The sequence below is a fragment of the Anolis sagrei genome, chromosome X (genome assembly GCF_037176765.1).
Source record: "Anolis sagrei isolate rAnoSag1 chromosome X, rAnoSag1.mat, whole genome shotgun sequence".
In the NCBI taxonomy this organism is placed as follows: domain Eukaryota; kingdom Metazoa; phylum Chordata; class Lepidosauria; order Squamata; family Dactyloidae; genus Anolis; species Anolis sagrei.
In genome coordinates this window covers 83,599,891-83,743,257 of record NC_090034.1, presented here as the reverse complement: position 1 = coordinate 83,743,257, position 143,367 = coordinate 83,599,891, and the positions used below count along the sequence as shown (strand labels likewise).

The 143,367-nt window shown below is 43.1% G+C and overlaps 6 protein-coding genes across 10 annotated transcripts; 2 read left to right on the top strand and 4 right to left on the bottom strand.

Annotated features, from left to right (window-relative positions):
* The first annotated feature begins 21,672 nt into the window (after positions 1-21,672).
* Positions 21,673-49,942, top strand: SYNC (syncoilin, intermediate filament protein). 2 transcript variants are annotated; one of them, XM_060784114.2, is made up of 4 exons: positions 21,673-21,800; positions 31,642-32,593; positions 47,029-47,153; positions 49,382-49,942. In XM_060784114.2, the coding sequence occupies exons 2-4, from the start codon at positions 31,649-31,651 to the stop codon at positions 49,440-49,442; spliced, it is 1,131 nt and encodes a 376-aa protein (XP_060640097.2). In that variant the 5' UTR covers positions 21,673-21,800; positions 31,642-31,648; the 3' UTR covers positions 49,443-49,942. The 2 variants fall into 2 exon arrangements, with proteins under 2 accessions (XP_060640097.2, XP_060640098.2); XM_060784115.2 differs by lacking the exon at positions 21,673-21,800 and adding an exon at positions 27,193-27,440.
* Positions 49,943-52,213: 2,271 nt separating this feature from the next.
* On the bottom strand, positions 52,214-64,816 carry RBBP4 (RB binding protein 4, chromatin remodeling factor). Of its 4 annotated transcripts, none has more exons than XM_060784119.2 (12): positions 64,589-64,816; positions 61,620-61,767; positions 61,296-61,441; positions 60,100-60,273; positions 59,627-59,751; positions 59,368-59,528; positions 58,407-58,533; positions 58,153-58,230; positions 56,788-56,864; positions 56,636-56,693; positions 53,519-53,629; positions 52,214-53,292 (listed from the first exon to the last, which is right to left on the bottom strand). In XM_060784119.2, exons 1-12 carry the CDS (start codon positions 64,602-64,604, stop codon positions 53,227-53,229), a joined length of 1,287 nt encoding a protein of 428 aa, XP_060640102.1. In that variant the 5' UTR covers positions 64,605-64,816; the 3' UTR covers positions 52,214-53,226. The 4 variants fall into 4 exon arrangements, with proteins under 4 accessions (XP_060640102.1, XP_060640103.1, XP_060640099.2 ...); XM_060784120.2 differs by having other exon boundaries at positions 59,636-59,751; positions 64,589-64,815; XM_060784116.2 differs by lacking the exon at positions 64,589-64,816 and adding an exon at positions 64,276-64,459.
* Positions 64,817-75,674: 10,858 nt separating this feature from the next.
* Positions 75,675-91,982, top strand: ZBTB8OS (zinc finger and BTB domain containing 8 opposite strand). The gene is made up of 7 exons (XM_060784121.2): positions 75,675-75,915; positions 78,669-78,693; positions 81,352-81,473; positions 84,824-84,906; positions 85,906-85,958; positions 86,825-86,861; positions 90,057-91,982. Exons 1-7 carry the CDS (start codon positions 75,807-75,809, stop codon positions 90,141-90,143), a joined length of 516 nt encoding a protein of 171 aa, XP_060640104.1. The 5' UTR covers positions 75,675-75,806; the 3' UTR covers positions 90,144-91,982.
* A 1,891-nt stretch (positions 91,983-93,873) lies between these two features.
* Positions 93,874-98,910, bottom strand: LOC132780414 (ferritin heavy chain B-like). Its single transcript, XM_060784122.2, has 4 exons — positions 98,809-98,910; positions 94,680-94,826; positions 94,162-94,287; positions 93,874-94,047 (listed from the first exon to the last, which is right to left on the bottom strand). The coding sequence occupies exons 1-4, from the start codon at positions 98,908-98,910 to the stop codon at positions 93,895-93,897; spliced, it is 528 nt and encodes a 175-aa protein (XP_060640105.1). The 3' UTR covers positions 93,874-93,894.
* A 2,687-nt stretch (positions 98,911-101,597) lies between these two features.
* ZBTB8A (zinc finger and BTB domain containing 8A) lies at positions 101,598-112,540 on the bottom strand. The gene is made up of 4 exons (XM_060784123.2): positions 112,341-112,540; positions 107,851-108,828; positions 105,112-105,281; positions 101,598-102,250 (listed from the first exon to the last, which is right to left on the bottom strand). The coding sequence occupies exons 2-4, from the start codon at positions 108,800-108,802 to the stop codon at positions 101,924-101,926; spliced, it is 1,449 nt and encodes a 482-aa protein (XP_060640106.2). The 5' UTR covers positions 108,803-108,828; positions 112,341-112,540; the 3' UTR covers positions 101,598-101,923.
* An 8,696-nt stretch (positions 112,541-121,236) lies between these two features.
* ZBTB8B (zinc finger and BTB domain containing 8B) lies at positions 121,237-137,756 on the bottom strand. The gene is made up of 4 exons (XM_060784124.2): positions 137,549-137,756; positions 129,194-130,160; positions 127,291-127,469; positions 121,237-124,851 (listed from the first exon to the last, which is right to left on the bottom strand). Exons 2-4 carry the CDS (start codon positions 130,125-130,127, stop codon positions 124,540-124,542), a joined length of 1,425 nt encoding a protein of 474 aa, XP_060640107.2. The 5' UTR covers positions 130,128-130,160; positions 137,549-137,756; the 3' UTR covers positions 121,237-124,539.
* Between the last annotated feature and the right edge of the window lie 5,611 nt (positions 137,757-143,367).

The window sequence follows — 143,367 nt, the reverse complement described above, 5'->3', positions numbered from 1 at the left end:
TCACTGGACCAAATTTGGCACAAATACCCAATATGCCCAAAATTGAACACTGGTGGGGTTGGGGTTGTCATTTGGGAGTTGTAGTTGCTGGGATTTATAGTTCACCTAAAATCAAAGAGCATTCTGAACTCCACCAGCAATGGAATTTAACTGAACTTGGCACACAGACCTCCCATAACCAACGGAAAATACTGGAAGGGGTTGGTGGGTATTGACCTTGAGTTTTGGAGTTGTAGTTCACCTACATCCAGACAGCACTGCTGACTCAAACAATGATGGATCTGGACCAAACTTGGCATGAATACCCAATATGCCCAAATGTGAACACTGGAAGAGTTTGGGGAAAATAGATCTTCACATTTAGGAGTTGTAGTTTCTGGGATTTATAGTTCACCTACAATCAAAGAGAATTCTGAACCCACCAATGATAGGGTCAGAACTTCCCACACAGAACCCCCATAACCAACAGAAAATACTGTGTTTTCTGATGGTCTTTGGCAACCCCCCTGACACCCCCAGGTTGAGAAACACTGTCATAGAATCTTAACCAGTTCAACCTAGAGTGTGGAAGCCACAAAAATGAAGTTTCTGGAGTAGAACAACTACTTTCAAAGTTAGTACTGCATAATTAAAAATTGAAATAACTCTTTCAAACTACAAGAAAGGACATTCCACCTGAACACGAGGAAGAACTTCCTGACTGTGAGAGCTGTTCAGCAGTGGAACTCTCTGCCCCGGAGTGTGGTAGAAGCTCCTTCTTTGGAGGCTTTTAAACAGAGACTGGATGGTCATCTATCGGGGATGCTTTGAATGCAATTTTCCTGCTTCTTGGCAGGGGGGTTGGACTGGATGGCCCACGAGGGCTCTTCCAACTATGATTCTATGTAACAGAGATTTTTTGATTTTTGTTACATAGTGTTATTAATTATTGTTGGTGGTATGTATATTTGTACTCCGCTTTTCTCTCCACAAAGGTGACTCAAAGTAGCCACAAAGGTGACTCAAAGAACACTCAAAGTATGAGGAGCAGACGCCACAGCTTGCTATTGCCTGAGCCGAGTGCTGCCAAACAGTGCTAGGGCCTTGCTCCAAAATCCCAGGATCCATGGAAGTGAAAGCGGTATTAAACTGCATTCATTCTAAAGTGTAGACATGCCCCAGACCCAGCCCATCCTGCATTCATTGCCAGTTCTTGCTAACACAATGTATTGTCGAAGGCTTTCATGGCCGGAATCACTGGGTTGTTGTAGGTTTTTTCGGGCTATATGGCCATGTTCTAAAGGCATTTTCTCCTGATGTTTCGCCTGCATCTTGCTAACACAATTTGCTTTTGTTTTTTCCCATTTCCTGGTGTGTTGCGCATGAATCGCACATAGAAGTGCCGCCCTCTTGTGGTCTTAGGGAAGCCTTGCACTTTCAGGGAAAGGGCATCGCACATAGAAGTGCCACCCTCTTGTGGTCTTAGGGAAGCCTTGCACTTGCAGGGAAAGGGCATCGCACATAGAAGTGCCACCCTCTTGTGGTCTTAGGGAAGCCTTGCACTTTCAGAGAAAGGGCATCGCACATAGAAGTGCCACCCTCTTGTGGTCTTAGGGAAGCCTTGCACTTGCAGGGAAAGGGCATCGCACATAGAAGTGCCACCCTCTTGTGGTCTTAGGGAAGCCTTGCACTTGCAGGGAAAGGGCATCGCACATAGAAGTGCCACCCTCTTGTGGTCTTAGAGAAGCCTTGCACTTTCAGGGAAAGGGCATCGCACATAGACGTGCCACCCTCTTGTGGTCTTAGGGAAGCCTTGCACTTTCAGAGAAAGGGCATTGCACATAGAAGTGCCACCCTCTTGTGGTCTTAGGGAAGCCTTGCACTTTCAGAGAAAGCGCATCGCACATAGAAGTGCCACCCTCCTGTGGTCTTAGGGAAGCCTTGCACTTGCAGGGAAAGGGCATCGCACATAGAAGTGCCACCCTCTTGTGGTCTTAGGGAAGCCTTGCACTTGCAGGGAAAGGGCATCGCACATAGAAGTGCCACCCTCTTGTGGTCTTAGGGAAGCCTTGCACTTGCAGGGAAAGGGCATCGCACATAGAAGTGCCACCCTCTTGTGGTCTTAGAGAAGCCTTGCACTTTCAGGGAAAGGGCATCGCACATAGACGTGCCACCCTCTTGTGGTCTTAGGGAAGCCTTGCACTTTCAGAGAAAGGGCATTGCACATAGAAGTGCCACCCTCTTGTGGTCTTAGGGAAGCCTTGCACTTTCAGAGAAAGCGCATCGCACATAGAAGTGCCACCCTCTTGTGGTCTTAGGGAAGCCTTGCACTTGCAGGGAAAGGGCATCGCACATAGACGTGCCACCCTCTTGTGGTCTTAGGGAAGCCTTGCACTTTCAGAGAAAGGGCATTGCACATAGAAGTGCCACCCTCTTTTGGTCTTAGGGAAGCCTTGCACTTGCAAGGAAAGGGCATCTCTGGGTCATGGGCATCTGCCAGGATCACAAAAGTCTTGGGTTTTCTTCTCAAGCTAGGGAGCTTCTCACCTGCTGAATCCCAAATAGAAAAGAGGGGAAGGAATCAGGCTCCAAAGGAAGAGAGTGATGGATGTAGAAAGGGGACTCTGAGTCGCGCATGGTCATAATGCGGGAAACAAGCACATTTGCCCTTCTTTGGAAAAGCCTCTCCGACAGCTGGGCTGATATGCGATGATTCAGATTTTCCCCAAGTGATGCAAAGCCTCACTCCTTCCCAACTTCCCCCTTGTCTTTATTGGCAAGGCAGGCACTGGATGAAATCAGAGCTTGGGGGAAATAGCTTTCACAAACTCCATATCTCAGAATCTTTCCAATCGCTCACTATGCTGGCTGGGTGGGATAATGGGAGTTGTAGTTAAAACAGATGGCTCTTTCCCAAGCTCCAAATGAAACCAGGACTTTTAGGGCAGCTTTACTTATCAGTGTGGACTCTGCTGCCATTCTCATCATCCTATCCAGCATGTTGTCTTGGATGATGGGATTTGTAGTCCAGTGCATCTGGAAGGGAGGTACCAGGTTGGAGGAGGCAGCTTTATAGCATCTCTATGAGAACTTGTGGGTTGTTAGGTGGTGGTCAAAATCAAGGAAGCACAGGTCCAGAAATCTTCTCATGGGGACATTGTTGTTGTTGTTGTTGTTGTTGTTGTTGTTGTTGTTGTTGTTGTTATGTTTAATAAATTCCAGGTTCTTGTGCCTTTTAGCAACTCTCCAGCACTCTTTTCCTCCAAACCCTGGATAAAAGAAAAACAGGTTGGATCTATGCTGCCAAATAATGTAATCCCAGAATGCAGATGGACTGCATCCTGCAACTGCATTATATAGCAGTGTAGATCCAGCCATAATTGATCCCCAAGTGGCCATTGAGAGATTCCAGGATCTCCTTCCAAGTAGCCTTTCCAAGCTCTGCTCTCCATTGACTATTTCCTTTTAACTCAGTGTTTCTCAACTTAGGGGGTTGTGAGGGTTGTGAGGGGGTTTCAGAGGGGTTACCAAAGACCATCAGAAAACATATATTTCTAATGGTCTTAGGAACATCTTTGGCAAAAAAAGGATGAAGATCTCTCCACCTGTCCTTTTGGGAAACAGGAGGTGAATCCTTCCACCAAAAGTCCTCCTCCTGCTGTGATTGGCTGGCCTTTCAGCTGACCTCTCAGCAGAGGGAAGGGACAGGGGAGAACAGGAGTGCTTGGCGCATGGCAGTGTGGTGCACATGTGCGGGTGAGCGAGAGCAGGCGAGGCTGGAGGGTGGCTCATACCAGTGAATCCCTTCAAGGCATGGAAGAAGAAAAAGAAGAAGAGGAGGAGGAGGAGGAAGAAGAGGAGGAAGTAGTAGTAGTACTAGTTTATTTTTCTACCCCGCCTCCATGTCCACTTGGGGCGGCTTACATGGGGCCCAAGCCCAAGGCAGAATAAAATTAAAAACAAAGCAAAAACAATTAAGACAGCATAAAATGGCGTATAAGCATAACAATAATAGCTAGCAACAACAATAATAGGCGACATAAAACAGCGTAAAAACATAACAATAATAGGGTTGTTGTAGGTTTTTCCGAGCTATATGGCCATGTTCTGGAGGCAATTTTTCTCCTGACATTTCGCCTGCATCGATGGCAAGCATCCTCAGAGGTAGTGAGGTCTGTTGGAAGTAGGAAAAATGGGTTTATATATCTGTGGAATGACCAGGGTAATGTTTCAGCTGATCACCTTGATTTGCATTCAATGGCCTGGAAGCGCCTGGGGGGAATCTCTTGTTGAGAGTGATTTTATGTGCCTGTTTGTTTCCCCTATGCTGTTTTGCTGTTGTAATTTTTGAGTTTTTTAATACTGGTAGCCAGATTTTGTTCATCTTCATGGTTTCCTCCTTTCTGTTGAAATTGTCCACATGCTTGTGGATTTCAATGGCTTCTCTGTGTAGTCTGACATGGTGGTTGTGAGAGTGGTCCAGCACTTCTGTGTCCTCAAATAATATGCTGTGTCCAGGTTGGTTCATCAGGTGCTCTGCTATGGCTGATTTCTCTGGTTGGAGTAGTTTGCAGTGCCTTTCATGTTCCTTGATGCGTGTCTGGGCGCTGCGTTTGGTGGTCCCTATGTAGACTTGTCCACAGCTGCATGGTACACGGTAGACTCCTGCAGAAGCAATAATAGCTAGCAACAACAATAACAATAACATGGGGGTTCTGTGTGGGAAGTTTGGCCTAGTTCTATCATTGGTGGGAATGTTCTTTGATTGTAGGTGAACTATAAATCCCAGCTAAAACTCCCAAATGTAAGGTCTATTTTCCCCAAACTCCACCAGTGTTCACATTTGGTCATATTGAGTATTTGTGTCGAATTTGGTCCAGATCTATCCTTGTTTGAGTCCACAGTGCTCTCTGGATGTTGGCGAACTCCAACTCCAAAACTCAAGGCCGATGCCCACCAAACTCTTCCAGTATTTTCTATTGGCCATTTGAGTTCTGTGTTCCAAGTCTGTCCCAATTCTATCATTGGTAGAGTTCAGAATGCTCTTTGATTGTAGGTGAACTATAAATCCGAGTATTGGGTATTTGTGCCAAATTTGGTCCAGTGAATGCATATTAGATATTATTTACATTACAAATTATAATAGTAGCAAAATTACAGTTATGAAGTAGCAATTAAAATAATTTTATGGTGGGGGGGGGTGTCACCACAACATGAGGAACTGTATTAAGGGGTTGCAGCATTAGGAAGGCTGAGAAACACTGTTTTAACTAAGAAGCAAACTAAGAAGCAAATCCCCCCATACATTTTATCTATATCTTGTCTAAAAGTTTAAGTGACATGGAAATTGTTCAAACAGAACTCTATGTGTCTCTTTCAGCAGCATGAACGCACCTCAGGGTGCACCTACACTGTGGAATTATTGCAGTTTGATACTCCTTTAACTGCAATGGCTCAATGCTATACAAGCCAGGAAGTTGTAGTTTGGGAGAGGGCAGATAAGGAGAAAGTAAAAATGCTGCTCCCAGGATCCTATTGTATTGAACTATGGGGGTCAAAGTGATGCCAAAACTGCATTCTTTCTCCAGTGTAGACACACCCCTTTTTGTATAGGGATGGAATGATGGCTCCGCAAAGGATGTCCCTCCAACTCTCCAGACCCCTCCAAGTTTTGCATTGACAGCTGACGTCCGTTGGTTTCCAAGCCAGAACCTTAAGTGGCTTCTGCATTAAAATTAAGGCATGTTCCCTAATGGATGCAGCCGGAGTTAATGGCTGGAGCCGAAGAGGGAGTGAATTATAGCAGGGCAAAAAGTCCTCAATTGGAGGGGATCCAAAGGCTCTCCTTCCAGCAGCCAAAGCACATCGAAATGAGCAAAAGCAATTACTGCAGTGCTTTGATGGAACAAGAATAGAAGAGATGGCAAAGAGAAAGAAAAGGCTAAATAAGGGGAGGGAATGAGACTCTGTAAAAGCAAGAAAGGCGAGGTTATAAGATTTTGAAGTGATCTTTGAGACAATGCAATGCCTTGGGAAAGGTTTATTTTCCTTACTCCAGAGCAAGGAGAAGGATCCAGAAAGGCCTTTGATACCGAGCACAGCTCAGACCCCTGCCTTTAAATTTATTTGACCTGCAGCATGGAGTTCCGCAGTTCCTGGGTGCAAAGATTGGGCCAAACAGATGAAATGTGCTCCAGCAGCAAAGCTCAATCAGGGACTCAACACAGCCCGATTCTCTCCCTTTTCACTTTCCTACCCAGCCCCAACTTTGTAACAAATCCCTAAATAAAGATTAATGAAATTGCAACTTTTAACTCTCTGGCTTGATACTTTGTGTCTTTCCTTGCCTAAACTATCTAAATGCATGAAAGTAACCTTTTCCAGGCCGCGGGAGACTGCAGGCCTTCCTGGCGTTCTGGGGAGGCCAAATCTGCGCTTCTCCAACCGCGGATACTGAATCCCCCCTTTCGGTCCCCAGTATCTGTGAGATGGCGGATCGCCTCCATTTTGATGGCATATTTTTCCTAGCTTGATTTTAACACTATCTGCTATCTCGCTTTTTGCATTTTGGGCTTCTACGCCCGGGAAATAACCTTTTGTTTTAAATAATATATTTTACAATAAACAGCTGATTGTCATAAAAGCCGGCTCCATTGCTGCTGCGCCGCTGCGCTTCGCCATTTCATCGCCTCTGCCGGACCCCTGCCCCTGAAGACTTGGTACGGCTATCCCATGAGGCTCATGGGGAAGAGCCTAGCCTGGAGGCCCCAGTCCTTGGAGGGAGTTATAGTTTCCCAAGGACCAAAAACCAACTCAATCTTGGCGATGCAGGAATCCACCTTTTGGCTCAGTAGAAATAATCAAACACCTATTTGTGACAAAATTTCTTTTTGGCTCCAATTAACTCCTTTTCATGTCCGGACTTTCCCAATATGAACTATGGACTCATGCCTAAATAAAATTAATATTTTAATCAATTTCTCTGGCGGGTGGTGGGAGGGAAGGGAGGCTTGATATGAATTTCCTCGGATCCCTATATTTCCCCATGTATTTTCCCTTTTGGCACCCAACCCCTCGCCCCTTCTTCGTGAGGGGGACCCATCAAGGAGGCGGCCAGCTGTTGGAAGGGCAATCAACGACCCCAAAAGAAACCCATATCATTGGAACTCCGACATGAACAATAAGACTTGGAATTCCTATTTGGTTTCAAAGTGGAGCCATCAGACTGGAATTTCCTTTTGCCAACTTTTTGGGTCATTTCACAATAGGAGCAAGACGACTCTCAGGAGGTCGCCTTCCCAATTTTGTTTACTTCATTCAAAACTAGACATTCCTCCCAAGCCTCTCCTTTGTGCCTTATCTGGTTGTAACAGGAAGGCCTGGATAAGGTGATCAAGGCTCATCACAAATACACTCAAGGACAATAAACTGGGCATCCGCAATAGACTGGATTTCTCGGGTTCCAATCCCCTGGGCATCAAAACCCATTAATCTCTTCACCAGCCCATTGTTTCTTCTTCATCCCGCCTCCCTTCTTCTGATTCGCCAGAGTGCTGAGACAGGGGGAGTCTTCCCATTGGCTCCCGCGCAGCGGAGGAGCTCCGTGATTGGCCCTGATGCAGGGCGGGCGGCCGCGCCTCCTCTCAGCTGGAATCGCGTCAGCCAATCATCTGCGAGCCGGGAGGAGGGCAAAGGGCGGGAATTTTGAACTTTCAAACCTGTACATTCCTATAAAAATGCCTCTGATCTCTGTACTGGTATGCTTTGTAGGCAAATGATTGCTACATCGCATCCTTTTCAGCTGAATCGCTAATAAAAACACCTCGGTGCCTTTTCTTCAACTTTGGTGAGCCTTATTCTGAATTTTTAATCTAAATAAAATTGCTGAAATCAGGCTTCTCTGGCTCGCCAAAGTAGCGAACCCTCCTTGGTGGGGTCTTAGGGTCCCTCCTCCTGGGGAAGACCCTCCTAAAGCTCCTATCGGCTTCACCTTTAACCCATAAACACTACTTACTATATATGCACCATCGAATTTATTTCTTTCTTTATCATATCAGGGTGAACCAAGGGTACAATAGTAATATATTTTAAAAACACAAAAGTTTAAAAACTTGGCATTTTTATTAAATGTCCTTTGACCAGTAGCTGGCCACTTGGAGTGCCTCTGGAGTTGCTATAAGAAGGCCCTCCATTGTGCATGTGGCAGGGCTCAGGCTGCATTGTAGTAAGTGGTCTATGGTTTGCTTTTCTCCACACTCACATGTCATGGACTCCACTTTGTGGCCCTATTTCTAAAAGGTTGGCTTTGCATCTCGTGGTGCTAGAGCACAGTCTGTTCAGCACCTTCCAAGTCACCCAGTCTTCCAGGAGGGAGTCATTCATTCGGTATCAGTCATGGCTTGAGATTCCGGGTTTTAGCCTGCCACTTTTGGACTCTCGCTTGCTGAGGTGTTCCTGGGAGTATCTCTAGAGATCTTAGTAAACTATTTCTTGATCTAATACATTGGCATGATGGCTGATATTTGAACAGGAGATGAGCTGGAGATGTCACTACCTTGGCTGCTACTTCCTGGCGGATGCAAGGTGGTGCAATACCAGCTAGACAGTATAATTTTTCCAGTAGTGTGGGGCATAGACATCCTGTGACAATGCGGCATGTCTCACTAAGAGCCACATCCACTGTTTTAATGTGGGGAGATGTGTTCCACAATGGGCATGCGTACTCAGTAGCAGAGTAGCAAAGCGCAAGGGCAGATGTCTTCACTGTGTCTGGTTGTGATCCCCAGGTTGTGCCAGTCAGCTTTCGTATGATATTGTTTCTAGCACCCACTTTTTACTTGATATTCAAGCAGTGCTTCTTGTAGGCCAGAGCAGGGTCCAGGATAATCTCAGGTATTTGGGTGTGCTGCAGTGCTCCAATGGGATTCCTTCCCTGGTGATCCTCAGCGCTCGAGATGCTTGGTTGTCCTTAAGATAAAAAGCACACGTCTGTGTTTTAAATGGATTAGGATTTTTTCCCTGTAATAGGGAAAAATAGTAAGAGCACCTAAAGTTTTGGAGAGCTTCTGTTCAAACATTTCAAAGCTCCCTGCTTGAGTGGTGATGGCATGGTCGTCAGCATAGATGAAACTCTCTGTCCCTTCTGGCAGTGGCTGGTCATTTGTGTAAATGCTAAACAATGATGGAGCAAGCACGCTCACCTGAAGCAGGCCGTTCTTCCCTTTTCGCCATCTGATTCTCTGGCCCCGGAATTCAACAAAAAAGCTATTTTGTAGCAGCTTTCCTATGAAGCGGGTGAGGTGGTAGTTCTTTGTGATATTCTAAGTTTTTCTCAGGACAAGGCAATGATTTACAGGGGTTATTGTTGTTGCTGTTGCTGTTGTTATTATTATTTGAAACATAACAAGATTAGTACACAGCAAACAAGATCACTATGCTGGTTGTTGTATTGGATCACACGTTGGACACTTCCCAAGTGCCTAGGACTATGTGATGTATCGGTGAACAATGCATGCAGATCCCAGTAAGGTGGCCTTCTGCATCTGTTAGATGGTAATTTTGTCAGCGCCGATTGTATTTAAGTGCAGGCCAAGATTTTTAGGCACTGCACCCGATCACCACTGGGACAATCTTGACTGGTTTGTGCCAGATGATGATGATGGTGATGATGATGATAATGATGATGATGATGATGATGATTATTATTATTATTATTATTGTATTGTCGAAGGCTTTCATGGCCGGAATCACTCAGTTCTTGTGGGTTTTTTTCGGGCTATATGGCCATGTTCTAGAGGCATTTCTCCTGACGTTTCGCCTGCATCTATGGCAAGCTTCCTCAGAGGGTGAGGTCTGCTGGAGCTGGGAAAAAAGGGGGTTTATAAACCCCCTTTTTTCCCAGCTCCAGCAGACCTCACCCTCTGAGGAAGCTTGCCATAGATGCAGGCGAAACGTCAGGAGAAATGCCTCTAGAACATGGCCATATAGCCTGAAAAAACCCACAAGAACTGAGAGATTATTATTATTATTATTATTATTATTATTATTATTATGGCACCCGATTGCCTCTTATCTTGGATGCGAAGCAGGGTCAGGCTTGGTTAGGACTTGGATGGGAGACCACCAAGCTCTATTTTGGAGGCAAAACCACCTCTGAGCGCTTCCTTGCCTAAGAAAACCCTAAAGAAAATCCATGGGAGTCTCTCCATAAGTCGACCAGTGACTTGAAGGTATAAACACGTGCAAAGTAATGAAGGTTTGAATCCCTGTACAGACATGGAAACCCATGCTGACTTTGAACAGCCTCAGAAGAAGGAAGAAGGACAATGGAGGCAACCCCCTCCAGAGAAATCCAGCCAATGAGAGATAGCATGTTGTAGGGGTTCACCTGGGTTCAAATCCTCCCTCTGCCATATAAACCAATGCATAGTCAATGGAACAAGTAACATTCTCTCAGTCTAAGAAGAAGGAAGCAGTGTATCTCCTCTGGAGAAGAAAACTCTGAACCAAAGTTCCCTTGAAGGCAGCAAAGAAAAATGTGCTGTGTTAGTGTGTCAGGATAAAAAGATAACAAAAAATCCTTTGAGATTGAGAAAAAGATATATTCCTCGCATCAGATGAAGACGTATGCTAGACATGTCTTTTGTCTTCTGTTAGTCCCAAGGGTGCTGCAAAGGAAGTAAAAAGGAGAGATTGAAGGCACATCAAACCAATACAAATGTGAATGTGTCTGTGTGTATACACACACATACCTAGCATTGGCAAGCAGTAGGAAGAAAAGAGGAAATTTAAGCAAAGAGCCCCCAAGAAAGAACGAAAGGATGTCAGATGTCAGATCTACACTGTGGGATTAATACAGTTTGGTGCCTCTTGAGCTTGAGAAAAGGAGATAAGCTTCCTTCTCCCTCCCTCTCCTCTATGAGGTCTGTGGAGGCCAGTTTGAAACAATAATAATAATAATTAATAATGATGATGATGATGATGATAACAACAACTTATTTCATCAATTGGAAAGAGGAGATAGATCACTGCTCCTTTGAAAAGGAACTGGAAAGCGCTTTGCAGAAAGATCTGAAAGCAAAGCAGGAATTGCTGGCTAGAAGAGAACCACAGAGAGGACTACTGATAGCAAATCGATGCTGTCTTAATGTCCTGGAAGCCTAAAAAGGCAATTCTGCTGATGGTCGAACAGGGCTTTGTGCTCAAAGGAGAGGAAGAAGGAAATGTTTGGGAGAAGAGACCACAAGAAACAAAAGAACAAGTGACTTGGAAACCAGAACTGAAGGGAGATGTTGACAAGCTGGAATGTGTCCAAAAGAGGGCAACTAAAATGATCAGGGTCTGGAGAACAAGCTCTATGAGGAGCGGCTTAAAGAACTGTTCATGTTTAGCTTTCAGAAGAGAAGGCTGAGAAGAGACATGATGAGGGCTATGTATAAATATGTGAGGGGAAGTCACAGGGGAAAGGGAGCAAGCTTGTTTTCTGCTGCCCTGGAGACTAGGATGCAATAGAACAATGGTTTAATAATAATTATAATTATAATTATAATTTATTTGTATCCCTCTACCATCTCCCCAAGGGACTCGGTGCGGCTTACATGAGGCCGAGCTGACAACACAGCAATAACAAAGCAAAAACAACAATAGTACAAGCAGTAAATAAAACTCATAACAGCAAATAAACAATAACCATTAACAATAGTACGGCAACATTTAAAAACTTATGGCTGGGCAAAATGTAATAACTAAAATTTTAAAATATGCTGGACATGGCAGGTAAAATATGATTAGGATGAATTTTCGGGAAGTGATGGGCGTGCAAAAACAATCCTAGATCATTAAGAAAGTGCATTTAAGGACAGATTGCTAGGAGTTTCTTATTCTGGGAAGGCACATTGGAATAACCACATTTTCAGAGTCCTCCTAAAGACTGCCAAAGTTGGGGCATGCCTAATGTCCTTAGGGAGTGAATTCCAGAGACGAGGGGCCACCACTGAGAAGGCCCTCTCCCTCGTCACCAGGAAAAAAGATTCCACCTGAACATTAGGAAAAACTTCCTAACTGTGAGAGAGGTGTTCAGCAGGGGAACTCTCAGCCTCAGAGTTATTAAGTTCTTTTTTGACTCCATTATATTATCCCAAAAGTTTTTTTTTCCTGATTGAAGCCAATCTTCCTGTCATTTTTGTATTTTTCCTTTATAGTCCAATATTCCAACCATGACACTTTTTGATCTACTGTATTCAATTCCTCCTGTCATTTCAAAATCATTTCTCCTCTTTCTCTATTTAGCAGGTCCTTATATTTTAGCCATTCGTGCCAGCCTGTACAGCGTCTTTGTCCAACTTCTATGTCCAAAGTTCCTTTTATACTTTTCCCACACATTCAAAACCGCCAAAGTTTTTTTCGTTTTTTCCCCCTTTATACCAAATATAGGTGTGCCAGCCTTCCCTCAGCTCTGATCCTTCCAACATTAATAGCTTCTTCTTCTCCAATTTTGCCCAGTCTTTAGCCCAGTCTTTAGGTCTAGTTTTTCAATCCATATTTCATCGAGTCTCAACCAATTCAACATAGTTTGTGGCAGCCACAAAAGCAAAGTTTCTGGAGTAGAACAACTACTTTCAAAGTAAGGACTGCACAACTAAACAGGAAATAGCACTTTCAAACCAGCACGTTTCCATATTTTTTAACATAGTGTAATCCAGAATACGTATTTCAAGTCTGCCTGTGCCACATTCCTCCCATCCTAAGATTCTGACTCTGGGGCGGGATCCAGATGTGGTCATCTGCAAAGCGGTCCCATCCAAATCAATGCAATGACTCACTCCCCATTGCTTTGAAGGGGTCCAGGCCTGGCTACAGCTGGATCCCGACCCATTTTCCAGAAAGGAATGACATCACTTACTTTGCAAACTTGTGTACAATAAGGTGAAGGGCTTGTGCAGAATGGACTGTGAATGGCATTTGTTGGGGAAGGAAAAGGGGAAAGAGCGCCTCTGTGTCCAAATTGGCTGCCTTCCTCTTCCTCCTCCTCCTCCCCCGCCTTTCTGTCTTGGGCTATTTTTAGAACCTCATTTTTAGCAACTTCTCCATATAAATAAACTGAAAGAGACAGCAAAGGAGAACCATTGGGACAGATTGCAAATTCTTCTCTTTTTATCTGGATTTGTGTTTTCTAGGACATTTGCGTAATCTCCTTCTTCACCCCAAAGAAGTTCCCAACTAACATTGTTGTTGTTGTTTTGTGCCTTCAAAGCGTTTCCAGCTCATTGGGATCCTAAGATGAACTGATCACTGTGTCTTCTTATTCTCTAGATCACCGTTTCTCAACCTGGGGGTCGGGACCCCTGGGGGGGGGGGTCGCAAGGGAATGTCAGAGGGGTCACCAAAGACCATCAGAAAACACAGTATTTTCTATTGATCATGGGGGTTCTGTGTGGGAAGTTTGGCCCAATTCTATCGTTGATGGGGTTCAGAATGCTCTGTGATTGTAAGTGAACTATAAATCCCAGCAACTACAACTCCCAAATGTCAAAGTCTATTTTCCCCAAACTCCACCAGTATTCAGATTTGGGCATACTGAGTATTCGTGCCAAGTTTGGTCCAGATCCATCATTGTTTGGGTCCACAATACTCTCTGGATGTAGGTGAGCTATAAATCCCAGCAACTATAACTCCCAAATGTCAAGGTCTATTTTCCCCCCAACTCCACCAGTGTTCACATTTGGGCATATTGAGTATCCGTGCCAAGTTTGTTCCAAATCCATCACTGTTTAGGTCTACAATACTCTCTGGATGTAAGTGAACTATAAATCCCAGCAATTACAACACCCAAATGTCAAGGTCTATCCCCCCCCCCCCCAACTCCACCAGTGTTCACATTTGGGCATATTGAGTATCCGTGCCATGTTTGGTCCAGATCTATCATTGTTCGAGTCCACAGTGCTCTCTGGATGTAGGTGAACTACAACTCCAAAACTGAAGGTCAAAGGCCACTAAACTCCTCCAGTATTTTCTTTTGATCATGGGAGTTCTGTGTGCCATGTCTGATTCATTTCCATCGTTGGTGGAGTTCAGAATATTTTAAAAGTGTCTTGTGGGGCAACTACACTGGACACCACTTGGGTCAATGCTACCATGCAGGCGTGCCCTTGGTAAAGCTAAAGCTCTCAGTTTTCAAGAGGTGTCAAAGTCCATTCATTCGACCGTGTGGATTCACCACCATCTCTTACCGAACTACAGCTCCTGGCATCCCATAACATGGAGCCATAGCAGCTAAGGTGATGCCACACTATTTATTTATCGTGTCATCCGCAACCAGAATATTGTATTACATTTCTAACAGAACAAAACAAACAAACAGATAAAAAAACAACACAAATTTTGCAAACTTGGTAGCTGATTAAATGTCCTTTGACCAGTATCTGGCCACTTGGAGTGCCTCTGGTGTTGCCGCAAGAAGGTCCTCCATCGTGCATGTGGCAGGGCTCAGGTTGCATTGCAGCAGGTGGTCAGTGGTTTGCTCTTCTCCACACTCGCATGTCGTGGATTCCACTTTATAGCCCCATTTCTTAAGATTGGCTCTGCATCTAATGGTGCCAGAGCACAGTCTGTTCAGCGCCTTCCAAGTCGCCCAGTCTTTTGTGTGCCCAGGGGGGAGTCTCTCATCTGGTATCACCCACGGATTGAGGTGCTGGGTTTGAGCCTGCCACTTTTGAACTCTCGCTTGCTGAGGTGTTCCAGCGAGTGTCTCTGTAGATCTAAGAAAACTATTTCTTGATTTAAGTCGTTGACATGCTGGCTGATACCCAAACAAGGGATGAGCTGGAGATGTCTCTGCCACACTACCTCAATACAACAATGGAAGTGCACCTGTAGTCCAGGGTTTGCCTACAACCCAAGGTTTGCCTTGGTGGTCTCTCATCCAAGGACTAGCCAGGCCAGCCCTCCTTAGCATTCCCAGATAGGAAGGAATCTGGTGCCTTCAGTTGAACCAAGTTGCAAAGCCCATCTTTTAGCAGCTGGCGGCCTGTTTTTTTTTTTTTTTTTTTGCTCTTCTTCCTCGAAGTGGAGCAGCTGTTGGAACGAGGATCCGGTTACCCCTTTGGCTTCGCTCCCTTTTTGGGTTTTGGGTGTCGGGTCAGAAGTGCAGCTGGCTTGGGAAGTGAGCAGAACTTGTTAAAAGGAATAAGGAAGGTCAGCCTGCCTCCCTCTGTGTGCCAGGGCCTTTTTATTTTGTGCGGCTTTATTATGTTTTGATTTGTTTAAAGGGGGGAAAAGGCGCAATCTGGCTCTATTTGGGGAGAGGTGCTTTGACTCAATGGCGAAGGAATGCTGTTAACGTGAGCAACGGTCGCTCGCCTGTGGATATAAATACCCGGCTCAATCTCACAGTGAAAAGTGCCAGCGAAGGGGGTCAGCTGGGTGGCCGGAGAGAGCCTTCTATGGCTTGGAAAGGAACAAAATGTAGGTGGCAGAACACTCCTTGGCAAACCCTTTCTGATTTATCCGAGAAAAATCCCAGCAGAGGGTGGGCAAGAGAGTGGTCTGCAGCCATGACTTGGCCACAGAAACTGAAGTCACACTGTTTGTGGACAGATAGCTAAGCAACAGTGATGCGCAAGGGTTGAGTAGCACATGATAATGCCCCAGGCATGCTTCCTCTCCAGCATCAATACAGCCTCTTGTACCCAAGCCAAAGCTGGGTGGGTATGAAGTCTAGAAAACATAGTACAAGACATAGTACAGAGTCCAATAGCCAATGGTTGGAGGGTAGAGAGTTGTAGTTTTACTAGGGGCCCTTCCACACAGCCCTATATCCCAGAATATGAAGGCAAAAAAATCCAAATTATCTGTGTGTGGACTTAGATAACCCAGTTCAAATCAGATAGGTAAAGGTTTTCCCCTGACATTAAGTCCAGCGCTCCATGAAGTCATGCTGGCCACATGACCGTGGAGGTGTCTACGGACAACGCTGGATCTTTGGCTTAGAAAAAGAGATGAGCACCAACCCCCAAAGTTGGACACAACTGGACTTAATGTCAGGGGAAAACCTTTACCTTTATTGAAGTCCAGTCGTGTCCGACTCTGGGGATTGGTGCTCATCTCCATTTCTAAGTTTAAGAGCCAGCATTGTCCGTAGACACCTCCAAGGTCATGTGGCTGGCATGACTGTATGGAGCACCGTTACCTTTCCACTTATTGATCTACTCACATTTGCATCTTTTTGAACTACTAGGTTGGCAGAAGCTGGGGCTAACAGTGGGAGCTCATGCTGCTCTTTGGAATGGAACTGCGACCTTTCGGTAAGCAAGTTCAGCAGATCAGCAGTTTAATCCACTGCATCATCGGGGGCTCAAAGCAGATATTATGGGATTTTCTGCCTTGATATTCTGGCTGTGTAGAAGGGCACAAAGACTTTCACTTCTCAGAGCCTGAACTCATTCATCATATTCCTTTGGATTCTGCTTCAGGAATCATTTGACTTTCCCATGTAAAGAAGATTTTGTGTTAAGATACTTGTATTTTGAATCATTGTGTAGTATACTTGGAAATTTAATAATATTATAATTTAATAATATTATAATGTAATACAATATAATACTAGTAATAATAATAATAATACAATATTATAATTATATATTTATATTACATGTAATATTACTAATAATATTACAATATAATGGTATAGTGCAATATAGTAATATATAATACTGATATTGTACTATGCTAATCTATATATATATAAATGCTCTGTGTATAATGAGTACCTTAAAAACAAAAGAACCAATGAACGAAATCACACCAAATTTGTCAACAAAACATCTCACAACACAAGGAGTGACCATCACTCAAAAAATTATGATTTTGTCATTTGGGAGTTGTAGTTGCTGGAATTTATAGTTCACCTACAATCAAAGAGCATTCTGAACTCCATCAACAATGGAATTGAACCAAATTTGGCACACAGAACTCCCATGACCAACAGAAAATACTGGAAGGGTTTGGTGGGCATTGACCCTGAGTTTGGGAGTTGTAGTTCACCTACATCCAGAGAGCACTGTGGACTCAAACAATGATGGATCTGGACCAAACTTGTCAGAAATACTCCATATGCCCAAATATTAACACAGATGGAGTTTGGGGAAAATAGACCTTGACATTTGGGAGTTGTAGTAACTGGGATTTATAGTTCACCTACATTCAAAGAGCATTCTGAACCCCACAAACAAGAGAATTGGGCCAAACTTCCCACACAGAACCCCCATGACCAACAGAAAATACTTAAGGCCATCCAGTCCAAGTCCCTTCACCAGGGCAAGAAAACGTCATCAAAGCCCTCCTGACAAAGAGCCATTCAGCCATAGATATAGTTAGATAGATATGATTCACGCACAGAGATATAGTATCATAGATTTGAAAGGGACCCCTAAAGAAAGACAATTATATGTTGCATGTTCCAGAGGAGGCAAATCAGACACTCCCCACATCAACACTGACAAAGAAACAGCAAGAAATAATGTTTACCCACAAGCATCAAGACTTTACATAGATTAGAAACCAACAGTTTCTCGTTCGTTTATTTTCCAGATCAACAGACTGGGCCACATCAACGTGTGGCAGGGGACAGCTAGTAATATAATATATTGTATGAAAATATGTCTTGTAAGCCGCTTTGAATCCCCTTCAGGGTGAGAAGGGCGGCATATAAATGCTGTAAATAAAACTTTGGCAAGTTTTGTTTGGATATTGAATGCTCTATGACTATAGCATATACATGGTTATATTATCTTATGGTTATATTATTGGATTATATTATCGTTTCTAGTGGACTCTTGCCCATCTACACTCCACCATTAAAGCAGTTTGGCACCACTGGAACTGCCACAGCTCAGTGCTATGGTATCCTGGGATATGTGGTTGGACAAGGGTGTTGATGAGGACTAGTTATAACACTATGTAACAAAGTTTTTGTTCCTGGTTTATAAAAGCCATTTCCTTATTGGTTCTATCATAAAAAGGTGTAAAAGGTTTATGAAACTGCAAAATGTTTGTTTTTGCGGGAAGGATATCCTGCAACACATTTTGCTATCATTTTTCAATTGATATCTCATCGAGTCTCAACCAATTCAACATAGTTTGTGGCAGCCACAAAAAACAAAGTTTCTGGAGTAGAACAACTACTTTCAAAGTAAGTGCAGCACAATTAAACAGGAAACAACACTTCAAAAAGCAGTTACATGGTGTAATTTCTTTTACATAGCAGTCAGCGCTCTTTAGTTTTCAGCCAATTTGGGTCCCAAGGTCTTTACTGAACCACAACTCCCATCACTTTTGATTATGAGGATAATAGGCATTGCAACCTAAAGCACTTGTGGCTCTGAGGTTGGGGAAAGGTTAAAGGGCATTTTGAAGTCAGGCTTCATTGTTGGAAATAGCAACCTTCCAAGCCTTCACTATTTGTTTGTTAATGTACAATATATATTTGCTAACCTGTATATTTGACTAGTGTGGGAAGGGGTATAGACATGTGATTGTACTGAGCATATTCAGACTCAAGATTAAAATTTGTTATCAGTCCAACATTTGTTAGAGTCACCAAAATGAAGTTCAACAGTGACAAATGCAAGATACTCCACTTTGGCAGGAAAAATGAAATGCAAAGATACAGAATGGGGGACGCCTGGCTCGAGAGTAGTACGTGTGAAAAAGATCGTGGAGTCCTCGTAGACCATAAGTTAAACATGAGCCAACAATGTGATGTGGTGGCAAAAAAAGCCAATGGGATTTTGGCCTGCATCAATAGGAGCATAGTGTCTAGATCTAAGGAAGTAATGCTACCCCTCTATTCTGCTTTGGTTAGACCACACCTGGAATATTGTGTCCAATTCTGGGCACCACAATTGAAGAGAGATATTGACAAGCTGGAATGTGTCCAGAGGAGGGCGACTAAAATGATCAAGGGTCTGGAGAACAAGCCCTATGAGGAGTGGCTTAAGGAGCAGGGCATGTTTAGCCTGAAGAAGAGAAGGCTGAGAGGAGATATGATAGCCATGTATAAATATGTGAGAGGAAGCCACAGGGAGGAGGGAGCAAGCTTGTTTTCTGTTTCCTTGGAGACTAGGACGCGGAACAATGGCTTCAAACTACAAGAAAGGAGATTCCGTCTGAACACGAGGAAGAACTTTCTGACTGTGAGAGCCGTTCAGCAGTGGAACTTTCTGCCCCGGAGTGTGGTGGAGGCTCCTTCTTTGGAAGCTTTTAAACAGAGGCTGGATGGCCATCTGTCAGGGGTGATTTGAATGCAACATTCCTGCTTCTTGGCAGGGGGTTGGATTGGATGGCCCATGAGGTCTCTTCGAACTCTTTGATTCTATGATTCTATGATAAGTTGCAAATGTCTTGAAGGCACACAGCAATAAAAATGCATTCCAAATAGCTTCCAAGGGCAGCCCCAGGAAGGCCTTATTGGAGTAGTCCAGCAACGTGCCTCCAAGGCACACCTGGCTCCTCAAGGATTTTTTTTTGTTTTGTACTTCAATGCTAGCAGTTCGTTTTAGACCTCAGTGGAGGTGGATGCAGTATATTTTTGGACTTCAATGGAATCAGATGTCATTTAGACTTATGCAGAAACAGTTTACTATATGTTTGCTTTGAGAAGCAGTGAGTACAGTTATACCAGGCATGGGAAAACTTGGGCCCTCCCGGTGTTTTGGACTTCAACTCCCACAATTCCTAACACCTGGAGGGCCCAAGTTTGCCCATACCTGAGTTATACAGTTTGGACTTTCAAAAGATGTATACTTCAATACTTTGGACTATGGACTATTGATTAAGAATGATGCCCTGTGTTCGCAACACAGAGAAACTACATCTTACTTATAACTGAACTTTGATAAGAAATGTGCCTGTGTGGTGAATTAATATAAGATGTTTGTGAGTAAACAAGATATGTTACTTTTTAAAGAAGACTTTGTTTTTGTCTTTGAGTGCATATTTTTAAACTCAAAGGTTTCAAGGGAGAGTATGTTTTGAGCAACTACAATTTCAACTTCAACTTCGAAAAAGCATTTTCAAAACTCTGCTATCCAAATATATGTTTTTTGTGTGCAGTGGCATGTCTTTGTCCTTAGCAGTTCAAAGACATGGTTTATCAGTTTAACAGCTGAGTTACCAGTGTGCCATTACATTAATGCTTGTGAACATCACTTTTTCAAAGGGTAGACTTCTAACAAGGTCATGCCTTTTTCTTGAATAGTGGTTTTCAAAAGGTGGTCTCCAGATGTTCATGGAGATTCACATTTGCCAAAAGGATATGACACCGTTTTTCTTTTCAAAGGGATTATGAATGCCATTTTCCCCCAAAATTCATCTCCACAAGCCTTTCATCTTAGTTTAGACCCTACTATCCAGAGGAGCCCCTGGTGGCGCAGTGGGTTAAACCGCTGAGTTGTTGAACTTGCTTACCGAAATGTCGCAGGTTCGAATCCGGGGAGCAGCGCGAGCTCCCACTGTTAGCCCCAGCTTCTGCCAACCTAGCTATTCAAAAACATGCAAATGTGAGTACATCAATAAGTACCGCGCAGGCAGGAAGGTAACTGTGCTCCATGCAGTCATGCTGGCCACATGACCTTGGAGGTGTTTATGGACAACGTCGGCTCTTCGGCTTAGAAGTGAAGATGAGCACCAACCCCCAGAGTTGGATACGACTGGACTTAATGTCAGGGGAAAACCTTTACCTTATCCAGACTAAAGAGAACAAATATTCCAGATGTTCCTGTATCCCAAATCCCATCAGTCCTAATCATTATGTCTAATGATGAGGAATATGGGAGTTGTCGTCCGACATCTGAAAGAGGGCCGCATAAGAGGACATGGCATGCTGGATTTGGCGTGTTGCCCTTGAGTTTGATACAAGTGCGATAGGATTTTTATAACCTTTCATCTTAAAAGAAATTAATTTGTATTCCAAAGTAAGAAAAATAGAAAAAAATACAAACACAATGCGAAAAGCAGATTTCCATAATATTTAACCCTAATTAATGCTATAGTTCAGTGGTTCTCAACCTGGGGTCCCCAGATGTTTTTGGCCTACAACTCCCAGAAGTCCCATCCAGTTTACCAGCTGTTAGTATTTCTGGGAGTTGAAGGCCAAAAACATCTGGGGACCCCAGGTTGAGAACCACTGCTATAGTTGGAGCTTCCGGTGGCACAGTGGGTTAAACCCTTGTGCCAGCAGGACTGAAGACCAACAAGTTGGAGGTTTGGATCCGGGGAGAGTGCGGATGAGCTCCCCCTGTCAGCTCCAGCTCCCCATGCAGGGACATGAGAGAAGCCTCCCATAAGGATGGTAAAGCATCAAAACATCTGGGTGTCCCCTGGGCAACGTCCTTGCAGACGGCCAATTCTCTCACACCAGAAGTGACTTGCAGTTTCTCAAGTCACTCCTGACACACACACAAAAAATGCTACAGTCTGGATATGTTTCTCTTGCCCTGAGCAAAGCTCTTAACAAAATCGAGAAGAAAGAGAGAAAGAGCAGGGGAGTGGCAGTGCAGTTCAGACCAGACTGGGAAGGATTTGCAAAGAAAAGAGATCCAAAAGGGAGATAGAAAGATAGGCTGGCACTTGGCCATAAAGGGAGGGCTGCCACCCGCCCAGTCCCGCCTTCCTCACTCTCCTCCTTCTTCTCCTCTTTCATTCCCTCCATCCACAGACCCTTCAGGCCAGCACTGACTGCAGCTGATCCAGAGCCTTGTGCCAGGAAGTGCCTTCTTTTGCAGAGAAGCCCCTACTAAAGCCCTGGTCCAAGGAGAGAGAGGGAGGTAAGCCTGGCCTGGCTCACTTCCAGAGAAGGAAAAAAGGGCCACTTAGCCCTTTTCTGCCACTCTTCTCATACAACTTGTGGAGGAAAGCATGGTGCTAAGTCATAGCCACAGGAATCAGGTTGGATTTCCTATGGGGAGGGTCTTGCTCATTGATGGGATTGTGACAAAGATCCCCTTCATTACAGAGTAGTAGAAAATTCCCAAAGCTCAACTTATTTGGAGGAGGAAAAGGCATGTTTTTCTTTTGAATGGGTGGTAGTGGTGGGTTGCATCTATATGGGGGAATTAATGCAGTTCTACACCACTTCAGTGGCTCAAGACTATGAGGTCATCCAGACGACTGTGGAGTGAATCTATCTATTGAAGAGCCGTATGTTTGAAGGGCTTTGATTGTGCTTTTCCTGCATGAAGGCAGAAGGGGGTTAGACTAGATGGCCCCATGTGGTTTCTTCCAAGTCTAGGATTCTATGGATCTATCTATCTATCTATCTATCTATCTATCTATCTAGCTATCTAGCTATCTATCTACTTATTCTTCACTGGCGGTCTTTAAACAACTGGATGGCCACCTGTCAGCGTGCTTTGATTGTGCTTTTCCTACATGAAGGCAGAAGGGGGTTGGACTAGATGGCCCATAGGGTCTCTTCCAACTCTATGATTCTATGGATCTATCTATCTATCTATCTATCTATAACCTACTCTGGTGGGTTATAGGGCCACCTGTCAGGGTGCTTTGATTGTGCTTCTCCTACCTGGCAGAAGGGGGTTGGACTAGATGACCCCATGCTGCTTCTTTCAACTCTATGATTCTACAAATGCCCCTTGGCTCCCCTTGAACTGCCCCAGCTCAAGGCAATGGCATCCTGGGAGTTCTAGTTTGACAAGGTCAGTAGCTTCCTCTGCTCAATAATGCTGGCGCCTCGCCAGCTCCCAGGATTCCACAGCATTAAGCCACCGTACTTAAAGTGGTGTCAGAAAAAGCACAGATGATACAGAGCCAGGCTTGGGAGTTGTAGTTTGGTGAGACGGCAGCACTCATCGGCAGAGATGGCAACGGTCTTGTGAAACTACAGCTCCCACAACGTCATTGCATGCAGTTATGGCTATTAAAGGGTTGTTCAGCTGTTGCGATAGTAATACATTATTATTGTTATCGTTGTGGTTGCTGTTTGCACTCACTCTGTTCCTTTATAGAAGGGATGCATTGACACGATGGAATGAACGCAACTTGACGCCACTTTCCCGTGGCTCCGTGCTACAGAGTCTGAAATCCGTAGTTTGGCAAGGCACCAGCATTTTTGGCAGAGAAGGCTGAAAACTACAACTGCCATGACTCCATAGCAATGAGCCATGGCAGTTCAAGTGGGGTCAACAGCATCCATTCTACAGCTAAAGCAGCGGGGTGCCATATTTAAGCACTATGGTTCCTTCCTGGGGGATCCTGGGATCTGTAGTGTGGGGACGGACTTGGGTTTCTCTGCCACAGAGTCCTGTGTGATTCTTCTGAACTACAGGTCCCAAGCTACTATGGGAAGAGAGGGTTCTGGTGTAAAATCTTTTTTGTTTTGCCTGAACAGACTGGGAAGGACTTCCTTTCTTCTCCTTCCTATTACTTTTTCGCTCTGAGACACAGTTGTAGTAGTTACAGCCGGCTGAAAACAAGGGAGGAACATTTGGGATGAGAAAGAAACCAGGACATTTTAACAGCAGTTAGAAAAGTGGGATGGCAGAGGACCAGTATGCCAAATCTGAGATCGTTGGAGGATATGTTTTCTCTCCAAATTACAAATCACAGGATATGAAATCGGGATTGCGATACAGTGTAAATGCACCCGAAAAGCGGCATGCCACTGGTAACGATGCCAGTCCAGGGCAGCAAAGGACAATGTTCAAGCGTGCGTCCAGAAACTCGATGTGGCTCCATCCCAACCCCATTCTGACATTTGCTTTTTGAAGCCATCCTTCAAAGCAGGGAATGGGTGAAGCAACCACTTCATGTCAGGCCTGCCATCCTTTTGGAACCCAGCAAAGGGCAGGCATCTGCAACAGCTGGGCCCAACACACCCTGTTTTTCCCCCTTCGGGGATGGTGCTACAATGCTCTTTGGGAGAAACCGGATCCCTCTGGCATTTCCCTCTTTATATATGTCTTTTTTTCCCAGCTGGGATATTTTGAATCCCATCCTTGCCTGACACAGGGCTGCAGAATAGTTGAGGCCATTGTGTTCTGTTGCCTCCAGGGCTGCTCTTACCATTTTCCAGTGTCTAAAAAAGTAAGATGCAATAGTTTCTGCAGTTTTATTATGATTATATGTGCCTTTCTGATTCTGGCCACCCTATTGGCAAGATTAGTTTTTGTTTCATTTGTCCTCGCTTTCCCTTGGAAGGCTGAGAGAGTGAGGTCAGTCATGGGATGAGCAGTATTCGAACCCAAGATTCCCTTCAGACAGGGCAAAGGCACCAGGAGGTTGCAGTCTTCCTTGTTGGTTTTGTTTGTTTAAATAACTGACATTTCTTTCATCCAGGGGTGTCTTCTTCCAATACTGACCACTTGCTACTCTCAGATGAATGTTGTCTCAATTCCAAGGCAGAATGGAACAATATCAAATCACAGACTTGGAAGAGACCCTAAATACCTACCTACCTTCCTTCCTTCCTTCCTTCCGTCCGTCCGTCCTTCCTTCCTTCCTTCCATCCATCCATCCATCCATCCATCCATCCATCCTCCATCCGGGGACTTGTAGTGCCCTAGTCATCCAGTTCAACCCATTGCCGTATCTTCCCTCCCTCCCTTCTGGGAACTTATAGTGCTATAATCCAGTTCGAACCTTTGCCAAACCTTCCTTCCTTCCTTCCTTCCTTCCTTCCTTCCTTCCTTCCTTCCTTCCTTCCTTGGGACTTGTAGTGCTATAGTCATCCAGTTCATCCCATTGCCAAATGTTCTTTCCTTCCTTCCTTCCATCGGCAAAAAAAGCCAATGGGATTTTGGCCAGCATCAATAGAAGCATAGTGTCTAGATCTAGGGAAGTAATGCTACCCCTCTATTCTGCTTTGGTTAGACCACACCTGGAATATTGTGTCCAATTCTGGGCGTTGGACACATGAACGTTGGACTAGTTGAAGCTTCCGGGCAGTCTTCAGAGGCAACCCCATGTAGAGTGCATTGCAGTAGTCTATTCAGATGTAACAAGAGCGTGGACTACCATGGCCAAGTCAGGCTGCCCAAGGTACGGGCGCAGCTGGCGCAGAAGTTCAGACCTGGTTCAGCGATGAGTCCAGGTTCAGCGATGAGTCCAGGATCACTCCCAAGCTTAAGAGAGATATTGACAAGCTGGAATGTGTCCAGAGGAGAGCGACTAAAATGATAAAAGGTCTGGAGAACAAGCCCTATGAGGAGCGGCTTAAGGAGCTGGGCATGTTTAGCCTGAAGAAGAGAAGGCTGAGAGGAGATATGATAGCCATGTATAAATATGTGAGAGGAAGCCACAGGGAGGAGGGAGCAAGCTTGTTTTCTGCTTCCCTGGAGACTAGGATGCGGAACAATGGCTTCAATCTACAAGAGAGGAGATTCCATCTGAACATGAGGAAGAACTTCCTGACTGTGAGAGCCGTTCAGCAGTGGAACTCTCTGCCCCGGAGTGTGGTGGAGGCTCCTTCTTTGGAAGCTTTTAAACAGAGGCTGGATGGCCATCTGTCAGGGGTGATTTGAATGCAATACTCCTGCTTCTTGGCAGGGGGTTGGACTGGATGGCCCATGAGGTCTCTTCCAATTCTTTGATTCTATGATTCTGGGGATTTGTGGTGCTATAGTCATCCAGTTCAACCCATTGCCATATGTTTTCTCCCCTTTCTTTCCTTTCCTTTCCCTTTCCCTTTCCTTCCTTCTTTCTTTCTTTCTTTCTTTCTTTCTTTCTTTCTTTCTTTCTTTCTTGGGACTTCTGGTGCTATAGTCTTCCATTGCCAAATGTTCCTTCTTTCCTTCTGGGGATTTGTAGTGCTATAGTCATCCAGTTCAACTCGTTGACATATGTTTCCTCCTCTCTCTGTCTCTCTCTCTCTTTCTTTCTTTCTTTCTTTCTTGGGACTTCTAGTGCTATAGTCATCCAGTTCAACCCATTGCCATATGTCCCCCCCCCTCTCTCTCTCTCACTCTTTCTTCCTTCCTTTCTTGGGACTTTTAGTGCTATAGTCACCCAGTTCAACTCATTGCCATATGTTCCGTCTTCTTCTGACCTCTTCTTCCTTCGTCCTTTCCTTCCTTCCTTCCTTCCTTCCTTCCTTCCTTCCTTCCTTCCTTCCTTCCTTCCTTCCTTGGAGTTGAAGTGCTATAGTGAAGGAACTAGATAAAATCCTCTAGTATATATATATATCATTAAATATCAAAGAATGACTCACCTAAGCCATAGTGTTTCCACTTTTCTGTTTGGACATAAAAGCTGTACAGTTAAAAAAGACAAGAGTTAAAAACTCAATGGATGTGATCTGTGTCATGGATTGAACCTTAAACCGCAGCCTGGGAGACCAAGGTTAGATTCCCTCCTTGACCATGGAACCCCAGTTGGTGACTCTGGGCAAATTCCACTTTGGACGTACCATGAACGGATGTACCACCGGGAAAAAATTGTTTGCAATGTGATAGGAGAAGGAGGAAGAGACTGCACTACAAGTGGATCGATTCAGTCAGGAAAGACATGGCTGCCCTGAGTTTGCAAGACCTGAGTTGTCCAGATGGAGGTCTCTCTCATTCAAATGAAAACTAAGTGCTGTAATGCGCCAGTGATCATAATAGTGGGTTTTGGGGTCTGAGCGTTGGATATAGGATTCTGGGAGACCGGGGTTTGAACCTCGCAGGTCATACTCTCTCAGCTTTAGAGGAAAGCAATAGCATACCTCCTTTGAACCCATCTTCTCAAGTCAACCGAGGAGAGGGACGCCATAAGTTGGGGCCAATGTGAAGAAGCAAGACAACAAAGCAAATCAATGAAATTGTACTCTAAGTAGCTGCCTGCACTATAACTCTAGACATCAAACCATCAGGTGACCTCAGCACACTATGCTTCAGGTTTGGATAGTTCTAGTGCAGATCCAGGATATCCTAAGGATGAATGGAACCAGCCCAAGTGCAACAAAATACAAGGAGCCACAATTTTAGTGTGGAAGGACTCACAGACTTGTAACTTTTGGGGCAGGTGGACAATGGAGCAGGACAGCTTTGCCCGCTCATGAAGCTATGCTGTTATTCTCTCTCGACTGTTTAGCTTCCTTCTTTAGTCCTTCCTGAAGCATTTGTTGGTGCCGGAGGACCATGCGCTTGGGTGCACAGCGCAGTATTTGTCACCCTTGCAACACGTTCTGCAATTGCAGTTTTGCAGGAAGCCGTTACAGGAAGTCAGAAAAAAAGGCCAGCTCCAAGACTTACAACGCTTGCCGTTGGCATCCGTGGGCACACCCAAGCGGACGGCCACTAGTCCAACCAATGGAGGAACACCATGCATTTATTTGAGTGGAGATGAATCCAAAATAATGGTAGAACAAGAGTGGGAAAACGTGCAGAACCAACCGCTGAATAGAGAAGGCAGAGTCTTTTGGGGTTCCTTTCTCTCATAAAAGCAGAACAGAGTAATCCATCAGTAAAGAGGTAAGGCTCCTCATTATATTTCTTGCAAATCTTTGGAAAGCCCATGTGTTTGGCAATTGCTCAGGGGCAGCTTTTAGAATGCAAATGGATTTGGAAGGTGATTTGAACAGATGTAAAGCCGAAATGAGAATCAGGCAGCATTCCAAATGTTGTTGAACTACAACTCTCATTTGCTGGCGAGGGCATCTGAAAATGAGATATCACAAGTCCCCAAAGAGACCATGGGTAGATTCCTTGGAGGGAGAAAAGGGACCCATCTACACTAACCATTAATGCAGTTTCAATCCAACAGAAAACATTGGAACCAATTTGAGGCATGGATAGCAATTCTATAAACCACTGAACACTGGTGCGCATTAAGGGCAGTATGGCTTAGATTGTGTGATTTTAATTGACGTTTGAATGTTTATGATTTAATTGTTTTGGATTTTAATGCATTTGTTTCTTTATCGATATATATGTGTGTGTGTGTGTGTGTGGGTAGGAGCCCCCGTTGGCACAGCAGACCTTGCAAAGGCAACAATTCCATGACACATATACATGTAAAAAGGTTAAACTGCTTAACTGCTGAACTTGCTGACCAAAAGGTCGGCGGTTTGAGTCCAGGGAACAGGGTGAGCTCCCGCTATTAGCCCCAGCTCCTGCCAGCCTAGCAGTTCAGAAACATGTAAATGTACCGCTCCAGCGGGAAGGTAATGGCACTCCATACAGTCATACCGGCCACATGACCTTGGAGGTGTCTACAGACAATGCAGCTCTTTGGCTTAGAAATGGAGATGAGCACCAACCCCCAGAATTGGACACGACTAGACTTAATGTCAGGGGGGAAATCTTTACCTTTTTATATGTATATGTGTCATGGAATTGTTGCCTTTGCAAGGTCGCTGTGAGTCCCCTTCGGAGTGAGAAGGGTGGGGTACAAGTATGGTAAATAAATAAGCAAACAAAGGCTTTCTTTTGCACATTTTTGGGGGAATTCATTGTCAACCTGCCGTAGCTTCAAGCTAGCTTTGAATTGGGATTTCTCTTGACTTTAAATTGCCTGAAATGGTCAATGTAGATGAGGCCAGCATCTTCAACTGGTGTGTGCTGCTTCCAAACAAAGAAAAAAAGAACTGTTATTGCCAAGTAGCGTTCCTTAAATACACCTGCTTTGACTCTCACCTGTTTTGAGATGTTCATTGTCAGGCATGGGGCTTCTCTTGCCTTTGGAGGAATGGCTTTGCACATCGTTCAAATGTCCTTTTAGCAGAGAAGGCAGGACCCAGAGGGATGCAAAGCGAAACAGGCGGTGCCAGGATGGGTTTGGAACATCTTCTGCTACAAACCGTGTTCTTGTTCCTTTTTTTACGGTTCATAGAATCGTAGAATCATAGAATCAAAGAGTTGGAAGAGACCTCATGGGCCATCCAGTCCAACCCCCTGCCAAGAAGCAGGAATATTGCATTCAGATCACCCCTGACAGATGGCCATCCAGCCTCTGTTTAAAAGCTTCCAAAGAAGGAGCCTCCACCACACTCCGGGGCAGAGAGTTCCACTGCTGAACGGCTCTCACAGTCAGGAAGTTCTTCCTCATGTTCAGATGGAATCTCCTCTCTTGTAGTTTGAAGCCATTGTTCCGCGTCCTAGTCTCCAGGGAAGCAGAAAACAAGCTTGCTCCCTCCTTCCTGTGGCTTCCTCTCACATATTTATACATGGCTATCATATCCCCTCTCAGCCTTCTCTTCTTCAGGCTAAACATGCCCAGTTCCTTAAGCCGCTCCTCATAGGGCTTGTTCTCCAGACCTTTTATCATTTTAGTCGCTCTCCTCTGGACACATTCCAGCTTGTCAATATCTCTCTTGTGGTGCCCAGAATTGGACACAATATTCCAGGTAAAGTGGTCTAACCAAAGCGGAATAGAGGGGTAGCATTACTTCCCTGGACCTAGACACTATGCTCCTATTGATGCAGGCCAAAATCCCATTGGCTTTTTTTGCCGCCACATCACATTGTTGGCTCATGTTTAACTTGTTGTCCACGAGGACTCCAAGATCTTTTTCACACGTACTGCTCTCGAGCCAGGCGTCCCCCGTTCTGTATCTTTGCATTTCGTTTTTCCTGCCAAAGTGGAATATCTTGCATTTGTCACTGTTGAACTTCATTTTGTTAATTTTGGCTCATCTCTCTAATCTGTCAAGATCGTTTTGAATCCTGCTCCTGTCCTCTGGAGTGTTGGCTATCCCTCCCAATTTGGTGTCGTCTGCAAACTTGATGATCCTTCCTTCTAACCCTTCATCTAAGTCATTAGATTCCATGGCACCCAGCCATCTGCCTCCCAGCCACTATCTGGAATCTAGTTTTGGAAAACCGAATCTCATCCTTAGGACTCTCAAAACAGGGGAGGAAGCTCCTTCAGAATTGGGTTGATGTGCCTTCGAAATGCCATGTGATTTCGCCATCCTTGCAAACAGACTTTTCAGAGGGATTGAACAACAGGCCCTGGATTCCAAACCTTTCCAGCCAATCCTGTTGACTTGCTTTGTTTGCCTGGCAAAATTATGGCCATTGGTATATAGAGGCACCTTCCAACCAAATCGTGAATGTAGCCGAGCTTGTCTGCAAAAGAACAGAATGGTTTTTAAAATCCAGGCGCCTGAACGAATGCCTCGAAGTCCTTCCATTCTTGTAGACTCTTTCACATCTTCCTGGCCTTTCCTTCCTGTTAGTCCAACACATGCTATTATTTGTTTGTTTATTTATTTACTGTATTTGTATACCACCCTTCTCAACCCTCAGGCGACTCATGGCGGTTTACAATGGCAACGATTCGATGCCCAAAAATACCATAAAACATTTAAAAACATTGATACATAATATAAAACCATAAGAAAAATATTAAAAACATATATCATTTGCGTCTCTTAATAAAAGCATTATCCCATCTCGTCGTCCAGTCGTTCTAATTCCTATGTCTTTTACCTTGCATTTTCAAATGCTTGCTCAAACAACCAAGTCTTGGGTCTTTTCCGAAATGTTAAGAAAGAGGGGGCCAATCTAATGTCCCCAGGAAAGGTGTTCCATAGTAGAGGGGCCACCACTGAGAAGGCCCTGTCTTTCGTCCCCACCAAACGTGTTTGTGATGCAGGCGGGATTGAGAGCAGGGCCTCCCCGGACGATCTTAAAGTCCTAGCAGGTTCATAAGGGAAGATGCGTTCAGACAGGTAAGTTGGGCCAGAACCGTTTAGGGCTATTCAGTGTTATGCTATTCAGTGTTATGCATTTATCCTGTCATCTCCTTCTGTCTGTCTGGGCCGTCACGTTACCTGTCGACTGATGGCAGCCCCTTGCATTTCAGAGGGTTTTCTCCTTACAAGGTTAGCCTTTGTTCACATGTTTTCACTTGTCTAATAAATGGTTTCAATTCCTGATCCAGAAATTTCTGAGGTGTGAATATAATTATAGCGTTATGCAGTGTGAGGTAATATGTATTTATATTTTCTTTTGCCATTTTATATCACTCCTGAATGCTTTAAGAATAGCAGTTGTTATTCTGTGTCTTTCGAGTGTTTCCAAGTGATGGCTGAAAGGAGAGGCGGGTAATAATAAAAAAACATCATCATCATCATCATCATCATCATTCTAAGGGGTTTTCTGGGGCTGAGAGAATGTGACTTGCCCAAGGTTACCCAATGGGTTTCCATGGCCGAGCGGGGAGTTGAATCCAGAATTGTAATACAATGCTCAAAAGGTATCTACATGGATGTTATGTGATAATCTGTGTTTATATGTTCTTCTGCACTGTCATATATTCCCAGCAGATTGCTTTAAGAGTATGTTGTTGTTATTATGTGCGTTAAAGTTGTTTCCAACTTACGGCCGCCCTAAGGCAAACCGATCCCGGGATTTTATGAGGCTGAGAGTATGTGACTCATCTGATGTCACCCAGTTGGCCTCCATGGCCCAAATGGGAATTGAACCCTAGTTCCCAGTGTTCAGACCACTACATCACACTGGCCAAAACCCCTTAAGGCATTCTGACCAATAAAAGAACAATATTTTGCTTCCATTTTCTTTTGCAAAACCCTTGAAAGACATTACTGCTGGTCAGAGTTGCCAAGGTCGTGACTCAGTTAATGGCCGCTTCCTTTCTCCCCATTGGAGTTTAGTGGCACACGGGAGATTTATAGACCTGATTCACAGATTGCTTTTCCATTTCCAGGGAAGCGATGGCAGACTTGGATCCCCTTCCGGAACCAGATGAGACTGAGACTCCCTTGGTACTCAGCGATGGGGCCGCAAGGATGGCATTTGTGGCAGAGGATGCTTCTGAGATGCTGTGCATGAACAATTCTGATGGACCAGAAGATTACGGAAGTGTGGGAGACCTGGCAGAGCTGCAGGAAGTGTTGATGGGCCAGGACCTGGATGTGGAAGAACACGAACTCATGAGCATCGAGGACATCGGAGAGCGTTTCCAGGAGTGCATTGAAGCGGTGGAAGAGCTGGAGAAGGAGAGGGACCGGCTGATCGAGGAGCTCTCGCTCCTAAGGGAACCGGCCCTCGAGGAGATCCGGAAGGCCCACCAAGAAATCCTGGAGGCCTACCGGTTGCACGCCAAAGTGGAGCTGGAGAGGAGCAACCTGCGGGACGAGATCCGGCAAGTGAAGCGGAAGCTATTCCGGGTGACCCGGGAGTGTGTGGCCTGCCAGTACCAGCTGGAGACCCAGCGCCATGAGGTGGCCCAGTCTGCTGTCTACCAGGAGGAGTTGGAAGGTCGGATCCGTCAACTCTCAGAGGAGCTCTCCCAGCTGCGGGAGGCCTGCGAGAAGGAGAAGGAGCGCTTCCGGCAGAGGCTGAGGGCCCCTCGCCGTCGCAGAGACAGCGTCTACCTGCAGGAGAGCCGCCGCCTGTCTGCGGAGTTCGAGACCTTTGTCCTGGAGAGCCGTCAAGGCCTAGAGGAACATTACGAGCCTAGGATGATGCGCCTCTTGGAGCGGCAGGAGGCCAGCCGTGTGGCTCTGCGGGAGACACAGGGCGAGGTCCACAGGCTCAAGGAGGCACTGCGGCCGCTGCGGGGAGAAGTCAGCCAGCTCCAGCTCCAGAACCGGAGCCTAGAGGAGCAGATCCTGCTTATCCGGCAGAAGCGGGACGAAGATGTGCTGCAGTACAAGGTACGTCTCGATGACACAAGTCATGGCCATGTTCTAGAACCAGTGTCTATGGCAAGGCCCGTTTCCCTATCATCATCATCATCATCATCATCATCATCATAATTTTCATTGCTTACCTGCCTCTTCTTAATTGTCAAGGCAGGGTACAACACAGTTAAAATAATACATTGATAATAGTAAGGCCATTAAACCTATAGACCGTATTTCTCCGATGCTATTGGTCCATCAATTGTAAGACGTATGCTAATTCAATATTGTGTAGATAGATATCATCATCATCATCATCATCACTTCCATTAAGAGCCCCCGGTGGTGCAGTGGGTTAAACCCCTGTGCCGGCAGGACTGAAGACTGGCAGGTCGCAGGTTCGAATCCGGGGAGAGGAGGATGAGCTCCCTTGATAAGCTCCAGCTCCTCATGCGGGGACATGAGAGAAGCCTTCTACAAGGATGATAAAAACATCAAATCATCCAGGCGTCCCCTGGGCAACGTCCTTGTAGACGGCCAATTCTCCCACACCAGAAGTGACTTTCAGTTTCTCAAGTCGCTCCTGACACGATAAAAAAAAAAAATCACTTCCATTGCTTACCTGCCTCTCTGTAATGGTCAAGGCAGAGTACAACACAGTTAAAATAATACATTAATAATAGTAAGGCCATTAAACCTATAGACCGTATTTCTCCGATTCTAAGGTGCATCAGTTGTATGCTAATTTCAGTATTGTTTAGGTAGATAGATAGATAGATAGATAGATAGATAGATAGATAGATAGCCAGACCATGAAACCATGAAAATGAACAAAATCTGGCTACTACCAGTATTAAAAAACTCTAAAATCAGGACAGTAAAGAGTAACACTCCAAAACAGGGGAATTTCAGACAAGAAACAATTAGGGTCAGCTAACACCTTCCAACAAAGGATTCCCCCAGGCAGGAAGCAGCTAGGCTTTGAAGTTGCAAGGCCATTCAGTGCTAATCAAGGTGACCAATTGCAACATTCATGCTTGCCTCAAACAGACAAGAGTTTTTTCTCCCACCTTGGACCTTCTACAGATATATAGAAGGTCCCTTCTTAGTTTCCCTTGCTTAGTTTTCTTTTTTCCCCCAATATACCTCATAACTTCTGAAGATGCCTGCCATGGATGTGGATGAAACGTCAGGAGATAATGCTTCTGGAACATGGCCATACAGCCTGGACAACTCACAGCAGCCCAGTGATTCCGGCCATGAAAGCCTTTGACAAGAGATTAGGCCATTGTTTCTCAATTGTTGGTATAATGTAGATTTGCTGATTTATTGCATACTCTAAAGTAGTAGAACACAGCAGTTTTCTAGATGGTTTAATCATGCAATATTCCTAATGATAGTACTGTGATATGTCCTTGAATTTCCTTATGTTTTAGTTACCATTAAAACTTAATCTTCACTGCATTATTGCAATGTTCCACTACAAATGGAATCATTATTTTTGGCACTTTATGTTTACTTCCTTAAAAGAAAAGAAAAAACCCTACTAAACGTCCCTCCTTGGACGTTGGCAAACGGTGACTAACAGCAGAATGTCAGTAAATGTATTAATACCCTTCTCAGAAAAAAATGGCATTTTTTAATTCTTCCACATTGGGAGGAAACTGGTTTGTTGGCAATGCAATTAATAGGGTTTAAGGTTTGAAAGACTGAGAGCCGTGAGGTTAAGGATCTCGCTATTCTTCTGGAACATTAGCAGAGACATGGAGACCCTTCACTTGAAATCCGAAATAGCCAGTTTCTCAAGAAAGCAACTATGAACTTCAAGCTATTGATTAATATTAGTTATGTGACACTTTAAAAGCTCTTATTCTCGATTGATTGATTGATTGATCACATGCTTATTTAAACAATTTTCCTTTTGTTTGTACATTTGCATTGGTTAATTCCCGAAGAGGCCGTTCTCAAATCTTTGCCTTCACAACTCACCAATTCCAAACAGTGCCTAAAACTAGACATCTTTTTTTTGAGATAGAGATTCAATAGAGTCTTGCTTTGTGTTCTGGGTGATAATGTACCGTATATTCTCGAGTATAAGCCAACCCGAATATATGCCGAGGCACCCAAAATCAGGAAAAGGTATTGAGTCGAGTATAAGCCGAGGGTGGGAAATGCAGCAGCTACTGGTAAATTTCAAAATAAAAATAGATACCAATAAAATTACATTAATTGAGGCATCAGTAGGTTAAATGTTTTTGAATATTTACATGAAACTGTAATTTAAGATAAGACTGTCCAACTCTGATTAAATCATTACTCTAACCTTCTTCGATGTAAATGTGTTTACGTATTCTTCTAATAATAATAAAGAGAGTAAAATAATAAATGTAATAAAAACTAATAGAGTAAAATAATGGAACTGTAAAACTGCAGCGTTTGACACCGTCGACTATGATCTAATGATTCACCGTCTCGCCATGTCCGGAGTTTGTGGTCAGGCCCTCAATTGGTTCAACTCGTTTCTCCGGAACCGGAGTCAACGTGTGGAGTACATGGATCAAGTCTCCGATAGATCCCCCCTCCTATGTGGGGTCCGCCAAGGTGCAATTCTCTCTTCTCTTCAACATCTACGTTAGACCCCTTGCTAGTTTGGCTCGGAGTTTCGGCCTGGACTGCTACCAATATGCAGACGATACCCAACTCCTTCTGCGCCTGGAGCCTGGAGCAACGTCAATTCCAGACAATTTCACCCTATGTCTGGAAGCTCTGTCAAACTGGCTACGTGCTAGCAGACTGAAGGTGAACCCGGCGAAGACTGAGATTCTCTGGCATAGCCGTCCGGCAGGTCTGACTCCTCCATTACCCACCTTCGATGGTGCTGCCCTATCTCCATCGACCACTGTTAAGAGCTTAGGCGTCATCCTGGATTCACAGCTGACAATGGAAGCTCAGGTCGCTGCTGCCAGCAAACAGGCCTTTTTCCATCTACGACAAGCGAGGCAACTGGCACTCTACCTATCTGACGAAGCTCTGGCAACTGTCATCCATGCCACGGTCACGTCTAGGCTGGACTATTGTAACGCCCTGTATGTGGGCCTTCCGATGTCTACGACCCAAAAGCTTCGTATTGTCCAGAATGCGGCAGCCAGATTACTCACAAGAACGCCCATGAAATGCCATATAACACCAGTGCTGCAACATTTACATTGGCTTCCAACTGAGTACCGTGGCCTGTATAAGATGCTAGTTCTGACCTTTAAAACTCTTTACGGCCAGGGTCCATCGTACCTTAGGGACTGCCCCTCCTTCTCCCATCATCGGAGGTCGCAACGACCAGCCCAACGTGACTTACTCCATATACCGGGTCCTAGAGAAGTGCACTTGGAAAGGACCAGACACAGTGTTTTTTCTATTTCTGCCCCTGCCTTGTGGAATTCCTTGCCACCCTACATGAGAGCTATGCGTAACTTAGGGCCTTTTACTCTCGCACTTAAGACATGGCTTATTACTAGAGCATTCGATCCCTGTTGATTTTTAATTTTTGTATGTATGTATTTTATCTTTTGTAATTTAGCTGTAAATCACCTAGAGCAGTGGTTCTCAACCTTTCTAATGTCGCAACCCCTTAATACGCTTCCTCATGTTATGGTGATCCCCAACCATAACATTAGTTTCATTGCTACTTCATAACTGTCATTTTGATGCTGTTATGAATAGCAATGTAAATATCTGATATGCAGGACGTATTTTCATACACTGGACCAAATTTGGCACAAATACTCAATACACCCAAATTTGAATACTGGTGGGATTAGGGGAGGGTATTGATTTTTTCCTGTGGGAGTTGTAGTTGCTGAGATTTATAGTTCCCCTACAATCAAAGAGCATTCTGAACTCCACCAACGATGGAATTGAATCAAACTTGGCACACAGAACTCCCATGACCAACAGAAAATACTGGAAGGGTTTGGTGGGCACTGACTTTGAGTTTTGGGAGTTGTAGTTCACCTACATCTAGAGAGCACTGTGGACTCAAACAGTGATGGATCTGGACCAAACTTGGCACGAATTCTCAATATGCCCAAATGTACACACTAGTGGAGTTTGGGGGAAATAGACCTTGGCATTTGGGAGTTGTAGTTGCTGGGATTTATAGTTCACCTACAATCAAAGAGCATTCTGAACCCTACCAATGATTGAATTGGGCCAAACTTCCCACACAAAACCTCCATGACCAACAGAAAATAGTGTGTTTTCTGGTGGTCTTTGGTGACCCCTCCAACACCTCCTCGCGACCCCTCCAGGGGTCCCGACCCCCAGGTTGAGAAACAGTGACCTAGAACATTCTCGGATGGAGGGCGATTAATAAGTTATTAAATGATGATGATAATGATGATGATGATAATAACAGTAATAATAGAGCAAAATAATAAATGTAATAATAGTAATAAAGTAAAATAATGTAAATGTAATAATAATAGAAATAGAGTAGAATAATAAATGTAATAATAGGAATAAATAGACTAAAATAATAAATGTAATAATTATAATAAAAATTGAGTAAAATAATAAGTGTATTAAAAATAATAATAGAGTAAAATAATGTAAATGTAATAATAATAAATAGAGTAAAATAATAAACGTAATAATAGAGTAGAATAATAAAAGTAATAATAAAGAGTGTAAAATAATAAACGTAATCCAAATAATAATAGAGTAAAATAATGTAAATGTAATAATAAAAATAAAAATAGAGTAAAATAATAAATGTAATAATAGTAATAAATAGAGTAAAATAATACATGTAATAATTATAATAATAAATAGAGTAAATAATAAAAATAATAAAAATAGAGTAAAATAATAAATGTAATAATAGAGTAGAATAATAAATGTAATAATAAGAGTGTAAAATAATAAACGTAATCAAAATAATAATAGAGCAAAATAATGTAAATGTAATAATAATAATAAAAATAGAGTAAAATAATAAACGTAATAATAGAGTAGAATAATAAATGTAATAATAAGAGTGTAAAATAATAAACGTAATCCAAATAATAATAGAGTAAAATAATGTAAATGTAATAATAGTAATAAATAGAGTAAAATAATAAACGTAATCAAAATAATAATAGAGCAAAATAATGTAAATGTAATAATAATAATAATAGAGCAAACTAATAAATGTAATAATAGTAATAAGAAGAAGAACTTTGACTCGAATATATGCCGAGGGGGGCTTTTTCAGCCTCAAAAAAGGGCTGAAAATATTGGCTTATACTCAAGTATATATAGTAATTCAATGTGTTTATGAGGAAGTAGGACTAAAGAGGAGACCTTTTTTGCTTTGCCTCCAGGCCAAGGTTTGGAGCCTATTTAATCAAATGGAAACAGGGTGTGCCTTGTGGTTTAAGGGACAGAGAAAGTTAACCCGTGGAAGGACATCTTTGTGGGCAAATTGGACATCTCGGTATATAAAAGAGTTTGAGGTATTCTTTTTTGAAACACCTACATACAGGGATTCCATTCAAAAACAAGCCTTTAAATAAAATATAAAGCTACAAACAGTTATGATGGCATAAGCCCATTTCCCGAGCCAAATGCAGTGCATTCCTCTTAGGAACTTGGACAGAGCATTAAGTATTAAATGGCACAGGTTTTGTTTTTTAATCACCGTTGCAATTGAGGTGCTTTTAAATAGTCTATATCAAAATCATATATTTTCCTGGACACAAAGAAAAGACACCAAGGAATATGAGGCACATGGTACATTACCTTATGTAATTTTATGTATTTTTTAAGACTCTGTGTTTAATTCCATTTTAATTTCCATAACTTGTAGGTTTTATATTGCAATCTGTATTGCTTTTAGTGTCATGAGCCACTTTGAGTCTTAAGAGAGGAAGGACCGATATTATTATTAATAATAATAACAATATCTCAATAATAATAATAATAATAATAATAATAATAATATAATAATAATAATACATTATGGGACACAACTGATACTTTCATATGAAATCTAGAAGTATTTTGGGGGAGTAAAGAGGGCCAACTGTGTCCTTTAATTGTCCACACCCAGTAAGAAATAGATTATCTTTGGTGCCGTGTGCCTTCAAGTCATTTGTGCTGGCTAGTTTAATGATATATCAAATCTACCATCCAGGCACATGTTTGAGCTAGTCTTGAAGACAGGATATTAGCATTTTAATCAAAAATTCATCAGCGTGTTGTCGAAGGCTTTCATGGCCGGAATCACTGGATTGCTGCGAGTATTCCGGGCTGTTGAGGCTCAGGCATCGACGGTGTCTGGGAGGGCTTTCGCACAATTAAGACTCGTGCGCCAACTGCGATCGTACCTCGCGAAGGCTGATCTGGCCGGGGTGGTCCATGCCTTAGTCACCTCTAGATTGGACTACTGTAATGCACTCTACGTGGGGCTGCCCTTGAAAACGGCTCGGAAATTTCAACTGGTCCAACGAGCTGCGGCCAGGATGTTAAGTGGTGCTCCCTTCAGAGAGAGGTCAACCCTTCTGTTCAAGGAGCTCCACTGGCTGCCATTTATTTTCCGAGCCCAATTTAAGGTGCAGGTACTTACCTACAAAACCCTGAACGGTTTGGGACCAGCCTACCTGCGTGACCGCATCTCTGTTTACAAACCCACGCGTTCACTTCGGTCATCTGGAGAGGCCCTGCTTGTGATTCCACCTGCATCGCAGGCGTGTTTGGTAGGGACACGAGACAGGGCCTTTTCTGTGGTGGCCCCCCAACTCTGGAACACCCTCCCCAAAGATCTTAGACAGGCCCCTACATTGGCAGTCTTCAGAAAGAACTTGAAGACCTGGCTGTTCCGATGTGCCTTCCCAGATTAGGAAATCGCCAATACCAAGTCCCAGAAGCACTTTATTAGAACTAAGATTGCCGCACACTGCACATTGCACCTACCCTATAATCCTTACGTATCACCTGTCACATCAGCACTTTTAATTCTGTACCCATTACTCTGGCCCGGCCAGTTTTATTGTGTTTTTGGTGTATTGTTTATTGCTTGTTGTTTTGTTGTTTAATATTGCTTTAATTGTTTTAATTTGCTTTAGGTTGTATTGTTATGTTGTGTATTGAGGCCTTGGCCTTTGTAAGCCGCATCGAGTCCTTCGGGAGATGCTAGCGGGGTACAAATAAAGTTAATAATAATAATAATAATAATAATGTTCCAGAAGCATTCTCTCCTGGCGTTTCACCCAGATCTATAGCATGCATCCTCAGAGGTTGTGAGGTCTGTGTGAAACTAGGCAAGTGAGGTTTATATATCTGTGGAATGTCCAGGGTGGGAGAAAGAACTCTTGTCTGTTTGAGGTAGGTATGAATACTGCAATTGGCCACCTTGATTAGCATTGAATCGCCTTGTAGCTTCAAAGCCTGGCTGGTTGCTGCCTGGGGAACTCCTTTATTGGGAGGTGGCCCTGACTGATTCTTTTCTAGGCCTGCTTGAGGTAGGTGTGAACGTTGCAAATGATTAGCCTTTAATGGCATATTATGGCACAGCATATTGTTTGAGTACACATAAATGTTGGATCATTCTAACAACCACCATGTCAGACCACACAGAGACACTATTGTAATCCACAAGCATGTGGACAACTTCAACAAAAAGGAGAAAATCAAGAAAGTGAATAAAATCTGGCTACCAGTATTTTAAAAAAACTCTAAAATCAGAAAAGTAAGAACAACACTAAAAAAACAGGGGTATTCCAGACAAGAATCAATGAGTCACCTCCCAACAAAGGATTCCCACAGGATGCAACAAGCCAGGCTTTGAAGCTGCAAGGTCATTAAATGCTAATCAAGGTGACTAGTTGCAACATTCACACTTGCCTCAATCAGAGAAGAGTTCTTTCTCCCACCCTGGACACTCCACAGGTCTATAAACCTCACTTGTCTAGCTTCCAACAAACCTCACAACTTTTAAGATGTGGGCGAAACTGCAGGAGATAATGCTTCTGGAACATGGCTGTACAGCCCAGAAAACTCACAGCAACCCCAAATTCATCAGTTTAGATTGGATCAGTATTGTGTTGGCTTGGTATGAATTACGTAGTAAACGTATATTTAACACATAATAGATTTAATACTTTGAGGTGGGGTGATGGGATCCATTTTACATTCATTGTATAAGTACCTGAAAGATAAATGAACTCAGGTCTACAGGTCACCCCATTTAAATGATACCCCTATTTACAGAGACCTTCTAAGTCAGCATTTCTCAACCTGGGGGTCAGGGGACCCCTGGAGGGGTCGCCAGGGGGTGTCAGAGGGGTCGCCAAAGACCATCAGAAAACACAGTATGTTCTGTTGGTCATGGGGGTTCTGTGTGGGAAATTTGGCCCAATTCTATCGGGCCAAATTTGGTTTCAATACAAATACAGGTCTTCAGAATGCTCTTTGATTGTAGGTGAACTATAAATCCCAGTAACTACAACTCCCAAATGTCAAGGTCTATTTTCCCCAAACTCCACCAGTGTTTACATTTGGGCATATGGAGTATTTGTGCCAAGTTTGGTCCACATCCATCATTGTTTGAGTCCACACTGCTCTCTGGATATAGGTGAACTACAACTCTAAAACTCAAGGTCAGTGCCCACCAAACTCTTCTAGTATTTTCTGTTAGTCATGGGAGTTCTATGTGCTAAAAGTGTTTCAATTACATCATTGGTGGAGTTCAGAATGCTCTTTGATTGTAGGTGGACCATAAATCACAGCAACTACAACTCCCAAATGACAAAAATCAACTACAACTCTCAAATGCCAAATTTGGTCCAGTGGATGAAAATACATCCTGCATATCAGATATCAGATATCTACATTACGACTTGTAACAGTAGTGAAATTACAGTAATGAAGTAGCAACAAAAATAATGTTATGATTGGGGGTCACCACAACATGAGTAACGGTATTAAGGAAGGTTAGGAAGGTTGAGAACCATTAGGAAGGTTGAGAACCACTGTTCTAAGTCAAAGTCCCAATCACTTGTCATGATATTATTTCCATGCCCTTCTTGTCAACCTTGCAGAAGCGTCTGGCTGGAAAAATACATTACTTGACTTGTACAACTAGGAATAGCTGTACTTGGAAGCGGGTTTTCAAAATGCCATCCCTTTAAACAAGACATGATTCTAAATGAAGAGATGTCAAGATCCTGACATGGCCAAGATCCACAGGCTCTCGCCCCACAACAGATATTACAGCCATAGTTGCTGGGACCAGCAGCTGCAGCACTCATCAGATCCATGGCAGGCATCGCCCTCTAATCCCCTTTGCATCCCTTTCTCTGCCCATGTAATCTAAGCTCTTTCAGAAAGGTGATTCCGTAATCCGTTTGCTTTTCGTACGAGGAAAACAGATGCTAGAGAAGGGGAGAAGCTGTAGCTCTCTGGAGATTGGGCTATAGCTACCCGCATCCCTTGCCAAGCGGGATTTGATGGGATTTGGAGACCTGCATTTGCATTGAAACCTATGATACTGTGAACCACCGCCTCCTCCTGAGAAAAATGTATAATATCACAAAGGACGACCACCTCACCCGCCTCATAGGAAACCTGCTGCAAAACAGGAGCTTTTTTGTTGAGTTCCAGGGCCAGAGAAGCAGATGGCGGAAACAGAAGAACGGCCTGCCTCAAGGGAGCGTGCTTGCTCCATCAATGTTCAACATCTACACAAATGACCAGCCACTGCCAGAAGGGACAGAGAGTTTCATCTATGCTGATGATCGTGCCATTACTGCTCAAGCAGGGAGCTTTGAGACTGTAGAACAGAAGCTCTCCGAAGCTCTAGGTGCTCTTACTGCCTATTACAGGGAAAACCAGCTGATCCCCAATCCATCTAAAACACAGACATGTGCCTTTCATCTCAAGAACAGACAAGCATCCCAAGCTCTGAAGATCACCTGGGAAGGAATCCCACTGGAGCATTGCAGCGCACCCAAATACCTGGGAGTCACTCTGGACCGTGCTCTTACCTACAAGAAGCACTGCCTGAACATCAAGCAAAAAGTGGGTGATAGAAACAATATCATACAAAAGCTGACGGGCACAACCTGGGGATCACAACCAGATACAGTGAAGACATCTGCCCTTGTGCTGTGCTACTCTGCTGCTGAGTATGCACGCCCAGTGTGGAATACATTTCACTACACTAAAACAGTGGATGTGGCTCTTAATGAGACATGCCGCATTATCATGGAGTGTCTGCGCCCTACACCACTGGAGAAATTACACTGCTTAGCCGGTATTGCACCCCTGACATCCACCGGGAAGTAGCAGCCAATAGTGAAAGGACCAAGGCAGAGACATTTCCAGCTCATCCCATTTGGGTATCAGCCAGCACGTCAACGACTTAAATCTAGAAAAAGTTTTTTAAGATCTACAGAGACACTCGCTGGAACACCTCAGCAAGCGAGAGTCCAAAAGTGGCAGGCTCAAACCCAGAACCTCAACCAATGGCTGATACCAAATGAGAGACTCCCCCCTGGGCACACAGAAGACTGGGCGACTTGGAAGGCGCTGAACAGACTGCGCTCGGGCACCACAAGATGCAAACCTTCAGAAATGAGACTACAAAGTGGAATCCTCAACATGCGAGTGTGGAGAGGAGCAAACCACTGACCACTTGCTGCGATGCACCCTGAGCCCTGCCACATGCACAATGGAGGACCTTTTTGCAACAACACCAGAAGCACTCCAAGTGGCCAGATACTGGTCAAAGGACATTTAATCAACTACCAAACTCACAATTTTTGGATTTTGTCTGTTTGTTTGCTTTGTTCTGTTAGAAATGTAATATAATTGACTGGGTGCCCTGACACGACAAATAAATTGAAACCATTACAATTGGAAGGACATGCTACCTGCAATCTCCTCCACTAATATTTCTTTTCCTATTCAGTCCATAAACCCTGTTGTTCCCTTCGCCATCCAGCTCTTTCTTGCCCTGCACAAAAATAGTCTTCTGCCTTTTTCTATTTACCTCTCAACTGAGCTTTGCTTCCAACCATGTGATGAGATCCTTTCTGGAACCCACAGAAATAGAGGCCTATTTTTGTGCAAAGGCAACCAATAAACATTTGCCCATGGCCTTGCTCTGGTTCGCTGCACATGGAGCCCGGAAGAATCCCCAAAGGCATCCCTGGACCTTGCGTAACATCATCTGAAAGGTCAGCACACTCCGCGATTCGATTCGTGCCAGGGCCCTTTCCAACACCAGAGTCCTACAAGACCCGAACACTAAGGAAATGGCCTGTGGGTGGGACATGTGTCAAGTTACCATCATGACTCCCAGGCATCTCAGTTGTCACAACCTATTATTTAAGCAGTAAAGGATGGGACACTTATCTTTGTTTTTAAGAGATTGATACAAACCAGGAAATCAGCCCTGCAAGTAGCTTCAAAATGCAAGCACTGAGGACTTTTCCAGAATCTTTTATTCAGCAAAGCTTATCAGACGAAAAATACAATATCCGTATATACTGACCCGATCCGAATATAAGCCGAGGCACCTAATTTTAGCACAAAAAAAACTAGGAAAATGTATTGACTTGAGTATAAGCCTATGCTGGGAAATACAGCAGCTAACTGGTAAATTTCAAAATAAAATTAGAGACCAATAAAATGATCTGGCCAGGGTGGTCCATGCCTTAGTCACCTCCAGATTGGTGACTACTGCAATGTGCTCTACGTGGGGCTGCCCTTGAAAACGGCTCGGAAATTTCAGTTGGTCCAACGGGCGGCAGCCAGGTTGTTAACTGGCGCTCCTTACAGGGAGCAGTCAACCCTCCTGTTTAAGGAGCTCCACTAGCTGCCATTCGTTTTCCGGACCCAATTCAAGGTGCAGGTTCTTACCTACAAAGCTCTGAACGGTTTGGGACCTACCTACCTGCGTGACTGCATTTCTGTGTACGAACCCACATGATCTCTTCGATCATCTGGAGAGGCCCTACTTGCGCTCCCACCTGCATCGCAAGTGCAATTGGTGGGGACGAGAGAGAGGGCCTTCTCGGTGGTGGCCCCTTGACTCTGGAACTCACTTCCTAAGGATATCAGGCATGCCCCAACTCTGGCAGTCTTTAGGAGTTTGAAGACGTGGTTGTTCCAGTGTGCCTTCCCAGAATAATGAACCCTTAGCATTATGTCCTCCAAAAGCACTTTATACTGATTTAGGACTGCTTGTATGTTTCCCCAATGCCCCACCTCCTCTATCTTGTTCATGCCCAGCATTATTTTTAAACTTAATTACATTTGGCCCAGCCATAGTTTTTAAATGTGTTTTACTAAGTTCTTGTGGGTCTTTTCGGGCTATATGGCCATGTTCTAGAGGCATTTCTCCTGACGTTTCGCCTGCATCTATGGCAAGCATCCTCAGAGGTGAGGTCTGTTTGGTCTGTTCAATAATAATCAATAATCCCTTGAATTGGGACCGGAAAATTAACGGCAGCCAATGGAGCTCCTTAAACATTGGGGTAGACCGCTCCCTGTAAGTCGCTCCAGTTAGTAACCTGGCTGCCGCCCGTTGTACCAATTGTACCATCCTCCAAAAAATCGGGTGCCCTAACAGATTTGTGAACATCCTGCGGCTCCTCCATGATGACATGCTGGCAACAGTTTTGGACAGCAGTGGCTCCCAAAGTGACCCATTTAAAGTGGAATCCGGTGTCAAACAGGGATGTGTTATTGCCCCAACTCTATTCTCCATCTTCATTGCTATGATACTTCATCTTGTTGATGGGAAGCTTCCCACCGGAGTGGAAATCATCTATCGGACAGATGGCAAGCTATTCAACCTCAGCAGACTGAAAGCCAAAACCAAGGTTACAACAACATCTGTTATAGAACTCCAGTATGCGGATGACAACGTCGTCTGTGTGCATTCAGAAGCAGATCTACAAGCCACTCTAAACACCTTTGCAGAAGCATATGAGAAGCTCGGCCTGTCATTGAACATTGAAAAAACCAAGGTGCTGTTCCAGCAGACACCAACCAACCCCTCTCCAATGCCAGTGATACAGCTTAATGGTGTAACATTAGAAAATGTTGATCATTTCCGCTACCTTGGCAGCCACCTCTCCACCAAAGTCAACATCGACACCGAAATACAACACCGCCTGAGCTCTGTGAGCGCAGCATTTTTCCGAATGAAGTAGAGAGTGTTTGAGGACCGGGACATCCGTAGGGATACCAAGGTGCTTGTTTATAGAGCTATTGTCCTCCCAACCCTGCTCTATGCCTGTGAGATGTGGACTGTCTACAGACGTCACATGCAACTCCTGGAACGATTCCATCAGCGCTGCCTCCGGAAAATCCTGCAAATCTCTTGAGAAGACAGGCGGACAAACATCAGCATGCTGGAAGAAGCAAAGACCACCAGCATTGAAGCGATGGTCCCCCGCCACCAACTCTGCTGGACCGGGCACGTTGTCCGGATGCCCGACCACCGTCTCCCAAAGCAGTTGCTCTACTCCGAACTCAAGAACAGAAAACGGAATGTTGGTGGACAGGAAAAGAGATTTGAAGATGGGCTCAAAGCTAACCTTAAAATCTCTGGCATAGACACTGAGAACTGGGAAGCCCTGGCCCTTGACCGCTCCTGCTGGAGGTCAGCTGTGGCCAGCAGTGCTGCAGAATTTGAAGAGGCACGAATGGAGGGTGAAAGGGAGAAGCGTGCCAAGAGGAAGGCGCGTCAAGCCAACCCCGACCGAGATCGCCTTCCACCTGGAAACCAATGCCCTCACTGCGGAAGAAGATGAAGAATAGGGCTCCACAGCCACATACGGACCCACAAGAATACTGGAAGACAATCATCCTCGGAAAGCGAGGGATCGCCTAAGTAAGTAAGTAAGTAAGTACCAATTGAAATTTCCGAGCCGTCTTCAAGGGCAGCCCCACGTAGAGTGCATTACAGTAATCCAATCTGGAGGTGACTAATATAAAAGTACATATCATCGCTGCCTTCGCTTAGCTTCCAAGATCAAAAGGGATCATGTGCTTTTGGGATCAAATACCAAGAGTCTATCTTGCACTCAGGATGAACTGAGCTTATCCTGTGTCAGCCTTTTCTTTGAGGCCTCATAGTGATCTTAAAATTACATTTTCTCCAAGTCTATCACTTCACCAAAAAAACACACACAACAAACCCAACACTCTTCTTTACAAGGCTCTGTCAGTTCCTGTAAGATTCCTCAATGCCAGTAAGTTTGCAGAATATTCATTGCTCCTTCAGCTCCAACTCTATGGTTGCGTCATCAAACACCATTTTGCAATTGAGAGCTGGCACACCCTGCTTAGACAAGCACAATCGATTTGAATATATTTTCATGCTGAGGTTACCATTTAGTGAGGGGTTTTGCATAATGGTCACAAAAAGTCATGATTACAGTTAAACTTGTTTAATTCTGGTGCTTTTCTCCCTACAGGAGCAAGTCGAGGAGATGGAAGAAAGGCTGAGAGAACTCAAAAACGAAGTGCAGCTCCAGCAGCGAAAAAACCAAGAATTGGAAGAGCTGAGGGCCAGTTTACACCAGGAGCTATCCATTTACAAGTAGGTTTAGCTTTTTTGTTTCATACCTAATAAAATCGGGATGTGACCATTTGTTTAATTAGTGAAAGAGAGGAGCAAGTGACACATTCTCACTGTAGAGACTTGTCAAGCAGGTCCTGCAACGCCAATCCTTGTCCTTCCATGTAAAGTGGAATCATAACCGGTTGAGAAATCCAGCATTTCTCAACCTGGAGGTCGGGATCACAAGAGGGTGTCAAAGGGGTTGCCAAAGACCATCAGAAAACACAGTATTTTCTGTTGCTTATGGGGGTTCTGTGTGGGAAGTTTGGCCCAATTCTATCGTTGGTGGGATTCCGAAAGCTCCTTGATTGTAAGTAAACTATAAATCCCAGCAAGTACAACTCCCAAATGTCAAGGTCGATTTTCCCAAAACTTCACTAGTATGCACATTTAGGCATGTTGAGTATTTATGCTAAGTTTGCTCCAGATCCATCATTGTTTGAGTCCACAGTGCTCTCTGGATGTAGGTGAACTACAACTCCAAAACTCAAGGCTAATGCCCACCAAACCCTTCCAGTATTTTCTGTTGGTTGTGGGAGTCCTGTGTGCCAAGTTTGGTTAAATTCCATTGCTGGTGGAGTTCAGAATGCTCTTTAATTGTAGGTGAACTATAAATCTCAACAACCACAATTCCCAAATGTCAAGGTCGATTTCCCCAAAACTCCACCAGTGTTCACATTTAGGCATGTTGAGTATTCACACCGAGTTTGCTCCAGATTGTTTGAGTCCACAGTGCTCTCTGGATGTAGGTGAACTACAACTTAAAAACTCAAGGCCAATGCCCACCAAACCCTTCCAGTGTTTTCTGTTGGTCATGGGAGTCCTGTGTGCCAAGTTTGGTTAAATTCCATTGCTGGTGGAGTTCAGAATGCTCTTTGATTGTAGGTGAACTATAAATCCCAGCAACTACAACTCTCAAGTGTCTATTTTCCCCAAACTCCACCAGTGTTCACATTTGGGCATAATGAGTATTTGTGCTAAGTTTGGTCCAGATCCATTGTTGTTTGAATTTTGATTGCAGGTTAACTATAAATCCCAACAACTACAACTCTCAAATGACAAAATCAACACCCCCCCCCAAAAAAAACTCCCACCAGTATTCAAATTTGGGTGTTGGGTATTTGCGCCAAATTTGATCCATTAAATGAAAATACATCCTGCATATCATATATTTACATTATGATTCATAACAATATTTATTTATTTATTTCGAGCGCTTATACCCCGCCCTTCTCAACCCCCTAGGGGGGGACTCAGGGTGGCTTACAAAAAGCACAATTCGATGCCTAACAATTCACAAAATACAATATACAAAATACAATATAACAACAATTATAACTAGTTAAAACAATCAAATTAATACCATAATAGGAATAAAATCATCTTGTGGTCAATGTTCGCCAATTCAAAAATCCATAGTCCATCCAGCATTATCATAGTCCTTTCCTACTCTGGTCGTCATTGTCCTTTATCCATCTGCCAGCTTACCCAAAGGCCTGGTCCCATATCCAGGTTTTTAACTTCCTTCTGAAAGAGAGGAGGGATGTTGATGACCTAATTTCCCCAGGGAGTGAATTGCACAGGCGAGGGGCCACCACCGAGAAGCCCCTGTCCCTTGTCCCCACCAGTCTCACTTGTGATAAAGGTGGGGCCGAGAGCAGGGCCTCCCCAGAGGATCTTAAACTCCGAGGTGGGCCGTAGAAGGAGATACGTTCGGACAGGTACGCTGGGCCGGAGCCGTATAGGGTTTTGTAGGTCAAAACCAGCACTTTGAATTGTGCTCGGAACTGGATTGGCAGCCAGTGGAGCTGACATAACAGGGGGGGTGGTATGCTCCCTGTATGATGCTCCAGTGAGTAATCTAGCTGCCGCCCGTTAGACTAACTGAAGTTTCCAAACAGTCTTCAAAGGCAACCCCACGTAGAGCACGTTGCAGTAATCTATTCGGGATGTAACAAGCGCGTGGACCACTGTGGCCAGATCAGACTTCCCAAGCAAAATTAATTATGAAGTAGCAACAAAAATAATGTTATGGTTGTGGGACACCACAACATGAGGAACTGTATTAGGAGGTTGCGGCATTAGGAAGGTTGAGAACCACTGGTCTAAATATAAGGCATCATTCTTCTAATGTTTCTTCTGGCTACTCTTCGCAAGATGCATTTGCTTACGAAAACGTCTTGATAATCCTGTTTCCATCCTCGCAGGGACTGCTTAGAAATCTATGGACAACTGTGCAAGTCCGAAGCTAAAGGAGGACAAGACTGAATCATGAACTCACAAGCCTGGATAGTCTTATTTACTATTGCAGTCTCCTGACTACTAAGTAGTAGCCAATGGGCAAGAAATCAACTATGATGGATTCCATCATTTTATACAACAAGGAGTTGTGAGTGATCTTCTCGTTTTTGGAGCTACGCTGGATAGAGGTCATGTCAACAGATATGTATTATGCAGAACTCCATGATAAGAAAATATGGGCCTAAATCCTACTTAGTTCAAACTAGACCCACCAAATCGATGCAATTGAGTCATGTTTACTATTTGATCTAATGGGTGTGTTTTCATTGGGATTAACCAACAGGATTCAGGCCTGGCCTCAGGGATAGCTCCATATTGAAAATACTGTCTATGCCCAACATGTTGGCATGTTTGCCAACATTGCTTTATTTTTGTCCTTCAAGCCATCTGCTTGTAATTGGAACCTGTTATGGAACAAGAAACTGAAATAGAATTAAATGTTTTTATAAACAAGTCTTTTAAAACAACCTTTCAATGAGTAACTGCTTTTGTGTTGATGGTAATGTAGAAGCAGAGCCAAATTGAGTGTTGGACTATGGCTCTGGAGTCCAGGGTTCAAACCCCTGCTTGCCCATGGAAACCCAATGGGGCAAGACACACACTCTCAGCCTCAGAGGAAGAAAAGGGGAAACTCCCTCTGAACTAATCTGGACAGGTTTTGGTCTTTCTTTCAATTGTTGCCCCAAAAAGGAAAATGTTGAGCTTCAGGGGACTGCAAAACAAAATATGAGGCTCAGTGTTTTCTATCCCGGCATAGAAACAATGCAAAACAAAACCATTAGTGGTTAAAATGTTGCTGGCAACAACCAATGGACACAAGCAGCTCACACAAACACACTTTCTAGGGATGTAGTTCTAACTGAAATGAGCTGACAAATCAGCACTGCCCAAAATTTTGTTGTACAATGTACAATAATGAAGTTGCCTATTCTATAAAAAAAACTACGCGAGTCAGAATCTAATGAAGCTAAGAAATGCAAATACTGAAACAAAGTGTTTTCGAAGGCTTTCATGGCCGGAATCGCTGGATTACTGTGAGATTTCCTGGTTATGTGGCCATGTTCCAGAAGCATTCTCTCCTGACGTTTTGCCCAAATCTATGGCAGGCATCCTCGGTTGTGAGGTCTGTTGGAAACTAAGCAAGGAAGGTTTATACATCTGTGGAATGTGCAGGGTGGGAGAAAGAACTCGTCTGCTTGAGGTGTGAATGTTACAATTGGCCACCTTGATTAGCATTTAATGGCCTTGCAGCTTCAAAGCCTGTCTGATTGCTGCCTCAGAGAATCCTTTGTTGGGAGATTTTAGCTTGGCCTGACTGATTCTTGTCTAGAATCCCCCTGCTTTTTGAGTGTTGCTCTTTATTTACTGTCCAGATTTTAGTTTATTTAGTTTAGTAGCCGGATTTGAGTCGCCCGAGGGCTGAGAAAAGCGGTATATAAATAAAGTAAATAAATAAATTTTGTTCATTTTCATAGGTTCCTCCTTTCTGTCCGCATGCTTGTGGAGTTCAATGGCTTCTCTTTGCAGTCTGACATGGTGGCTGTTAGAGTGGTCCAGCTTTTCTGTGTTCTCAAATATGCTGTGTCCTGGTTGGTTCATCAGATGCTCTGCTATGGCTGACTTCTCTGGTTGACTTAGTCTGCAGTGTCTTTCATGTTCCTTGATTCGTGTTTGGGCAATGTGTTTTAAAACAAATGATGAAAAAACTTCCTATTTTGTGTTTCTGGCCCTTTGCAGATAGCTCCTTTAGACCATAACTTGACGTAAATCTTGCAAAATGTAGCTCTTCATATAGATCTCAAGAGAACATTGGCACTTGACTTTAATGTGCCACTTTCTGCATGGCTTTTGGGGTTTCTTCCCTCTCAATATCAAACAAAGGACAAAACATACATCCCAGGCAAAGGCTTTCTGCACATTTGAAGACTGTTCCTTCATATTCCAGTGTCCTCCGCCACATAGCTGTACTTTTTACTAAATTATTATTAACTTTTATATCATGCCTTACTTGCCATACAGTAGCATTTCCCAACCTGGGGGTCTGGACCCCTAGGGGGGTCGCAAAGGGCTGTGAGAGGAGTCGCCTAAGACCATCAGAAAACAGAGTATTTTCTGTTGGTCATTGGGGTTCTGTGTGGGAAGTTTGGCCCAATTCTGTCATTTGTGGGGTTCAGAACACTCTTTTCCCCGAACTCCACAAGTGTTCAGATGTGGGCATATTGAGTATTTGTGCCAAGTTTGGTCCAGATCCATCATTGTTCGAATCCACAGTGCTCTCTGGATGTAGGTGAAGTACAACTCCCAAACTCAAGATCAATGCCCACCAAACCCTTCCAGTATTTTCTCTTGGTCGTGGGAATTCTGTGTGCCAAGTTTGGTTCAATTCCATCATTGGTCGCATTCAGAATGCTCAATCCCCCCAACACCACCAGTATTCAAATTTGGGCATATTGGGTATTTGTGCCAAATTTGGTCCAGTGAATGAAAATACATCCTGCTTATCAGATAGTTACATTACAATTCATAACACTAGCAAAATTACAGTTATGAAGTGGCAACAAAAATAATTTTATGTTTGGGAGTCATGACAACATGAGGAACTGTATTTAGGGGTTACGGCATTAGGAAGGTTGAGAAACATTGCCATGGAAACTCATACAGTTAAAACAGTTCCCTACAATTACCCAAAAATATTTTTAGGTTTTTTGTTTTGTTTTTTAAAAAAAGAGTCAACCACATTCTACATAGAAAACCAAATTTATTTTATCCGAAGCACTTGCACAGGTCCATGAAAAGATAAATGGGCTGCTGGTGCAATAGTTCACCTACACAGGAGATGTATTGATACAAAGGAAAAAGAGTACATTATCCGCACACAGTACTCCTTAATATGTGCACCAACTGCTTAGGATGATCCTAGGGCTGGTCATGCCATCTGTGGTCTATCATTCAGTTGAAAACAACACACCTTTTACAACTTGGTGGTCCCCCAAGTTTAAATGCAAAAAAGTAATTCACAGAAACGAAAGGTAATAGGATAACACAGATCAAGAAACACACAAGAAGAAAGCTATGTGCAGGTTTAGGCACCTCAATTATATCTGGATCCTAGCCATATACACTCTCTTATCTACCCATCGACAAAAGATGGAAGGTTCAACGGGTTATGGAGAAATTATCTAGACCAATGGAATCGCAGCCACAAATAGACGATCAGCTGACCACCCCCCCAAACTGCATGTCAGGACTACAAGACTAGAGAGAGCAAGAGCCCTGCACACGACCTTAATCAGAGGGACCAAAAATATCACATATTAATAAAATAAAAGAATCTTCTCCACGCTGGAATATTCCCTCTGAGAAAAAAACGTTCAGCTCTTACCAACATTTGAACTGCAACTTGGGCACTGTTTGCATTAAAAATGTAAAAAGTAAACATCACATCTCAACGGAGAGGCAGCAGATCCGATTCACCAAATACCATAAAGGGGAAAACTGGTCAACTATGAAGCCACTGGTGCCATGATGGTTCCGCTTATCAATTTTCAACTGGCAACAGTTCAAATTCTGTGTTAGAAGCAAAATCGATGGGCAGTATCTACAAATGGATTGTTTGCATACAGTGTGTGTGTGTGTGTGAGTGTGTGTCTTCAAAAACAGCAGTATTGACAATCTTGGGAAAGCAGAGAAAACAAGGCAGGGAGAAAAACAACAGAGGAGGGAAAAACAAGGCAGGAACCGGGCCTAATACCTAGGACCCCTGGCCTTCTGGATCCACATTGCCTTCGGGATCTTCATCGTTATAAATGTTCTCTGCCTACAAAGTGAAAGGAACAGGGATTTAGGAGTATTACTTGGATGGTAAAATAGTTGATCAAAAGGACACTGAAAAATAATATTAACAAGCACAGCATCCAGCAACAATGTACTGAGTTGTTATTCTATCCAAATACTTCTTGTTGCAAGCACGGTTTCAGACCCTGGCGGACCACACTGTTTTAGACTCCCAATTCCCCAAGAATAATAATCAATGAGATACTTACCATTTGCCAGACCTGCATGATATTATCTTCTGATACAGAACAAATTACCCAGGGCTCATTGGGATTCCAGGAGAAATCAGAGATCTTGGCAGTGTGGCCGCCGTGAATAAACTAACATTGAAAACAAGATGGCAGTTTTAAGTACACAATACCAATGGCATATACACATTATTAGAGCAAGATAGTAACTTATTCTGAATCTTTTCGTTCAGATAACATAAACCCTGACAACCTTCAGTAGAGACAGCATTCTAAATTAATATAACCTTTAAAAATAATTCTAGAATACAACGTAGAAAGAATCACATACTGGAGCTAAAACAATTTCCAATTTAAATTATAATATGGGTTTTGAATACGTTTATTGAGGTTAGTATATTGTAAGCACAGGTCTGCTTAAGCTGCAGCTGCTCTGTTGATGCATTGCCGTAGCAACCAATTTGCTGTAGAAATGTATCCAGTTTAGCTGAGATCAGGAGCCAAAGGGAGCGGAGCTAACTGCCAACAGGAGGAGAACGGATATTTTAAAAACAGTCTTTGGCCAGAGGAGCCAAAGGGAAGGTTGGTTCTTGCTGTGTTAGAGCAGGACCAAGGGGTTAAGGCTTCAGTCTCAATATTAGACTGTTAAATGAACCATGTTGAATTAGTAACTAGCTTGTGAGCTAGGGGAAAGGGATTCCCAGTAATATTTTGTGTCTTCAATGGGAGAGCTGAAGTAAATAAAGAGCAAAACTGTGCCTAAGTGTTAGCCAGTGAAACTGAGGGTAAAAGTGTACTTTGGGAGACAAATTTACACTTAACCTATCACTTGGGTGAAGAAACTACAAGATTATATTTATCCAGTCAGAAGACTGAAAAAGAATAACAGATAAGCCAGCCTGGAAGTTATATAGAAACTGTTTCAAAGGTTCATGATATAAAAGTTAGCTGTAACTATACTAAGGAAAACTGAGAAGAAACTACTGTGTAACCAGCTAACATTTGTGTGCCTTATAATCCTTAAATAAATACTTCTTTGTTCAATTTCTTATAACAAAGACTTGTGTCCAGTTTCTGAGGTGAAGATTTACTTCAAAGAAGATGGCTGAAGATATTTTGGAATAGGATTTAGTATATAGTATTTGGTTACACGTTTTAAATTGCCTCACAGACAAAGTATTTTAAAAGTACAAACCTCTCTCTCATATCAAGCCTCACATCAGTCTAAATCTCTCAAGCCTCACAAATATATTTTAATTATAATAAAGAATTCAGCCACACACTCCACCACTACTATTGTATTCTCCTAACTGACTTGTTTGTTATTCGTTAGTTATCTTCCTTTACAATTGGTGGCAGCGGTGGGATAACAAAATAAAGCCCCTTCCCACCTGAAAATTTCTGTCTTCATTTTCCCGGGTGCGCTATCTATCCTTTTTACATATGGCAAGCAAATAAATACTGGTACATGAAAACCAGATTTTTAAGTACAATATAAAATACACCATTAAAATCCTATACAATTAAAATGCAAAATATATCAATGGCGAGATACACTCTTAAAGTATTACGTAAGATACTGTATGGACTATTTATTTATTTATTTATAACATTTATATTCCACCCTTCTCACCCTGAAGGGGACTCAGGGCGGAGCACAGCATATACACGGCAAACATTCAATGCCAGGACACAAATTCACATACAATGCATAAACATTAAAAAACATTTATCAAAATATTAAAATACACCATTTAAAACCGTCCTAGCCATCCGCATCAAATCCAATTGGCCCTGTCATCTTTCCCACTGCCTCTTCATTGCCCTGTCCCGAAAGCTTGGTCCTACAGCCAAGGTTTTACCATCCTTCTAAAGGACAGGAGGGAGGGGGCCAACCTGATCTCACCAGGAAGGGAGTTCTATAGCCGGGGAGCCATCACCGAGAAGGCCCTGTCTCTCGTCCCCACCAACATGCCTGTGACAATGGTGGGACAGAAAGCAGGGCCTCCCTGGAGGATCTTAATCTCCGTGATGGTTCATAGGGGGAGATGTGTTCGGACAGGTAATTTGGGCTGGGGTCATTTAGGGCTTTATAGGCCAAAGTCAGCACTTTGAATTGTGCCCGGTAGCAAACTGGCAGCCAGTGGAGCTGGCGTAACATGGGAGTTGTATGCTTCCTGTATGCTGCCCCAGTTATTAACCTGGCTGCCTCTCGTTGGACTATTTGAAGCTTCCGAGCAGTCTTCAAAGGCAACCCCACGTAGAGTGTGTTGCAGTAGTCTATCCTAGATGTAACTAGCACCTACATAATAAAAACCAGGTAAAACCAAGTAAATACATCATTATTAAAACTTAAGTAGGGAACACCTTGGATATAAACATCCACTAAGTAGTTAAAAGTATCCCCCAGCACTGTCAACTGCAATATCAGAAATTAGTCTTGCCCGGATTTTCTGTGCTGCCAGGACAAAAAGAGACACCTTGTGAGTAACCACAGAGTTAGTATCAACCAAAATGTAGAAAATCGTTTCTCACACAGTATTGGTTTGAAGGACATAAAGAATAGGCCCCAGGATTTTAGTTCTTGGCTCAGAATACAGAGGGTAGGAAAACAAATCCTCGATTTTTTGGGCTCCGCAAACACCTAAATGAAGAGCCAGAGGGGTGTCCTTGTATCTACCATTAATCACCACTGTGGGCATACTTTGAAAACGAAGGGCTATGAAGGCTTGCCTAAGTTTTGGAAATGTGAGCCTAGACAGGTAGATAGCCTTATCATGGTCAAGTTTTACAGGATTTAATGACCAAACACCAGGCCAACCTCACACTTCTCTCTCCTCACTTCGCTATCTCTTTGTCAACAGCAAAGTTTAATCATTCACAGCCATGAGGATATACTAAGGGCATTAAGGTGGGAGCAGGGAAGGCAAAAAGGATAGGAAAAGAATATACCTGCACCACAAAGGGGAAAGAGACAACACAACATATTATGATTTGCGTTCACAGATGTCAGACTCACTTTCACTTTATTAGCAAGACCAAACCACGAACTACAATTAGCACCTGGATTTTCGCAACAGGAGGAAAATGAGGAAACAATACACAAATCATAACAAAGCCCAATATAAACCTACTCACCAAGAGCTCAGGTGGACCATCCTCTGCATCTTCAGGAGACTGCTCTTCTCCAATTTTGCTGAAATGAAAGACAGCAACATTTGATGGAAGGAAGTACATCAAATGGATTTCTAAACAATATCAATACAACAGTTTGCTGATACAACGCTCACCTCAAATCCCAGACATTCAGCCTGCGATCCGTGCCACTGGAGGCCAAAATAGTCTCATTATGAGGAGACCACTGAACCTGCATTAATTAGGATGATAAAACACTTTAAAGCATTCGTTCACATCCATTTCTATATTTAATAATTTATATAATTTTATAATTTATACATTCTCTAAATAAAAAGGTCTTCACAAATGCCAGTCACCCACCCTACTTCGCCCTCCCAGTTTGTCTTGTGCTCCTGAAATCTGCTATTTAACAGGCAAAATCAAAGGACACACAGCAGAGGATTTTAAATATATATTGACTCAATTTTCCTTTCAAAATAATGGGTATTCATTTCCTGGGTACATCTCGTAAGAGCTGTAATTTTACCTATTACTTCTACTGGCTGAAAATAAAAATAGCTATTGATTACATGTGTTTTATAAATAGATGTATTAATTATTACCATTATTTTGGGGAAATTATGTTAGCATTCGTTATAAAAACAATAGATGCAGAAAATTGTCAGCAACTTTTCTTATCATAATCCTATTTTATATAATACTAATATTGTGCTATTCTAATAATATAATATATTGTATATACATATAATATTGATATTATAATGTAATACAATATACTAATAATAATTCAATATAATTGTATATATTACATGTAATATTACTAATAATATTGCCGCACAGTGGTATAGTACAATATAGTAATATATGATACTAATATTGTGCTATGCTAAAAATATAATATATTGTGCATACATATAATATTGATCATAATACTGCCATACAATATAATACTAATAATATAATATAATAATTTATATTATATATTACATCTGTTACTAATAATATTGCAGCACAGTGGTATAGTACAATATAGTAATATAATACTAATATTGTGCTGTGCTAATAATATAATATATTGCATGTACATATAACTTGTAAGCTGCTCTGAGTCCCCTTCGGGGTGAGAAGTGCAGGATAGAAATGTCTTAAATAAATTAATTAAGCCTTTTGTAGTTGCCAGTGTCATTTTTAAGCAATTTAATATACAATATAACCTAATATCACTGTTTTTCTCATAAGATACTCAAAACACATGAGAAAGGAGAAAAAGCAGAAGCTTAGCTGTACATATTTTTCAACACCTGCTACTGAGCCATTTACAAAAATGCCCAAGCACAAGCCAGGGTTTATATAAGTAAAAATGACACTAAAGCGATTCTGATTAACTTTATTTCAAAAATGAGTCTTAATACCATCCCCTATGGGGGAAAACCAAAGAAAAAGACATGCACCTTGAATGCCATCTTGGGAGAAAGATGGGATATAAAGTCAATATATATAAAATTATGGAGGTTTACCTGAAATATTTCATCTTTGTGTGACTCAAAGGAATGTAGCTTCAATTTCAGGTTTCTAAGATCCCACAATGCAACTGTCTGTGGAAGAAAATCAGAGCAGAGTTAATAAATAAAGGCATTTATCATATTAAGTCTAGGCCGCACTATTGATCACAAAGTGTCGACACAGATTGCATAACATACTATTCCACGGAGAAATTCCTATGAAACATCACATCAATGAATATAACTAATAAGAATTTTGTAACAGGTACCTTATCAGCTGATCCTGTGGCCAGGATGAACTCGCTATAAGGGTTGAAAGACAAACAGTTCACTTCTGCAGTGTGAGCATCCACAGAGTGGCTTGGCTTGGAAGTGTTGTTTGACCGAGTGTCCCAGCTAAAAAGGAAGAATGTCAAAAATTGTAACTATTAAGAGGCCCTCCTTTTTACAAAAAAATAAGAAAACCATTAAGTATACATAGATTGTAAGTCTGAGGGCTTATTAACATTTTGTGAGCTGCTCTGAGTGCCTCTGTGGCTGAAAAGCGGGGTAAAAATATCATATGAATTTCATATAAATTATATTATAAAATGTATATGTATATCATATGAATTCCCTTAGTGTATCAGACAATCTTTCGTATGTACTTATTTTAATCTGTGTAAATATTATTAATTAAATACAGAAACACATTTTTAAACTATACAATACCATTTTGAAGGCTTAATTTTCATATATTTGTATTATGCAATAGCTTTTTTCTATATGCATACCTATTAAAATACACTATGAACATTATTTCATGAAAGCAAAATGCTACTTGATAGCTGATATGTATTCATACCGATACACGTATATACATGTAACTGCTATTCACAAATAAAATTCATTTTTTCAAGAATTCCATTTTAAAAAATATTCCACTCAGTGAAGTAAAATTAGCAAAAAAATCAAAGTAATTTATTTTGATATAGAATATTGTTATGCTTTATGATTTAATTGATAGTTATATGTTATTGTTGTTTTATGTTTGGTTTTCATATGTTTGCGAGGCATTACATTTTGCCGTTAATATGTTGGAAACTGCTTTGAGCCCCCCCCCCCCCCGGTGAGAAAAGTGGTATACAAATGAAGTAAATAAATAAATAAACATTCTCTAAAAATAATACAACGACAACAACCATCACCACCATCATCAAACCAACACAACAATGGTATAGCTTTACTTACATCATGAGTTTCTGATCATCAGCAACAGAGCCAAAAAGTGATTCATGGAGCAAATGCCAGGAAACATCTTCAACTACAGCTGTGTGGCCTGTGAAGATGGTTTTGGCATCCACCACTTTCCCTTCCTTTGGAACAGCACTGATGTCCCACAAGCAGATAGTCTTCAAGGAGAAAAGATAGAGGAAAATACGCTCAGATAGAAGGCATAATTCACCTGGCAAATATAACATGTATGTGGGCCGTGGCTAACTTAACATACAATACTAACATGATCATCAGATGCGCTAAGCAAATGCCCGCTAAGGTTTGGGTTCCAAGACAGACCATAGCCTTCTTTCTGGTGCCCACGGAGACGGAGATCTGGATTACATTCACCAGAAGGGTCTGTAAAGAAAAGGGTTTCAGAATCTTGGCTCACTGTAATTATGCAGCGATCATGCGGTGACCCATTGAGAAGAAACATAGGAAGCTAAGTTTTGCTCCAAACCTGAAACTAGACATGAACAACCCAACTGTCCAATTTAAAAGCTTTTAACTATGAATTAATAAACAGTTTTCCTAATTCAACCTTACACTTTCCTTGAAATCTTACTGGAAAATTGTCCCTTATGAGGACTCCTTGTTCATGGCAGCTCTGACCCAGTGATTTCTGTGTGTAATTGGCTCCCACATTCCTGTTCAGGAGTCAACTACAACTAAAAGATATAAGGCAAAATCAGTCTTGACAGATACCTGGTTTAGATGGGTGCTTGGTATAGTCGAACACCAGGACATCGCTGGATGGTGTCTTTGTTGCAATGATGCAAGGATTCTGAGGCATGTAGCGTGCTCTATTCACTTCTCCTTCATGGTTGATTTTTATTTCAATCTCAATTTTCCCGCTAACAGATCCAAAGCCTCCAAACTCTGAAGATAAATAAAACATTGATAATATCAATTTCACCAGGGCCCCTGGTGATGCAATGGATTAAACTGCTGAGCTGCTGCTGATCGAAAGGCTGGTGGTTCTAATCCGAGGAGAGGGCGAGCTCCCGCTGGTAGCCCCAGCTTCTGCCAACCTAGCAGTTCAAAAACATGCAAGTGTGAGTAGATAGGTACCGCTTCTGTGGCAAGGTAACGGCTCTCCATGCAGCCACATGACCTTGAAGGCGTCTACGGACAATGCTGGCTCTTCAGCTTAGAAATGGAGATGAGAACCACCCCCCAGAGTTGGATTTGACTAGACTTAATGTTAGAGGAAACCTTTTCCTTTACTTAATATCAATTGTGCTCACATATACAAGGAATTTAATCTTTTAAAAATGTCACAAATCTATGTCATATGACATTATGGACATGAAATATAAGGGGGAGGATATAAACATTGAAAATCATGGGTGTACTGTGGTTCAAACAGAGGACACTAACACTATTACATGGTGACTCCCCTCTCTCCTTTTACTGGAAGCAGTTGCAAATTATTCAGTGACATATGAATGCTAAACTTCAGAAAACAGAGCAGTATAATCTCCCAAATAACCTTTAAGGGATGTGAAATCACTAGATTTGGCAAATTTCTCCAGATGCGTAACGATTGTCAGGTACTATGCTAAGAGTTCTACAACTGGGAACTGTCGTACCAGAATATCAGTCACATTTCTGTACCACTTTCACAGAAACTAGCTATTTTTGCAACTATAGTTCCAAGACCCAAAAAGTAACTGACCACAATAACTATTTGGAAAAGCAATTATTTACTTTCTCAATTTTTCAAAAACACTATAAATTACATTTCTTAAAATGGCATCCAATCTGCTGGCAAAATACTTTTGTCCTAACCACCTCATCACTGTCTCAAAATCCACAATTAGAGTGGAATTGCTTACTGAGCTGCAAAGTAAAATACTGTCAGATAAAATGAGAGAAAATTCTCTGTATAGTTATCTTACCTCCCTTCTCACTATCATAATGCGAAGCATCAAACTGTGCATCATCATTCGGAAGCTGGACGCTGGCAATCACAAGGTGGTTTTGCTCATCAGAGGTGTGGGTCCCAAGCACAAGTCGATGGATACTGAAGTCTTTGCCTTCAGGTCTGCAATGCAATCAAAAAGAAATAATCTCTTTTTAGCGAGGACTCCACTCACTGATTTGGTCATTCATATCAAAGAGAGCATCCCTTACATTACAATGTGCCACGCTCAGAAATAAAGTCCTACTGTATTCAACCGCAGTAGCAATTACTTTAAAGCTATCACTCACGAGAGACTTACCTGGTTACATCAGGAAGCCACTGAGCAGTCAAGCTGGGCCACTCCAGCGCATGTGTCATTACAAGATCATAGAGAAATGGTGTGTTCTTTTTCCATATTTTATATTCTTCATTAATCACCCGTTCCTCCACTGCATCATCAAAGGCAGCTAGATAAATAAAAAAATCATGAACACAATTAATATCGACACAGAAGCCTAAAACCAACACGAAATTGCTTCCTAACAGAAAATACCTTGAACCTGAAATAGAAGAAAAACAATTCAGCATTTACGATCTTTCCCATGTTCACATTGTGTTGTAATGGGTATCTCCACATTCTCAGAAGGAATAGGAAATGCACCAAAGGAGTGCAACAGATCTGCTGGGTCATGCAGAAATAAAGGCTACTTATTTGAGACTAATTTACCAAACTTAGCAGCATTTAAAGTGGCTAGGACTACACTGTGGGTACAGTACTCACTGGGAATTATTTTCATTAAATAAATGGTTGCACAGTTTTACAGTGTAATTAGAAGAGGGAAAGTTAGGCTGTATAAGAAGATATAGAAAAGCAGTCATCAACAGGAAAGCACCACAACCACTTTGTTAAAATTCTAAAGAAACCTAGTTCTATCCCGCTCTATCTCTCCAAGAGGACTGACGGATGCTCACAACATAGAAGGCAAACATTCAATGCCATAAAAATACAACAATAAGTTAAATAAGATAATTGATAACAAAAAATGCAACAATAAAACAAATCACATGAAAAGCAAATAATAACAATGTCAATAAGGGCCAAACTACAACTACCAAGCCTCCATAGCATAGAGCCAAGGCAAGCTGCATCTATTCTATAGTGGAGATGTACTTCTATGTAACAACGCTTTTGTTCCTGGGTTATCAGTGTCATTTCTAATGGGTTCTATCATGAAAACATGGGGAAAGTTTATTAAATGGCAAAAATGTTGTCTTTACAGGAGGGACATCCTCCAGGACATTTTGCTAGAGTTTTTCAATGGATATCTTATAGATATCCAATTCACAATTTAACTTAGCTTGTGGCAGAAACAAAAATGACGTTCCTGGAACACAACTATTTTCAATTCAACAGGAAATATTCCTTTCAAACCAGGAACAGAAAACATTTCAAATCTTAGAGTTGGAAGAGATCTCATGGGCCATCCAGTCCATCTTGTTATAGTACTGTTGTTATTGAATGAATGAAATTTGACAACACTTTAACTGCCATGGCTCAAGGCTATGGGATCCCGAGAATTTGTGAGGCACCACGACTCTTGGAAAGAGAAGGCTAGAACACCCTGCTAACCAACCTCTCCTGGGGGAAGAGAATCCCAGGGAGCCTTGCTTTCTCTGTCATTTCTCCCAAGACACTTGGAAGGGGCAAAAATGGATGCTCATTCTCCTTACTTCCTTTCCCTCCCATTGTATCCAAGGTTCAGGCTCTTGGAGAGCTCCTTAAACTTCAGACAGGTGATGCACCTACACTGTAGAACGAATGTAGTTGGAGTTGTTGTTTGTTGAGGTCCCAGCATTCTTTGGCAGAGAAGGCTGACATCCTTATAAAACTATGACTCCAATGACTCCATAGCATCAATCCATGGAATTTAAAGTGGTGCCAGAATGCATTCATTCTACAGTGCAAATGCAGCCCAGGAGACAAGAAAAATTGAGCATGGAAAAGTTACCCACCAAGAGCTTGTTCTTATACTTGACAGTATGCAATAGAAATAAAAATTTACTTACATACTACTTACTTTAATAGAGAACGCTCAAGAGGGCCTTGCAAAACTACCAACTCCCAGGATTCCATAGTCATGTGCCATGGAGGTTAAAGTGATGTCAAACTGCATTCATTCAACAACAACATCCCATGCCCTCTCTATGCTATGGAGTCTTGGGAGTTGTAGTTTGGCCCTCTTGGGCAGAGAAGGCTCAAGGCCTTGCAAATCTACAACTCTTAGGATGCCATAGCCATGAGCCATGGTGGTTAAAATGATGTCCACCTGCATTAATTCAACCACAACACTTTGGCTCTATTCTATGGAGTCTTGAGAGTTGTAGTTTGGCCTTCTTGGGCAGAGAAGACCCTGCAAAACTACAACTCCCAGGATGTCATAGCTGTGAGCCATGGCGGTTAAAGTGGTGTCAAACTGCACTCATTCAACAACACCCTGGCTCTATGCTATGGAGTCTTGAGAGTTGTAGTTTGGCTCTTTTGGTCTGAGGGCCCTGAGAAACTACAACTTCCAGGGTGTCATAGCCGTGAGCCATGACAGTTAAAGTGGTGTCAAACCGCATTCTACAAATCCTACGATCCCATAGTCGTCAGCCATTGTTGTTAAAGTAGCGTTAAGCGGCATTCATCCAACAACACCCTGGCACTATGCTATGGGGTCTTGTAGACTGGCCCTCTTGGGCAGAAAGGGCCCTGCGAAACTACAACTCTCAGGATGCCATAGCCATGTGCCTTGGCGGGGAACGCGGTCCCAAAGTGGCTCCACGCCGCAGCGCCAAAGAGGCCCAGGTGAGGCCTTCTTCCCTTTCCCGCCATGTTGGGTTGCTCTTTCCTTCGCGCCGACAAGGAAGAAGAAGCCACATAGCGATTGCGGGGAAGGAAAGGCTTCTGGGTCCCCGTCCCTTCCCCGCGGCACCTGATCCGTCCTGGAGGCCGCCGCCGCCGCCGCCTCCGCGCCTCATGACAACGAAAAGAGCCGCTCTCGCTCGGGAAACAGGCCCCGCGCAGCGCCAACGGCAGAAACGGAGCCTGAGAGGCGGGGCCAAGGAGAGGAAAGGGAGGAGCCAGCTCAGGAGGCGTCCCATTGGCTGCCTCACGATTACACGGGGCGGGGCTTGGTCCAAACCGCGCGGTGATTGGTCCGGCCGCCGAGGGCGGGAAGAAGACGAGGAAGGGTGGGCGTGTGAGGCCTGCTTCCGGCCCAGGAACGCCCCCCTTCACTTCGTTACCTTCTTTATCCGCCATGATGCCGAATCTCTTCGACGTCGTCGTCGTCGCGGCTTCTTAGCTTCTTCCCCTCAGCGTCGCGGCTTCTTTTCTCTTTTTTGTTTTTCCTCAGTTTGGCGCGCGGTTCCTTCTCCGGAAAAGGGACGCGGCGCGCGCGGGGACGGGTTCGCGCCAACGCGGGCCAATCGCCGCCGGCGCCGCCGTCTGGAGCCGCTCGGCGAATCAGGAGCGCGTGCGCAGTGGGAGGAGGGGGAGGGGGCGGGGCCGCCGGTGGGATGCCCGCGCAGGCGCAGTGGCACTCTTGCCCCTCGCCTAGTGGAGGCCTCAGGCTGGGGGAAGCCGCCATTTTGAGGCATTGGCCTGCAGACTACACAGAGAAGCCATTGAAATCCACAAGCATGTGGACAATTTCAACAGAAAGGAGGAGACCATGAAAATGAACAAAATCTGGCTACCAGTATTAAAAAAACTCAAAAATTACAACAGCAATACAGCAGAGGGGAAACAAACAGGCACATCTTAACACCTCTCAACAAAAGATTGCCCCAGGCACTGCCAGGCCATCAAATGCTAATCAAGGTGGTCAGTTGAACTAGCTCCAGCAGACAAGTTATTTTTTGTCCCACCCTGGTCATTCCACAGATATATAAACCCTTTTTCCTAGTTTCAACAGATCTCACTACATCTGAGGATGCTTGCCATAGATGCAGGCGACACATCAGGAGAGAATGCCTCTAGAACATGGCCATATAGCCCGAAAAAACCTACAACAACCCAGCTGGACACTGTTTAGCTTGCAGAAGAGAAGACTAAGAGGAGACATGATGAGGGCCATGCATAAATATGTGCAGGGCAGTCATAGGGAGGAGGGAGCAAACTTGTTTTCTGCTGCCCTGGAAACTAGGACGTGGAACAATATCTTCAAATTACAGGAAAGGAGATTCCATCTAAACATTAAGAAGAACTTCCTAACTGTGAGAGCTGCAAGGGAAGGAGAAAGGCTTCTCCATTTTATCTGGTTATCTGGCTACCAGTATTAAAAAACTCTAAAATTACAACAGCAAAACAGCAGAGAGGAAACAACCAGGCACATCTTAACACCTCTCAACAGAACATTTTCCCAGGCCCAGCCAGGCCTTCAAATGCTAATGAAAGTGGTCAGCTGAAACATTCACACCTAGCTTCAGCAGAGAGCTCTTTGCCCCACCCCAGTCATTCCACAGATATATAAACCCATTTTCCTATTTCCAACAGACCTCACTACCTCTGAGGATATTTGTCATAGATGCAGGCGAAACGTCAGGAGAAATGCCTCTAGAACATGGCCCTATAGCCCGAAAAAACCTACAAGAACCTAGTTCTTTTCCTGTTTGTCTACAAATATTACAGATATGCACTCCAGTAAAAATAGTTCAAAAGTCCTTATAAAACTGGCGGGCGCTATTGCTTCACTTCTAAAGTTTTTCTAAAGGATATGTAGATACGTAATTTCGTTACAATTATTTCTTTACAGTAATTGCGCATAATCTATATATATATAAATGCTCTGTGCATAATGAGTATCTTGAAAAAAAAACCAATTAATGAAATCACACCAAATTTGGCAACAAAACATCTCACAACACAAGGAGTGACCATCACTCAAAAAAAATTATGATTTTGTCATTTGGGAGTTGTAGTTGCTGGGATTTATAGTTCACCTACAATCAAAGAGCATTCTGAACTCTTATCAATGATGGAATTGAATCAAACTTGCCACACAGAACTCCCATGACCAACAGAGAAAAAATGGAAGGGTTTGGTGGGCAGTGTCCTTTGGTTTTGGAGTTGTAGTTCACCTACATCCAGAGAGCACTGTGGACTCAAACAATGATGGATCTGGACCAAACTTCATCATCATCATCATCACTTTATTTCTTAATTAGTCGCTCTCCACCAAAGTGCTCCGAGCGACTTACAATTTAAAATAGCCTATACACAATATAAAACATTCAATATAAAAACATTCAACATAAAAACATTCAGCAGTGACTATGGCAATATTTGATCCGGTTAACTTAAATGCACAGCCAAACAGCCAAGTCTTGAGCGCCTTTGCAAAAGGTCGCAACTCCGACATTGCTCTAATATATGGAGGCAATGAGTTCCACAGAATTGGAGCATTGATCGAAAAGCTCTACGCCTTGTAGTTTCCAAATGTGCCTCCCTAGGACCCGGTATGTATAGGAGATTTTCCTGGGTGGATCGAGGTGACCACTGATGGGGAAAAGGAATGAGGCGGTCCCTAAGATATAAAGGTCCTTGGCCATTTTGAGCTCTAAATGTCAGGATCAGTATCTTGTAAGAGATCCGATGTTCTATTGGTAGCCAATGCAGTTGTTGCAGAATCGGTGTAATATGGGATCTTATAGATGATCCCGCTAGCAGCCTGGCTGCCGCATTTTGGACCATCCGAATCTTCTGGGTCGTTGACTTCAGAAGGCCAGCATATAAGGTGTTGCAATAGTCCAACCTAGTGGTGACTGTTGCGTGGATTACCGTTGCCAATGCTTCTACCGAAAGGTAGGATGCCAATTTCCTTGCCTGGCGAAGATGAAAAAAACACAAGCACTCAAAATGCCCAAATATAAACACAGATGGGGTTTGGGGGAAATAGACCTTGACATTTGGGATTTGTAGTCATTGGGATTCACAGTTCACCTACAATCAAAGAGCATTCTGAACCCCACAAGCGACAGAATCGGGGCAAACTTCCCACACAGAAGCCCCATGACCAACAGAAAATACTTAAGGCCATCCAATCCAACTCCCTTCATCAGGGCAAGGAAACGTAATCAAAGTCTTCCTGGCAAAGAGCCATCCAGGAATAGATATAGATAGATAGATAGATAGATAGATAGATAGATAGATAGATACATAGATATGATTCACACACACACAGATATAGTATCCTATATTTGAAAGGGACCCTTAAAGAAGGACTATGATATGTTGCATGTTCCAGGGTGGGCAAACCAGACACTCTCCACATCAACACTGACAAAGAAACAGCAAGAAATAATGTTTACCCACAAGCATAAAGAAAGTACATATATTAGAAACCAACACTTTCTCATTACTTTATTTTCCAGATCAACAGACTGGACCACAGCAATGCGTGGCAGGGGACAGATAGTTACTAATATTAGAGAAAACTTCAACGGCTCCTATCTCCCTCATTTTTAAAGCTTTTGGGGTGAAGCTTGTTACAGTGGTGGGGCACATTTTAGAACTGCTAGGCCATTAAATGCTAATCGAGATGGCCAATTGAGTTGCTGTGAGTTTTCTGGGCCGTATGGCCATGTTTCAGAAGCATTCTCTCCTGCCGTTTTACCCACATCTATAGCAGGCATCCTCAGAAGTTGTGAGGTCTGTTGGAAACTAGGCAATCAAGCAGGTCCAGCTAAAACCGCCCAACAAAGGATCCCCAGGCAGCAGTCAGCAAGGCTTTGAAGCTGCAAGGCCATTCAGTGCTAATCAAGGTGGCCAATTGCAACATTCACACTTGCCTCAAACAGACAAAAGGTTCTTCTCCCACCCTGGACATTCCACAGATATATAAACTCCATTTTCCTAGTTTCCAGCAGAGAATGTCTGCCATAGATGTGCCATCGAACATTAAAACCCCTGCCTTCAAAGTGTTCTGACCGCAGCAGGGAGTTCCACAGTTCCTGGGAGTATGAATTTTCCAAGTATCTACAAGACAGTGGCATCAGCAATAGCTACAACAAGAAACTCTTTCTCTCCCTTTCAGATTCCCCTGGCCACTTTGTAATAATCCCGCAATAAAAAGGATCCTTTTTCCGATGCAGGTGAAACATCAGGAGAGAATGCTTCTGGAACATGACCATGTTGTTGTTTATTCGTCCAGTCACTTCCAACTCTTCATGACCTCCTGGAGCAGCCCATGCCAGAGCTCCCTGTTGGCCATCACCACCCTCAGCTCCTTCAGAGTCAACCCAGTCACTTCAAGGATACCATCCATCCATCCTGCCCCTGGTCGGCCCCTCTTTTTCCTTCCATTTCCCCCAGCATCATTGTCTTCTCTAAGCTTTCCTGTCTTCTCATTATGTGGCCAAAGTACTTCCTCTTTGCCTCTACTATCCTTCCCTCCAATGAGCAGTCGGGCTTTATTTCCTGAGAAATGGACTGGTTGAATCTTCTCGCCATCCAAGACACTCTCAGAATTTTCCTCCGACACCACAGTTCAAAAACATCTATCTTCCTTCGCTCAGCCTTCCTTATGGTCCAGCTCTCACATCCATACATTACTATGGGGAAATACCATTGCTTTAACTATGCGGATCTTCATTGCCAGTGTGATGTCTCTACTCTTCACTATTTTATTGAGATTGGGCATTGCTCTCCTCCCAAGATGGAAACGTCTTCTGATTTCCTGGCTGCAGTCTACGTCTGCAGTAATCTTTGCATCTAGAAATACAAAATCTGTCACTGCCTCCACGTTTTCTCCCTCTATTTGCCAGTTATCAATCAGTCCGGTTGTCAGAATGTTGGGTTTTTTTTTAGGTTTAACTGCAACTCAGCTTTTGCGCTTTCTTCTTTCACCTTGGTTAGAAGGCTCCTCAGCTCCTCCTCACTTTCGACCATCAAAGTGGTATCATCTGCATATCTAAGGTTGTTAATGTTTCTTCCAGCAATTTTAACCCCAGCCTTGCATTCATCAAGTCCCGCGCATCACAATTTTTGTGTAATTACTATGGGAACATGACCATACAGCCCAACAAACTTACAGCAACCCAAATTTCGGAACATTTCATTTATCCTCAAATTTTGCCAGATTTTTAAAGTTTTTATAAACAATGGTTTTTTAAATAATAAAGGAAAATTGTTTCTAATTTCAAAGTGTTATTTTCTGTTTGATTGTGTAGTTCTTACTTTGAAAGTCGTTGGTCTACTCCAGAAACTGCTTTTGTGGCAGAAAGTTCACTCAATTGGAGGAGACGCAACAAAGCAGAATGTGTTATAGGGCGATGGCCCTTGAGCAAAGACAAAGATTTTACAGTGTAATACACTTTTGTCATGTTTTTATGACAGAACTAATTATGAACTGCCATTTATAACTCAGGGACATGAGTTATCAGGGCCATCCATTTAGTTCATTTTTTCCAGCCCAGCACAGATTGGCTTACTTATTAGAGAGATGTATTAGAGAGTCCTCCTCTGCAAATTCTGGCGTCTGTAAGGGAGGGACGGACCTCTCTCTCCACTATCCTGATTGGTGCTTTCTAATGCTGATGCAGTCTGGGAAATGTAGTTTAGGGCAGGCATATGGCTTCCCAAACTACATTTTTGCATAATTACTATGGGGAAATGTCAGTGGCTCCTATCTCCCGCATTTTTAAAGCGATTGGGTGTATCTTGCTACAATGGTAGAACACATTTACCACTGTCAGCCCACCAAATTTCAGAACATTTAACTTATTCATTGATTTTTGGTGAATTTTCAAAGTTTTTTTTTTTGGGAGGGACTGACTGTTGGGTGAGTGGTCTTATTAATGAAAGACCCTCCTCATAAATGTATAGCAGAGTAACCTATCAGCAGCGTGACCCTGCATCAGTAGCCAAAGTGATAAAAAGAACAAAAACACACAGACCAATGTTATCTCTTCCATAGGCTTTTCTTTATAGCAAAATTATATGGTTGCACTATTTACAAAAATGAGGTTTCCATAACACAAATAAACAAATAACATAGTAGCTTTACACACAGCAGCCTTCACACTGGAGGTTTCTCACTTCAGGCTTCTCTCACACAGAGGTTTACCTCACACTCCTCAGGAAAACCCTAGCTTTGGCCCACTGACTCTAACAGGCTTCAACCTACTAATTCTTTCAATGCTTGATTCGCACTTTTGTAATTAATAATGCCCAGTTCATTTTTAATATTTCTGATATAGCCCTCTCTCCGCTATCCCGATTGGTGCTTTCTTATGCTGGTGCATCTGAGAAGTGTAGTTTAGGGCAGGGCCTTTTGAATTCTGTGGAATAGGGCTTCTCCCTTCCTAAACTACATTTCTCTGTGCTGTTCCCAAAATGTGCTACTCCTTCTTTTGCCCGCTGCTAATGCTGAGAGTGCATTAATTTTACAGAGGAATGGCAAGGCACTAAGTCAGCCATTGGCTTTGCTTCCTTGCCTTGCATTGAATATGAAATTGACTTTGGGAACCTTTCGGGATTTACAGAACTAAAACGAAAAAGTATGGGGTAAGTTTCGATTCTAAAATATTTGGTGTGGGCCACGCAAACGCTTCGACGATGGCTTTCAAATTACAAAACTTCTGCTTTTTTTACGATTTCCAACTCTTCCAGTTTTTTTGCACATGCCTTCTATTTATCTCTATTTATGCATAGCCCAAGTTTGCCCATGCCTGACTTAGAGGTTCCTAGAGAGACTGTTTTCAATCAATTCCTAATACATAGTTGCATACAAGGATGAATAGGCACTCAAGCCAGTAGCCTAGAAAATAGCTCTCTCTATATATATTTGTGTGTGTGTGTGTATTCATATAAATACATATGCTTTTATATAAATATATATATATTTATACCTATATACATGCACACATACACATACACACACTTTTATAGCTATATACATATAAATATGTATACTTTTATGGCTATATATATAATAAATATATATACTTTTATTGCTATATATACACACACACACACACACACACATATATATATATATAAATATAAACACACACATTTCTAGCTATATATATATATATATTACACACACACACACTTTAGTAGATCTATATATTAATATAAATATATACTTTTATGACTATATCATATAAATGTATATACTTTTCTGGCTATATACTAGCCGTCCCCTGCCACATGTAGCTGTGGCCCAATCTGTGTATATGTGCTTTGTGTGTATATGTGTGTGTATATATTTGTGTTTACATACATATATGTGGTTTAGTGCATGCATTGTAATGTATTATTTTTTGGCTTTTTAAATCTCTTCTGCTGTGTTTTTCAGTGTTTTTATGAATGATGGTCACTCGTTGGCTTGATAGGTGTATTGAGTCCAAGTTTGTGTCAATTTCTCCAGTGGTTTTTGAGTTATGCGCATCCCACAAATGAACATTTACATTTTTATTTATATAGACTAGCTGTTCTGGTACAGCTGTACCAGGAGCTCCAACTTTATTTGCTTTGTATTAAATGTTTGGTTGCAGTCCTGGGTTTCAGGGACTCTGCAGATAGGTGGCTTCTTTTGGTTGCAGTCATAGAGCAAGTCACCTGTCCATCATTGTTATGTTTTGGTCCCGCCCCTTGCTCAGGGCAATTGGAAAGGGAAGGGAGCCATTTTTTGTTTCAGCAAGGAAAGCTAATGTACAGGACGTGTGCAAGCTTCCCCTGTACAAAAGCTTCAACCCTTAAGACTTTCTGGGGGAGAACAGTCTTAAGAGTCTCCAAAGATTTCCAGGGAAACAGCCCTAAAGACCAAAGAACTCCAGCTGGAGAACATCTAAGCCTTTACTGGTAGGTCCACTCGGCGTTCGAGAAGCAGTTCGACCCGGTAGCGGAGCCCACATCAGTAAGGGTTAGATTACAGTCAGCCTGGGAGAAGTTAAAAAGGGGACTTTCCTTTAAAGTAAAGAAGAAGTTATTGAAGACAGTTGCCTGTTCTTCGTGGGCAAGTTTAGGAAGCGACCAGTTGCATAAAAGCCTGGAATCATTTGTTTAACTTTCTGAAGACAAGAGAAGTTTCTGTTTGATTGTTCATTAATAAAAGACTTTGTTATACTTCACAAGCCATCTAAAGATCATTTGTGGTGGAAAACATCTGAGAACTTCTCTTTGGGCCCCCTGGCTTCCCACTGGGCAAAGGTTGCACGTCCTGTTCTAAAGGAAATTCTTTACAGGCCCAGCATGTGACAGAACACTAGTCATCCCCTGCCACGCATTGCTGTGCCCCAGTCTGTGTGTATGTGTATATGTGTGTGTGTATATATATATTTGTGTATATGTGTATATATGTGGTTATGCACATGCGTTGGAATGTTTTTTTGGGTGAGGGTTTTTTCAAGTCCCTTCTGGTGTGTTTTTCAGTGTTTTTATTAGTGATGGTCACTTGTTGGTCTGGTAGGTGTCTTGTGTCCAAATTTTGTGTCAATTTGTCCAGTGGTTTTTGAGTTATGTTAATCCCACAAATGAACATTACATTTATACACACACACACACACACACATTTATATATTTAAATACATGCACACTTTTATAGCTAGCTAGCTAGCTAGCTAGCTAGATAGATAGGTCACTCGTTGGCCTGGTAGGTGTCTTGTGTCCAAATTTTGTGTCAATTTGTCTAGTGGTTTTTGAGTTATGTTAATCCCACAAATGAACATTATATTTTTATTTATATAGAGATACACACACACACACACACACACACATTTATATATTTAAATACATGCACACTTTTATAGCTATAGATAGATAGAGATATATAGATATTATAGCTATATACATATTTGTACATGGATTTAATTGAAAAAGTATGCATATGTATACTATATATAAATAAAAATGTAATGTTCGTTTGTGGGATTAACATAACTCAAAAACCAATGGATGAATTGACACCAAATTTGGACACAATACACTTATCAGGCCAAGGAGTGACCATCACTCATAAAAACACTGAAAAACACACCGGAAGGGACTTCAAAAGCCACAAAATTTTAAAAAAATACATTACAACACATGCACAAAACTACATATACTGGACCCCACTCAATTCGTCAACTATCGGCCTGTTTCCAATCTCCCCTTTTTGGGCAAAGTCCTGGAACGTGTGGTGGCCTCACAACTCCAGGTATTCTTGGTAGACACGGATTATCGGGATCCGGCACAGTCCGGCTTTAGGCCGGGACATGGTACCGAGACAGCCTTGGTCGCCTTAGTGGATGATCTTCGCTGGGAGCTAGACAGGGGGAGTGTGTCCCTGTTGGTTCTGCTGGACCTCTCAGCAGCCTTCGATACCGTCGACCACGGTATCCTTCTGGGACGCCTCGCGGGAATGGGCCTTGGTGGCACTGTTTTGCAGTGGCTCCTAGAGGATCGTACCCAGAAGGTGTTGCTGGGGGACAACTGCTCGACCTCACAACATTGTGGGGTCCCGCAGGGTTCTATACTGTCCCCCATGTTGTTTAACATCTACATGAAGCCACTGGGGGAGATCATCCGGAGTTTCGGGGTGCGGTGTTATCTTGTCTAAATGCACTTAATTGTTTTTGCTTTTGTATTGTATTGATGGCATCGAATTGTGCTGATATGTAGACCGCCCTGAGTCGCCTGTGGGCTGATATGGGTGGGATATAAGTGATGTAAATAAAATAAATAAATAAAATAAATAAATATATACACGCAAACACATATATATGCACACATATATACATACACAAAATACATATACACAGATTGGGCCACAGCAATGTTTGGCAGGGGACGGCTAGTATATGCATATATATCTATGGACAATCACATTCATAGAGTCACAATGGAGGACCAAAAGATTCCTAGAGAGAAGATTTTTAATCTGAAATCCTCAAATCCACAGAGTCCCAATGGAGGACCTGGACATTCCTAGAGAGACTGTTTTCAATCAAATCCGGGAATATTGAAATCCATAGAGTCTCAAAGAAGGACCTATGGGTCCCTAGAGGGAAAGCCTAGGAACATGTTCTAGAGGCATTTCTCCTGACGTTTCGCCTGCATCTGTGGCAAGCATCCTCAGAGGTAGTGAGGTCTGTTGGAAATAGGACAATGGGTTTATATATCTGTGGAATGGCTGGGGTGGGGCAAGGAGCTCTTTCCTGCTGCAGTTAGGTGTGAATGTTTCAGCTGATCACCTTCATTAGCATTTGAAGGCCTGCCTGAGCCTGGGAAAACCTTTTGTTGAGAGGTGCTAAAATGTGCCTGGTTGTTTCCTCTCTGCTGTTTTGCTGTTGTAATTTTAGAATTTTTAATACTGGTAGCAGTGCCCAAACACGAATCAAGGAACATGAAAGGCACTGCAGACTACTTCAACCAGAGAAGTCAGCCATAGCAGAGCACCTGATGAACCAGCCTGGACACAGCATATTATTTGAGAACACAGAAATGCTGGACCCAGGCATGTAGCCGGGGGGGGGGGGGGCTTGAGGGGCTTCAGCCCCCCCCCCCCCCGAAATTCTCATGGTGGTTCGTGAAAAGGCCTTACTGGTGCATTATTTAAACTGTTATGTTTATTCATATCATGATCTGATCACCATACTCAATATATCCCATATGCATGGGGGTATTGGGGTAATGATACAAAAGGTTTGCTAGGCTAGACCCTCTTTCACTCAGACTCAGCCCCCCCCCGAAACTCAGCCCCCTCCCCGAACCCCCCCCTGAAATTTTTTTAGCCCCCCCCCCCTCCCGAAACAAAATCCTGGCTACGGGCCTGGTTGGATCACACCAACAACCACCATGTCAGACTACACAGAGAAGCCACTGAAATCCACAAGCATGTGGACAATTTCAACAGAAAGGAGGAGACCATGAAAATGAACAAAATCTGGCTACCAGTATTAAAAAACTCTAAAATTACAACAGCAAAAGAGCAGAGAGGAAACAACCAGGCACATCTTAACACCTCTCAACAAAAGATTCCTCCAGGCTCAGCCAGGCCTTCAAATGCTAATGAAGGTGGTCACCTGAAACATTCACACCTAGCTCCAGTAGAGAAGAGCTCTTTGCCCCACCCCAGTCATTCCACAGATATATAAACCCATTGTCCTAATTCCAACAGACCTCACTACCTCTGAGGATGCTTGCCATAGATGCAGGCGAAACGTCAGGAGAAATGCCTCTAGAACATGGCCCTTTAGCCCGAAAAAACCCACAAGAACCTAGTGATTCCAGCCATGAAAGCCTTCGACAATACAAAGCCTAGGAAGTTTGAATAATAATCAAACTTGCTAGGTGCCCCCTTGCGTCAAAACCTGCTACTGTCTCTTTAAGAGGCAACCAGGAAGAGGCCCTGCTTTGCCGCCTGGCCTGGACCTGAGCAGAGTGGAGGCAGAGAGAGGCTGCCGGCCGTGCCCTCCACCTCTTCCCATTCCTTCTCCCTAAACAACCATTGATTTGACTTAATTTTAACTTAGAATGGCTCTCAGTGAAGCTACGGAGCTGGACAATTACCGGGATTACAATTTAACCGAGGACCAGAAGCTCATTAAAGCGAAATATGCGCCTATTTCGAAGAAGTACGAATGTGAGTCTTTTCCCATCTATTTGAAAAGGATTTCATTCCTGATTTATGAATAAGGTGCCAAGAAATGCAGGCTGGGGTTGATCTATAATCAAATCTATCTATCTATTTCTCTTGCTTTCTCTCTCTTTCAAAGGAGGCTCAACGCAGCCAAACACAAACAATCACACAATGTTTAAACCTAAAGCATAACACTAAAATGGAATTAAATATGGGACTTATTTGAAGCCAGTGAAATTATTAAAACAACTAGCCATCCCCTGCCACACACAGAGTCTGTGTATAAGTGTTTTGTGTGTGTATATGTGTCTATATATCTATCTATATATAAATGCTCTGTGCATAATGAGTACCTTAAAAACAAAAGAACCAATGAACGAAATTACACCAAAATTGGCAACAAAATGTTTCACATCACAAGGAGTGAACATAAATAAAAAATTATGATTTTGTCATTTGGGAGTTGTAGTTGCTGGGATTTATAGTTCACCTATAATCAAAGAGCATTCTGAACTCCACCAACAATGGAATTGAACCAAACTTGGCACACAGGACTCCCACGACTAACAGAAAATACTGAAAGGGTGTGGTGGGCATTGACCTTGGATTTTGGAATTGTAGTTCACCTCCATCCAGAGAATACTGAGGACTCAAACAATGATGGATCTGGACCAAACTTGACAGGAATACTCAATATGCCCAAATGTGAACACAGATGGCGTTTGGGGGGAATAGACCTTGACATTTGGGAGTTGTAGTTACTAGGATGTATAGTTCACCTACAATCAAAGAGCATTCCAAACCCCACCAATAATGGAATTCGGCTAAACATCCCACACAGAACCCCATGACCAACAGAAAACTCTGTGTTTTCTGGTGGTCTTTGGTGACCATTCTGACACCCCCCTGGTGAACCCCCCTCCCTGGGGTCTTGACTTTCCAGGTTGAGAAATGCTGCCACACAGTCCAACTCCCTTCACCAGGGCAAGAAAACATAATCAAAGCCTTCTTGACAAAGGGCCATCCAGCCATTCACACACACACACACACACACGTATATGATAGATGCAAAAAAATATATTACAACACATGCGCAAACACACATATAAACAAATATATACACATATATGCATATATACACACACAAAACACATACACACAGAAAGTGGGAAGGAAGGAAGGAAGAAGGGAAAGAGGGAAAGAAGGAGTGAAGGAGAGAAGGAAGGAAAGAAAGATAGAAAAGGAAGGAGAGAAGGAAATAAAAAAGTGAAAGAAGGAAAGAAAGAGGGAAGGAAGGAGGGAAAGAGAGAGGGAAGGTTGGCCACAGCAACGCGTGGCGGGTACAGCTAGTGTGTCTATATATTTGTGTATGTGTGTCTGTGTTTGTATGTGTATATGTGGTTTTGTGCATGCTTTGTAATGTATTATTGTTTTGCTTTTAAGTCTCTTCTGCTGTGTTTGCCAGTGTTTTATGAGTGATGGTGACTTGTTGTCTTTATAGGTGTATTGTGTCCAAATTTGGTGTCAAAACATCCAGTGGTTTTTGAGTTATGTCAATCCCACAAACAAGCATTACATTTTTATTTATATACATTTCTTTAAAACCTGTTAAATATGGACATAACTTGACTCCAAGGGAAAGAATAGGAAAGTTGGAAATAGTTTTGTGAGAGGCTATTATTATTATTATTATTATTATTATTATTATTTGATACATAACAAGATTAGTACACAGCAAACAAGATCACTGTGCTGGCTGTTGTATTGGATCACACATCAGACACTACCCAAGTGTCTAGGACCCTGATGTATCACCGAATAATGTGTGTAGATTCAAGTAGGGTGGCCTTTTGCAGCAGACAGATGGTAATTTTGTCAGTGTTGATTGTTTTTAAATGCAGGCCAAGGTTTTTAGGCACTGCACCCAGTGTGCCGATCACCATTGGGACCACTTTGACTGCTTGTGCCAGAGTCTTTGCAGTTCTGTCTTTAAATCCTCATATCGTGTCAGCTTTTCCAGTTGCTTCTCGTCAATCCTGCTATTGCCTGGGATTGCAACATTGACGATCCATACTTGTTATTATTATTATTAGCAATATTTGTATTTTATTTATTGATTTATTTGTATTCCCTCTTTATCTCTCCGTATGGAGAATCAAAGCAACTCACAATTACAAACATTACAATACAACTTAAAATATACACATATGCAATAATAAAACAGTATTACCATTATATATTATTGTATATTATCAGTACTATTATAATTATGTTAGTATTATTTTTTACAATATTATATATTATTATATTGTATAATTATTATATTGTATTATATATATGGAATGCCCAATGGTGGGAGAAAGATCTCTTGTCTGCTTGAGGCAAGTGTGAATGTTGCAATTCGCCACATTTATTAGAATTTAATGGCCTTGTAGCGTCAAAGACTGGCCGATTCCTACTTGGAGGAATCCTTTGTTGGAAGGTGTTAGCTGCCCTGATTGTTTCATGTCTGGAATTCCCCAGTTTTCTGAGTGTTGCTCTTTATTTACTGTCCTGATTTTAGAGTTTTTTAAAAATACTGGTAGCAAGATTTTGTTCATTTTCATCGTTTCCTCCTTTCTGTTGAAAATGTCCACATGCTTGTGGATTTCAATGGCTTCTCTTAAAACGTCATGAAGATGTTTTGTCTGCCCACTTATTGTTCCTTTTTAAGAAGTATTTTAAATAATTTCTTGTTGTTTTTGCTCCCCCTGTAGATTTGGATCATACGGCTGATGTGCAGTGAGTATTGACTCATTTAATAATAATAATAATAATAATAATAATAATAATAATAATAATAATAATATGTTGCCTGCCTCTCCTCAACTCTCAAGCCAGGGTACAATGTAGTTATTATGTCCAGATCACATACACCAGTGGTTCTCAGCCAGTGGATCCTCAGGTGTTTGCCCTACAACTCCCAGAAATCGCAGCCGGTTTACCAGCCATTAGGATTTCTGGGAGTTAAAAGCCAAAACATCTGGGGACCCACAGGTTGAGAACCACTGCCATACAAGGAGAAAGGAAGCAATATTGCTAGGTATTGCATGTTCCCTTCTGCTCCTCCCAAAGCAGAAACTGTGACTCATTCTCTATTCCGTCAATTGTGCTCTGGTGGTGAATCACCATTGATCATCGTTTAATTGATGATATGATTCCATCCTATTTCAACAAACATAATGCAAAGCTGATCGTCCAACATTGTCTGGACATATAGAAAATAAGAATGTATTTTCTAATAAATCGCAGTCCATTTTTAACTCTGAATTTTAAATTCTATGCCTATTGTATTTTAATCTTGGTTACTGTGTATTTTAATATGTGTGTTTTATGGAAATATGTTTTAATATATGCACTTTATTTAATGTATTGAATGATGATGATGTATTTTAACTACATTGTGCCCCAGCTCAAACCATAAGGAGAGACAAGTAACAAATAAATTATTTTTTATATATAATTATTATTATGAAGGTGATGATAATGGTAATAATAACAATCACAATCAGAACAATAATAGATGGTTTTGTTACCGGCATCTCCTCAAGGCAGGGTACAACACAGTCAAAACACATCAACATAAAATACATACAAATATATATGTATGTGTATGTGTGTGTATATATCTCTATATAAATAAAAATTTAACGTTTGTTGTGGGATTAACATAACTCAAAAACCACTGGACAAATTGACACTGAATTTGGACACAATACACCTATCAAGCCAACGAGTGACTATCACTCATAAAACACCGGAAAAAAACAGCAGAAGGGACTTTAAAAGCCAAAAAAATAAAAAATACATTACAATGCATGTGCAAAACCACATATATATATATATATTATATACACACATACATATGCAAACATACATATATACACATACACAAATATATAGGTAAAGGTAGAGGTAGTCCCCTGACATTAAGTCCAGTCATGTCTGACTCTGGGGTGTGGTGCTCATCTCCATTTCTAAGCCAAAGAGCCGGCGTTGTCCGTAGACACCTCCAAGGTCATGTGGCCAGCATGACTGCATGGAGCGCCGTTACCTTCCCGCTGGAGCGGTACCTATTGATCTACTCACATTTGCGTGTTTTCGAACTGCTAGGTTGGCAGAAGCTAGAGCTGACAGCGGAAGCTCACACCGCTCCCCGGAATCGAACCTGCGACCTTTCGATCAACAAGCTCAGCAGCTCAGTGCTTTAACCCACTGCGCCACCGGGGGCTCCCTGTATATACACATATATACATATACATATACATATATACACAAAAAACATATACACAGACTGGGCCACAGCAACGCTTGGCAGGGGACAGCTAGTATGTGTGTGTATGGGGGTTCCCAAAGTTGGACACGACTGGATTTAATGTCGGGAAATCTTTACCATATATATAAAACAACACTACTATAAGATGTATGTATGTGTATGTATATATATATATAACACACCACTCTAAGATACATACACCAAAACATATGATACAAAGATCAAAATATAGCAGTAATAGTTTATGATCACAAAAACACGTTCGTCCATTAATCTGCTTATTGGCAGGTAACACATACATTGTTGTTGTTGTTTTACTGCCCCATGAAGGCATTAATAATAATACATTTTATTTGTTACCTGCCTTTCCTTATGGCTCAAGGCAGGGTACAATACAGTCAAAACACATCAAAGTACAATGCATGCAACAAAATACATGTATCAATACACGCCACTATAAAAGACATACATCAACACACATGGTGCAAAGATCAAAATACAGCAGCAAGTGATTATGATCCACAAAAAGCTCATTCCGCAATAAATTATTTTATCAGAAAGCATCTCCATGCTGTTTCCTCACAACAGACGTAACACAACTGGCATTCTGTATCTTCAGTTCCCAGAGAAAGCAGGGAACAGACATCTGGCATTTACAAAGTTTAAAAAGTAATTGCTATACATGGATTGGAGCCTCCGGTGGCGCAGTGGGTTAAACTGCTGAGCTGCTGAGCTTGTTGACTGAAAGGTTGCAGGATCAAATCTGGGGAGCGACGTGAGCTTCTGCTGCCAGCCCCAGCTTCTGCCAACCTAGCTATTCAAAAACATGCAAATGTGAGTAGATCAATAGGTACTGCTCCGGTGGGAAGGTAACGGCACTCCATACAGTCATGCCAACCACATGACCTTGGAGGTGTCTACGGACAACGCTGGCTCTTCAGCTTAGAAATGGAGGTGCACACCACACCCCAGAGCATGACTGAACTTAATGTCAGGGGAAAACCTTTACCTTTACCTATACATGGATTGGAGTTTTCATATAAATAGTGTAGCACTTTGGGTAACTGTTCCTTCCCTTGCGGTGCCTTATATTTTTTACCTGCTTCCTTATGATGTGTGTTTAGGCTGCATGCCTGGGGAGACACCTTGGAAGAGGCCTTTGAGCAGTGCGCTATGGCTATGTTCGGGTACATGACGGATGCAGAGACCGTGGAGCCCTTGGACACTGTTGAAGTGGAGGCAGAAGGTAGGAGGGCCGTCCTGGAACCCACTTGACCCTGAAAGATACATGGTGGGACCATCACCCATCATCCCCGGCAACCGAATGGGCCACGGATGGTAGAGCTGCAGGCCAACGTACCTGGCCGATAATAGGAGACTCTTTTGGTCATTGGAAAGAATCAGCAGAATATTTGCTGCTATCTGTATTTACTGTATTTACTGGCTGAAGCTCCCTTATACAGGGCGTGTCCATGTAGTTATATAGCCCTATTTGGAGTAAAAGCAAATATATGTAAGCCATAATAAAAGGCATTTTGCCATTTTCTTTCTTTCTTAATGTTGTGAGCTGCTTTGCATCTTAGTTGAGATAAAAGCATCATTGTCGCCGTTGTCCCAAGAGCATCAGCTTTCCAAGACCACTGGCAGGGGTTGTTCCCCAGCACTGTTATCGTATTATTATTATTATTATTATTATTATTATTATTATTATTATTATTATTGTCCGACGTGTGGTCCGGTTCAACAGCCAGCAGAGTGTCTGCTGTGGACTCATCTTTTGTTTCAAATAATAATAATAATAATAATAATAATTATTATTATTATTATTATTATTATTATTCCAAGACCACAGGCAGGGATTGTTTCCAGCACTGTTACCTAAGGCTTATTATTATTATTATTATTATTATTATTATTATTATTATATGAGGATTTAGAGATAGAACTTTAAAGATTCTGGCACAAACCAGTAAAGGTGGTCCCAATGGTGATCCGCACACTGGGTGAAGTGCCTCAAGACCTTGGCTTACACTTAAAAACAATCGGCACTGACAAAATCTGTCAGTTGCAAAAGGCCACCTTACTTGGATCTGCATGCATTATTCACCGATACATCACACAGTCCTAGACACTTGGGTGTCAGCAGAGTGAACTTTTGCTGTGTACTAATCTTGTTGTGTATCAAATAATAATAATCTCTCAAGACCACAGTCAGGGATTATTCTCCAGCACTGTTACCTAAGAGTGATGATGATGATGATCTTTCAAGACCACAGGCAGGGATTTCCCCCCCAACATTGTTACCTAAGGCCAATAATGATAATCAGAATGATCTTACCAAAACTCCAGGCAGGGATTGTTCCTCAACTGCCATCTAAAAACCACTTTGGGCAATGGGTAAATGGAAGAGGGACTGAATGTATCCAAAGAGTTGATTCTGCCCCTGAACCCTTGAAGCTCCTCCTTGTTAGTTTACTACATGTTTAATTATTACATAGTTTAATATTTATGAACGATTTTTTTTAGTTTTATTTAACACGTTTATTGTGATTTACTCTTCTCTATGCATCATGATTTGTTCCTTTGATTTGTTGTTCTGATTTAATTCCTCCGGATTTGTTTGTGTGATTGCGACTATTTATATGGTTCTTCCTTGTTGTTAGCCACCCTGAGGCTCCTCGAGGAGAAGGGGCAGGATATAAATAAAGTATTTTTTATTATTTGAAACACAACAAGATTAGTACACTGCAAACAAGATCACTATGCTGGTTGTTGTATTGGATCACACGTCGGACACTTCCCAAGTGTCTACTTACTTACTTACTTACTTAGGCGATCCCTCGCTTTCTGAGGATGATTGTCTTCCAGTGTTCTTGTGGGTCCGTATGTGGCTGTGGAGCCCTATTCTTGCTCTGCATCTTCTTCCGCAGTGAGGGCATTAGTTTCCAGGTGGAAGGCGGTCTCGGTCGGGGTTGGTTTGACACGCCTTCCTCTTGGCACGCTTCTCCCTTTCGCCCTCCATTCGTGCCTCTTCAAATTCTGCAGCACTGCTGGTCACAGCTGACCTCCAGCAGGAGTGGTCAAGGGCCAGGTCTTCCCAGTTCTCAGTGTCTATGCCAGAGTTTTTAAGGTTGGCTTTGAGGCCATCTTTAAATCTCTTTTCCTGTCCACCAACATTCCGTTTTCCGTTCTTGAGTTCGGAGTAGAGCAACTGCTTTGGGAGACAGTGGTCGGGCATCTGGACAACGTGGCCGGTCCAGCAGAGTTGATGGCGGAGGACCATTGCTTCAATGCTGGTGGTCTTTGCTTCTTCCAGCACGCTGACGTTTGTCCGCTTGTCTTCCCAAGATATTTGCAGGATTTTCTGGAGGCAGCGCTGATAGAATCGTTCCAGGAGTTGCATGTGACGTCTGTAGACAGCCCACGTCTCACAGGCATATAGCAGGGTTGGGAGGACAATAGCTTTGTAGACAAGCACCTTGGTATCCCTACGGATGTCTCGGTCCTCAAACACTCTCTGCTTCATTTGGAAAAATGCTGCGCTCGCAGAGCTCAGGCGGTGTTGTATTTCGGTGTCGATGTTGACTTTGGTGGAGAGGTGGCTGCCAAGGTAGCGGAAATTATCAACATTTTCTAATGTTACACCATTAAGCTGTATCACTGGCATTGGGGAGGGGTTGGTTGGTGTCTGCTGGAACAGCACCTTGGTTTTTTCAATGTTCAATGACAGGCCGAGCTTCTCATATGCTTCTGCGAAGGTGTTTAGAGTGGCTTGTAGATCTTCTTCTGAATGCGCACAGACGACGTTGTCATCAGCATACTGGAGTTCTATAACAGATGTTGTTGTAACCTTGGTTTTGGCTTTCAGTCTGCTGAGGTTGAATAGCTTGCCATCTGTCCGATATATGATTTCCATGTCTAGGACTGTGTGATCTATCTGTGAATAATGCATGCAGATGGCCTTTTGTAGCTGGCAGGTGGTAATTTTGTCAGCGCTGATTGTGTTTAAGTGCAGGCCAAGGTCTTTAGGCACTGCAGCCAGTGTGCCGATCACCACTGGGACCACCTTTACTGGCTTGTGCCAGAGTCTTTGCAGTTCGATCTTTAAATCCTCATACTGTGTCAGCTTTTTCAGTTGCTCCTCTTCAATCCTGCTGTCACCTGGGATTGCAACAGCAACAATCCATACTTTGTTTTTTAACACAATCATGAGTATTGTGCTCCAAAACTCTGTCAGTCTGAATTCGGAAGTCCCAGAGTAGTTTGACGTGTTCATCATCATCGTTATTATTAATTTATTTATTTATTTATTTATTATTGCAAAGGTCTGTTCTGGATTTACCAGGCTGCAGGACCTGGAAGGTCACATGATTTCTTAACATAATTAAGTGCTCTAAGAGGGAACATGAGCTGTCTTGATGATCTTTGCACCAGTGTAGGCCTCCTACCCCTCACCTGTCTGTACCTGTTGCTGGAGAGAATAGGACGAATGTTTGGGCCTCTTCTTGGAATCTGTGTCTCATCTGGAAGCCTTCCTTTGCATTGAGAGAGAGAGATTCTCCACTTAGGACTGTTCTTTTTCTGCTTCTCCAACAGGACATGACTTGTTGTCTCTTCTTTTTCACTTCCTGGATGAGTGGCTCTATAAATTCAGCGCTGAGGAGTTTTTCATTCCTAGGGTAAGTGTTTCTTGTATTTGAGTTTATAGACTGGTTCTTGGAATGCATTCTACGTCATGCTCCAGATGACACACTCTTATATTCTAGGCCATTGGATCTATCTTCTCTAAACCTAGCATTTTGGAGTCGGCATTAAAACACTACAATAAGCTAATAGGACGTTGAAAGAGGGATAATTTGGGGGCCAAGTGAAAATTACAAAGCAAGGTTTCCTTTCAAATTGCACATAAATCTTCTCTGGGTATGCTACAGAATAATAAAGAAAAAGGTAAACAGAAAATAAATAGGTGATGATAGCTGTCTGAATATCCCTTGAAAGAGAAGAAGTGGAATGATGATGATGATAATGATGATCATAATAATAATAATACATGACCAGTTTCATGAATCATCAGGTGGTCGTGCAAGAAAATCATAAAATCGTAGAGTTAGACGTAGCCACAAGAGCCATCCAGTTCCAAATTCCCTAACTTCCAAACTGAATTACTTTTGATAATTGTAAACAGTCACTTATTATTATTATTATTATTATTATTATTATTATTATTATTATTTCTTCTTTTAAGAACCAGTTAAAAACATTTCTGTTTAGACAGGAATTCAGCAAAGAAATTTAGTCTGAAACGCCAGAAAATGCCATAATGTTATTGACTGGAGCGAAGTGCAATATAACTTGACATGATGCCACATGAATGTATATTATTTTTAAATTCTCAATTTTTAGATGTTTTATATTTATTGATTGTTTTATTGGTCTGGATATAGTTATTCAGATTGTTGTCTCTATGACATTAATATGTTGTAAGCCGCCTTGTGTCCTGTGAGGAAAAAAAGCGGGATATAAATGTTGTTGATGATGATGATGATGATTATTATTATTATTATCTGATCTTGGATTGAGTTACCTGGAGTCTTTATCAGGTCTTAATAGATCTCTCTGAAGTGTGTTTTAAAAAATTGTAACTAACATTTACCTCTTTATTCCCACTTTTTTACCAGGAAATCAAAGTGCTTTCTATTGATCGATCAAGATTCAAAATAAGGTCTATTGGGTAAGCAGAATCACCCAGAGTTGCCATTCATTTAACTGAGTCACGCATTTAGCTCCTGAAAAGAGATAGCGATTTTTAGAGGATGTATAGGTAAAGGTTTCCCCTGACATTAAGTATAGAATTTTATCCCTGTCCACTTTTTAATGTTAAAGTTGCACCATACAAAATGAATTGTAAAAGCAAATAACATGTTGTTTGCTGTATTAAAAAAAACTATGACTTGCTAAGATGTATAAGGGAAGCCATGATAAGTGTCGGAAATGTAAGGAGCAAGTAGGAACTTGTCAGGAAGCAAGGGAATTCTGGGCAAGGTACAAAAAAGCACTGCAGGAAAAATTTTAATCAAAGTTACAATTAAAGCCCGGATTATTTTCATTGGGAATGCCAAACAAATAAAGTCACTAAATGACAAACATGATAATTGCATCACGGATGCTATATGTCCAATGTTGGAAAAACCTTCCGACAAGAGAAGAATGGGTTGTAAACATCTTTTTAGAAGAGCAGGGATGGATCAATGGGCCATGATGAACAAAGGAAACACCCAAACAACTTTCTCAACGTCTGGGATCCATTTCTACCATTGGAAGGATGGAAGGGAGGAAACATTTTTATAGAAGGCTTCGTCATTTAATCGGTCAGAGTTTTCGTATGGAATATTTAAATAACTACTATGCTAGAAGGAAGAATGGAAAAATATTGTAATAGAAAAGAAATCTAGGACTGTACATGAGGGTCTGTAACCCAAAGGGTGGGAAGTCACTGCAAATGGGTGCAAGGGAAATGTATAGTTAGGAACAATTACTTTAAAAGGAAGGAAAGAAGGAACCGTTTAATCTAGTGTTTTGTTTTTTTTCATTTTTAAGGTGGGGAGAGGAATTCTCACTGTCTAAACATCCCCAGGTAAGTCATAAATGCTGTCATAAATGCTGTTAGCACTCTTTGGGCCTTGAGATTGAGAAAGCCAACCCTCAGATTGATTTAAGTAAGCCTCTTTCCTTTCATGACTGAAACTCTAACCTCATTCTTAATCACTAGTCCATAGTTCAAAGTCTTTAAGTATAAGTACTCACTGCTTCTTAAAGCAAACAAATAGTAAACTGTTCCTGGCATCTGTTTTTATTGAAGTCCATCATAATAATAATAATAATAATAATTATTATTATTATTATTATTATTATTATTATGTATTGTCGAAGGCTTTCACGGCCGGAATCACTGGGTTGTTGTAGGCTTTTTGGGCTGTATGGCCATGTTCTAGAACAGTGGTTCTCAACCTGGGGTCCCCAGATGCTTTTGGCCTTCAACTCCCAGAAATCCTAACAGCTGATAAACTGGCTGGGATTTCTGGGAGTTGTAGGCCAAAAACATCTGGGGAACCCAGGTTGAGAACCACTGTTCTAGAAGCATTTTCTCCTGACATTTATATAATATAATAAATAGTAAATAATAACTTTGTTGTGTATATAATAATAATAATAATAATAATAATACTTTATTTGTATACCGCTCTATCTCCCTGAGAGAACTCGGAGCGGTTTCCAGCATAGGTAAAGCATTGCATTTACCGACACAAAAACATACAAAATAAACATTATAAATAAAACATAGACATGATACTATATAACAGTCATAGATAAGGTAAAGTTTTCCCTTGACATTAAGTCTAGTCATGTTTGACTCTGAGGTGTTGGTGCTCATCTCCATTTCTATGCTGAAGACCCAGCGTTGTCCATAGACACCTCAAAGATCATGTGGCTGGCATTACTTCATGGAACACCATTACCTTCCCTCCAGAGTGGAACCTATTGATCTACTCATATTTGCATGTTTTCAAACTGCTAGGTTGGCAGAAGCTGGGACTAACAGTGGGAGCTCACGCCGCTCCCCGGATTCATACCTGCGACCTTTCGGTCAGCAAGTTCAGCAGCTCAGTGGTTTAGCCAGTTGCGCCACCAGGGGGCCCAATAATAATAATAATAATAATAATAATAATAATAATACCTAATTATTAACCCACTTTGCCACCAGGGGCTCCACAACAGTCGTACATATTTAAAATTAAAAGGCAGTTCAGTACTAATTTCCATTGGGCAGGTTCAGCTACCAATGGCCATAATTCCAGAGTGGGCCTCAACTATGAGAGGACTGGGCTAGCATAACGAAGTAGACTAAGGCCCGGTAGTGGGTAAAGTGCAGGCCTGATCTTGCCTGATGGCCAGAGTGGGACCTGGAGCTATTTATTTCCAAGGCCTGCTGCATAGCTATAAGAGGGCTGGACCAACAGGGATACATAAGGCCAGAGAAGTGGATAAAGTGCAAAACAGGGCCCTAACTTATGGCCAGGGTAGTGCCTGAGGCTATTCATTTCCAGGGGTTGCTGAATAGCTATAATAGAGCTAGACCAGGGCTAGTACAATGAAGTAGTAAATGGGTAGAGTGCAAAGCGGGGATCTAACTAATAATAGGCTAGGGCCTGGGGCTAATCATTTCCAAAAGCCTGCTGGAACCACCAGGCTTTCAGGTCCTTGTGGAAGGAGGCCTGTGACAGGGCTTGTCTTATCTCTCTAGGGAACACGTTCCAAAGGCAGGGGGCCACCACTGAAAAGGCCATCTTCCTTGTCCCCGCAAACCGCACTTGAGACGGTGGTGGGAGTGAGAGAAGGGCCTCCCCGGTAGATCTAAGAGTCTGTGCCAGTTCATAGAGGGAGATACAATCGTGGAGATAGGCAGGGCCCAAACAAAAAAGCATACTCTATCCACCTCCACTAAGATCTAAAGCAAACTGTTAACATTGAATTCCAAAAACATACTGATACCAAATTGGAGCCTTGAGTCTGAATGTGCTCAGTACAGTAATATGTCTGGAGCCCCTCCCACACCAAAGAGGTTAGTCAAACTGGTAAATGTATACATTAACAAAGAGTGAAGGCTTGAATGGTTGCTATTTCCAACATTCTGGGAGCTGAAGTCCAAAAGACCTGGAGAGCCAAAGTTTTCCCATGCCTGCTCAGAATTCCTACATCCCCTCTCCAAAGTAATGAATGAAATGGCAAATCATTACTATTAACAAGACTGACTTAATTATTTTTTTTTATTATACTACATTTATACCCCACCCTTCTCACCCCAGTGGGGAACTCAGGGTGGCTTACAATCCATGGCATACAATGCCGCATTACACATATACATATGAATTTAAACAATTAACATATCAATTTAAACATACAATAATAAACATGAGATAATAATTCGAAGATAAATACAATAACAAGCTTAGAAGTAATTCAAATAGAAATACAATAAAAAGCTTAAAAGTAAACATACAATAATCTATATAAATAAAAATGTAATGTTCGTTTGTGGGATTAACAGAACTCAAAAACCACTGGACAAATTGGCACCAAATTTGGACACAAGACACCTAACAACCCAATGTATGCCCTTCACTCAAAAAATTGATTTTGTCATTTGGGAGTTGTAGTTGCTGGGATTTATAGTTCACCTACAATCAAAGAGCATTCTGAACCCCACCAACAATGGAATTGAACCAAACGTGGCACACAGTTCTCCCATGACCAACAGAAAATACTGGAAGGGGTTGGTGGGCAGTGTCCTTTGGTTTTGGAGCTGTAGTTCACCTACATCCAGAGATCACTGTGGACTCAAACAATGACAGAACTGGACCAAACTCTGCACGAATACTCAATATGCCCAAATGTGAACACCGGTAGAGTTTGGGGAAAATAGAATCTTGACATTCGGGAGTTGTAGTTGCTGGGATTTATAGTTCACCTACAATTACAGAGCATTCTGAACCCCACCAATGATAAAATTGGGCCAAACCTCCCAAACAGAACCCCCATGTGGGCCACAGCAATGTGTGGCAAGGGACGGCTAGTTCAAATATAAATACAAAAAAGAGCTTAAAAAGAGCTTAAGTCCAAGTGTTGGGAGCCCTGGTCAAGAGGTTGATGAAGAAGCTTCTTCTATTACAGTATTTGGTTCTTTCTCTTGTCTCTCTCAAATGGTGCTGCTTCCCAATCCCTAGGCCACCAAAAGTTGCAGATGTATTGTGTTTTTCCTTGCCTTTCCCAGGGCACCGAGGTCAAGGCAATCACCTATTCAGCCATGCAGATCCATGAGGAGGAGAAGCCCGAGGTGTTTGTCATCATTGACATCTAAACCAAGGAAGCAAAGGGCATTGCTCACATTTCCTGGCAGAAATATCACACAGGAAGGGAATTTGCCACTTTGGAATGACTTGGGAGCTGGTTTGATGAATGGTGATGGTAGAAAGATCAATATGAAGGTGGCAGTGACCCTTTAGGAATATCCAGATCCAGATGATGCATCATGCAAGAAACAATTTCCATTTGTATGAATGGAAATATTAACCAAGGACTATCCTGATGGTACTGCCTGTATTGTTTTCAATGGAGTTGGGGAAATTAATTGTCCTTCTTCGGGGATGAAAAAAGCGTTAGAACTTGAACACCATCTTCTGATCATAATAAAACTACCTCTTGGTTGTTTGGATGTCACATAAACTCAGTGTGATAAAGTTTGCACAAAAAGGAACTGGAGCTTGAATCTGGATTATGCCGAATATATGGCAGTCCAGTCTTAGGAAGGGGGTTGTTTTGGCAATATTTCTTATTTGTTTTTATTTCTATTTGTATCCTGCTTTGGTTCTCAAAAAAAGAAAATCAAAGAGGCTCATACTGAAACCAAGACCATATAATTTGAGACCTAGTTATAGGAAAACATTAAAATAGAATATAAACATGGAACAGTTTTAAAAATAAACAATGAAAATGTGTTGTCGAAGGCTTTCATGGCCGGAATCACCGGACTGCTGCATGGCCATGTTCCAGAAGCATTCTCTCCTGACTTTTTCCCCACATCTATGGTAGGCCTCCTCGGAGGTTGTGACATCTTTTGGAAACTAGTCTAGTAAGGTTTATATATCTGTAGAATGTCCTGCGTGGGAAAAATAACTCTTGTCTGCTTGGGGCAAGTGTGAATGTTGCAATTGGCCACCTTGATTAGCACTGAATGGCCTTGCAGCTCCAAAGCCTGGCTGATTGCTGCCCGGTGGGATCCTTTGTTGGGAGGTTTTAGCTGGACCTACTTGATTGCCTAGTTTCCATCAGACTTCACAACTTCTCAGGATGCCTGCTATAGATGTGGGCGAAACGCCAGGAGAGAATGCTTCTGGAACATGGCCATACAGCCTGGAAAACTCATAGCAACTCAAAAAATGAAAAGCAATTGAGGTTTGCCATTGCCTTCCTCTAAGGCTAAGAGAGTGTGACTTGCCCAAAGTCTCCTACCAAATTTCCAGATCTGAACAAGGATTCGAAACTAGATCTCGGACTCAAACCATTGCGGCAACAAATGTGTTTAAAATATTTTATTTATTAAATAGTAGTAGATCTTCTGTTAAGGCTCTGCGTGTTCTGTAGTAAACGAGAAACCATTGAAAACATGGATTGAAAGAGTGTTAAAAGTGCCTTCGGAATATGAAAAACAGGCTTTCAACCTATCAAAGATTAAAGGATAAGCAAAACGACTGTGTTTTGATGCCCCTAAAAACCTAATTTCCCCCAAGGGGTTCTACCCCTTTATCTTGATATAAGTGCAGCACTATTACGTTGTGTTTAAAGGCCCATAACATCATGGCCTAGACATAGTAATTCAGTTGCTCTTTGTGTATGTATGTGTGCATATATACACATATATATACATGTGTGTGTGTGTATTCACATGTGTATCCTATTTACCTTAGCTATTGAGTTCCATGATATATATTTCTGGCTAAATGCAGGACAGAAATAACAAGAACACATGGTTACAAATTCAATGTTATGTTAAAGGGCTCTTTAACATAAAATTCACTTTTTACTATGTGTATTTACACTTAATTGTGCAAATAAATAAAATGTGCTTTTATTTTAAATATCTGTTGAATGAACTATTTTCAAGGTAAATAAAATTCGTACTTAAAATGTGTGTCCAAGACTTGCGAGTCTGTAAAAATCTATGGATCTGCTATAGAGGAAAGCTGCTATGTCTCAAATACAAAATTTTCTAAAATTGGGGTTTTTTTCTTCATAGAATTTTATCCCTATTCTTTTCATTTGATTTCTGCCTGAGGTTCAGTGTTACCATCCACATCTATATCTATACACATTGCTAGGTGAAGTGGCCTTATGTGATGTCACTGGATTGGCCCTTTCTAGGTAAAGAATTGGCTGTTGAGAGGTGAAGTGGCCCTCTGTGATGTCACTGGATTGGCCCTTGGTAAAGGATTGGCTCTTGCTAGGTGAAATGGCCCTCTGTAGTGTCATCAGGAAAGAAAGGTGACATATATACGAGGGGAAGGAAGGAAAAAGAAATACAAAGAGAAGGGGAAAGAAATAAAAAGGAAGGAAGAGAAAGGAGGAAAGGTATGGGGAGGGGAGAAAGAAGGGAAGAGGTGTATGAGGGAAAGCAAGGGAGGGAAAGAAGGACAAGGTGTTTAAGAAAAAGGGAGGAAGGAAAGAAAAGGGAAAGAAGAGAAGTGAAGAAAGGAAAGGTAGAGGAAGAGGGGAAGGAGAGGTAAATATGTATGATGGAGGCAAGGGAAGGAAGGAAATAAGAACAAGGTGCATGTGGGAAAGTGAGGAAGGAAATAAAAATAAGGGAAAGGAAGGAGGAGAAAGGAAAGGAGGAGGAGATAGGAAGGAGAGGCAAAGGTGTATGAGAGAAAGCAAGGGATGGAAGGAAAGCAAGGGATGCCGTTCAGCAGTGGAACTCTCTGCCCCGGAGTGTGGTGGAGGCTCCTTCTTTGGAAGCTTTTAAGCAGAGGCTGGATGGCCATCTGTCAGGGGTGATTTGAATGCAATATTCCTGCTTCTGGCAGGGGGTTGGACTGGATGGCCCATGAGGTCTCTTCCAACTCTTTGATTCTATGATTCTATGATTCTATGAAAGAAGGACAAGGTGCATGAGGGAAAAGAAGGAAGGAAAGAAAAAAGAACAGAAGAAAAAGAAGAGAAGAAAGGTATGAGGAGAGGAAGAAGGAAAGAGGAAGGTGTATGAGGGAAAGCTAGGGTGTATGAGAGAAAGTATATGAGGGAAGGAAGGAAAGAAGGACAAGGTGCATGAGGGAAAAGAAGAAAGGAAAGAAAAATAAAGAACAGAAGAAGAAAGGTAGGAGAGGAAGAAGGAAAGAGGAAGGTGTATGAGGGAAAGCTAGGGTGTATGAGAGAAAGTATATGAGGGGAAGCTAGGGAAGGAAGGAAAGAAGCACAAGGTGCATGAGGGAAAAGAAGAAAGGAAAGAAAAATAAGAAAGAACAGAAGAAAAGGAAGAGAAGAAAGGTAGGAGAGGAAGAAGGAAAGAGGAAGGTGTATGAGGGAAAGCTAGAGTGTATGAGAGAACGTATATGAGGGAAAGCTAGGGAAGGAAGGAAAGAAGGACAAGGTGCATGAGGGAAAAGAAGAAAGGAAAGAAAAATAAAGAACAGGAGAAGAAAGGTAGGAGAGGAAGAAGGAAAGAGGAAGGTGTATGAGGGAAAGCTAGGGTGTATGAGAGAAAGTATATGAGGGAAAGCTAGGGAAGGAAGGAAAGAAGGACAAGGTGCATGAGGGAAAGGAAGGAAGGAAGGAAGGGGAAGAAAGAAAAAGGAAGAGAAAGAAAAGGTATGAAGGGAGGGAAGAAAAAAGGAGGAGGAGGGAAGGTGTCTGAGGGAAAAGAAAGAAGGAAGGGGCTGCAAAGAGAGTGAGAACATTGCCATGAAGACATTGTGAGGGAGGCCTCAGAGCCGGAGAAGGGAGAAAGCAGACAAGTATTACCGGTTATCTGTATATTCACTTGACTAACAGTAAACGTAGTCTATTTTTTATTACTACAAAGACTTCTGGGAACAAATAGCCAGCAGTCATTGAGCTCAGGCACTCTCTGTGAAGGAGTGCTGATCGAAGAGGTGCTCCCCCAGGCCATTGTGGGGCACTTCCAGGCGCCGCAGGTTGGAAATGTAGCTCCCTAGCTCCTTGACAGCTGCCACCTGGTCCTCCAAGAAGGACTTTAGGAAGTCGCACATCTGCAGAGAAGGAAAGTAGGAAGGCTGAAAGAGTGAAGAACTTTTTACAAGTTGCATGTGTCTGAATGGGTACTCTTGGGTGTATTCTCAGTCCCATCCTCCTTGTTCACTTACGTGCGGATCCCCTTTCTGCAGAGCGAGATGGTGCAAATCCAGGAGAGCTTGGTTCAGGATGCTCTCCAGCCGCAAGGCGCTCTCAAAGGCCACCAAACTGTTCTCCCATTCATCCTTTTCTGGCTTCTGAGAAGGAGAGACCAAGCAGCAATGAAGAAAATCCATAACTCAAGCGTAAGTGATGAGTCCAAGAGGACACCCAAACTGCGGACCTGTGACTTCAGGGGGAGTGTAACCCCGTCCAACACAGGTTGCCACCCTATACCCCGATCCGGTTTACGATCGACGAAAAGGACCTCTGTCTTGTCTGGATTAAATTAAAATTAAATATTTGCGTCGGGAATACAAAAAGTTAAAATACAATTAAAATTGCATTTAAAAGTTAAACATCCCCCCCCCCCCCAACTCCCAGAATGATGATGGGAATGGACAACTCTCATGTTTCTCCATATTCACCAAACTCAGGCCAAGTCCAGGCCTTTGTCAATGAATGAAAGATTGCTTCTTCAGCCCTTCACCTGAATGTCCTGCAGGATGATGCACCCTCCTCTCTTGTTCTGATAGTTGAGAAATGCCTCTGCATCTGCACTCTTCTTGAGGGACTCTTTGCTGAAGAAGTCAGCCACATGCTTCAGAGCCACGTCATCACGCTTAAAGTAGTAGGACTGGGATCAAGGAGGGAGAGAAGAACAGGTAACCATCAAAGGCCCTTCACTAGATCAGTTTATCAGTCATCAACATTTTCCGACATTTCCTACTGGTTTCATATACATCCTATCCATCAGCTTCCACACTCACAAATTACTCTACGTAACAAAATATGAAAAAAATTCTGTTCCTGGTTTGAAAGTGTTATTCCCTGTTTAATTGTGTGATACTTACTTTGAAAGTAATTGTTCTACTCCAGAAACTTTGTTTTTGTAGCTGCCACAAACTCTGTTGAATTGATTGAAACTCTATGAGATGTTCACTGAAAAACTAGAGCAAAATGTGCTACGGGATTTCTCCCAAAACCAGTTTAATAGAATTTTCTCGTGTTTTATGATTCTGTGTGTGTGTGTGTGTGTGTGTCAAGAGCAACTTGAGAAACTGCAAGTCGCTTCTGGTGTGAAAGAATTGGCCGTCTGCAAGGATGTTGCCCAGGGGATGTCCAGATGTTTTGATGTTTTACCATCCTTGGGGGAGGCTTATCTCATGTCCCTGCATGGGGAGCTGGAGCTGACAGAGGGAGCTCATCTGTGTTCCCCCTGGATTCGAACCTCTGACCTGTTGATCTTTGGTCCTGCTGGCACAAGGGTTTAACTCATTGCGCCACTGGTAGAACAAATTAAGAAATGATATGATAGAACCAATTAAGAAATTATATTTATAACCCAGGGACCAAAATCGTGTTGCATAATGTTATTGAGCTGTTCTCCTCGTGCTTCTATGACACTTGTATGCGAAAGTAGGTAGAAATGAGGAAAACGCAATTGGGAATGGCTTTCTGTAAACTGGAGTGGACCTCTTTTGCGCTGAGCTGCATTCTCTCTGGGCACTTTGCCCAATGGGCCTCCCACCAGGGTGTAAATAAATACTGGGCTATAATGGAAGCGGCATCTGCCTGCCAAGTTGGGGGCCCAAGGAAAACAAGCTTTTGCCAAAAGCACTGAAATTTGCAAAGAAGTATTTGGATCTTGAAGCCCTTTGCTGGGCCCTTCCTCCCATAGCAATAGCCTCCTTCTCTGTGAATTTACCATATTTCTTTTATTCTAAAACTCCATTGATTGTATGATGCACACTAATTTCAGTATTGCCGGCAGGAAAAAAGATAGATAGATAGATAGATAGATAGATAGATAGATAGATAGATAGATAGATAGATAGATAGATAGACATGGTGGAGAGAGAGATATGATAGATCACGGATGGGCAAACTTCATCCCTCTGGGTGTTTTGGACTTCAAATATGCTAGGGCTAATTTTTGGGGAAACAGGATGGATAGACAGACAGATAGATACATATGGTAGCTAGATAAATACGGTAAACAGACATGGTAGACAGATAGATATGGTAGACAGACAGACAGACAGACAGACAGACAGACAGACAGATAGATATGGAAGATAGATAGACGGATAGATATGTAAGATAGACAAACAGATAGATAGATAGATAGATAGATAGATAGATAGATAGATAGATTGAAACTCTATGAGATGTTCACTGAAAAACTAGAGCAAAATGTGCTATGGGATTTCCCCCAAAACCAGTAAGATAGACAGACAGATAGACAGATAGATATGGTAGATAGACAGATAGATATGGTAGATAGATAGACAGACAGATAGATATGGAAGATAGACAGATAGATATGGTAGATAGATAAACAGATAGATGATAGTTAGATATGATAGATGAATAGATATGATAAGCAGATAGATGGATGGATGGATGGACGGACGGACGGACAGACAGACAGACAGACAGACAGATAGGGTAGATGGATAGATGTGGTAAACAGATAGACAGACAGATAGGGTAGTTGGATAGATATGGTAAGCAGATAGATTGATAGACAGATATGGTCGATAGATATGCTAGATCGGTGGTTCCCAACCTGTGGTCTGTGGACCACCAGTGGTCTACAAGAACTAAAATATGGTCCTCGGCTTCACCATTGCAAAGAGAGCAACTGGTCTTGCAAAACCCTTTTATATTGCTGAGGCTTATTAAATATGGTTTTCTGTGGGCGAGCAGATTGTGACTACAGGATGGCATATGTTCTGTATCAGGAACTAGAGCTGATGTGATCTATGCAATGCAATTTTGAATCTGCACCCCAAATAACCAAACCAAATGTAAAGTTGACCAAAACCTGATTTGTAACCCTTTTGGAACTAATGTTGGAGAGTGGTCCCTGGTCAAGTGTCACTGGTCAAAATGGTCCCTGGTCAAAAAAAGATTGGGAACCACTGTGCTAGATAGATATATATAGTAGGCCGATAGATAGATAGATAGACAGATAGATAGATAGATAGAGTAGGTGCATAGATATGGCAGGCAGATAGACGGATAGATAGATAGGCAGGGTAGATGGATAGATACGTTAGGTAAGTAGAGATACATGCAATAGGTAGGTAGGTAGGTAGGTAGGTAGGTAGGGTAGATAGATATGGTAGATACAGATAGATTAATAGAGTTTAGATAGACAGACAGATAGATAGATAGATAGATAGAGATGGGGGAGAGAGAGGGAGAGTATTCTCCCAAATCAAAGGGGTTAAGCCCAGTAGTGCTGTTTATATATATATATATATATATATATATATATATATATATATATATAAAATATTTTTATTGATTTTATTTTGCATACACTTTGGTAAAAACAAGGGATGGGTGTGTATGGGGGGGTTACAGAGGGTTGCTGTGGAGGAGAGGGGAGGCTGGGAAGGAAAAGGGGATCGGGTTACATATGGGGAGGGGGAAGACGGTAGGTAGGAGGGGCGACAAGGGTAAAAATTGGGTACTTCTAGGTTTGTCCAGGGTGGTTCAAACATTCTTGATTTTTCATAATGTATTCAATTTTACATATTGTATTTGAATATTGTATTCAAAATAAATACTAAGTTTTGTTTATCACCTTGTGCTTGCTCGCCTTAAAAAAATTGTCAGTAGATTTGTTTGCTCGGGATGTTCGGTCCCTTTTTTTTCTTTACGTTTACCTTTTTCTTGGATTACATTTATAGATCTATTGTGTACATTTCCTTATTTCCCTCCTAATACTGATTTCCAGTTGGTTCTTTGAGGTTTTCTATAGTTTTGAGAGATTCTCTGTGCCAAAATGTCCATGTTTATTATTTCCATTATCTTGCTAGTCCAGTGTTCCAATGTTGGAATCTCTTTAGTTTTCCACAATTTTGCTAGGACCATCCTAGCAGCTGCTGTTAAATAGAAAAATAGTTTGTCCTCATTCTTTTCCAATTTAAGGTTATGGAGTCCTAATAATAGTATTTCTGGTCTTAGTTCGAATTTTATCTCTAATATTTTTTCCATCGTCCTAGGGACTTGTACCCAATTTTTTTTTATCTTTTTGCAGTTCCACCACATGTGTAGAAATATGCCTTTTTCCTTCTTGCATTTCCAACATCAGTCCTTTGTTTTGTCCTTATTTTTAGCTAATATCTCGGGTGTTAGGTACCATCTATAAAAGATCTTATACCAGCTCTCTTTTAGGTCGGTGGCATATGTATATTTGATTTTATTTTTCCAAATTTTTCCCAATCTGCTAGTGGGATCAATTGACCTATATCTCTTGACCAGCTTATCATACTGGACTTGACTTGCTCTGTCTCTGTGGCCCAAATTAATAATTGGTTATATATTTTTCTTATAAGTTTTGTATCGGTTGTTAGTATATTATCCCAGAAAGATTTCTTTGTTTCGAAACCTACTATTTTATCTATCTTGTAGTTTTCTCTGATCTGGTGATAATGAAACCATGAGATAGTGGAATCTAGCCGATTTAGTTCCTCTCTTGATTTTAGTGTTATTTCCTGTCCCTTGGTGTTTAGGAGTAGTGCTGTTGAAACACATCCTATTTAGACCCAATGAAGAGAGGTTCTCAGCATGTTCCACAAGAGAGAAACGTCACACAGCCTTACCATGGAGAGGTAGGCATAGCTGGCATAAAGCTCCAGGTTGGCCACGCAGTTCACTGCTGCCTCGCAGTCCACATGGTAGTTCTGGTTCACCTGAGAGCCCATATCTCAATGGCTCCCGGTTCAGTCAAGGCCACTCCAAGTATAGGTACTGAATATTTCTGCTGAAGGCCTGTGACTCACCACCATTGTTCTTCCATATGAGGGGACTCAATGGACAGGGAATGCCATTAAATAGCAAATGGAGATGAGCGCATGGCTTTGCAGTGTGACACAAGGGTCTCCATGGCACCAGGGAAGAACACAGGTGATGCCAAGCAACACAGTCACCTTTAACAGAGATCCTGAAGGTCCATAGGAAGGATTCTTGCTCTCATGTATCCAGTAACCACAGCCTACCTAGGAACTGGGCTATTCTCAGGCTAGATATACACTACCACATAATGTGGTTTCAGAATGCAGATTGAACTGAATTGAACTGCATTAGATGAGTCTGCACTGTCATAGAATCCAGTTCAATGCATTTCAAAACTGCACATTATGGCAATGTAGATCCAGCCTTGGATAGAATAGGTCTTCAGTATCCACTAAAATTTGGTACCAGGACCTTTGGATCCCAAAATCCACAGATGCCCAAGTTCCATTGGCTACAATGGCATTGTAAAATGGTGCCTCATAAAAAATGGGAAACAGCTCAAGTGCCAGAGAGATGCTTTCCAAATATGTCCAGCCCTCATTATTGTATTGTTCTCTTCTTTTATATGTCTATGAAGCATGTGCTGACCAATTAAGGCAAATATGGATAAGCAGCCCTGCTCTGATCATGTTTCGGTTGTTAATGACCATCAAGTCAACACTGAATTTATGGTGACTCCATGAATGAGAGTCACTCAGCTCTGGAGCCGTGGCTTCCTTTATCTGTAATGCAATCTTTTCCTATTGTGCTCTGTTTTCCCAAGTGGGAGCATCCCTTTCTAGTGAATGATTTGACCTCATGAGATGCCCAAAGTGCAACATAATCGAACCAAGCAGAGACACAAGAAGATAGCGCCCCATTAGCAGAACATTATGATCAATCCCCCAAATCCCTAAAAGACTAAGAGAGTAGAAACATTACTTAAGAGAAAGGCTGTCAAAAAAGATCTTAGAACTTGGGAATGTTTATGGAAAAAGATTTCTGGGTTTCATGCAGTGTTGAGGAAGAAGTCAGAAAAGAGTAAAATATGGAGGAATTAATGGAATTATAATTAATAATTCGATTCAACTAGAAATTTAACATGTTGAGATGTATTCCACACTGGGAGTGTGTATTCAGCAGCAGAGTAGCAAAGTGCAAGAGCAAATGTGTTCATTCTGTCTGGTTGTGATCCCCAGGTTGTGCCAGTCAGCTTTTGTTTGATATTATTTCTAGCACCCACTTTTTGCTTGATAGTCAAGAAGGCTTCTTGTAAGTCAGAGCATGATCCAGGGTAACTTCAAGTTATTTTGGGGTGCTGCAATGCTCCAGTGGGATTCCTTCCCACGTAGTAGTAGTAGTAATAATAGTAATAATAATATTTTATTTGTATACCACTCTATCTTCCCAAGGGGACTCAGGGTGGTTTCCAGCATAGGTAAAGCATTGCAATGAGATGCTTGTCTGTTCTTAAGGTGAAAAGCACACATCTGCATTTTAGATGGTTTAGGAATCAGCTGGTTTTCTCTGTAATAGGCAGTAAGAGCACCTAAAGCTTCGGACAGCTTCTGTTCAACCATTTCAAAGCTCCCTGCTTGGGCGTTGATGGCACGATTGTCAGCATAGATTGCCGCATTATCGCAGGATGTCTACACCCCACACCACTGGAGAAATTATACTGTTTAGTCTGTGTTACACCACCAGACATCCACCAGGAAGTAGCAGCCAATAATGAAAGAATCAAAGCATTGACATCTCCAGCCCAACCCCTGTTCAGATATCAGCCAGCACACCAACGCCTTAAATCAAGAAATAGCTTTCTAAGATCTACAGAGATACTTGTAGGAACACCTCAGCAAGCGAGAGTCCAAAAGTGGCAGGCTAAAACATGGAACTTTAAACCATGGCTGATACCGAATGAGAGACTCCCCCCTGGGCACACAGAAGACTGGCCAACTTGGAAGGCGCTGAACAGACTGCATCTGGCACCACAAGATGCAGAGCCAACCTTAAGAAATGAGGCCACAAAGTGGAGTCCACAACATGAGTGTGGAGAAGAGCAAACCACAGACCACCTATTACAATGCAACCTGAGCCCTGCCACATGCACAATGGAGGACCTTACAGCAACACCAGAGGCACTCCAAGTGGCCAGCTACTGGTCAAAGGACATTTAGCATAATTTTAAACTTTGTTTTTGTCTTTATATACATTACAACTGTACCCTCAATTTGCTATTGACACAATAAATAAAAATGAATAAATAAACTGGAAAATACTGCCTGAAATTCCCATTAAATGAACGTTCCTCTTCTCCTGAGAAAATGTGACAGTTGTGTTTACAAGAGGAAATTACTTCTAAATATCTCGAAGGAATAATAATGTAGAGATAAGCCTTTTCATGCTTTTTAAAAATTACTATCTATTTCCTTTGATCGAGGAAAGGATACCCAAATTGTCAGAGCTTCTAACACTGCTATGCTAGGAAAAAAACTAATAAACCCTAATGGGGCTTTCTTTATGGGATCCCAGTACATTCGATTGCATGTATATTGAAATATCACATATTTAATGAAAACTTCCACGCCTCCATGAGTTGTAATAGAGTAACTTACAATGAAGTTGTGAACTTTTATTTCGAAGCACTCCTCAACATTGGAAAAAAAGGATTGAGAAGAGATCCGTTGAATACTATCAAAAAGTGATCATTGTCGCTGAACGGCAAATAAAACCGTTCATACAGGATGCCATCTCAGGATGGACGTAATCGCAAGACTTGGGAGTAAATGCAAAAAAGTCATACAACGCTCTGTCCATAAATGCATGCAAGTCATAGAAGAGAACGGATGGTATGTTTAACTGCAGGCCGGTTGGGAGTCGAACGGTCAAGACAAAGGAATGGACCAAAAAAAGGGGGGTTCTCCACATGCAGTCCGTTCCGGACTACCTGACGTTTGGCTTCACGTCTTTCTCATCGTCCTCGCTGTCATCCACTTGCTGGATGACCAAGTCGGTGGAGCTGTCCTCGACGATTTCCACGTCAGATTTGTTGTCCTCGCCATAATTCCAGCTTGAGTCCTTGTCCTCTTCCAGAGGGAACTCTGGTGGAGGCTCCGTGTTCAAGTCGATGCGGATGCTGTCGATCCCGGCTTCGGAGAGGCACTCGTTGCACAGCCTGTAGCGCCGCGTCCCATCCTGGACCACCTGCCCAGTCATCTCCGTCACGTGCCGCTTGCACTTCCGGCAGATGGGCTTGCAGGCCTGATGGATCTGCGGAGAAATGGAAGGAGATCAATGAATTTCAACAAGGAGAAGTGTAGGATACTTCACCTACACAGATACAGGACAGGGGATGCTTGGCTTGACATGAATGTTACATGTGAAAGAGACCTTGGAATCTGTGTAGACAACAAGCTGAACACGAGCCAACAATGTAATGCAGCAGCTGAAAAAGCCAATGGGATTTTGGGCTACATCAAAAAGAGTCTAGTGTCCAGATCAAGAGAAGTCATGGTGCCCCTCTATTCTGCTTTGGTCAGACCTTCTCACCTAGAATAACAGCCCAGTGTCCAATTCTGGGCCCTACAATTCAAGAGATTGGCTCTAAGATGGAAGGGGTCCAGAGGAGGGTAACTAAAAGGATCAAAGGTCTGGAAAGCATTAATCCCTTTGAGGAACGGCTTAAAGAGCTGTGTCTGTTTAGCCTCCAGAAGAGAAAGTTGAGAGGAGACATGTTTAAATATTTGAAAAGACTGTCAGAAATATTAAAAATCAACTGGGTATTTTTTATTACAAAAGTATGAGTAAAGCACAGAAAGAGTTAGGAGGCCAAAGCCAGTTAAGAGTCAGTGGGCCAAAGCTACTGTCATCCTGAGGAGAGTGAGTACGCCAAAGCCTGTTACAGTTAGTGGGCCAAAGTTGGTGTTGTCCTGAGGAATGAGTAGGCTAAAGTCTGTTTGAGTCAGTGGGTCAAAGCAAGTGTCATCCTGAAGAGAGTAGGCCGAAGCCTGTTAGAGTTAGTGGGCCAAAGCTAGTGTCATCCTGAGAATGAGTAGGCCGAAGCCTGTTAGAGTTAGTGGGCCAAATCTACTGTCATCCTGAGGAGAGTGAGTACACCAAAGCCTGTTACAGTTAGTGGGCCAAAGTTCATGTTGTCCTGAGGAGTGAGTAGCCAAAGCCTGTTTGAGTCAGTGGGCCAAGGCAAGTGTCATCCTGAAGAGAGTGAGTAGGCCGAAGCATATTACAGTTAGTGGGTCAAAGCTAGTGTTGTCCTGAGGAGAGTGAATAGGCCGAAGCCTGATAAGAGTCAGTTAGGCCAAAGCTAGTGTTGTCCTGAGGAGTGAGTAGGCTGAAGCCTGTTGTAGTCAGTGGGCCAAAACTAGTGTTGTTCTGAGGAGTGAGTAGGCCGAAGCCTGTAGGAGTCAGTGGGCCAAAGCTAGTGTTGTTCTGAGGAGTGAGTAGGCCGAAGCCTGTTGGAGTCAGTGGGCCAAAGCTAGTGTTGTCCTGAGGAGTAGGCCAAAGCCTGTTGGAGTCAGTGGGCCAAAGCTAGTGTCGTCCTGAGGAGAGTGAGTAAGTCGAAGCCTGTTAAGAGTTAATGGGCCAAATATACTGTCATCCTGAGGAGAGCAAGTACGCTAAAGTCTGTTACAGTTAGTGGACCAAAGTTAGTGTTGGTCTGAGGAGTGAGCAGGCCGAAGCCTGTTAGAGTTAGTGGGCCACAGCTAGTGTCCTGAGAAGAGTGAGGTAAACCTCCATGTGGGAGCAGCTTTGGTGAAAGAAGATCCAGGTTAAAGGCCATGTGTGTAAAGCTATGCATAAAGCTACTATGTGAAGCTTCTGTGTAATTTCGGTGCGAGAGGAGGCTCTGTGAGAGTGAAGATGTTTATCTGCATGAGGAAGAAGCCCAGCATGGAAGCAAAGAAGGAAGTATAAGGTACTTTATTTGTGTTGTGGAAACCTTGTTATTGTAAACAGTGCAACTATATTATTTTAATACAAAGAAAAGCCTCCTATGGAAGAGATAACATTCCTCTATGTGTTTTTGTTCTTTTTATCACTTTGGGCTCCTGCTGCTGCTAAGTTACTCTGCTTTTACATTTATGAGGAGGGTCTTTTGTTAATAAGCCTGCTCGTCCAATAAGGATGCCATAAGGAAGAGGGATCAGACTTGTTTTCTGCTGCCCTGTAGACTGGGACTCAATGGAGCCATGGGTTCAAATAACAGGGAAGGAGATGCCACCTAAACATTAGGAAGAACTTCCTGACTGTAAGGAGAACTGGTCAACCGTGGAGCTCTCTGCCTCGGAATCTAGTGAAAGCTCCTTCCTTGGAGGTTTTTGAACAGAGGCTGAATGACCATCTGTTGGGGGTGTTTTAATTGTGCTTTTCCTGCATGGAAAAACAGGGTTGGACTAGATGACCCTTGGGGACTCTTCCAACACTATTATTCTATGATTCAATGAGGGGGGACCAAAGGGGAAAACAACATATTTCCAACAGAAGCTTCCAACAAACTTCACGTTAAGAAGACTACTATGGGAAGAATGGGATTCCTTCTAAGACACCCCCCCCCCAATATAAGTATCCCTAAAAACTATCCACTTTGAGCAATTGAGTAATACGACATAGGTATTTAAGGTGCATTTTAGATTTGCAGGAGCTTATATGAGTGTGTGTATGTGTCTGATTTTTTTTTTGTGTCAGAAGCGACTTGAGAAACTGCAAGTCACTTCTGGTGTGAGAGAATTGGCCTTCTGCAAGGACGTTGCCCAGGAGATGCCTGGATGTTTTACCATCCTGTAGGAGGCTTCTCTCATGTCCATGCATAAGAAACTGGAGCTGACAGATAAGAGCTCACCCCGCTCCCCAGATTTTAGTTGTCTGGCTGCTGCAGTTTGAAGCTGTGTTAAATGGTCAATGCAAATGGGGGCGAACTCGTCCAACAGTAAGAGACCTCAATGTGAAGTTGGGTTGTGCCCCTTTGAGGTTAACTTTTGAGACGTGTAAGAAATGGGCCTCCTTGGGGAGAATGGGATGGAGATTCAGATTAAAGCCAGCTTTATAAGAACAGACTGCTGCCAGGTAAGCGCATCCCATCCGGAGGCAAGGCATGCCTGTTTCAAAGGGCGCACCGTTCGGAAATGGCTGGTGAGGTGGTCCAGGCGGCTGAAGCGTTTCCCGCAGGCCTCGCAGGGGTAGGGCCGCTCTCCTGTGTGGCAGCGCAAGTGGCGCTTCAGATCCGCTTTCCGTTTCACCACGTGCGTGCAGAAGGGGCACTTGAAGCGCGTCCGGGGCAGATCCTCTACAAGGGGGAGAGAAAGTAAGGCTTGTTAAAATCCTAAAAGGGGGGGGGAACCTGTAACACGTCTAGCACCGCTCCGTATCCGCATACATACATTTGCTTCTTCCAAGGATGTAAACACTGTACATGAGCATGCAAGCAACACTGCAATTAAGTCCTAGCCCCACTCTCTTCTTCTGCTTTGTTCAGACCGTCTCACCTGTAATGACCCAATAACATTCAAGGAGGAGATGGACACGGTGATAGAAATCATAATCATAATAAAACTTTATTTATATTCCACCCTATCTCCCCAAGGGACTCAAGGCAGATTCCAACATACAACGGCAAACATTCAATGCCTCCATAAAGCAAATAAGTGCCAATATTATAGCAAAAAAAATGCCCACATATGAAAACAACATTAGAACCTAACATCAACAAATTAAACTAAACGTAGATATGGCAGATAGATAGATAGATAGATAGATAGATAGATAGTAGAGTAGAGTAGAGTAGAGTAGAGTAGAGTAGAGTAGAGACAGATCGACAGACAGATATGGTAGATAGTTAAGATATAGTAGATAGGCAGACATATATTGTAGATAGATAGATAGATAGATAAACAGACAGACAGATAGGGTAGGTGGGTAGATAGATAAGATAGATAGACAGATATGGTACATGGATGGATGGATGGATAGATGGATATGGATATTGTAGACAGACAGACAGACATGGTACAAAAATAGATAGAGTAGACAGACAGCCATGGTAGATAATTAAGATATAGTAGATAGACACAGACACATATATGGTAGATTGATATGGTAGGTAGGTAGGTAGATACGGGACATGGATAGATATAGTAGGTAGGTAGGTAGATAGATAGTTCGATAGATGGATATGATAGGTAGGTCAGTAGGTAGATAGATAGATTAGATAGACAGATATGGTAGATAATTAAGATATAGTAGATAGACACAGACACATATATGGTAGATAGACACATATATGGTAGATAGATATGGTAGGTAGGTAGATACGGGACATAGATAGATACATTAGGTAGGTAGGTAGGAAGATAGTTCAATAGATGGATATGGTAGGTAGGTCAGTAGGTAGATAGATAGATAGATAGATAGATATGGTACATGGATAGATACATGGATATGGTAGGTAAGTAGAAAGATATGGTACATGGATAACTACGATAGATAGCTAGATAGACAGCTAGATAGATAGATAGATATGGTAAGTAGGTAGGTAGACATGGTAGAGAGAGAGAGAGAGACAGACAGACAGACAGACAGACATGATAGATAGGATAAACAGATAAATATAAGGGGACCAGGGAAAGTGACCAAAATTCTGGAAACCATTAATCACTCTAAGGAATGATATGTTTAGTTTGGAGAAGAGAAGCTTGGAAAGGGACATGAGAGCCACATTTAAATCCTGTAAATGATGTACACAGAGGGGGGGGGGAGCTTGTTTTCTACAGCTCCATAGATTAGGATATAATAGAGACATGAATTCAAGTTGCAGGAAAAAAGATTCCACCTAAAATTAGGAAGGACTTCCTGATCATAAAACCTGCTCAATAGAAGAGTATGGTTCTGCTTGAAATCTGATGGAGTCTCCTTCTCTGGAGATTCTTAAGCAAGAGGCTGGATGGTCATCTATCGAGAGGGCTTTGATTTTGTCTTCCTCCATAGCAGAAGGGCGTTGGACTGGATGGCCTTTGAGGGTACCATCCAATTTTATGATTCCATGGCCCCATTTTTCCATGAACACAGTAATGTCTATAACTGTTTTTAAATCGTGTTGTTTTAATTTTTATGTTTTATGATTTAATTTTTATGTTTTATGGCCAAATGTTATGTGTTATGTTTTAATATGGTTATGGTTTTAATTTATAATTATATGTTATTGTCTAGCTATTATGTTTTGGTGTTCACATGTATGTACGGCACTGAATTTTGCCTTTATGATTTTGGAAACCGCTTTGAGTTCCCTCAGTGGGGTGGGGGGGAGAAAAGCGGTACATAAATGTAGTAAATAAATAATAAATATGAAGCTAGATGGCTATCCGTTGGGAGGGCTTTGATTGTTTTTTACCTGGCAGAAGTAGGTTTGACTGGATGGCCCTTGGGTCCTTCCTCTGTGGTTCCAAGTATGAATGTGTTTGATCTGTTTTAATTCTGTGCTTCGAGCCGCAAGGAGAGGTGGGAAAAATATGATTATGATTATTTGATTATTATTATGATTATTACTACTATTGCTCAAAGCACTTTGGGGACTTTGTTGAGTTTAACAAAGAAGTCTTAAAAGTGTATATGAAGGATTTGATTAGGTAGGAGGAGCGCTTTGTTAAATTCGAACAAAATGACCCAGAGATGTCATAGTCTATTTTATTCCAAAATGTGTTTAACAAAGTGTATGATGCTTTTGTTAGGCCGCTCTGAGTCCCCCTTGGGGGGGGGGGGGGAAGGGCGGGGCACAAACATAGGAAATAAATAAATAAATAAATATGGTGTAAAATAAATAAATAAAGATGTGGGAATAAACACAAAACACGTGTCCTTACCATCTGCCCAGTTCCCCATGACACCCAACATGGAGGACATGCTATTGTAGGGCTCATCCCCTTTGGACGGTTTTGATTTGCTGGTGGAATGTGGAGGGTCCAGTTCTTGTGGGGCCACCGCCAAGCCCCTTGGGGTGCCATCAGACCCTTGGCTGTATTGGTAGCCGGCCGGGCCAGAATCCCCCTCTGAATCGATCTGGAGGTCATCTTCCGATGGAGAAGGGTGGCTGGTGGGTTCTGTAGCTCGGTCTTCCATCTTGCTCGACTTGTAGTGAGGGGCATCGGGGGGCTGCGTCAGTCCCGAATGCCGACTGCTTTTCTTCACAGAGTCAGGCCTTTGGTCGTGTTTGGAGAGTGGCTGAGCGTTCCTTTGAGAGGGCGGGTAATAACTGAAACTGGTCCAGGAATTCCCACCGGCGGCACAAGTCCCTTGCTCCGGGCTCAGATGAGACGGAGGAGGGCTGCCCTCTGCTCGCCACCCGCCGCCACTGCCACCATACAAACACAAACGCTCCACACCATTCGAGTTCACCGCCTCTTTGTCTGACAGGCTGAAGTAGCGGTCCTTTTCCTTCTCGCTGATGTCCAGGGAGGACTTGATGAAGGTCTTGCACACACTGATGACATCTGTCATCTGCAGGAAGCTGGCAGCCGACATTACCTCGATGACGTTCTGCCCCGTGAGAGAGAGCTTCCCTGAATACACAAAGTCCAGGATGACCGAAAAGGTTTCCGGGGCAAAGGCTTGGAAGGTGGCCGTGGAGGGCTGGCCGCTCTCTTTCGAGGACTGCGAGAGGAGCATCTTGAAGTAGCCACTGCTGGCAAAGAGCACATTCCGGTGGGCCTTGAAGACCTTGCCTTCCACCACAATGCTGCAGTCGCAGAAGAGGTCCTGCCTGCGCTGCTCATCCAACTGCTGCAGGAGGTGGAACTGATGAGAAGAGATCTCCATCCTCGACCGCGGCAGGCTTCCTTCCTCTGCAAAAAAAGGAAGAAATAGCACCCATATTGACTAGTCTTATGCGTCGTTGAATCTCATGTGCACCTCAAGTTTCAAAAGCCCAGCACCAATATATGAATTGTCTCAGGAGCTGAACCTACTGTATTGACTTGAGTCTCATGCACCATCAGATCTCATGTGCACCTCAAGTTTCAAAACCCTGATACACAAAGAAGTATTTGCTGGCAAATGTAGTGCGCAGCATCAAAATGTGCCCTCTTTGTCATTTGGCCAAGTTCCTGCCTGCCTAGAATTCCTTCTTTACACACAAAAGTGTTAGAACTCCAAAGCTTCCAGCAATGGAAAGGAAAACCTTGGAATGCATCACTGCTGTAGAATGAATCCACTTCAACTGCTTTAGTTCAATAGTATGGCATCGTGGGGGGTGTAGTTTGACAAGGCCTGAGCCTTCTCTGCCAAAAAATGCTAGTTCCTCACCAAACTACAAATCCCAGCATTGCATAGCATTGACTAGATAAAGAGAGACAGGAAATATATTTATAATAATAATTATTATTATCATTATTATTATTATTATTATTATTATTAAACTAAATAATGAGAAGTGGGTAATGCATTTATTATTGTTGTCATTATTACTTGAAACACAACAAGATTAGTACATAGCAAACCAGGTCACTCTGCTGGCTGTTGTATTGGATCACACGTTGGACACTTCCCAATTGTCTAGGACTGTGTGATGTATTGGCGAATAATACATGCTGATCCCAGTAGGGTGGTCTTTTGCAGCTGACAGATGGTAATTTTGTCAACGCCAATTGTGTTTAAGTGCAGGCCAAGGTCTTTAGGTACGGCACCCAGTGTGCTGATCATCACTGGGCCCACCTTTACTGGCTTGTGCCAGAGTCTTTGTTGTTGTTGTTGTTGTTAGACTACAATAATAGGAGGGGTTGGTAATACAATTACTATTAAAATTCCAAATATGGGGTTTTTCTTTCTTTGTTTAAGACAGCAATACAAAGAGAGAGATGGGAAAGGATTTGGGCATGTGATCTGTGATTGGCAGGCTGGGATCTCAATCGTTCTTATGGAGAAGCAGGGGCCAAACTGGGCCCGAAAAGAGCTGGGCTGAGGTCTCCATACAGTACATGTGGAGCCAGCCAACTATTCGTCCCGATGCCACAATTTGGGATAGACATATGAACCCTCTGCTTGGCAGTGACTGACCAGAACCTTTGGGGTGAGAAAGACGGAATATAAAAACTGTAAATAAATTTAAAATTAAATTGGAAGCAGTCATCTGGGCTTCAGATCAACAGAGTGGTGTGACCATTCCCATCTGGCATGTCTTATTTCACCCAAAAGAAATGGGTGACTTTTTCTCCTTCCATCTCCTTTCACACGTCAGCTTCCCTGACGATGTTTGCTGGTCAAATTAGCTAGGGATGAATGGGATTTCTAAATCCACCACAGAGATTGGGAAAACGGCCAGTGCATGTCAGTGCAGCAGAAAGGAGATGAGGAAGAAAAGAAGGAAGGGAGGGAGGGAGAAGATAAAGAAGGAAGAAAAGAAAGAAAGAAGGAAGGAAAGGACAGAAGAGAGGAAGGAAAAAATGAAGGGAGGGAGAGAGGAAGGAAGGAAGTATGGGTGGGAGGGAGGAAAAAATAGAGGAGGAGGAGAAGGAATGAAAGAAGAATGGAAAGGAGGAAGGAAAGAAGGAAAGGAGGAAGGAAAAAAGAAAAAGAGGAGGAGGAGGAGGAAGGAAAGAATGAAGGAATTAATGAAGAATGGAAAAGTAGAAAGGAAAGAAGGAAAGAAAGAAGGAAGGAAGGAAGGAATAAGGCAGGAGAAGAAGTAGAAGGGAGGGAGGGAGGAAAGAAGGATGGAAAAGAGGAAGGAAGGAAGAAAAGAAGGGAGAAAGAGAGAGGAATGAAAGAATGGAGGGAGGGAGGATGGAAGGGACGAAGGAAAGAAAAAAGGCAGAAGAAGGGAGGGAGGAACGAAAGAAGGAACGAACGAAAGAAGGATGGAAAGGAGGAAGGGAGGGATGAAAGAAGGATGGAAAGGAGGGAGGAAGGATGGAAAAAAGGAAGGAAGGGGAGAAGAAAAAGGAAGAGAGGGAGGAAAAAGGGAGGAGGGAGGAAAGAAAAAGGAGAAGGAGGAGAAGGAAGGAATGAAAGAAGGATGGATAGGAGGAAGGAAAGAATGTAGGGAGGGAGGGATGAAAGAAGGATGGAAGGGAGGAAGGAAGGAAAGAAAGAAGGAAGGGAGGGAAGAAGGAAGGAAAGAAGGAAAGGGGGAATTTAAGGATAGAAAAGAGGAAGGAAAGAAGAGTGGAAGGGAGGGAGGGAGGAAAGAATGAAGAGAGGGAAGAAGAAAAGAAAAAAGAGGAAGAGAGGAAGGAAGGAAGAGAAAGGAAGGAAGGAAAGAAAGAAGATAGGAGAAGCAGATGAGTGAAGGGAGGAAGGAAAGAAGGAAGGAAAGAAAGAAAGAAAAAGGGCAGGAGAAGAAGTAGTAAGCGAAGAAAGAAAGAAGGTGTGAAAGAAGGATGGGAGGGAGGGAGGAAAGAATGAAGAGAGGAAGGGAGGAAGAAATGAAAGAAGGGAGGGAGAAAAGAAGGAAGGAAGGAAAAAAAGAGGAAGAGCAGAAGGAAGGAAGGAAGGGGGAGGGAGGGTAGGAAGATAGGAGGGAGGGAAGAAAAAAGAAAGGAGGGAGGAAAGAAGAAAAGAAAAAAGAGGAAGAGAAGGAAGGAAGGAAGGAAGGAAGGGGGAGAAAGGAAGGAAAGAAAAAGATAGGAGAAGCAGACGAGGAAAGGGAGGAATGAAAGGATGGAAAGGAGGAAGGAAAGAAGGAGTGAAAGAAGGATGGGAGGGAGGAAGGAAAGAATGAAGAGAGGGAGCGGGGAAGAAATGAAAGAAGGGAGGGGGGAGGAAAGAAGGAAAGAAAGAAAAAAGAGGAAGAGAAGAAGGAAGGAAGGAGGGAGGGAGGGAGGGAAGGAGGGAAGGAAGGAAGGAAGATAGGAGGGAGGGAAGAAGGAAAGAAAAAAAAGCAGGAGAAAAAGAAGGAAGGAAAGGAGGACGGAAAGGAGGAAGGAAATAAGGAAGGGAGGAGGAGGAGGAAGGGAAGAAAGGAAGAAGGAATGAAAGGATGGGAGGAGGAACGAAAGAATGACGAGAGGGAGGGAGGAAGGAGAAGAGGAAGAAGGGAGGCAGGGCGCCAAGGGAGCCTCAGCCCCGCCCCGCCTCCTCCCATCACGGGCCACTCGCTCCGCACCGGCGGTTCCAAGGGACTCCCGCCAGGGACCCCGGGAAGGAAGGAAAGGAGGGAGGGAAGGAGGGAGTCCCCGCTCGCTCGCCCTCTTTCCCTCTGTCCCTCCATCCCTGGGGTGCCCTCCGCCTGCGCCGCCCTGGAGGCCGCTCACCCGCCCTTCAGCCCGCCCGCGCGCCCTCCCTCCCTCCCTCCCGCCGCCTTCTTCCCCGGCTCTGCCCTCGTCGGGGCCCCCGGGGCGTCCTCGGCGGGCCCGCTCACCGTCCTGCGGGAGTCGGCGCCTGGGCGGAGGGCGCTGCGGGCGGAGGAGGAGGAGGGAGCAAGCAGCCCGGCGGCGGGAAACAAAAGGCTGAGCCTGCCGCTGCTGCCGCTGCTGCTTCTGCTGCTGGGGATGATGATGACGTGGGCGTCGGAGGGCGGAAAAGAGAGAGAGGCGCCCCGGGGACACAGTTAAAGGGGCAAGGCGCAAGGAGGGGGCGGGGGAGGGAGGGAGCCAGGGAGGCGGGCGCTGCGCCCTTCCAGGCTCCGCAGGCTCCTCCGCCCCTCTCCCTTTGCAAGGCTCCCCCTCAGGCCCCGTCTACACGGCCATCGCATCCCGATTCTGGCTCCAGTGCATGGATAGAGGCGAGAATCCAATGCTAAAGCAGGCAACCTGGATTCAGCCTGAGTCGGAAGGAACCCCGCCCAGAGGCCATCCAGTCCCATCCCCTCCTGCCAGGCAGGAGAAACACAACCAAAGCCCTCCCGACAGATGGCCATCCAGCCATAGATATGATTGAGATAGATAGGTTGGTAGATACGCTTGAAGGCATTCAAATAGAATAATTCAGATGGAGGGCTATCCAGTCCAACTTGATTCAGCTAGACAGGAGATGCACCAACAAAGCCCTCCCGACAGATGGCCATCCAGCCATAGATATGATTGAGATAGATATGCTTGAAGGTATTTATGTAGAATAATTCAGATGGAAGGGCCATCCAGTCCACCCTGCTTCAGCTAGGCAGGAGAAGCACCATCAAAGCCCTCCCGACAGATGGCCATCCAGCCATAGATATGATTGAGATAGATATGCTTGAAGGTATTTATGTAGAATAATTCAGATGGAAGGGCCATCCAGTCCACCCTGCTTCAGCTAGGCAGGAGAAGCACCATCAAAGCCCTCCCGACAGATGGCCATCCAGCCATAGATATGATTGAGATAGATATGCTTGAAGGTATTTATGTAGAATAATTCAGATGGAAGGGCCATCCAGTCCACCCTGCTTCAGCTAGGCAGGAGAAGCACCATCAAAGCCCTCCCGACAGATGGTCATCCAGCCATAGATATGATTGAGATAGATAGGTTGATAGATATGCTTGAAGGTATTTATGCAGAATAATTCAGATGGAAGGGCCATCCAGTCCACCCTGCTTCAGCTAGGCAGGAGAAGCACCATCAAAGCCCTCCCGACAGATGGCCATCCAGCCATAGATATGATTGAGATAGATGGGTTGGTAGATATGCTTGAAGGTGTTCATATAGAATAATTCGGATGGAGGGCCATCCAGGCCAACCTGCTTCAGCTAGGCAGGAGGAGCACCATCAAAGCCCTCCCGACAGATGGCCATCCAGCCATAAATATGATAGGAATAGATAGGTTGGTAGATGTGGTTGGAGGTATTTCTGTATGGCAGGTATATCATAGGGTTGAAGGTATTTATATATGGTAATCATATCATAGGATAATTGAGCTGGAAGGGCCATCCAGTCCAAACTGCTTTTGCCAGGCAGGAGAAGCACCGTCAAAGCCCTCCCGACAGATGGCCATCCAGCCATAGATATGATTGAGATAGATAGGTTGGTAGATATGCTTGAATGTATTCATATAGAATAATTCAGATGGAAGGGCCATCCAGTTCAACCTGCTTCAGCTAGGCAGGAGATGCACCATCAAAGCCCTCCCGACAGATGGCCACCCAGCCATATATGTAATTGAGATAAGGAGGTAGATATGATTGAGAGAGATCCATGGTAGGTATATCAGAATTTTAAGAGTTGGATGAAAGCCCATAGACCATCCAGTCCAACCCACTTCTGCCACACAGAGACACAATCAAAGCATTCCTGACAGATGGCCATCCAGCCATAGATATGATTGAAATAGATAGATGAAGGTATTTATGTATGATAGGTATATCATAGAATCCTAGAGTTGGAAGAGATTCAAAGGGCCATCCAGTCCAACCCACTTCTGCCAGGAAGGAGGACACAATCCAAGCCCTCCTGACAGAAGGCCATTCAGTCATAGATATGATTGAGAGATATATATGTTCGGTATCATTAAATCCTAGAGTTGGAGGAGACCCCAAGGGCCATCCAGTCCAACACCCTTTTGCCAGTCAGGAAAAGCACAATCAAAGCCTTCTTGACAGATGGCCATTCAGCCATAGCTATCATTGAGATAGATAGGTTGGTAGATTTTTTTTATTTCATATCAAAAGCATTGCATAAATTAATATAAAACTGATAAAAATAGAAGGTGTGCAGGCGGCTAAATATCTTTTGACCAAAAACGGGCAACGGCATTGTCTGTAGCCTCCAACAATTCCTCCTCTGTACATGAGGCAGGGCACAATGGGCAAGCACAAAGATGCAGAGTTGTCTGTTCTGCTCCACAGTCACACAAGGTGTGGGATTCTTTTAGGTAGTGCCATTTTGCCAGGTTGTCTTTTGATCTGCCCACTCCGCTTCTGAGTCTATTCAGGGACTTCCAGGTTGCCCATTCATGGTTTGCCCCTGGAGGAAGACCCTCGTGGGGGGCTATCCAGTTGGCATTTCCTGGTTTAGCTGCCCAGAGGGATACCCTTGCTGTTGCTGGGGGGATGCCAAGAGGAGTGGTAGCCATGTAGTGGATGGCTTTCACAGTGTTCAACCTTATTTCTCTCACATTTAGCAGCAACTTCCCATCGCATATCGGGGGGGGGGGGGGGCAATACCAGCTACCTTGTAGAGTTTATCAACACTTGTAGGTTTAAGACACCCTGTGATTATTCTGCATGTTTCATTCAATGCTATGTTCACCTGCTTTGCATGAGCAGACCTATGCCAAACAGGGCAGGCATACTCGGCAGTTGAGTAAGACAAAGCTAGAACTGATGTTCTTATTAATTTTGGGTCTGCACCCCATGTGCTGCCAGTAAGTTTCCGCAGGGTGTTATTGCATGTAGATACTTTGTGCTTGGTGTTCAAGCAGTGTTTCCTATATGCTAGTGTTCGATCTAAGGTGACACCGAGATATTTAGGATGGAAACAATGTTCAAGTTCTTGACCTTCCCAGGCGACTTTCAATTTCCTGTTGGCTTCACGGTTGCGTAGATGGAAAGCACATACTTGTGTTTTGGCAGGGTTAGGTGGTTATCTTTGAAGTAGCTGGAGAGATCTTTCAAGGCATTAGTAAGTTGGATTTCAACTGTTTCAAAGTCTTGAGTTGTTGTTAGGCCAAGGTCATCAGCTTATATAAAACTCTTTGTGAGTGGCGGTTGTGGCTGATCGTTAGTAAAGATATTAAACAAGGTTGGTAGATATGACATACATACATGCACATATATACATATGGGGTATGGTAGGTATCATAGACTCCCTAACAGTTGGAGGAGACCCCATCTAGTCCAACCCCCTTCTGCCAGGCAGGAAAAGCACCATCCAATCTCTCCCAACAGATGGCCATCCTGTATCCGATTAAACATCTCCAGAGCAGGAGGCACTATCACACTTTAGGAATTATATTCCACTGCCAAACAGGTCTTATCGCCAATGTTGAAGTGGAACCACTGTTCTGGCAGTTTCAGTCCAAACAGCCCAGCAACAACAATCTTAGTGTCTTGGTGTTTTAGGCCTATACCTGGAGTTCTTTGGAGCACAGATTCAGAAAATTGCATTGCATAGACAGCATCAGTTCTAGTTTCTTAGACTGGGTGATCATAGGTAGATGGTGAGTAATAGATGGCCCTGAGGAAAGGGCCTGAGGCTGTTAGGAATTGTGGGAGTTGAAATTCAAAACACCCGGAGGGCCAAAGTTGGCCATGCCTATAGCAACACAGCTGGTGCACAAAGGGATCATTACACAAATAGATCCAGAAACAGGAAGGTGGCACCAAAAGGTGTATTGGCCAGCTTTCTCTTCTTTACCAGTGTTTTCTTTTTCCTGTATGAAAACAAGACGTTCGTTCCATTGTTTTCTTGATATTCATTCGCTTATTTTATTTTCCACATTGCATCTATAAAAGTACCGGACAACAGCCATATAAACGTGTATGGTACATGTACAGTTCCAACAAGACGCAATAACGCACCACCAGAGAAACAGAGGGGGTCACAAAAGCACTTTGCCTTGACTCCTTTGCCCTTGGAGCAGAATAGCGGCCTTTTAGAGATTCTCAGCTTTGGTTTATTTCCTTCTGCTTTGATATAAGCCAAGAGGAATACACCAGGATTTAAAGCCAGCAGCGGTGGCACTTTGGCACCAGAGTTTTGAGAGAATTATATTATAATAATCTCTTATTTTATCATTATTATGATTATTTTTTTGTAGAAAACCCTACAAAATATTAGGATATTATTATTATATATCATAATAAATGTGTAGGGAAGGAAGGCTCAGAGGTGATTTGGCCAGTTACTTCCTCTGAAATATAGTGCTTGGTCTTGTTTGGCGGTCTCCCATCCAAACACTAACCAGGGCTGAGCCTGCTTAGCATTCAAGATAAGCTAAGGTAGCGTTTCTCAACCTTCCTAATGCCGTAACCCCTTAATACAGTTCCTCATGTTGCAGTGACCCCCAACCATAAAATTATTTTTGTTGCTACTCCATAACTATAATTTTGCTACTGTTATGAATTGTAATGTAAATATTTGATATGCAGGATGTATTTTCATTCACTGGACCACATTTGCCACAAATACCCAAAACGCCCAAAATTTGAGTATTGATGGAGTTTGCGGAGGATTGATTTTATAATTAGGGAGTTGTAGTTGCTGGGATTTATAGTTCACCTACAGTCAAAGAGCATTCTTAACTCCACCAGCGATAGAATTTGGCCAAACTTCCCACACAGAACACCCCTAACTTAAAGAGACTCGCTGGCAAGAACCTCCCTCCAGCCTTGCATGCTCTTCCTTGCCCGCACATGCGCACCACGCTGCCATGTGCCGGTCACGTCTGCTCTCCCCTTCCTGCTTGGAGTCTCAGAAACAGCCCTCCCCTTCGTGAGAAGCTGGCCAATCACAACAGAGGAGGGCTTTTGGTGGGAGGATTTGCAGACTGTTTCCAAAAAGGAAGAGAAGGACATGATGAGAGATCCGCAGCCTTCTCTGCCAAGGTGGTTCCTAAGACCATCCGAAATATATGTTTTCTGATGGTCTTTGGTGACCCCTCTGAAACCCCTTTGTGACCCCGCCCAGGGGTCCCGATCCTCAGTTGAGAAACGCTGTCTTAGAGGGAACCAACCAAAACATTACATTGCTCAAAATTGGATTAAAGGGACCCAGTTGTAAAGTTACTGTTTATTGCAAAAAAGAAAGGAAGCTAGGAAGGAAGGAAGGAAGGAAGGAAGGAAGGAAGGAAGGAAGGGGAAACGAAAGGGAAAAAAACCTTTTCTTAAATATCATAGTTAAAAACCTACACACATTTGAAATCTGTCTGCCAAAATCTGTGGGATTGAATTCCAGATTAAGTATTGTTTCGAACTGAAGACTGCAAGCAGGTTTTCTGCAAAGTAGCACTGTATGCTGTTAATGTCAACTGTCTTTTAAATGAAAAAAATAAATAACATAAAAACAGTGGGGTTTCTTCTCCAAAATGAGCTATACCAAACTCAGGTTGTTTCATGCCTATCAAGGAAACCTTGGAAGTCAAGCCTATTCTGTGTCCTTGGATCTTTCCTGGACCTACAGCATCCCTTTCCTTGACTTTGGTATCAAGAAGGGTTCTCTCTTAAGGAAACGTCATAGAACTGAGTGAGAATCACAGCGTTTTGCAGGAACAACCCGCCGGAAACGAGAAAGTAAAGTGCATTTATCCACAATGAAACACAGGATCCAATGAGGGAAAAGTGACAAGCAAGACAGAAGAAAGAGGTCAAGGAAACAGCACTTCCTTCCTTTTGGCTGTCTCCGAATGGGAACCCACCAGAATTACATACACACGTTAAAGAGATCATTCCCTACTCACAATGAAGCACAAGGAAACCCCTAAGACCAAGTGAAATAGCCTCTAAACATAACCCACAGATCAATCTACAAGACCTTTGTACCTTTGCTAATATGCCTCCGCATACGGCTACCTATTGCATGAAACATGAGTTAAGACTCGGAGAAGATCAGTTTTAGCATACAAGCCAACTTCTTTCCCAATAGACATCAACAAAGTTTGCAATGTGACAACACAGTACTCTAAAGATAAAGATAAGCCCTGCAAAAAGAGACAAAATAATACCTCTAATCTTGCTGGCCAATGAGCATTTTGATTCTCAAAAGTGTAGGGAATCCATTTTCATCTCAGAGCCTTGTGAATGTTAAGTTGTATTTCAATATTCTATAGAAATAGGTTTTGATATATGCATTTCATTGAATGTTTATATGATGATGCATTTCAACTATGCTGTGCCCCAACTCAAACCATGACAAACAAAAATGATTACACTATGTAACACATTTTTTGTTCCTGGGTTATAATGTCATTTCCTATTTGGTTCTATCATAAAAACACGGGGGAAAGTTTCTTAAATTGCAAAACAAAAATTGTTTTTGCAGGAAGGATATCATTCTGCAGCACATTTGAACATCTCACAGAGCAGTGGTTCCCAAACTTTTTTTTACTAGGTACCACTTTGAGCAGAGACCACTTTGACCACAGACTACTTGACCAGGGACCAAGTTGACCAGAGACCACTTTGACCAGGGACCACTTTGAGCAGGGACTACTTTAACCAGGTACCACTCTCCAACATTAGTCCAAAAAGGGTTACGAATCAGTTTTTTGGTCAACTTTAGATTGGTTTGGGGTGCTGATTCAGAAAATTGTGATGGGGAAGGAGTGGCAGGTGGCGTGAAAGGAGCATAAAGAAATTAAATTAAATTAATTTAGAGGAAGGAGGCTTGCAGACCAGATTTTTGTCCTCATGACCCACTGGTGGTCCCTGGCCCACAGGTTAAGAACAGTCATAAAGTCTGAACCAACTCAACCTAGCATGTGGTAGCCACAAAAATTAAGTTTCTGGAATAGAACAACTACTTTCAAAGTAAGTACAGCACAATTAAACAGTAAATAATATTTTCAAACCAGGAACAGAACATTTTTCAAATGTTGTTACATAGTGTTATTATTATCAATTATTATTGTTGTTGTTTATGTTGTGCACCCAGCTCTTTTGGAAAGCTATTTCTCTCTTTCCCTTTCAAATATTTGCTTTGGACCACTTTTTAGAACTGACCCAATTACCGGGCAGATTTCAAAACCTATTTCTTGTACCATGTACAAATCTCAATGTCTTGCTACTTAATTATGGAGTGTTTTTAAAAAAAAACAACCAAAAACCCAGGATTATTGCTTCTTGCTCAGCCCTGTCTGCCTTATAAACAAATTTGCGACATACAAATTGGTATGATAACAACCATCATAATCTCTTTTATAGCAATGTTTTGGAACATTTTGGAAAATGGGTCTGTAAGAAGACCACTGTCCCTGCCAGAGCGCATAATGTTCTCAACACAAGTCACCAGATTTATGTAGCAGGTATTAATTATTACCAAAGTGATTGTATAGAAATGTTCAAAGTTTTGTACTTTGACTTTTAACAAATTGCTTGTTTTGGTATCTTAATGAGCATTCCCCCAGGGATATTTCCCAGTCAAACTAATTGCCGTGTTCCCAGATATCATTTCCTATTAATGGTGACCCTAAGATGTTCCAGTGGGATTGCTGTTGTTGTTTTGCAAGATTAATCCTTAAAGGGTTTGCCATTGTCTTCTCCTGAGGCTGAGAGACGGATTTGCCACTGGATTTCTATGACCATTTATCATAATCACTCATGTCATGCAACAATGACATCCCTGTATTGTCGTAGGCTTTCATGGCTGGAACCACTGGGTTGTTGTGAGTTTTCCGTGCTGCATGGTCATGTTCCAGAAGCATTCTCTCCTGATGTTTCGGCTGCATCTATGGCAGGCATCCTCATAGGTTGTGAATTCTGTGTTGTGAGGTCATCCTCACAACCTCTGAGAATACCTGCCATAGATGCAGGCAAAACATCAGGACAGAATGCATCTGGAACATGGCCATACAGCCCAGAAAACTCACAACAACCCAATGACATTCCTGGTACAGTCAGACAGCATATGGACAAAAGGGGGGGGGCATGGACAAATTGGGGCAGGAAACTGGAAGGTGACAATAGTTGGCCATAAAGATCAATTGCTTTGATGTGTGGGAAAGGGCAGGCATCAAAGGATTTCTGTTATTTATAACGTTACTGTGACCAACCTTCCCTCCCTCTTTCTCTCCTCCTTTCTTTCTCTCCTTCCTTCCTTCCTTCCTTCCTTCCTTCCTTCCTTCCTTCCTTCCTTCCTTCCTCCTCTTCCCCCCCCCTTTTTCTTTACCTTCCCCTTTCTCCCCTTTCTCCCTTCTCTACCTATTCTTGGACTCCAACTCCCAGCAGTCTTCCTAATCAATCTATCTATCTCCCTACCTATGTACCCATCTATCTAATCTATCTATCTTATCTATCTGGAGGATTGTTGGAAGTTGCAGTCCAGGAATAGGAAATTGGAAATATGCAGGGATTGGGAAGGTCTCAAAGAAATCCCAGGAGAAGAAAGCTTGCAGCTTGGAAGCAGTGCATTTGGATCATCCTACTGTCCTAAAGGGCCTGATCTAGGGAATGCTGGGAACTGTAGTCCAAAAGTGAGTGTGGATATGCTATTGTGTGCTTTTTTTGTCAGGGGGAGTCATTTTGTGCATACGCTGTAGCATCTTTTTGCATTTTTGGCTTTTTAAGCCCCTTCCACTGTATTTTTCAGTTTTTAATGAGTGATGGTCACTCGTTGTCCTGATAGGTGTATTGTGTCCAAATTTTGTGTCAATTAGTACAGTGGTTTTTGACTTATATTAATCCCACAAATGAACATTACATTTTTATTTATATAGATAGGTAAAGCCCCATATATATGGGCTGAAGAGCATGACTCATGTATTCAGAACATTAAAGATACTTGGTAACCTTGGCTCCTGTGGGTCTTGGAGAATCATTTCAGGAGAAAGCTAACTCTATAGCAGGCATGGGGCAACTTGGGCTTAAGTGGCTGAGGGGGAAAAGGAAGGGGCCTGAGGCTGTTAGGAATTGTGGGAGTTGAAGCCCAAAACATCTGGAGGGCCCAAGTTTGCCCATGCTTGCTTTATAGCAACACAGTCGATGCACAAAGGGACCATTACAGTTTGTTCAGAATTACCAGCGCTCTCTCTCTAAGCTTCTCCTCCAGCAAACATATAGTCCAACACTGAAACCTGGCTGGCTCTCAATTTGCCAATCTAATAAACAAGGGGAATCAGCAATTGGAAAGTCAATGGAGGAGCCCCACATTTCCATTAACAGGAAGGAGATGACGTCCAAGGTGAAATTTCTCACATGGAGCCGGACTCGGGGTTAGAAGACAGTAAGAATCTACCTTGGTGGAGCAGCAGATTAAACTGCTGAGCTGCTGAACTTGCTGACCGAAAGGTTGGCAGTTCGAATTCAGGGAGCAGGCTGAGCTCCCACTGTTAGCCCCAGCTTCTGCCAACCTTGCAGTTCAAAAACATGCAAGTGTGACTAGATCAATAGGTATCGCTTCTACGGGAAGGTAATGGCACTCCATACAGTCATGCTGGCCACATGACCATGGAGGCGCCTACGAGCAATGCTGGCTCTTCAGCTTAGAAATGGAGAGGAGCACCATCCCCCAGAATCGGACACGACTACACTTAATGTCAGGGGAAAACCTTTACCTTAAGAATCTAAAAAGAATTGTCAGTACAGACTATACCATTTCACTACACAAGTAACACAGAATTGAAGGAAAGTGGACAGGAATGTGGTCCTTATTACAAAGTGGATGAAGGGCACACTGGAAAGATAAGATAATTGTGGCGCATTTAAAGTTTTGTAACAATTTCATGACTCAGACAGAAACGCTTTGTGCCACGACAATGACCAAAACTTTGGCATTCCTAGTAATTCTTTTAAGGTTTTCCTTTTCTCCCAAAGGGTTTTGTTTTTGTTTTTTGCAAGCTGAAGTTCCTATGATTCTTCACACTGGTCTATTCCATAATGATTCTCTTCAGGACTTTTAAAATGGGTTTCCTTCTTGCATCCCCACTTAAAGGTATGTTTATCAGTGGGTGTTATTCCAAATAAACCAGTAGTCCCGGTCCCACCTCAGAAGACTCAAAACCAATCCCCTTGAAGTATACGGGCAGCCTATTCATGCTCACTCGACTCAGACTCCCTAGATCATTGGCATAATAGTATTTCTGCTTCCTTGCTGGAGTCGTTACTCATCAGTGTCGAGATTTTGCATCATTAGTTGAAGCAACCACAATGAAAATATGGTATCGTAGCTACTTCTGCCAATAGGGCCCTGCAAAAACCTCTCTTAAGCCAAACAATGCCCCAATTAAAGGACTTCTGGAGGTGCTGAAAACCAGGGAAATGAGGAAGGTTGACTGCAGAGCTATTCCAGCAACAGTTGCTGTTGTTGCTGCTATTGTTATTACCTGTATTTACTTGAGTCTCATGTGCCATTGAATCTAATGTGCACCTCAATGTTCAAAACCCAGAAACCATAGAAAGTATTTGCTGCCAAATATAATGTGCAGCAGCAAAAAGTGCACTCTTTGTAATATTACTATTGCAGTTGCTGCCTGCTTAGGATTCCTCCTTTAGAAAGAAAAGCGTTAGGACACCAAAGCTTCCAACAATGGAAAGGAAGACCTTGGGATGCATCTATGGTATAGAATGAATCCACTTTAACTGCCTTGGTTCAATACTATGGCATCATGAAGTGTACAGTTTGACAAAGCCTTAAGCCTTCTCTGTCAAAGGATGCTGATGCCTCACCAAACTACAAATCCCAGCATTGCATAGCACTGAGCCATGGCCATTATTTTTTTTCTGTGTCAGGAGTGACTTGAGAAACTACAAGTTGCTTCTGGTGTGAGAGAATTTGCAGTCTGCAAGGACATTGCCCAGGGGATGCCCTGATGTTTGATGTTTTACCATCCTTGTGGGAAACTTCTCTCATGTCCCCGCATGAGGAGCTGATTTGAGGTAGCTCAAATCACTTTCCCCGGATTTGAACCACTGACCTATTGGTCAGCAGTCCTGCCTGCACAAGGGTTTAACCCATTGTGCCACAAGGGGCTCAAGGCCATTAAATGAGAGGTGATGTCCCTCAAAGAGGAGCTCTTGAAGCTGCTTCACATTTTGCTTTGGTTCAGCACTAAGATCACCATATGATGCAAATCTAATGTGCACCCTAATTTTGGCCAGCTCATTTCGCCCCAAAAGGTGAGCATTAGATTCGAGTAAAGGCAGTATTATTATCGTTGTCGTCATCCTCCTCCTCAAAGGAGTGAACAATGCTGGGGAAACTATAGCAATAACTTGTCTTAACATACCCCAAACTGGAAGAGGGTTGCAGACATCCTTCCACATCACACCAGTCTGCAACACTTTGGAAATCCTTTGGTTGGGGCAATGCCTGGCTTAAGAGATAGCTTTTGGGATCAGGTTAACAACTGCAAGTCTCAGTCCCCAAAGTGATGAGATCATGGGTCCAGCTTATTACCTTGTAACTATAGAATAGGAGGCCAGCCATGTTTCTTGAGGCTGACGAAGAAACAAGGACCTGGTTGCTAGTCTTTAAAACAAACGTTGCATCAAAAAACATCGCCACCACTGCAAGGTAAGCAACTATGCCTTCTTGCAGCAGGATATTTGCCTGTTTTGCTCTTGTCCCATTCTAAACGCCCAGTTAGGATAATCCAGCCCAAATAAGAGTTCAGATTTCTTCCAAAACAGAAAGTGGAATCATTTAAAAGCGTCTCGGAAAAAGGCAACAGAGAGAGGCAGCAAAGGGAATGAGAAACTAGATTGAATGGACAGAGGAAAATTCCTCCCTGCACAGATCCCGAGGCAAGCAAGAGATGGCTGGAATGTGGCTTCTGTTTACCCTGGACACAAAATTCCTTTGAAAGGCATAGCGCACAGCACTAAAAACAGTTTAGAAGACATTTTGGAGTTCTGGAACTCCAATCGCTCCTATATGTCCAAGAAAAGTTGAATGTTGATATTATTCATATTTTTTTAAGATCATGATCTTGATAAATATCGAACAACGAATCCTACAAAAAGACGTCTTGGTGTTACCCTGCCCTGCTTTGACTACTAGAGAAGGGCTTCCCGGTGCAGGCCCCGCTTATCGTCGGGATCAGGGTCCACGTCATCATCGTCATCCGGGGGGTCGTTCTCGTCCCCCGACTCCACGTAAATGGGCCAGTCATTGTCTGGATCTCTCTTCTCCGAACCTTCCGAGGAAGGCTCCATCAGGCTGAGGTTGATGGGCATGGAGTCCTCATGTGTAGTCGTGACACACGTGCAGCTGTCACACAGACCGAAGCGCCGCAAGCCTTGGGACAGGCTGCTGGTGAACGTTCTCCGGCAGCCTTTGCAGATGATGGGCTTGTTGGAGCGATGGACCTGGAAAGTGAAGCAGAGCAGGAAAGTGAGTGGATCAGGCCATCACTGGAGCTTGATACCAAAGAATAGGGCCAATTATATGGTATTTGGGGGCCAGCAGAAGTCATCTGGAACACATCAGCAGCATGGGAGCAGGGATCTTAATCGGATAGTAAGAGGGTTACATTCATTTTCATGGAGGGCCACATCAACCTTCAAAAGGCCATTGAATCCTAACCTGTCTGAAAGTATCTCTCCTTATGAACAATCTAGGACCCAAAGATCTTCTGGGGAGGGCATGCTCTCAGTCCCGCCTTCTTCACAGACTCAGTTGGCGGGAACGAGGGACAGGGCCTTCTCAGCGGTAGCCCCTTGGCTATGGAACGCCCTGCCTAGGAATATCAGATCAGCCCCCACCCACCTAACATTTCCAAAAAAAGTTAAAACCTGGCTTTTTGAGAAAGCTTTTCCAAATGCAGTGTAGCAGACAAACTCTGATCTTCAGAACGATTGGACAATGTGATCGGGTAATGATTTTAGTAATGAGATGCTGTGGATTTATACTTTTATCGGTTTTATTTTATTTTATCAAATGTACTTTATGCTAAATGTTTTAATTGTTCTTTGTTATTGTAGGCATCGAATTGTGCCATTTGTAAACTGCCCTGAGTCGCCTCCGGGCTGAGAAAGGTGATATATAAATATGGTTAATAATAATAATCCGTGGATGGAGAATCGTTGAGACAGAGAGGACCAAGTATAATTTCTTTTGTCAGAGATATTAAATATTAACTAGGTATTTTTATTACAAAAGTGTGAATCAAACACTGAAAGAGTTAGTAGGCTGAAGCCTGTTAGAGTTAGTGGGCCAAAGCTAGCGTCGCCCTGAGGAGAGTGAGTAGGCAGAAGACTATTCGTGTTATTTTGCCTCAGTGAGGGAACTTCTCAGTCAGTGTGTGAGGCAAACAACTGTATGAGAGAAGTTTCAGAGAAAGAAGCCCCAGGTTGAAGGCCTCATATGTACTGCATGTAAAGCTGCCATGTATTTGTTTATTTGTGTTATAGAAACTTTGTTATTGTAAATAGCGTAACCATATTATTTCACTACGAAGAAAAGCCTCCTGTGGAAGAGAAAACATTTTTCTGTGTATTTTTATTCTTTTATCACTTTAAGTTACTGGTGCGGGTAACGCCCCTGGTAATGAGTTGCTCTACTATACATTTTTGAGGAGGGTCTTTAAGCCCACTTGCCCAACATATTTTATATAGCATTCAGTGCCCTTTAGATTTCACCCAGTTTGGGTCCCCAGATGTTACTGAATGACAACTCCCATCACTTTTGATTATCTGCCATAGGAACTGGAGAGAATGGTAGTTGCAGCCAAATGGCCCTTGTGGCTCTGAAGTTGGGGAAAGGTGAAAGGGCATTTTGAAGTCAGGCATCATACTTATAAGCCTTGTATCTCAATACAAACTCCACCCACCGGACTATGCAGAACAAACAGCAGCTTTCCAGATGTGACTGTATCCCAACTCTCATCACCTCTAGCCATGATGTCTCATGATTGGAAGAGACCTCATGGGCCATCCAGTCCAACCCCCTGCCAAGAAGCAAGAAAATTGCAATCAAAGCACCCCCGACAGATGGCCAGCCTCTGTTTAAGAGCTTCCAAAGAAGGAGCGTCTATCACACTCCGGGGCAGAGCGTTCCACTGCTGAACTGCTCTCACAGTCAGGAAGTTCTTCCTAATATTCAGATGGAATCTTCTTTCTTGCAGTTTGAAGCCATTGTTCCATGTCCTAGTCTCCAGGACAGCAGAAAACAAGCCTGCTCCCTCCTCCCTATGACTTCCTCTCACATATTTATACATGGCTATCATGTCTCCTCTCAGCCTTCTCTCCTTCAGGCTAAACATGCCCAGCTCTTTAAGTCACTCCTCATAGGGCTTGTTCTCCAGATCCTTGATCATTTGAGTCGCCCTCCTCTGGACACATTCCAGCTTAGAATCAACCTCAACCTTCAATTGCGTTGTCCAGAATTGGACACAATATTCCAGGAGTTGTAGTCCAGCATCTGAAGGGCCACATAAAATGACAGGGAGGGTCAGATTTGGGCTGCAGGCCTTGCATTTGACACACATGTCATAGATGACACGTGCATTGATTTTATAATGTTTTTAAATATTTTAATTGCATATTGTGGATTGTTATGGCATTGAATGGCTGCCCATCTGTAAGCCTCCTTGAGTTGCCCTCGGGCTTGAGAAAGGCGGGATAGAAATAGCATAAATAAATAAATGCCTCCCCGCCAACTTTCCCCGGAGTCACTCACTCCTCACCAATCCTGTTTACAAGCCTGTTTGTTCGTTTGTTGACTTCAATATGTGACTATGTAGATCTGCACAGGTCAAGCCACCAACAGAAGCATGGGCCAGACCCTCTGCCCAGCTTTCTCCTTACACTCAGAGCGTGGCTCCTGAGATGCTCCTGGCGCGTGAAGCGCTTGCCACAGATCTCGCAGGGGTAGGGCCTCTCGCCGGTGTGCGAACGGATGTGGCGCTTCAGGATGCCTTTCTGTTTGGCCGTATAGGGACAGAAAGGGCATTTGTGCAGCTTGATGGGCACCACCAGCACGTCGCCTGTGGAAACACAAAAGTGTTGTGGAGGATTGACTTTGAAACCAAAGTGAGAGAAATCCTGAATGTTCCTACAAACTTTAAAGAAATAAAATCAACAATAAAAAAACTTAAAATTGGTAAATCCTCAGGCCCAGCTGGACTTAGTCCCAATATTTATTTTTAATTTATGCTTTTAATCTTATTTATTTACAGTTGATTTCATCTGGTGCATATACACAAAAAAGGCATCACATAGTCATCTTTTTCGATATTGATGGCAGTAATTAGACAAACATATATAAAGCATAAACTTACAATTCTTTAGCTGCACCTAATCATTTTATACATTCTATTTAATTGGCTCCCTGCTGTCATTCCAAAATAACTAAATATAGAATCCAAAACCATCCTTAACTATTTCCTTTGTTTTATATGGCATTTCCCATTTATAGTGTTACCTTTCCAAAATAAAGCAGAAATATAAAAGGGTTTTTTTTGTTCCAAATTGTATTGGATCACTTTCTATCATTATTAAGAGCCAGCTTTAGCACAGTAGGTTAATCACCAGCTGCAGCTCCAGCAAATCTTGCCAATCAAGAGGATGACAGTTCAAAGCTGGGTCAGGGTGAGCCCCTGACCTTCAGCCCAGCTCCTCCACCCATCTAGCGGATCAAAGACAGCAAAGTGAATAGATGAATAGAAACCGCATTAAGTGGGGAGGTATTTTAGGCACAGTGTTTCAGAGGAAGATTTACAAACAAAGAGGGCTCTTTGGCAAGGAGATGGAGCAACAGCATCCTCCTGTGGCCGGAACCAAGCATAGCCTCCAAAAGGTGACGAATGATGAGAAAAAGCCTAAAGATACCTCTACCTGTTGTCTGTCTTCTCACTGTATAATTGGCATTGAATGTTTGCCATATATGTGTTCTGTGGGAAGAATGGAATATAAGTACTGTGAATAAATAAATTGTATAAATTTTACTTATTAATCCTTTTGTTCCTTCATCTGTACCATTGGTAGTGTCCAGACATTTATCTTATATAAGACCATAATTGTACATAGCACTACTCTCCCAAACCGTGACAATTTTAGTTTTTTATATCCAAGTTGTTTTTCTTTTATCTCTTCCTTCAACTTATCAAAATTCAGTTTTTACAATTTTTAGCTATATTTATCCCTAAATATTTGATACAGTCAATAATTTTAATCTTATTTTTCCTTTTAGTTTCTTCTATTTCCCATTTACTATTATTAATTAGCATAATCTTAGACTTACTCTAATTTATTCTCAAACATGTTACTTCTTTAAAATTTTCCAAATGTATCTGAATGTCTTCTAAAGCTTTTGATGGTTCTATATAGTTAACAAGGTGTCATGTGCAAATAAACTAATTTTTACTTTTTCTTCTTGTCCTATTCCTTTTACATCTTTGTTTTGCCATATTGCATTCACTAATAATTCTATCACTAGTATAAATAAAATTGGAGATAAAGGGCAACCTTGTCTAGTTTCTCAGCTTAGGTCAATTTGTTCTGTATCTCCATAATTAGCTAATACTGAAGATTTATTCTTTGCATATCAGCTTGTAATAATATAAGTCGGATGTTTGTAACTCGGGGACGTCCTGTATCCTATATCTATCCAGACCAAACAGGCCTTATCTCGGGTAGGACATTACCAAATTCTATCAGAAGAGTTCTAAATATCATTTATGAAAGGTGCTTGATGCCTGCAGCTTCTCACCTGCATCCTCTCCATACCAGTCGTTGTCCATCATAGAGCTCATGGGCATGGCACTATCCTCCGGCCTCCCCTCGAAGCCACGTACAAAGTGATGCACAACATCCTCCTTTCTCTGTGTGGCACTGTTGCGCAGCAGGGCCTCCAGGAACTGCTTCATATGGTAGTTGTTGCAGGCTAGGTCCATGGCCTGGCCGCTGTGGAGACCCTCCTCAATCTGCTCCATGGTCAGCGGAGTTGAGAACTGCGGTAGCCGATCGCCCACCTCCACCTCATCGGCGTCGAACTCCACTTTGGGCTCCACCACTTTGGGCAGTGAGGAGTTTGTGTCGTCTGGAGAGTCACTGTCGACCGTATCCCGGACCATCAACTCAATGGGGTGGCAGTTGTCACACTCCCCACAGGGAGGGTCTCGGTGACAATCTGGGATCCTGTCCTTGTCTTGCAAAGATGAGACGGAGGCCGAGCACTGGTTTTTTGCGGCGAATGATGTGCCTTCTCTGGCAGAACTGCTGCTCCCACTGTCGGCCTGGTAAAATGCGGCCTCTCGCTCTATTTTCCTGCAGATATCCAGCGAGGACCGGATGTATGCCTTACAGAAGTTGACAACGTCTGTCATCTGTAGGTAACTGGCCGCAGACATGACCTCGATCACGTTCTCCCCACAAAGGTCCAGTTTCCCAGAATAAAGGAAGTCCAGGATAACCGAGAAAGCTTCAGATGTCACAATGTCCAAGGATGCAGTGCTGTGCCTGCCACTGTCTTGTATGTAGTGGATCAAGAGTGCTCTGAAGTAGCCACTGTTGGCGAAGAGGATGTTCTTGTGGGCCTTGAAGATCCTCCCTTCGACGATGATGCTACAGTCACAAAAGAAGTCCCTCTTCCGCTGCTCGTTGAGCTCCCCCAAGAGTTTGGCGTAGTACGATTGCATCTCCATGGCTTCGGCACAGCAAGGAAGCCCTTCTCACGTCTGCAAGGAAAATTGAGGGAGAACATTAGGAGAGGAGCGCCTTTCCCTTTGGGCACTGGGTCACAAGGCTTCTCATCCTCAATGAATTCACATGGAACTGAATCAGGCGTACTGTAGGATTCCATAGGATACAATTATGACTGCAAAATTGACACTGCAGGGCTATAACTGTGTAATATGAAAAGGCATAGGGTCTCCGACAGTATGGATAGCATCCTATGCTCCAAACTAGACTTTCTCCTTTCCACTTTTGTGCTGATTGCACACAAAACCCCAGCTAGAATCATAGAATTGGAAGGGACCCCAAGGGACACCCAGTCCAACCCTTTTGTGCTATCCAGGAATTCCCAAGCAAAGTTCTCCTGACAGATGGCCATCCAGCCTTCGCTTAAGAAAGCTCCAGGGAAGGAGCTTACCATCAGGAAGTTCTTCCTAATGTTCAAGTGGAATCTCTTTTCTTGCAATTTGAATCCATGGCTCCGTTGTGATCAGCGGCGGAGGTCCTGATCTCGGTCCCACCCCCATCTCAAGTGCAGTTGGTGGAAACAAGACAGAAGGCCTTCTCCGTGATTGCTCCCACCTCTGGAACTCCCTCCCTAAAGAAATAAAGATGGCCCCCTCCCTCCTCTCCTTCAAAAAAACAACTGAAGACTCACTTTTGCTCACTAGCATATGGAGAGGAGGAGGATTAGATAATGTGAGATCACTACTGGACCTCTGGTTGAGAACTATTATTGTATTTGGGCTCTGTTAGTATATGTTGGCCCAGCTGTCATCACCAGTCACATATTCAACCCATAAGACTTTGTGAACTTTGGTTGGTTTCTGGAAATCAATGTAGATGTTTTATTTAGGTTTTATGTCACTATATAATTTTGTTTGATTACGTTTTAATGTTTGTTAGGTTTTAATGTTTTAATATATGGAGTGATTCTGTATTATTTTGTTGGGTGACTTTGGATTATTTTGTTTTATTGTGGCATTGACTGTTTGCCCTTTTGTATGTTGGAATCTGTCCTGAGTCCCCTTGGGGAGATAGGGCGGAATCGAAATAAAGTTTTATTTATTTATTTATTTATCATCTCCAGAGCAGCAGAAAACACTTTGGTCCTCTCCTCCATGTGGCATCCTCTCAACTACACATTTTAGTGCCTCAAATGTTAGACCTCTTTCTGGGTATATTTGAGGGTAAAATTGACCAGATAAGTACTGGCTTTCACTATCAGCTCTAGTTTTGAAGATATATATGAGTTTCCACCTGGTCGGCCATAGAAAACAAGGATAACCGTATCTAAGAAACTAGAGTTGATGAGGTCTGTCCAATGCAGTTTTCCAAATCAGCAGCTCAAATTTCCCAGGAACAGGTCAAAAATATCCCAAAATATGTTGCTTTTTTGTTGTTGGCTGTGATATTTAAATATGTCTGTCATATCCCTTCTCAACCTTCTAGAATCTAGAGCAATGGTTCTCAACTTGTGGGCCAGCAGTGGGCCGCGGGAATGAAAATCTGGTCTGCGAACCTTCTTCCTCTTTATTTATTTATTTATTTCAATTAATTTCCGTTCCATTCCTTTCTTTTCCACACAGAGCTGACCCCTTTTGGTACTAATGTTGGAGAGTGGCCCCTGAACAAAGTGGTCCCTGATCAAAGTGGTCCCCGGTCAAATGGGTCTTGGTCAAAGTGGGCCCTGGTCCAAAAAAAAAAAAAAAGTTGGGAACCACTGATCTAGAGCCATGAGGAGAGGAAGGTAAGAAATAAAAGTTGTTGTTGTTGTTAATATTATTAATATTACTATGATATGAAACACATTTTTTGTTTCTGGGTTATAAATGTCATTTTCAGTGCTGATTGTGTTTAAGTGCAGGCCAAGGTCTTTATTATTATTATTATTATTATTATTATTATTATGGAGCCCCCTGGTGGTACAGCAGGTTAAACCGCTGAGCTGCTGAACTTGCTGACTGAAAGGTTGGTGGTTCGAATCCGGGGAGCGAGATGAGCTCCCGCTGTTAGCCCCAGCTTCTGCCAACCTAACAGTTTGAAAACATGTAAATGTGAGTAGATCAATAGGTACCGCTACGGTGGGAAGATAACAGCACTCCATGCAGTCATGCCAGCCACATGACCTAGGAGGTGTCTACAGTCAACACCAGCTCTTCAGCTTAGAAATGGAGATGAGCACCACCCCCCAGTCGGACACGGCTAGACTTATTGTCAGGGAAAACCTTTACTTTTACTATTATTATTATAGCCCACAATGAGACTCTCCAATTATTATGCCTACACTGGGGTTTAGAACATCTAGGGAAAGGATTTTAGAGAACCCAAGCTATTGAGAGGGGTCTAAGTATGGAAATTGCAAAATAACCAAGAAGATGAGGAGAAAGCTGGCGTCAAGGGGTTGGCACTTCTTCCTCAATCCTCTTCCTGCGAGAAGCCAAAACCATGCAAGGTGACCCTTGGAGGAAGGGGCATTAGGACCTGAGCAGAATCCGCCTCTCTTGCCAACCATGTGGTTTTCGTAGCATGACCCTCCAGGGGAAAAGCCAGCCTGACCAAGGAACAAAGAATTTCCAGTCCAGCCAGCATAGAAGGCACAGACCCCAAACATCCCTAAGCATCCTCCTTTTTTATTTTTTTTGCCTGCGATCCATATCAATAAATCTTTCTCCAAATCTGGGCTGCTTTCCTCTGGTCGTCCTTCTCTTCTTCCACTTCAGCATTTCCACATTGTATTTGCCAAACTGTTTCCCACTTATTTTCCCCCACAAATTAATTGCAAACATGAGACACACATTGGGTTTGATAGCACAAAGGGTTCCTCGGCCATTGTGTTATCAAAAGAGGCACCAATAAGGTTATCTCTTTTTCTTTATTATTCCCGGAATAAGGTCAACGGAAATGATAGTGATGCCACTGCACCCATTTTGCAGGCCAGAGGACTGAGGTGTGGTTAAAATACCTTGAGCTTCAAAGCAGAGTTAAGTCCACAGTAAAATGGTATATAGATCTGAGCACATGAGACATAAACCACGTCTAGTTTGAAAGCATCTTGATGGGAAAGTGGTTCTGACAATCAGAAATTTCAGGCTTGCAATACTCTATCTAATCATTGTGATTCAAATGGCAAATTGTTATTGTTATTATTATTATTATTATTATTATTATTATTATTATTTTACTGACACAAAAACACAGTATGACACAGCAAATCAGATATATATGATGGATTTCGTAACACAAAATCACAAGTCGAACACTTTCCAAGTATTTAGGACTGTGTGATGTATTATTATTATTATTATTTGATATAAAACAAGATTAGTACACAGCAAACAAGGTCACTGGCTTTTGTATTTGTCTTCCTGCCTGGGGGCTGGACTGGATGATCACATGTCGGACATTTCCCAAGTGTCTAGGACTGTGCGATGTATCGGCGAATAATGCATGCAGATCCGAGTAGGGTGGCCTTTTGCAGCAAACAGATGGTAATTTTGTCAGCGCTGGTTGTTCTTAAGTACAGGCCAAGGTCTTTGGACACTGCACCCAGTGTGCCAGTCACAACTGGGATCATCTTTACTGGCTTGTGCCAAAGTCTTTGCAGTTCTATATTATTATTATTATTATTATTATTATTATTATTATTATTATTATGCAGAGACAGGGTAGTTGTTTGTTGGGAGGGCTTTGATTGTGCTTTTTCTGCCTCGGAGAAGGAGGTTGGACTGGACTGCCCTTTCAATTCTAGGATTCTTTGAGCCTACACCTCTATTTCTCCATGAGCCTGCTTATGACCATGAGCGTGGATGGCCATCTGTTGGAAGGGTTTGGATTGTGTCTTCCAGCCTGGGAGGATGGGGTTATACTGGGTGACCTTTTCCTATATAGAGAAATATAGGCTGCCTGGGAGTTTAATGGAGGATTCTTAACAGAAGCTGCGTGGCCATCAGTCGGGAGGGATCGGATTGTGTCTTCCTGCCTGGGGGCTGGACTGCATGGTCCTTGGGGTCTCTTCCAACGCTATGATTCTATGAAAATACCTTTGAGCATGTGCTAAGTGCATTTCTCTTACCAAAGGCAAGCTGCCCTAGATTGTGCCTCTTGCTTTAAAGCGAACTCAAATGCAATTCCTTGCAGGGAACTGAACCAGTGCTTCTGACCTTGTGCAGACTGCCCCTTCCCCAATTCACCAGAATCCATCCACAAATATTGAAAGTAAGGTTTAGGCTTTTTAAGGCCGGGGCATGAAAGGTTGCTAGAAAGACAGAAGGTCCCACTGCTATCTCTCCCAACCACCTTAGAATCATAGGATCCTAGAGTTAAAAGGGACCCCCAAGGGTCATCCAGTCCCGCTCCTTTCTGCCAAGCAGGAAGACACAATCAAGCCCTCCTGACAGATGGCCATCCAGCCTCTGCTTAAAAGCCTCCTGAGAAGGAGACAGGCAGACAGATTTCTAGAGGTGGAAGGGACCCCCAAGTGCCATCCAGTCCATCCTCCTTCTGTTAAGCAGGAATATACATTCAAAGCCCTCCCAACAGATGGCCACCCAGCCTCTGCTTAAAACCCTCTTGAGAAGGGGATTGAAGATAGATAGATAGAATCCTAGAGTTGGAAGACACCCCAAGGACCATCCAGTCCCGCCCCTTTCTGCCAGGCAGGAAGACACAAAGCTCTCCTGACAGATGGCCATCCAGCCTCTGCTTAAAAGTCACTCGAGAAGAAGATAAGGAGATAGATAAATAGATAGATAGATTTCTAAAGTTGGAAAACCCCAAGGGTTATCCAGTCTAGCCCTTTTCTGTCAAGCAGGAAGACCAATCAAAGCCTTCCCAATAGATGGCCATCCAGCCTCTGCTTAAAAGTCTCTCAAGGAGATATATAGATAGATAAATAGATATATAGACAATTCCTAGAATTGAAAGAGATCCCAAGGACCATTCAATCCAGCCCCCTTCTGCCAAGCAGGAAGACACAATCAAAGCCCTCCCAATAGATGGCCACCCAGCCTCTGCTTAAAAGTCTCTCGAGGAGATATACAGATAGATAAATAGATATATAAACAATTCCTAGAGTTGAAAGAGATCCCAAGGACCATTTAGTCCAGCCCCTTTCTGCCAAGCAGGAAGATACAATCAAAGCCCTCCCGACAAATGGCCATCCAGCCTCTGCTTAAAAGCCTCCCGAGAAGGAGATAAGGAGATACAATAGACAGATAGACAGACAGATTCCTAGAGTTGAAAGAGATCCCATGGGCCATGCCCAACACTCTTCTGTCAAGCAGGAAGACACAATCAAAGCCCTCCCAATAGATGACCATCCAGCTTCTGCTTAAAAGCCTCCTGAGAAGAAGATAGATAGATAGATAGAATCCTAGAGTTGAAGGGACCCCCCCCCCCCAAGTGCCATCCCGTCCAGCCCCTTTCCATCAAGCAAGAATACACAATCAAAGCCTTCCCGGCAGATGGCCATCCAGCCTCTGCTTAAAAGCCTCCCAAGAAGGAGATAAGATAGATAGACAGATGATAGATATAATCCTAGAGGGGGAACATGTGGCTCGAGAGCAGTACGTGTGAAAAAGATCTTGGAGTCCTCGTGGACAACAAGTTAAACATGAGCCAACAATGTGAGGCAGCGGCAAAAAAAGCCAGTGGGATTTTGGCCTGCATCAATAGGAGCATAGTGTCTAGATCCAGGGAAGTCATGTTACCCCTCTATTCTGCCTTGGTTACACCACACCTGGAATACTGTGTTCAAATCTGGGCACCACAATTTAAGAGAGGTATTGACAAGCTGGAATGTGTCCAGAGGAGGGCGACTAAAATGAGGAGCGGCTTAAAGAGTTGGGCATGTTTAACCATGCAGAAGAGAAGGTTGAGAGGATGATGATGGGCATGTATAAATATGTGAGAGAAATCACTGGGAGGAGGGAGCAGGCTTGTTTTCTGCTACCCTGGAGACTAGAACTTCAAACTACAGGAAAGGAGATTCCACCTGAACATGAGGAAAAACTTCCTGACTTTGAGAGCTGTTCAGCAGTGGAACTCTCTGCCCCAGAGTGTGGTGGAGGCGCCTTCTGTGGAGGCTTTTAAACAGAGGCTGGATGGCCATCTGTCAGGGTTGATTTGAATGCAATATTCTTGCTTCTTGGCAGGGGTTTGGACTGGATGGCCCATGAGGTCTCTCCCAACTCTTTGATTCTATGATTAGGAAGAACTTCCTGACTTTGAGAGCTGTTCAGCAGTGGAACTCTCTGCCCCAGAGTGTGGTGGAGGTGCCTTCTTTGGAGGCTTTTAAACAGAGGCTGGATGGCCATCTGTCAGGGGTGATTTGAATGCAATATTCTTGCTTCTTGGCAGGGGGTTGGACTGGATGACCCATGAGGTCTCTTCCAACTCTTTGATTCTATGATTAGGAAGAACTTCCTGACTGAGAGCTGTTCAGCAGTGGAACTCTCTGCCCCAGAGTGTGGCGGAGGCTCCTTCTGTGGAGGCTTTTATACAGAGGCTGGATGGCCATCTGTCAGGGGTGATTTGAATGCAATATTCCTGCTTCTTGGCAGGGGGTTGGACTGGATGGCCCATGAGGTCTCTTCCAACTCTTTGATTCTATGATTAGGAAGAACTTCCTGACTTTGAGAGCTGTTCAGCAGTGGAACTCTCTGCCCCAGAGTATGGTGGAGGTGCCTTCTTTGGTGGCTTTTAAACAGAGGCTGGATGGCCATCTGTCGGGAGTGCTTTGAATGCAATTTTCCTGCTTCTTGGCAGAAAGGGGTTGGACTGGATGGCCCATGAGTTCTCTTTCAACTCTATTATTCTAGTTGGAGGAGACCCCAAGGGTCATCCCGTCCAACCCCCTTCTGTCAAGCAGGAAGACACAATCAAAGTCCTCCCAAGAGATGGCCACCAAGGCAGCCAAATAGCTCTTACACTCAGGGGCGCCTTCCTGATGTTTAGGTGCAGTCTATCTCTCCTTGCTTTCATCCAAGTCGTGGATTTCGTTCTTCTCAAGCGGCAGAACGAAATCCTTACCCGGGCTTGGCCTCCTCTGAGCATCTGCAGAGTGCATTCCGGTTTTCCAACGGGTGACTCCGAGGACCAGGAGCGGGAGAGGCGTGGCTCCTGAAGGGAAGGTTGCTCAACTTCTTCCTCCATCCTTCCCTCCCTCCCTTCCCTTCCCCTCCCGAAACGGTTCTGTGGCTCAAAGCAACTGATGCGGGTCGAGAAGGACAATGGCAGGGAGGACCCATTCCGGATGGGCAGAAGCTCAAGGGAAAGGGAGGACGGGGAGAGGATGGCTTAGGGGGGCTCTCCCTAAGGAAGGCCAGCTTCTCGTGCCCCCTCCCCTCCCTCCCCCTCCCCCAGGGCAATACAAGGGCTGTGTCTTTACCTGTCCGAGGGTTTCACCTGGAGCCACAGCCTCCGCCTCCAGCCGAAGGGCAAGCAGCCCCTTCCATCCCAGCACTGGGGAGGCGCCGAGGCTTTCAAACTCCTCCTCTTGCGCCGGGTTTTCTGGGATTTGCAGTTCCAGTGCTGCTCGACAGCTTCATCCATGTCTTAGATCAGGCCTGGGCCAACTTCGGCCCTCCAGGTGTTTGGACTTCAATTCCCAACAGCCAGTAGGGCTCGGAGTCTGGTGGAAGCTCCTTCCTTGGAGTCTTTGAAACAGAAGCTGGATGGCCATCTGTCAGGGGCGCTTTCTTGTGTTTTTCCTGCATGGCAGATGTGGTGGGATTGGATGGCTTTGGGGTCTCTTCCAAAAAAATTTCGGGAGGGGTTGAAATTTTCGGGGGGGGTGGGGTTGAAATTTTCGCGGGGGGGTGGGTTGAAACCTGCCTTCTAGCTCACACTGAAGCAAAGAGCACAGCAGGGGGCAGAGCAGCCTTCAATAGCCTGCAGCTCCACCCCTGTCAACCACCTCCACCAAGTCTGGCCTCCTTAATGAGAGCATTCAACACACACACACAACTTGGTTGCTTCACTACATCGGCTATTGCTGCAAATAATGACAGTGTGAACAAATTGTCAATATTTAAGGCCTTGCATGGTCTGGGCCGATGTACCTGAGGGACTGCCTCACCCCCTACCAACCCCAAAGATCCCTCCGTTCTGAGGACCAAGATCTATTGGAAATTCCCAGTGTCAAGACCTTGCGTCTAACAGCAACCAGACGCAGAGCCTTTACAGCAGTGGCACCATCACTCTGGAATACTCTGCCACCTGAAGTCCGTGCTATGCGGGACTTATCAGCTTTCCGCAGGGCATGTAAGACATACCTGTTTTGACAGGACTTTGATCTCGGATATTGCTGTTTTTAAATTGTGTTCAATTTTAGCCTGTTCTTGTAAACCGCTCCAAGCCCCAGGGGAGTGGCAGCATATAAGTGCGAATAACAAACAAACAAACAAATAAATATTTGCTTGAGATAGTGTTTGCAGTTCTGGAGGGACTCTTAATTTTTTGCATCTCATAGACTTAACATGGGGATTTGGTTAACCAGTTAAAATTCATGAGTAAACTGGGTTTTTAAAAAAAATCTGAAACATTTCGGGTGGGGTTTGAACCCCTAAACCCCCCCCCCCTCGCTACAGGCCTGCTTCCAACCCTAAGATTCTATGCATCCTCAATGCTGAAATGGGCATACTTACTTAGACAATCCCTCGTTGTCCGAGTATTTATTTATTTACTAGCCGTCCCCTGCCACATGTTCAGAATGCTCTTTGGTTGTAGGTGGACTATAAATCCCAGCAACTACAACTCCCAAATGACAAAATCAATTTTTTTTTGAGTTAAGAAGATACACTGGGTTGTTAGGTGTATGCTGTCCAAATTTGGTGTCAATTGGCCCACTGGTTTTTGAGTTCTGTTAATCCCACAAACGAACTTTACATTTTTATTTATATAGATTTATATTCCGCCCTTCTCACCCCACAGGGGACTCAGGGTGGATCACAATGCACATATACATGGCAAACATTCAATGCCATAGACACACAACATATATAGACAGAGAGACAGAGGCTATTTAACTTTTCAGCTTCATGAGGGGATGCTTTTTGAATTCTGGCCACCGGGGGAGCTGTCGCTTCACCATCCACATTTGACACGGCTGGAGTACTTCCTGATTCTTTTGCACCACTGATTTACGGCGTCATAAATTAGTTAAATTAGCCTACCCGCATAAGCGGTACCTAAATTTCTTACTTGGCAGAGGCAATTGTCTTCCGGGCTGCAAAGGTCGACAGCAAGCTAGACAAATGGCCAGAAGCTCACTCTGACCCGGGCTGGCTTCAAACTCATGACCTCTCGGTCAGTAGTGATTTTAATGCAGCTGACTCCCAACCAGTTGCACCACAACCCGGTCCTTTATGATGGCCTTCCAAGTGTAGGGTCTTGGTGGTGGGTACATAGGTGACTGTGGAGCCCTATTCTTGACCTGCATGTTCTCCCGCAGTGAGGGCATCTGTTTCCAGGTGGAAGGCGGTCCCAGTTGGGGTAGGCTTGAGGCACTTTCCTCTTGGCACATTTCTCTCTTTCATCCTCCATTTGTACCTCTTCAAATTCTACAGCACTGCTGGTCACAGCTGACCTCCAGCTGGAGCACTCAAGGGCCAGGGCTTCCCAGTTCTCAGTGTCTATGCCAGAGTTTTTAAGGTTGACTTTGAGCCCATCTTTAAATCTCCTTTCCTGCCCTCCAACATTCTGTTTTCCGTTCTTGAGTTCGGAGTAGAGCAACTGCTTTGGGAGACGGTGGTCAAGCATCCGGACAACGTGGCCAGTCCAGCGGAGTTGATGGCGGAGGACCATCGCTTCAATGCTGGTGGTCTTTGCTTCTTCCAGACGCTGACATTTGTCCGCCTGTCTTCCCAGGAGATTTGCAGGATTTTTCGGAGGCAGCGCTGATGGAATCTCTACGTAGATGACACACAACTCTATTACACTTTCCCACCTAATTCCAAATAAGCTCCCCAGGTCTTGGACCAGTGTCTGGCAGCTGTGGTGGACCGGATGAGGGCCAACAAGCTGAAGCTTAATCCATACAAGACAGAGGTCCTCCTGGCCAGCTGCGAGGCCGATTGGGCTATACAGTGGTAACCTGTGCTCAATGGGGTTACACTCTCCCTGAGGATACAGGTCCACAGTCAGGGGGTCCTCCGAGATTCCATGTGAAAAGGATCTTGGCCTCTTCATGGAGAACAAACTGAACATGAGCCAAGAGTGTGATGCAGCAGCTGAAAAAGCCAAAGAGATTTTGGGCTGCACCCAAAAGGGTATAGGTGTCCAGATCAAGGGAAGTCATGGTGCCCTCTAGTCTGCTTTGGTCAGACCTTCTCACCTGGAATAATAGCCCTGTGTCCAATTCTGGGCCCCACAATTCAAGAGGGGTATCTAAGCTGGAAGGTGTCCAGAGGAAGAGGGCCACTAAAAGGGTCAAAGGTCTGGAGATCATTAATAATCCCTTTGAGGAGAGAGGAAGGAAGGAAGGAAGGAAGGAAGGAAGGAAGGAAAGATGATAGCTTTCTCCCAGGTCCGTTTACCCTCACAAAACTCCTATGAAGCTGGTTCGGCTGAAAGAGAGGAACACAGAATAAATCTTGGAGGTATATGTATATTACCTGAAAATTATTTGTTTTCTTTTCTACAAAGATTATTCAGCAACTAGACAGGAAATTGCAGTAACTTTGTGTTTACATTTTAATGACTAATTAAAGTCCTCTTATCCTTTGACCCCGTCCCATTTCCAAAATCCTCTCCCAAAGGGAGGTCCACCTGGCCCCTTTACTGCCCCTTCTGTTTTGTTTGTTTTGTCAATTTACTGGCTTTGTGATGTGCCCACTCATGCTTTTCAATATGAACTGGTGCCTTCTGGAATTGTCTTGCTGTTCTTTTGAATTATAAACTTTATCTCATTGTTAATCAGGATATTTTATTGTAAAGGTTTGATCAGAGCTTCCACCATGGATGCAAAGTTCCACTGGTGAACAGCTCTTCTTATGGTCAGGAAGTTCTTACACCTGTTGTAAAGAGCTTTTTAATAGTAGCTTATTGTGTGTTTGCCAACATGATTATGTTGCCATTGTTATCGAAACACCAGAACCCCCAGGCTCCAGGTTCTAAGGGTGCTCAGAAATGGATACTGCAAATGCCCTTTCCCCCAATTCCAGGTGACATCTGAATGAACTTGCCAAAGTTGCAAAAACACACTCCAAGGAATATCCCATCATTTGGTCCAGGAAGAAACATAATCCCTTCACAATCCCCAAGAGTCTTAGGATGACCTTAAGAAGAGCCACAGGGGTTTCCCAAATTATTATCGAGTCTTATCCTTGGGAACACTTCTTGATCCCAATCACCCAATCAGACCCCCTCCCTGGGACTCCATCGAAGCTGTACCAACACCCCTGGTACCCATTCTGTGGCCAGCCAAAACCCATTGTCTCGTTCTAGGGGCACAGGAAGAGAGTCTTCAATCCCATTAAGACAGACCCTGCCTGCATTCCTTTCCTCCTGAACTCCTCCCTGGGTGGACTGAGAAAACAGCCACAAGGCTTCAAATCAAGCGATTACCGTTTATTAAAATTTCCATCAAAAGCAATGGCGACCAGTGTATCTCCACCAACCAACAAGTGGATCCTAGGTGGCCCTGGTCTGGACCAATCATCATCCAGGGCAGCAAAGTGTTTTGTTCCAAAGTACTATCAAAGTACTATAAATAAACCTGTATGTTGCCAATAACTTTTATGTCAGTCTTTAAAGCACAGACTTTGCGGGCATCCGTTTGGCTAAGGTGAATAAATGTCTCTGTTCCTTTTGCCTTCAATCCATTTGTGTTTCATTTCATTATTTGGAGCTTGGCATGCCGGGCCCAGAGCCCGCAGTTTATGGGGAGCTAAAAATCACATAACACCATTGTTGAAACCCAGGAACCCCAAAACCTGTGGACCACGAGAGGTGTGACCAGATAGCCATGAAGAGTCCCATCAGCTGGCATTCAAGAGTTCCCCTGATCTCCACTTTACCTAGCCAACAATGAACCCTTCCACCTCACAATGAATAAATGAAAGGTCACTGAATCACCCAATCACGCTTTTGTCTCTCCCTGGAAACCCATCAAGGTGTGCCAACACCCATTCTTTCTTCAGTTTGGACCTATTGTGAAATCCCAGCTCACAGGATTAGAATCATTAAGACCCATCAAACTCAGACTGTGCCCTTTCCTTAAGCACCCAGAGGAAGTGGACACAGAAAAAAGCCACAAGCTTCAAGCAAAGCAATGACAGGAAGGAGAAAGCTGTGTTTCTGTAGAGACATTGAGAGGTAGGTACTTCTGGAGCTGGTGAAGGGAGAAAAAGGAGGGGAAGGAAAGAAGGAAGGAAGGAAGGAAGGAAGGAAGGAAGGAAGGAAGGAAGGAGAAAAAGAAGGGAATAAAAAGAGGGAAGGAAGAGAAATAAGAAGGGAAAAGGTACAAAGGGAAAAGGTACAAAGGTACAAAGGAAGGGAAGAAAGAGAAAAAGAAGGAAAAAGAAGGGAGGGAAGAGAGGAAGAGAAACAGGAAGGGTTTGAGGGAGGGAGGGAGGAAGGAAAGAAAGCAAAAAAGGGAATGAAAGGAATAGAGAAGGGAGGGAGGAGGGGAAGTAAAAAGAGGGAAGGAAGGAAGAGAAAGGAAAGGGGGAAAGGTACAAAAGAAGGGAAAGAAAGAGGGAAAAGAAAACAAAGGGAGGGAAGAGAGGAAGAGAAACAGGAAAGGGTTTTGGGGGGAGGAAGGAAGGAAGGAAAAAAAGAAAGAAAAAGAAAAGAAAGGTAGAGGAAAGGGGAAAAGTATGTGGGAAAAGAAATAGAGAGAGAGAGAGAGAGAGAGAGAGAGAGAGAGAAGGGATGAAAGCAAGGGGATAGAGGACACAACAACATCTGGGCAACATCAGGTATATATGCTAGCATGCATGTGTGTGTATATAGGCTTAAACCATGCATATTTAATTTTCCCTGCCTTTTGGCTATTTGGCCTGTGCAATGCCTGCCTCATGCTTTAGCTTCTGTGTGGCTCCTGCAGTTTAAAGGGGAAGGTGCAGGTTGCTGCCCCTCTCCTGCTTTCCTTGCCTATCCTCCTCACTCTCCTAGCTTTGCTCTGGAGGGAATTTCCAGAGAAAATACGCTTGGATGAGAAAACAACCCATACATTTGCGCCACCTGCTTCCAATCAGTGGCGGT

Bases quoted from the DNA above. Each gene is read 5' to 3' on its own strand.
- SYNC (XM_060784114.2), top strand. From the start codon at position 31,649: ATGGCAGACTTGGATCCCCTTCCGGAACCAGATGAGACTGAGACTCCC. The intron at 32,594-47,028 runs GTACGTCTCGAT...TTCTCCCTACAG, and splicing joins AAGATGTGCTGCAGTACAAG to GAGCAAGTCGAGGAGATGGA. The intron at 47,154-49,381 runs GTAGGTTTAGCT...CCATCCTCGCAG, and splicing joins CAGGAGCTATCCATTTACAA to GGACTGCTTAGAAATCTATG.
- RBBP4 (XM_060784116.2), bottom strand. From the start codon at position 64,444: ATGGGACGCCTCCTGAGCTGGCTCCTCCCTTTCCTCTCCTTGGCCCCG. The intron at 61,768-64,275 runs GTGCCGCGGGGA...TTATTTATCTAG, and splicing joins CGGCCTCCAGGACGGATCAG to CTGCCTTTGATGATGCAGTG. The intron at 56,694-56,787 runs GTGAGCGTTGTA...CTTTCATTTCAG, and splicing joins CTGAATGTCTGGGATTTGAG to CAAAATTGGAGAAGAGCAGT.
- ZBTB8OS (XM_060784121.2), top strand. From the start codon at position 75,807: ATGGCTCTCAGTGAAGCTACGGAGCTGGACAATTACCGGGATTACAAT. The intron at 81,474-84,823 runs GTAGGAGGGCCG...CTTCTCCAACAG, and splicing joins TGTTGAAGTGGAGGCAGAAG to GACATGACTTGTTGTCTCTT. The intron at 85,959-86,824 runs GTAAGCAGAATC...TTCATTTTTAAG, and splicing joins TTCAAAATAAGGTCTATTGG to GTGGGGAGAGGAATTCTCAC.
- LOC132780414 (XM_060784122.2), bottom strand. From the start codon at position 98,910: ATGGGCTCTCAGGTGAACCAGAACTACCATGTGGACTGCGAGGCAGCA. The intron at 94,288-94,679 runs GTGAAGGGCTGA...TCTCCTTCTCAG, and splicing joins TCATCCTGCAGGACATTCAG to AAGCCAGAAAAGGATGAATG. The intron at 94,048-94,161 runs GTAAGTGAACAA...CCTTCTCTGCAG, and splicing joins TGCAGAAAGGGGATCCGCAC to ATGTGCGACTTCCTAAAGTC.
- ZBTB8A (XM_060784123.2), bottom strand. From the start codon at position 108,802: ATGGAGATCTCTTCTCATCAGTTCCACCTCCTGCAGCAGTTGGATGAG. The intron at 105,282-107,850 runs GTAAGGACACGT...TCCCCCTTGTAG, and splicing joins CATGGGGAACTGGGCAGATG to AGGATCTGCCCCGGACGCGC. The intron at 102,251-105,111 runs GTGCGCCCTTTG...ATTTCTCCGCAG, and splicing joins TCACCAGCCATTTCCGAACG to ATCCATCAGGCCTGCAAGCC.
- ZBTB8B (XM_060784124.2), bottom strand. From the start codon at position 130,127: ATGGAGATGCAATCGTACTACGCCAAACTCTTGGGGGAGCTCAACGAG. The intron at 127,470-129,193 runs GTGAGAAGCTGC...GTGTTTCCACAG, and splicing joins CTGGTATGGAGAGGATGCAG to GCGACGTGCTGGTGGTGCCC. The intron at 124,852-127,290 runs GTAAGGAGAAAG...TTCACTTTCCAG, and splicing joins TCAGGAGCCACGCTCTGAGT to GTCCATCGCTCCAACAAGCC.